The sequence below is a fragment of the Staurois parvus genome, unplaced genomic scaffold (assembly GCF_062004578.1).
Source record: "Staurois parvus isolate SC_StPar_1 unplaced genomic scaffold, SC_StPar_1.0 ptg001095l, whole genome shotgun sequence".
NCBI lineage: Eukaryota > Metazoa > Chordata > Amphibia > Anura > Ranidae > Staurois > Staurois parvus.
The window spans coordinates 580,342-724,520 of NW_028318891.1; the positions used below are offsets into that span (position 1 = coordinate 580,342).

Below are 144,179 nucleotides of genomic sequence, written 5' to 3' on the forward strand. Positions count from 1 at the left end.
CTGTTAATGAAGATGGGGAAACTGTCTACAACACTTGGAAATGTGCTGTAGACACTCAACAAACTGTATCTTGTACCAGCAACCCTATTGGGGAAGCTATACCATGCCTATGATGACTTCCTAAGATATTGTTTTAAATTTTTGGAAAGAGTAGGGGAGAGTAAGGGAAATTTATAACCCCTGTCATTTTTTTTGCCATCTGTGTCCCAGTAGGGAGGTTTACCTTCACTTCCTGCCCCATTGCCAAAACAGGAAGTGAGAGGAAATCCCTGCAAATCCCTTGGGGCCCCTCCAGGTCACCAGAATTATTGTTGCTATTAGAATATTCCCCCACTAATACTGTTCTGGAGAGACATCCCAAAATTTGGAATTTTCTTTTACTTTCACTTTCAATGATAACAATAAACAAGACAAATAGAGAGGGTGATGATATGTGGCTAGTCCTAGAAGCGCTCCCCTTTTCTTTTAGATTGAATTCACCAGTCTATGAATAATACTGGGTGCAGCAGCTGACTACTAAGGAGCCCAACTTAAGCTTTTGAAGAATTTGTATATGGACTAATGGTCATTGATTTTGAAAGATTGTTGGAATATCTCAGATTGATTCTCCTCTCTCGCTCCCTTACATTGGATTATACCATGTAGGGTGTGTGTAGTTCAATTACAATATAGAACCTTTAGTAAATAGAAAGGGTGAATCTCCCTAACAGGGGCAAAGACAACACTAAAAACCTAGTAGGTGTTCTAATCCGTCTCTACTCTATCCAAAGTTTACTTTCAAGTTGGAAATTTATCTCAGCTGACTGTACTCTGAAATATATTTTCTGGAATCCCCAGCTGCATTTTTAAGGATTCTGATTTTTGTGCACTGAGCAAGTTCAAAAGTAAATTCAACCTTAATAAAGAGCAATTTAGATGGAGTATACCTTTATGGAGATTTTCTGTGGAAATTGCTCCTCGCTCTCCAGTCGACATTTTCAATAAAATCTCCTGGAAAACACAATTCTCTGTATTCCTTTTATAATCAAAAAGAATATAGGTTAACGCCAAACCCTTCTGTAATAACACAGATAAGGAGTCATCTAGATTACGTTGTGTTCATTTCCTGGCAGTGTGACAGCGAGGATACGCCAGTAATAACAGCAGACACAACACATCCCGCAATGCCTTTATTATTGAAGCTATGTACAATACAGCATTGTTGCAAAGGTTACATTATACATTTTTCTTCCAGTACAACCCAGGGGTTAGAACCACATAAACTGAGCCAGTTGTAGACATTCCCTTAAAACTTCCATTCTTCACTGCGTGTTTATAAAAAATATTGCACTACATTTATTCTGCACTGTACAAAAGATTAATGGAATTAGCAGCATTAAATCAACCGCAGATTACTTTTACCTAGCCTGTCCCGATAACACAGAAACATCTACAAGAGGACACAAAGTGACAGGTTCGTTCCACAGTGCCGGACCGTGATGGCAGAACAGCGTGTAGAAAGAAACTTCACACCAGACATGAGAACATGGAAGACAAGAGCCACAAATACACAAGTGTCCACTCATGCAATCCTTCAGCCAAACACCATTGCCACTAAATTTGTGTTTGCTTTTACACAGGATGTTATAAGTCGACTCGGTAAAACCGGAGAGCATTATGTAGGCCTCTCAGCATGAATTATCTAAGACATCGTTTTACCCATCGAAACCTCCTCCATATTATGAAGACTCTCTGAGAAGACGATGACCAGCACATATGGGCTACAGATATAGAGAGGAAAAATTGGGTAATATAATACATTAAATATATATTACCCATTCTTCTGATAGATGTTTCTAGTTTTCAGTCCTCGAGAACCTGAAGAAGTACTGCTTTCTATATCCGCCCAATCATGATCTGGTGAATGAAAGGAGTGCACCATGCTCATAAGTAGTTCCGGCACAACACCACTATCTGACAAGGATCTATGAGGCCTGGATATAAAAAACATTGCCAGAGACTAGAAGCTCAAGAAGTATCAAACTAATCAGCCCAACTAAACTCCACTTTTTTTTTCTTTTAGTTTTAGATGATGTGGGAAAGGGTGAGATCATGTTTCAACTAGCAGCTGTGTCCCAGTCTCAGAGGTTCTATTTCTCTTCCTGTTGGGTGTCACCAGGACTGAAGTAAGGAGAAACCAGATGGGACACTTGACAAAAAAAAAAAGGTTCTAATCCTTCTCCTTTCCATCAAAACTATGGAAGCAAAAGGTCTTGGCTAGAGATGGGCTTTGGCCTGAACATGTCTGAAATTGTGCAATATAAATATTTGGAGACTCTTCCAAAAGTGTTTGATTGAAGAAAAAAAAAAAAAGAAAGAAAGAAATGTGGTGTAGTCAAGAAGATTCCAGTTTTGCAAGGCATGTCTAGCAAAAACATTAACATGACAAATGTAATACGCTGGACAGTAGTGACAGATGTTAGCAGTGTAAAGTAAATGACATGTAAAGAGCTTTTAACTAACCACCATATAGGAGTGTGGAGAGGGAGAGCGAGGGACAGAGAGGGAAGGAGAGAAAGAGAAAGTGAGGGACAGAGAGGGAAGGAGAGAAAGAGAGAGCGAGGGACAGAGAGGGTAAGAGAGAAAGGGAGAGAGAGGGAAGGAGAGAAAGGGACAGAGAGGGAAGGAAAGAGAGGAGAGGAGAGAAAGACAGAACGAGGGAGAGAAAAGGAGAGGAGAGAAAGAAAGAACGAGAGAGAGGAGAGAAAGAGAGCGAGGGAAAGAGGAGAGAAAGAGAGCGAGGGAGAGAGGAGAGAAAGAAAAAAGTGAATAGAAAAAAAGTGGAAAGAGAGAGAGAAACAAAAAAAAAAATATTAAAGACAGAAAGGGAGGGGTGGGGGGACATGAAAAAAGAGGAGGGAGAGAGGGGAGGAGAGAAAGAGAGAGGGGAGGAGAGAAAGAGAGAGGGGAGGAGAGAAAGAGAGAGGGGAGGAGAGAAAGAGAGAGGGGAGGAGAGAAAGAGAGAGGGGAGGAGAGAAAGAGAGAGGGGAGGAGAGGAAGAGAGGGGAGGAGAGGAAGAGAGGGGAGGAGAGGTAGAGGAAGAGAGGGGAGGAGAGGTAGAGGAAGAGAGGGGAGGAGAGGAAGAGGGAGAGAAGGGAGGAGAGGAGGGAGAGAAGGAGGGAGAGAAGGAGGGAGAGAAGGGGGGAGAGAAGGGGGGAGAGAAGGAGGGAGAGAGGGGAGGAGAGAGGAGGGAGAGGGGAGGAGAGAGAGAGGAGGGAGAGAGGGAAGGAGAGAAAGAGAGAAGGAGGGAAAAAGCAAGAGAAAGTGAGGAGAGAAAGAAAAGTTAATAGAAAAAAAAGTAGAGAGAGAGGGGGAAGGGAGAGAGCGGGACGAAGAGAAAGAGGGGGAAGGGAGAGAGCGGGATGAAGAGAAAGAGGGGGGAGGGAGAGAGAGGGGGAAGAGAGGGGAGAGAGAGGGGGAAGAGAGGGGTGGGGGGGAGAGGGGAGGGGGAGGGAGAGAGGGGAGGGGGAGGGAGAGAGGGGAGGGGGAGGGAGAGAGGGGAGGGGGAGGGAGAGAGGGGAGGGGGAGTGAGAGAGGGGAGGGGGAGAGAGGGGAGGGGGAGAGAGGGGAGGGGGAGAGAGGGGAGGGAGGGAGAGAGGGGAGGGAGGGAGAGAGAGAGGGGAGGGAGGGAGAGGGGGAAACAGAGAGGGGAGGGAGGGGGAGAGAGAGAGAGAGAGAACATAAAGACAGAAAGAGAAGGGTGGGGGCACTTGAAGAAAGAGAACAGAAAGGAATAACAGAGGGAGGGAAAAAGAGATGGAAAGTGAAAGAGAGAAAGTGGGGGGAGAGGGAGACCGAGAGAGGAAAGAGAGATGGAAACAGACAGGGAAGGAAGTAGTAAAAGCTGGCAAAAGATGGATCAAAATTTGCCCAGTTCAGCAGGGCTCAACCATATTTTTATGTGTGTGTAAATGTCATATCATTACATCGACTTCTGTCGAACAGGCAAGCTGGAAAACTTTTTTTGTGTGGATGGAGGAATCTGTTTTTTATTTTTATTCAGCCTGCTGGCTGAAAAAAAATAAAATGAACCTTTTATGGCCATGCTTTAGAGAATACATGGGGAAAGACCAGGGATAAGTGGGGGGTGGGGAAATGAGAGGAAAAGGTAAGAAGAAAAACAGTATGACAGGAGGGACACACAGAAATCGTGGTAGTGAGATTTTTCTTCTTATAGTGTTTTGTGACACACAGGGGTAAGATTTATTAAATCTGGTGCATCCGTGCATGGTAGCTAATCGGCTTCTAACTTCATATTGTTCAATTAAGGTTTGGCCAAAAAAAGAAAACCTGGAAGTTGATTGGTTTCTATGCAGAGCTGCACCAGATTTTGCACTCTCCAGTTTTAGTAAGTAACCCCCATAGCGTGATGTTTTTAATGTGTGAGATATATGTATATACACATATATACATATACACACATACATACAAACATACATATACATACATACTGTATTATAACTTTTATTCTATAAACAGGTCCTCATTTCTTTTCATGCAAAACTGCTGAACTTAAACACAATTTTCCACTACCTCGCCCATCAGAATTAAATCCACCAAATAACAGGATAAAATGTACCTTTTTATGGCAGTTTAAGAGCGTCCAATGTTACCCATTAGGTCATAACGTGCCATATAAATATGACATTAGGGGAATATTTATAAAGCAGTAAATGTGACGTTCAGCAAACTTGTGGTGAATCAATCACCATCATTTAAAACACATGCACCTTGAAGATTTACCTGCAGGAATTGTTTGGTGAATGCCAAATTCACTGCTATATAAATATGGCCTTTTGTGTGAAGAACTCTGCAGCTATTCTGCACCAATCTGTGTACAAATGATGGCTCTCCTTATAGTGAACAGAAAATGTCTCCTCTGTGACCAAGACAGCCCAGCTCATAGTGACCGAATCTGATCATCAAACTACAACCATTATAGGAGCTGCGGATGGGACTGGAGACACCGTATGTCAAACCACTCAGACACAACATGATAAAAAAGATTAAAGTGCAAGAAATTAAATAATGTACAGTAGATTATGTAATCACAAATTATGAAAACTAATAAAATTATGTAATATAAAACTAAAAATTAAAACCTAAAATTATAAAAAGAATCACAGGTCACCCAAACATAAAGTATTACGCAGCTGTATATATCTGCAGTGTTTTCTGCCTCCACCATAAAATGCATTTTAATGACAATGCCAGGAGGTGACACCGACCCTTTATATCATGAAGAATGGTAGAGACGTAGTCAGATTTTGCATTTTTCTCTGCATCAAGTGGTACAGCAGACCTCAGAGGAGCAAAGTTGGACATTTTGCTCTTAGAAACAAAGTACACCTCACAGCAAGAGTGGACAAGCCTGAAAGGCTAAGTTTGCCTTTTCCAGAAAAAAAGCTGATGCAGTCAAGGACCCCCCAATAATTAACGAAAAAAAAACAAAAAAAACGTAGCTTTGCAAAATGTTTAGTAATATTTTTGTTTAGTATGCACCAACACCATTTTTTGATTGTGGAGTATGAGTACCAATACTTTCAGTCAAGTACTCGCCAATACAGAGTATTGATACTTTGCAGTGGGATTTGAGTCAATACAAAATGTATAGATGAAAATTGCATGGGAAAGAATACCATGCGATTTGGACAGGAGTGCATTTCATGTCCAAATTGCATTCGGTTTCCCCAATGCTCCTGTGTGAACCCAGGCTTGTCATAGCCTGAGATCACACAGGAGTGGTACAGGAAACCTCCCTGCACTGATCCCATGCTGAGCGGAGAGTGGGAGAGAAGGGTGTGTCGGGATGAAATCCTGGTGTCAGCCATCAGAGGATGGAGGCAGATGCTCTGGATTCTCAGCTGTAGGAAAACCACAGCAATGGTTCAGATTGTAGGAGAGGAGAGAGAGCCGAGGGGAATTGAAATCCCTACGGCTTTCTCTCCTCTCCTTGCAGGGATGATAGTACAGGCTAAACGACTTGATTGGTCAGCATGTCACAATTCTGACAAATCAGAAGCAGTCTAGCCCATACTGTCATCCCTACAAGGAGAGGAGAGAAAGCCACGGGGATTTCAAATCTCTGCGGCTTCCAATCCACTCCTACAGCTGAGAATCCAGAGTATCTGCCTCCATCCTCCGCCTGATAGGCAACACCAGTGTATACATCCCCATACGCCCTGCTCTCCCATTCTCCACTCATTCGCTCAGCATAGGATCAGTGCAGGGAGGTTTCCTGGACCGCTCCTGTGTGAACTCAGGCTTTGACATTTTGTATTGACACAAATCGCACCAAAAAGTATCGGTTTGGGTATCAGGAGCATTTTCACAAGTACTCATGAAATACTCAACGCAACCAGTATCGTGCACCCCTAATTATTTCATACCCGTTGGCCATTTGAGTTCCCTCAGAAACCTGGCTAAATAACTCCCATTTAGCAATCCCCCATGTCATGTCTTGTTTCTAGGATGTGAAAACAACTGTCTCAACCCCAACATTACAGGAGTGAAAAACAACTGTTTTTGCTTCCAAGCGACAAGCCAGGATGTGAGGTTTGCCAACTTGGGAGTTTTTAAGCCAGGCTTTTGGGGTTGCAAATGGCCTAAAGATATGACAATAGTATTACTGAACATTTTGTGAAGCTGCTCAGTTTTTTTATATATAGTTATACTGGGCCCCCTTGACTGCATAGGCCATTTTCTGGAAAAAGTGAGCCTAGGCTTGAAGGGCCTTCAACTGTAGGCATCGCAAGTAATAAGTCGTTCCATAAAATATTTGTTGTTATAATTAGTCCCGATTTACTAGGCTGTAGTAAAACTTCCCGAATGCCCTTACATTATAAAGATAAAGTGACTGATTATTTGTGCATAGGTTTATTTCAGCAAATACAAGAGGCTTATCCAACTGCCTCTATATCTATATACCGTATGTGCATAACAAGAGTCCCTTGGAAGGCAACAGACAGCCCTCCAAGTCTCATTCATGGGGAGTGTTTGGTCTGTATGTGATGTAGATTGAAAGGCAATAAACAATTTGACTTCAGCTAATTCCTGGTTTCAGAAGCCAAAATGAGAGCAGAAGTCATCTGAGTTTTTGCATTTTTTTTGCAAGGAATTGGAAAGATACAAAGCATCTATTGCTTTCATTGAATGTTACTTTCAAAAGAGAACAGAACCATTTAGAAGCATCTACTGGAAATGACTGTATTCGCAGTCAGGAGAGCCAGAAGAAAATCCTCATACGATCTTCTTCCTTTGCCTGAACTGCCCCAGAACGTCACTACAAAACATCATGGACGTCACAATAGTCCCATCCTTCAAGAGCAAGTAAGCATACAGTGGGCCACTTACTCTGAAATGGGAAACTTTTAGAAATTTGAAAATGGCGATACCCCTGTGAAGTTTTTCAAGAAATTGGGGGGTCATATAGGATAAGAATCACTATTACACCTAAGAAGTTGAGTGGGTCTAAAATACAATATATGGCCAAAGGTTTGTGGACACGTGACTATTACACCTATCTATACAGCTAAAAGAATGTGGACACCCCTTTACCCCCAAATTAGAGCTCAGATGTCTCCAGTGAAGGGTACTGCTAATGCTACAACATATAGAAAGCCTTTTTAGTTAATCGTATGCTTCAAAACTTTTTGTAATCGTTTGGTGAAGGCCCTTTACTGTTCCAGCCAAGACTGGGTTCCTGCGCACAAAGCAAGCTCCATAAAGACATGGTTCGACATGTTTGGTGTTGAGGAACTCAAGTGTCCTACACAGAGTGCTGACCTCAACCCTACTTAACACCTCAGAGATGTATTGGAACACTGATTGTAAGCCAGGTCTTCTATCTAATCCAACTTCCGTACCTGAGCTCACAAATGGAAACCGAGACACATTTCAAAAACTTGTGGAAAAACTTCCCAGAAGAGTGGAAGCTGGTATATCCACAAGCGGTGACAGCTCCATATTAATGGCCATGGGTTTGGAATGGCATGTCCAAAAACTCATACAGGTGTGATGGTCAGGAGTCCACAAACGTCTGGCCACATAGTATAATGATAAGAATTACATTTAGGGGTTAAGTGAAGCTTCAACAGAAGTTCTCACTTGTGTGGAACATGCCTGAAGAGCTTTAAAGAGAACCTGTAAAAATGGAAGCTGACTGTGCAGACTGCTTTTTAAAGGTTCAGGCTCCAGAGCTGTTATTCTAAGGCACGCTCCTGGTTCCTTTTAATGGTCCCACTCCAGACTCTTCCAATTCATGTAAAAGACATGTGCCGTACACAAAACTAATAAAGAGGATTCTTGATTGGCTGCTTTTTCTTACAGCACCACCCAGATCACACTATTACATATACATTATAACCAAAATGGGGTGTAATTTCTGTTCACATTACCGCAAAACTCCGGTCTAAACAATAACCTGTTCTAGAGTTTGTAATGATGTAGATGTTTACATCCAAATACAACCTACTAAAAAAGACTCATATTCTGAAGTCGAGAGGGTTGAGAATATTTAAAATCAGCCGAAGTCCTAGACCAGAAAACCAAAGTAATGGTCCTGTTGCACTATGAACAGCTCTGACACACTGAGGAGGGATTGGGGTGTAAACAGACACACATACAGCTCTGAATATTCAATTCTTTAACTTAAAAATATCAAAATGTTTTTGTTGGGGTTTAGTTTAGAAGGATCTCTAATATGATATTAATGGCAGTAAAGTGTACCTGTCATGCTAGTGACACAAGGATCTCTGGTATAAATAGGCTTATGTTCCTGTCCTATATACATGTTCCATGTGGAAGGTCATCATTGTGCTGAAGGATTAAAAGGAGGAGGAGAAGTACAGCCAAAGATCTTTTGGCTGTATTTCTCCTGTGGATTACAGGAGTGCAGTTTGTTCTGCACTCTTGTGACCAGTTTTCAGCCGAGAGCTGGCTGAAGCCCGCTGTCAGCTGACATCACTCAGCTGGTCCAGTCTGGGGAAAGATCCCAACTTCCCGACCCGCTGAGAGCCTGAGCCAGCCGCGTCCTACCCCTCCACAGCCCAGCGCTCCAGTGATCGCGGGGGGGGGCATAGCAGATAGCTGTGACTGACAGTCATCTCTTGCTGCTCAGAGTGGCTGTGAGAACTCAGTGATCAGCGGTCATATGATCACTGAGTTCTCAACCTTACGAGCCAATGGAGGCATGGGCATGGACCGATGCTGCATTCACCTAGGTAAGTATAAATGGGGGGAGTCCATACTTCTCTTTTAATGCACTTCTGTCTGTAACTGCTGCACAGCTGGATAGGACAACTCTCTGCCTACAAAGCTGCGCAGCACAAAAACAGCAAGGCATGCCAAGGAACCAGAGGGGTGCTTGGTGCACCACAAAGCTCAATCAAGGCTCCACTCTCTTTATAAACCTCCATAGGAGTGAGTCAGATGTCAGAGTAGTAACAATCCTTCATTCAGGATGAAAAAAATGTTGAATTAAAAGACACTAAGGCACCATAAACAGGCTGTTTGGGGGAAAGCTTGGCCAGCATGGCTAACACATTCTGTCTACATGGATGTTAGGCCCAAAGTGGTAGAACACAATGTGCTAACGTGTTCACTTTGTGATGCTCTTTCATGAACACAGCCTGCAATATAAGTACCATACCTGAACCTGCAGGCCGGATCATCACCTTTCTCCCCAAGGCTCCCCCTCTACACCCAGCACAGCACCGGAGTGCAGCCACAGAGACAGCAGATGCAAATTTGCTCCCCATGCTTGTGTGCCCTAATGGTGTTCAGGACTAGTTTCCAGTTTCTCTTTCCATATATTTAGCAAAGTTCCAATTTTCAACTACAGAGTACTGGTATGCTGACTTTTAAGGGTGATTTGGGTGATGATGCATTGTCTATGGTGGAGTGCATGACTATCCCAAATCAGTGCTTTTGGCGGGCCAGTGATTGGCAGCTTATAATATTTGCCCACTTGCTACACATAGCTTCCCCTTCCACATCTACGTGACCACGGCACTCCAAAGTAAGCGGAGAGACTGGCCCAGGAGACATGGCGACTTGGCCGCATCATATATGACCATACATCCATTGTCTAAGATCTATGGCCAGATTTGATTGTTATTATGGGTTCCCTCTGTCATACACAGACCACGCTCTCTCTACTGCTTTGCTTAATAGGCTGGTACTGCTCTTACCAGGCAGAGGAATATATACAGAATGTCTTGATGACAGTGGAACTATTAAAAAAAAAAAAAAAAAAACTCAGATTATCCTAAATAAGAACAGACTGCATTGCACATACCGTCTCATCGGACTCCTCTTTTCTGACATTGAATCTGATTGGTGACTGTGAGAAAAGGCTCAAGTAAAGAATAGTTACTGGTAAACAGACTACTTTCTGTATCTTTCTATGGAATCAGATTTATATTAAATTGTCACGGGCCATCAAACAGTGCGTAACATATCTGGGGCAGAATAGTTTGAGATGTCCCAGGAGATGAACATATACCAAACACTGAAGATTTTCCCTTTAATAAGCCAATATATATATGTATATATATATATATTAATGGGCCTTGTACAATCTCAGGGGAGTTTCCACTCTGCTTCCTCCACAAACAGGTTATCTTTGGCGTTTGTGAGTGAAGAATGGGGAAGTATGGCATCACACGAAGCTCCTTGTGTCCCAACAGCCTCCAATATATCCTCCTCTGCCAGCAAAGGTTAATATATTGTATAAAGTATCCGATTCTCCCCCCCTAATTTTTTTCTGAAGACATGGACAGACAGGCGGACATAGTAAAAATGGCAGCTGCAATGTAAAAGAAAAATTAATCAGCGCTGGACAGTGTCTAAATCGGCTTCCATCATCCTCCCTTTTGCCCAAAGTTGGCCATAGGGACGCCAGTCTTTTAGCACCTGCATACTTGGACAGCAAGCTGACGGAGCCTTTGCCGAGAGGCTAGCGCCGTCATTGTCCTGCCTAAAGTCCTTCAATTCAGTGTATGTGAAGCAGGTCAAGGTGCAGATTCATTCTTCCTCTCGGGTTTTACAGTGTACAAGCGGTGAGAAGTTGCAATTTTATGGCCATGTTTTAAACTACTCTGCCTCAAGGGCATCTGGCAGGTTATCCTCAGTAGGGTCACTAAAATCTGCCTTCATCTCTAACGGTACATCCTCATCCTCATTATCAGCAGCTTCAGACACCGCCATAGATTCTTCATCATATTTCGCTATTTTTCGAGGCTGAGCCAAAGAGGAGTTTTCCAGAGACTCAATGTCCTCAATTCCTGCCCGATAATGGATCATGAGCAATGTGAGGGCCTGTAGTCTCTCACCAGACTTGGACAGTGCTGCAGACAAAAGGGCTTTCCTCCTGGCTTCTGTAGACTCTCGCTCTTCTTTAACAAGAGAATTGTTATGTTCCAGTTCCTGATCGATTTCGTTCTGGAGTTTATCCAACATGAACTCTAACTTTTGTATCCTTTCGTCAGTTGGCAAACCTCGATAGAGATCGCGGCCTATCTCCTTGACTGCTATAAAAACACTGTCATCCAATCCTCCCTCTTTGCGGACTAATTTTGACGAGCTGCCACTAGACCGCTTAGAAGGGCTGTTTGCCCCACCAGTCTCTGTATCACTGCTCTCATTGTCTGAAGTGTTCGGGGTTTGCTTTGGAGAAGGCTCAACCAAATCACATCCTTGTTCTGGCTGTCTCATTTTAGTTCCCTGTCTCAGAGGGTTCAAGAACCGGGAGCTGGTGTTGATGATATGTCTGGTGATGCCCGCTGTTCTGTTTCCCACAGATTTGGACTCCAGGTCAGGTCTCTTCTCTAGAGACACACAGAATGGGTTTTCAGCAAGACACTTTTCTTGACATTTCTTATGGCAGACATAGCCGCAGTTCATGCACTGCGATGCAGCTTTGGTCCACACCTTCCTCTTACAGTGGTCACACAAGGTGGAATTCTGAAACTGAGTGTCTTGGAAATTATGCTTTGATTCAGAAAAATTCACGGAGGGGGGAGGAAACTCTTCTTTCGGCAGCATGGTCATATCTTCTGTAAAAATGGCATCTCTCTCTTTCTCCAGCAGAAGGCTTGAGTTCTCAGACTCGCCTTCCATCAGATACTTGAAGTTCAAAGTGATATCACCATAGCACAGTTTGTCATTGAACCCCTTGTGCATGCTCAAACTCCTTAGTGCAGTTCTGCTGACATTGGCTTTGGGTTCTGGAGCATTTAACCGGAATCGCGAATGGTACTCCAGAGAGGAGGTGGAAAGGCATTCTAAAGAAATGTCTTCTAATTTGATGCTGACATGCCCGATGCAACACAGACTGCCAGTTTTAAAAGTGTCTCGGCACCAAAGAGCTACATTCAAATATCTGTGGTGGTTTTCGATATCAAAAATGCAAGATGCTCTTGTCCATCGACCTTGCCGATTCCTGTACAAGGTCTCTGGAGATTCCCACACATATTGGTCTTCTAAGCTCTCCCTGGTACTGGTAGAACCTTCTGAGGTCCTGTCTTTTGCAGCCTCTGGTTTCAGGGAGCTGGGTTTCTGAACGGAGAACTCTTCACCAACCTCTGCTTGTTTTCCAGATTTCTCAGCTAGCTTGTCACCATTCACAGAGGGTGGAGGAGCTTTATCTGCTTTATCAAGGGAGGGCTCAACAGGCTCCACAGTATTCTGAGTTTCACACGTAGTTAAGGTTAGCTTAACTTGAGGTCTCGGGGGTACCGGTGGCTTGATGCCAGATCCTGATGAAGTTCTGTTGAGTTGGGTAGTTTCTTGGTTCTCTGGAGGGCTTACTTTCCCCGATTTTGCTGGAGTCTTTGCTGCTGTTTGGTTACTTGCTGTATTTGGTTTGCGACTCAGAATGGGTGAGATGGACCCCAGAGATTTTGTTGAAAGATTTCCTACAATCCGTTTTGGACTTTGACTTACTGGCAGGAAATTGTCATCTTTAGTCTCCCCAGGAGGTCTCACTTCACTTGCCAGGTCTTCAAACTCAGAATCCAATTCTTTGTTTTCTGCATCCATCAAGAGACCCGCTTCATCCTCAAATGTCTGCGGGAATGCTGAATCTTCTAATGTTCCCATGTTCTCCTGAAGGCTGCCTCCACCTTGGTTCTGACCGGCTGGCCTCTCATAGTAGAGCTGCACTCTGTCCCCTGCTTGTTTGATGAGCTTGAATGCATGCATCGAGGAGGTAACCTTAATACCTGCAAGACAAGACAAGGAAAATTATTAGAGCAGCTTGGTTAGCCAATTCCAGACAGCACTTTTCCCTTAAAGGAAACATCCACTTTTCCATTAAGGAAACTACTAATTATATCATTATATAGCATCAAAGTGCAGCAAGTGATAACAAATCCCTGAGGAAGTCACCGATCACGTGACAAAATGCGTCAGGGGTTGAGCCACGTAACAGCATCACATCCGGTAACTGGAAGTAGACCAGCTTACATATCAAAATAGCTGATGTTTATCCATAAGGGGGCAATGTGATGTTATTTAAAAAGGTGATAATGTTTGTGCACTGGAGTTTTCAGTGCACTTTATTTGTGAGTGGCTTTTTCTTTAGCTTAATAAAAGAGGATTTGTCAGACAGTATTACACTATGAGAGGTTTATTTCTCCTTTCTTGGTGAATGGGCTGGAGTCTGAGCAGAGCTTCATAGATACTTGCACCAGATATTATGAAGAGATCATATGATATATGAAGAGTGTGAGCATTTAGTCCTTTGCCAGCTTGGGCATCTTTTGCCTGGCTTCTTTAGGATGCCGGTCTGCAGCCGTCTTCATTTATATTCCAAAGAAGACTGTGAGCAGGCAGGTAGGTTTCTTTTATTGCAAAAGAGACTTTGCATGTCTATTCTGCTTTAAAGAGTATGCCTGCTTGTAGTTTTTGAAAGCAGGACTTTAGTTCCGCTTTAGGATCAAAATGAAATAAAAAAAATTCACATATAAAGTTAAAGAAAGGTTTTAAATTATGTGAAAAAGGCCAAGAACTCTCCCTACCAGCTATCATTTTTCATATTTAACTGACTTATAATAACTATACAATTGTTTTTGTCTCAATTTTTATAAATAAAATACATACAAAGCCAATTATACATTCCCTACAAATAACAGCTATGGGCATGTATGACTAGAACAGGGAAGTTCTGGGTGTATATATCTACAGAGGAGTGGAGCACAACATTGAAACAAATCAGGAAGAAAATGCACTACCTCTGGTAAATATTTATAAATTGAATAAAATTAAGAACACACACACACGGTTACTGTTAATACTACAGCATTCAAAAGACATTGTAGAAAATTGTACACTTTAAACCTTGTGGCTACAGTTTGATTAATACGGGTCCAAAGGTTTTAATGAACGATCACAGTTACAGCAAGGCAACATTTTGGAGTCTTGCAGGACCCCTTCTTCAGGCATGTGACCCCTTCATCAGGCATGTGACCTTTTTATCAGGCATGTGACCTTTTTATCAGGCATGTGATCACATGCCTGATGAAGGGGTCCTGCGAGAACCCAAAACGTTGCCTTGCTGTAACTATGTGATTGTTCTTTAAAACTTTTGGACCCATACTGGTGATCCTGGTGTGCTGGTGACATTCTCCCTTGCAGATTCTGTTTGGGTCCAGGCAACGATCGCTGCAGCACCCACTTATACACACAGCCATTTTTAAACACAGGAACGTATGCGTTTGGATTGTACACTTACAGTTTAAGACCCTTTTCGTTTCCAGCAGGACTGTGCCCATGTGCACAAAGCCAGCCACAAAGACATGGTTTGGTGTGGAGGAACTTAAAGTGGTAGTAAACTCTCTAAGTTTATTTTTACCTACAGGGAGTCTTAAATTAATGCTTACCTGTAGGTAAAATGAATATTTCCTAAACAAGCGACATTTAAGAGATATTCCAGCTAGTAGCAGCTGGTGACGTCACCAGCGCATGCGCTCTGAAGGAATGGCATACCCATGCCTTTCCTTCAGAGCTGTGTCCTGCCCGGAGCTCCAGACAGCCAGAGCCCGCAAAACTGGAAAGAAGACCGGGTGAAAATGGAAGCCCGGTCAACGGTGACAGCGTTCCGCTGGAGGGCTTCGTTTTAAGGCAAGTCTTTAATACAAAAAAATAAAAAATTAAGCTCTACTACCACTTTAAGTGGCCTGTACAGAGCCCTGACCTTAACCCTACTGAACATCTTTGGGATGAATTGGAATGCCAGTTGTGAGCCAGGTCTTCTCATCCAATATCAGTACCTGACCTCACAAATCGGCACAAATTCCCACAAACATACTCCAAAATCTTGCAGAAAGCCTTCCTAGGACATTGGAGGCTGTAATACCCACAGGTGAGTTCAACTCCATATCAAGGGTTATGGTTTTGGCATGAGATTTCCAACAAGGCCATACAGGTGTATTGGTTCTGGCCATACAGTATGTATATAGTGACTGCGCTGCTTCTTTTTCTTTTCTGTGTCAGTAATCCAGAATATATAGAAGACATACAGCCAGGAAATAAGCATTTCCAGCCAGGACTCAGCAAAGATAGCTCCTGTATTTCTCCCAGAACAAGGGCAGAAAAAACATGGCAACACTAACATGTTACCAGCAGAATAAGGGTGGAATCTCCTACTCTGGCCTGTCCTCTCCGTTCTATGGGCTCAGAAAGAAATTCAGGCATAGACGGAGACTTATGTGGGGTACACACGAGGAGTTTTTTCTTGTTCAACCCAACAAGCTGAACGAAAAAAACCTGAGAGGTGCCGTACTAACAATGCCATGAGCTACTGTGCTCTGACAGGGGGACCACCCTCCGCCTTCCTGCCAGAACACACTGATCACCGCACAGCCATTGGCTGCAAGTGCTGATCAGATGCTGGTTTTCCAGCATGCCCATTCAATAAAAGCCTGTCGTTATACTGGCTTCTTTTCGGACAGGCTGCTGTACGCACTGGGCCGAAAGTCGGCCAGTTTCTGTTGAATGGGCCAATACCCGACCCATGTGTACCAGGCTTTACAGCCTACACCCAATCAGAGGACAACTGACAGCAGCATCCATCTCATACCTCCAATTGCAATAAGGCGATCGCCTTTCTTCAGGTCCATGCCCGCAGCGGGGGAATTTGGCATGACTGACTCCACACAGATATGTCCTGTGTCTCCATCTCTGGCCTGCATCAGGATCAGCCCAATGTTTTGTGATGTCCCTTTAATTAACTCCACCTGGAACACAAACACAAAATGGAGAATTCTGTTAAAGAGGTATAAAAATAAATCTGTACATACTGAACACATCAACTAATCAGCTCCAACTAATGCTCCCTGAAAGGATTAAAATGTAAACAAATGACCTTTTTAAGGGTCATTAGAAAAACATGTGAGTGACAATAACCTGCACTGAGATCTTCAATCCAAATCAGTCGCTTGTGGCTGATCTGAATTCTGAGAACACATTAGAAGAGTGCCAATAGGTGAGTACATGACTGACCAACATAACAGGTAGTGAGACCTTTGCCTTTTCCCCTAGCCTGTCATGATGTGATCCTCTGCGAGGTTGTATTGCTGTGTGGCAGAAGGGTTTTGTTCTCTTCTCTATATAGAAAAGAAGGTGCTCCCTTACACAGATTTTCCAAGAGCTGAACAACATACATGTTTCCAATTAATAGTGCTTCCACAAGTCAGAAAGGCAGGCTATCCCACCCTAGTGAAAGAGAAGATTTAAGGCTGACCATATGTACAGACATTGGAGTGGATTTACTAAAGGCAAATAGACTCACCACCTGTCGGCAGCCTCTAAAGTCTGATCCACAATTGGTTCGCTCTTCAGAGGAAAGGAAGATTTAGACGCACATCTAAATCTACCTTTACAAATTTGTCTGCTTTCACACTGCTCCAATGTGACTCAAAAAATACACCAAAAATGTAACACAGATGATTTTTAGATGTGTTTTCTATTCATTTCAGTGGGGGCCTGCATTTTTGGTTCAGTTTTGAAAACCTCACCGAAGATGCAGCATGCAGGACCGTACCGCTTCTGCAGAACCGTGCTGTGAAGAGCCACACAGGATTTAAAGGGACTGCGATTTTGCTGCGCTTTTAGCACAGTGAAATCTGCGTTAGTGACTTTGCACTATGGTGACTTAGTTAATCCTGATTGGTTGGTACAGAAAATTACTTTAGTCTTGCGCTGTGTTTTTTGGATGTTTTCAGATCAGAAAATCCCTAAACATCCAATTACATTAGCTGGGTGCGTCAACACGCGTTATGTTGTTGCGGTAATGTTTTGAGGCAGCCTATTGAAATCAATGGGTTACCAATATACCAAAACATCTGAGACAATGGACATACCACAAATATTGTAACAAAACATACTATGGGGCTGTGATACATGTGCATGGTCTTAATGCGTAGGGTGACATTAAAAATGAATAGCACTGCAATGCATGCAACATAACATGCGCTGCCATGCATTACTGAGATGCAGAATTCTAAAGAACCGTGATGTCCACCGTCTGGTAACCGGATTCTAGGAATGGAGACGCCACCTACAGATTTCTTATCGATGGGATTTCCTTACATTAAAGTACATGAGAGGGGTGATGGTCTTCCAGACGGTTTGCCAAGGTGGACACACACTGTACAACGGACGTAGTAGATGAGCTCTGCTTGCCATTCTCATTGCCGTATCACCAATCAACGTCTTAAGAAGTTGGAATTCTGGGAAATGCGAGCGAGGGTCCCGATCTGAGCACACGGGGAGTAATTATAGGGAGGATGCCCTGTATGAAGACAATCTGTCACTACACACAGCCCCCCCACCCCATACATAATTCACACCAAATCTTTTCCAGGAAGAGACAGATCTCCGCCGCGTCCAATTCACTCAAGAAAACAACATCTACTTTACACAATTGCCACCAATCTTGTCTCCACACATGTCATGCGGCAGGAAAATAAAATGTTTAGCAATTATGAAGACATTTTAAATAAAAGCCAATTACAGGAGGCAAGTGAAAGGAAGCAGCTGGCATTTATCATGTTCAATAATCCGCAGACGGAGACCCTCCCCTCCCCCTCTGCACTACGTGCCCCCATCCCAGAGAGAGCAATTTACAGAGCACTGCCAGCGGCTTCTAGAGGCTGGATCCTACAGGCAGCTAATGAGCGCACCGGCCACTTCCACCCAGAGCCGCGGCCGATATTGATCTCCACTATATTGTGTCTGCATTCACATTACTCGTCAGTGGGAGGACAAAGTCACCAAATCGCCCTCCTGTGATGCCACCAGGACTCTATCATCAAGGCGACATTTGGAAACAGGATTGTCACACGTAAGGATGTGGTCACATCTGCTGGGAAGTGACACACAAAACACACTACACATTCTACATGTACAAATGCATAGCACAGGCAGCAGACCAGTGCGGTCAGGCAATGTGCCCAGAAGCAGCAGGCCAGAGCGGTCAGACGACATGCCCAGCGGCAGCAAGCCAGTGTGGTCAGGCGACATGCTCAGAGGCAGCAAGCCAGTGCGGTCAGGCGACATGCCCAGAGGCAGCAGGCCAGTGCGGTCAGGCGACATGCCCAGAGGCAGCAGGCCAGTGCGGTCAGGCGACATGCCCAGAGGCAGCAGGCCAGTGCGGTCAGGCGACATGCCCAGAGGCAGCAGGCCAGTGCGGTCAGGCGACATGCCCAGAGGCAGCAGGCCAGTGCGGTCAGGCGACATGCCCAGAGGCAGCAGGCCAGTGCGGTCAGGCGACATGCCCAGAGGCAGCAGGCCAGTGCGGTCAGGCGACATGCCCAGAGGCAGCAGGCCAGTGCGGTCAGGCGACATGCCCAGAGGAAGCAGGCCAGTGCGGTCACGCGACATGCCCAAAGGCAGCAGGCCAGTGCGGTCAGGCGACATGCCTAGAGGCAGCAGGCCAGTGCGGTCACGCGACATGCCCAAAGGCAGCAGGCCAGTGCGGTCACGCGACATGCCCAAAGGCAGCAGGCCAGTGCGGTCAGGTGACACGCCCATATGCAGCAGGCCAGTGCGGTCAGGTCACATGCTCAGAGGCAACATGCCAGTGCGGTCAGGCGACATGCCCAGAGGGAGCAGGCCAGTGCGGTCAGGCGACATGCCAAGAGGGAGCAGGCCAGTGCGGTCAGGCGACATGCCCAGAGGGAGCAGGCCAGTGCGGTCAGGTGACATGCCAAGATGCAGCAGGCTCATGTGGTCAGGTCACATGCCCAGAGGCAGCCTTGCATCCCTGGTGCTCAACCGGCAGCCCAGGGCTACGTGTGGGCCCTTTGGTACTTGTGTGGCCCCAGCAGTCAGCAGTGCATTCTCTGACTTGTAAAGGGAATGCAATGGCATTGATCTTTAGGGATCTCTTGTAACAAGTTCCCGGGCTCTGTCTGTGTGTTGCAGCATGTTCCCAATCTCTAACCACACTAAGCATTTTAGCAGTCTCTAACCATCTCCTGTAGTATGTCTGCAGATAGTCTTCTGTAGCATCGCATGTATTAAACATTATGTGTGACCCTCTGGCGATGTCAGGGGCCACAGTTTAGGCCTCCATGGCTCATAAGTTGACACACTGGTTTACATATTTACATCTGTACTGTATCCATGACCAACTTATTGCAGTATTACACAAAATGCGGAGTTCCCCTGTGAGCTCTACGGAGATCCTAGAGATCAAATTCCAAGCAAGGAGACACAAAGAAGAGCTGCAGACAGGTAAGTGGTCACATGACTCATATGTGAGCCATTGCAGGACTCGGGTCACGGTGTCAGTCAGAACAGCCGCAGGACAAGACGAGGGAGCTCTGAGAATGGCTCATGTCACCGCGGTTTGTCGATCGTTAAAGGGCAATGGTGGCTGGCAGCCAGGGGAGCAGCACAGCCGTGTCACGTCCACTTAGGAGAGACTGGCAGGAGATTGGCCCCGGGGCCCGGCTCACCATAATAGTATCAGTCACCTGACTAGAACACACAACCTCTAAACCAATTAGTTCAATTTCAGGAAATTGACGGTGAACGCAGGACATGCGGACTTACACGATCGCCTCAGCCAAGGAGAAAGAAGGGTCTGGCAAGGAAAGGGTAACTGCAAGGCCCGAGGCACAACCGCCCCAACACAAAAGCCGTGCGTGGCAAATGCAGCCAACGGCCAGAGTCTGCAGTGACCCCCTACATTCAGACGTCAGATCATAAATATTGAAACACAATATTCCACTTTTTTTTATATAAAAGAAGGCAACTCCAAACATATCTATATATAATCTGGTCCAGCCAATTTCTCCAGGTATACTCAACACAACTCGCCGTAAAGTTTTTAAATGTATTTATAGATCCCGCTCACCCCATTGTCAACCATTACCTTCTCTGGTGAGAAACAGCTGAAGGATCACATGCCTCACTGCGTTATATCACAGGAATTGGGCAAGGGATTTCTGATGGCACCTAATGGGAGATCCATCCAAATTACCCACTTGCTCCACACTTGCCTGGAACATGCTTGCACTAAAGCCAGAGGATCAGCATGACAGTTGGGCAACTTGTATTGTCACTTATGGCAGCCTCGGTTTTATTTCTATAATGTGTGGCTGATGCATGGCACAGAAACATTGGTGGTATTAGAGGAATCCACTCCCCTCCCCCCAGGAACACTGGTGGTATTAATGGGACCTGCTCCCGTCCCTCCTATGGAACACCTTAGTTATTAGCGTGACCCACTTAGCTAGCCCCTAGGAATACTGGTAGTACTATTAGAGGGACCCACTCCTTGCCCCAAAAGAATACCGGTGGTATTAGAGGTATCCACGCCTCTCCCCCAAGGAACATTGGTGGTATTCGAGGGACCCACTCCCCTCTCCCAAGGAACATTGGTGGTATTAGAGGAACCCACTCTTCCACTCTTCTCCAACCTAGGAACATTGGTGGTATTAGAGGGACCTACTCCCCTCCCTCAAGGAACATTATTGGTATTAGAGGGACCCACTCCCCTCCCCTCCCTCAAGGAACATTGGTGGTATTAGAGGGACCCACTCTTCCACTCTTCTCCAACCTAGGAACATTGGTGGTATTAGAGCGACCTACTCCCCTCCCTCAAGGAACATTGGTGGTATTAGAGGGACCCACTCTTCCACTCTTCTCCCCTCAAGGAACATTGGTGGTATTAGAGGGACCCGCGCTTCTCCCCTCTAGGAACACTGGTAGTAGTATTAGAGGGACCCACTCTTCTCCCCCCTAAGAACACTGGTAGTAGTATTAGAGGGACAATCTCCCCATCCCCAAGAAATACGTGAGGTATTAGAGGACACTAGTGGTATTAGAGGAACCCACTTTCCATCCCCTCAGGAACACCAGCGACATTGGTGGTATTATCAGGAACCACTCATCCCCCCCAAAAGGAACAATGGTGGTATTTAGTGGAATCTGCTTCCCTCCTCTCAGGAACACCAGTTGTATTAGTGGGACTGGCTCTCTTCCCTCCTATGGCACACCTCAGTTATTTATGGGCCCCACTCTCCTCTTAAAAGGAACACCTGTGATATTAGGCGGACCCGTTGCGCTCCTCCCAGGAACACCGATGGTATCAAAGGGACCCCCTCCCCCAAGAACACCAGCAGTATCAGTATGTGGTGGAAAGGCCTGGACATATATTTGCGCCCGGAATCTGACGCACGTCAATCCGACCCTGGTGAGACCTATCGGAAAAGCAATACTCGCTTCTGCAAGCTGCAGAATAATTGTATTACAGTATTGATTCCCAATAGCTCCGTCCGCCCAACGCCATCACGACAAATGACGGCTAATCGTCCGGCCCGCGCCCTCTGCCAGCTGGCTGCCTGCGTAATGATCTCTGCCTGACAAGCCTTTAATTAGCAGCTAATTTCTGCCCTGCTCTTATTTACTTCACATAACGTGTGTTTGAGGGGCTAAATATAGACGTTGTGCAGATTGTACGACCGCTAACCCTTTCCCAGCCAGGAAAAAAAAAAAAAATCAAAACAGCTTACCACTCAGACACCTTCTTGGCCCCATTAGGTTCTACTGCTGTGTCCCTGCTGGAAAGATTTCACCCCACTTCCTGTGAGGTCACTGCAACAGGAAGTGAAGGGAAATCTCCCTAACACATGTAATACAAATCTATTAGGGGTTATATTCTCTTCTCATTCCACCCAAAATAAAACAATTTTGGCTGCTGATCCTCTGGTACACTTGGGCTAGAGATGCGACTCCACTCGTCTGTCCAGAGATATCTTCTGTAGGCCATGAACATAAGCACAGATCAAAGGGTGTTTCCAGGAGAACTGTATTTCTTGTTTGTTATTACAAGGCAGAGAAGAGTGAAACTGGAACCCCCCCCCCAGTGAAGGAGGGGGATCAGCTACTGTGTCAGCAGCTTAAGGGAGTCCTCTGAAAAAGCAGCTTTTTTAGGAAGGATATAGCCAGGAACTGACATCCTCACATGCTAAGTGCTTTGCTCCCCACCATGCATACAGTAGCCTAGGTGGACTGCGCCATGGGAAGAGTGCTTTCTTCTCCGCTGAGGATGGAGAGTGGGATGCACGCTTGGCTCAGCTCTGCCATGCTGAGGATGAGAAGGAGCGCATACTTGGTTCAGCTCTGCCATGCTGAGGATGAGAAGGAGCGCATACTTGGTTCAGCTCTGCCATGCTGAGGATGAGAAGGAGCGCATACTTGGTTCAGCTCTGCCATGCTGAGGATGAGAAGGAGAGCATACTTGGCTCAGCTCTGCCATGCTGAGGATGAGGAGAGCATACTTGGCTCAGCTCTGCCATGCTGAGGATGAGGAGAGCATACTTGGCTCAGCTCTGCCATGCTGAGGATGAGGAGAGCATACTTGGCTCAGCTCTGCCATGCTGAGGATGAGAAGGAGCGCAAACTTGGCTCAGCTCTGCCATGCTGAGGATGAGAAGGAGCGCAAACTTGGCTCAGCTCTGCCATGCTGAAGATGAAAAGGAGCGCATACTTGGCTCAGCACTGCCATGCTGAGGATGAAAAGGAGCGCATACTTGGCTCAGCACTGCCATGCTGAGGATAGGAAGGAGTGCACACTTGGCTCAGCTCTGCCATGCTGAGGATGAGAAGGAACGCACACTAGGCTCAGCACTGCCATGCTGAGGATGAGAAGGAGAGCACACTTGGCTCAGCACTGCCATGCTGAGGATGAGAAGGAGAGCACACTTGGCTCAGCACTGCCATGCTGAGGATGAGAAGGAGTGCACACTTCGCTCAGCACTGCCATGCTGAGGATGAGAAGGAGCGCACACTTCGCTCAGCACTTCCATGCTGAGGATGAGAAGGAGCGCACACTTGGCTCAGCACTGCCATGCTGAGGATGAGAAGGAGCGCACACTTCGCTCAGCACTGCCATGCTGAGGATGAGAAGGAGCGCATACTTGGCTCAGCTCTGCCATGCTGAGGATGAGAAGGAGCGCATACTTGGCTCAGCTCTGCCATGCTGAGGATGAGAAGGAGCGCATACTTGGCTCAGCTCTGCCATGCTGAGGATGAGAAGGAGCGCATACTTGGCTCAGCTCTGCCATGCTGAGGGGCATACCTTGATTCGGATGGATGAGGAGAGGCATACTCTCCTGCTCAGCTTTGCCATGTTGAGTATGAGCAGGGATACACACTTGACTCAGCTGTACTATGTTAAGGATGGGGGGCACAAACTTGGCTCAGCTTTACTATGCTAAGGGTGGGGGGCACACACTTGGATCAGCTTTACTATGTTAAGGATGGGGGGCACAAACGTGGCTCAGCTTTACTATGTTAAGGATGGGGGGCACAAACTTGGCTCAGCTTTACTATATTAAGGATGGAGGGCACACACTTGGCTCAGCTTTACTATGTTAAGGATGGGGGGTGGGGGCACACACTTGGCTCAGCTTTACTATGTTAAGGATGGGGGGTGGGGGCAGACACTTGGCTCAGCTTTACTATGTTAAGGATGGGGGGTGGGGGCAGACACTTGGCTCAGCTTTACTATGTTAAGGATGGGGGGTGGGGGCACACACTTGGCTTAGCTCTGCCATACCAAGGATGAGGAGGGGACACACACAGGGCTAGAATTGAAATCTATGCTGATTTGATAACAGTTCGAGCTCTGCGGCTCTACTAGAAACACATTCTCACATCCATTAAACAGAACACTGACAGTCCAGAGGAGACAGAGACAGTGACAGTGACAGTGACCTTTCCATAGAGACATCTAATGAAGAGGAAGGATGAGCATCACCTATGACAGGTCCTCAGCTGTAATCACATTCTGCTCCTCAATATCGCTAATCGGCAGATGACGCCAATAAAAATGCCAAAACAGGTTACAATTCTCTGCAGCAGATGGAGGGACATAGACAACCGAGACCCTCTATTAGAACACCCTCTGCCAGGCATCACTCTCCACCACTGCACCCCGCAACAAAGGGCACTGTGCCGGGAAATGTCAGTAATCCCAACAGTCAGCCATGTCATATCATTTTTTTTTTTTTTATTAGGATCCATCTGTGACCCCTAAATACACAGACACACCGCACACTGAGCACAGACTACTGTGTACGCAGACATGCCATGTGGACTATGTCCACAGGCGCGCGTGAACACTATGTCCACGGGCGCGCGTGAACACTATGTCCACGGGCGCGCGTGAACACTATGTCCACGGGCGCGCCTGAACACTATGTCCACGGGCGCGCCTGAACACTATGTCCACGGGCGCGCCTGAACACTATGTCCACGGGCGCGCCTGAACACTATGTCCACGGGCGCGCCTGAACACTATGTCCACGGGCGCGCCTGAACACTATGTCCACGGGCGCGCCTGAACACTATGTCCACGGGCGCGCCTGAACACTATGTCCACGGGCGCGCCTGAACACTATGTCCACGGGCGCGCCTGAACACTATGTCCACGGGCGCGCCTGAACACTATGTCCACGGGCGCGCCTGAACACTATGTCCACGGGCGCGCCTGAACACTATGTCCACGGGCGCGCCTGAACACTATGTCCACGGGCGCGCATGAACACTATGTCCACGGGCACGCATGAACACTATGTCCACGGGCACGCATGAACACTATGTCCACGGGCACGCATGAACACTATGTCCACGGGCACGCATGAACACTATGTCCACGGGCACGCATGAACACTATGTCCACGGGCACGCATGAACACTATGTCCACGGGCACGCATGAACACTATGTCCACGGGCACGCATGAACACTATGTCCACGGGCACACCCATCCTCACCTAACCAGATATCACAAGTGTGGATTGTGGATTTAACGAGATGGTTGACATGTGACAAATCTAAGCCCAGCCAAGATATACAATCTATCCAACATCACCCGCTGCATGCTGGTGACTTCTCAGCAGGTAATCCGCACACCAGAATATTAAAGGGCCACTCCAGACAAAGATAAAAATGCTCTCTCTTTAGCCCCATTGGGTATTTATAAAAAAAAACAAAAAACATTGAAAATACAAATTCACCAGATTGTACATTTTCTTCAATGTTTTGTGATCCCATAATATATGAAAAATGAAAGAAAGCTGGACTGTGAAAAAAAAGATTTTTTTGGATGGAGTAAAGAGAACCTGTATTATTGTATGCTGTACATTTACCTATGTCGTTCATTTACCATCTCGATCATTCTGGAAGCTCTTGTATGCCAGGCATCTTAAATGAACAATGGTTGGGAGAAATCTGCTTATTCTGGGACCTGCCACAATGTTTCACACGTTAATATAATGTAGTGACAGTGACAGTAAAGATAATCAGCCACTTGTAGTCATTGTACAGCAGAGCTCAGACTGGTAGAGGGAAAAGTAGAACAAGTAGCCAATTAGTTCAGGCTAACAAATATATGCTGATAGAAGGAGAGAGCACAGTGTCAGAGACATAGAGACATAGGCTCATTAGTTTTCTGCTTCTCCTTTCACTGTCCAGTCACATGCTGAGAGAGGAACAAGATCTGTTAACTGTTACTTAAATGTAGAGAAATATCAGTCCCCTGAGTTGACAGGGCTGTGTGGCAGAGATGTGTAAATCTCAGGACCCCCTTTCCCCCTGGGGGGCTGAATATCGAAGATACACATTCTCAGGTAGTCACTGCAAGAGGTTAATATAACACCCAAAGTATCTGGTGGATTGCCATCATGGAGGCCAGAAAAGAGTAGTGCACCCTATGTGCCATGTTAGCAGTTGGACGGAGGATAGGGATAGCTGAGGGGCAGAGGCTTTGTATGCGGTTATCGGCTCAGTGAAACCGCCACATCCAGACCGACAGTAACAGCCGCTTCCCAGCAATGCTACAGGAGAGAATTATTCCGATGAATGATCAATCAGGAATCCATGTCAGGATCAATCTCGTCTGCCTGAGAGAAGTATGGGGGGGGGGGGGGGATTCCAGAGTCACCAGACTTGGAGCATAACATCGACACAGCAAGAAATAGAACAGTGCCGCACCGATAAGAGACTGAGGAGACTGTACTTACTTCTCCCGTATGTGTATGATGTCAGTGTATACCTGGAAGATATCAGTGTTTAACTGCAGTGTACACAGACATGGTATATAGGTGCTCTATACTGAAACACACGTTGAACATATCGGTGAAGGTGTTACAGTGAGGAAGGGGTCTTGGCCCTCACTATATTGCAATGCAGTGGGCAGAAGGGTCTTAGTCAAAAGTAGGTAACGAAGCATCAGGCAAAGGGGTCCAAGTCAACAGAGGATGGGAAAGCGGCAGGTGGAGGGTCTCGGTGCTCAGTAGATGGTGAAGCAGCAAGCGGAGGTGTCATAAAGTAAAGGGAGGAGGGGGTCTTGATTAGTAAATGGTGAAGCGGCAGGTGAAGGGGTCTCATTCAGCAGTAAACAGTAAAGCGGTGGGATCTGAATCAGCAGTGGATGATCAAGTGGAGGGAGATGGGTCTAAGCATTCAGTCGATAGTGAGATAGTGAAGCAGTGGGCAGAGGGGATTTAAGTAAGTAGCAATATATGGTGAAGCAGTCAGCGGAGGGGTCTAATTTGGTAGCAGACTATGATGAGGTGTAGAAGTGATATTTGGGTGGGGGGATAAGACTTGGCCCTCACTAGATTGTGAAACGGAGGGCAGAGAGTTCACTTTCCTCAGTAGATGGTGACAGGATGAGCAGAGAGGTCTAAGTCAGCATTAGATGGTGGAGGGTTCTCAGTCAGTAGATGATGCAGCAGAGGGCGGAGAGGTCTCTGACAGTAACAGACAGTGAAGCAGTGGGTTTCGGTCAGCAGTAGATGGTGAAGCAGTGAGAGGCGGAGGGGGTTTTGGTCAGCAGTAGATGGTGAAGCTGTGGGCGGAAGGGTCTCAGTCAGCAGTAGGGGAATTGGTTGGTGGAGGGGTACTTGGTCAGTGGAGGGGGTCTCGGTCAGCAGTGGATGATGAAGCAGTGAGCGGAGAGGGTCTTGGTCAGCAGTAGATAGTGAAGTGGTGGGCGGAGGGGGTCTCAGTCAGCAGTAGATGGTGACGTGGTGAGCAGAAGGGGTCTCAGCCAGTAGTAGATGGTTTAGCAGTGGACGGAAGGATCTCTGTCAGCAGTAAATGGTGAAGCGGTGGGCAGAAGGGGTCTTGGTCAGCAGAGGGGGTCTCTGTCAGCAGTAGGGGAATTGGTTGGTGGAGGGGTTCTTGGTCAGTGGAGGGGGTCTCGGTCACCAGTGGATGATGAAGCAGTGAGCGGAGAGGGTCTTGGTCAGCAGCAGATAGTGAAGCGGTGGGCGGAGGGGGTCTCAGTCAGCAGTAGATGGTGACATGGTGAGCAGAAGGGGTCTCAGCCAGTAGTAGATGGTTTAGCAGTGGACGGAAGGATCTCTGTCAGCAGTATATGGTGAAGCGGTGGGCAGAAGGGGTCTTGGTCAGCAGAGGGGGTCTCTGTCAGCAGTAGATGATGAAGCAGTGGGCAGAGGGGTCTCAGTCAGTAGTAGATGGTGTAGCAGTGGATGGAAGGGTCTTGGTCAGCAGTAGATAGTGAAGCAGTGGGCAGAATGGTCTCAGTTCTCAGATGATGAAATGGCAGGCAGAGGGGTCTCAGTCCTAATTAGATGGTGAAGTGGCAGGCGGAGGGATCTCGGTCCTCAGATGGTGAAGCAACGGGCAGAGGGGTTTTCGTCCTCAAATAGTGAAGCAAAGGGCAGAGGGGTCTTGCTTCATAGTGGATGGTGAATCAGTAGGTGGAGGGGTCTCATTCAGAAGTAAACAGTGAAGCGGTGGGGTCTCAATCAGCAATGTATGATTAAGTGACGGGGGGAGGGACTCAGTCCTCAGTAGATATTAAAGCGGAAGGCTGAGAGATCTCAGTCCTCAACAGATGGAGAAACAGAAGACACAGGAGTCCCAGTCAGCAATAGCTGGTAAAACAAGCAAAAGGATTTCCATTAGCTGTAGATAGTGAAGCAGTGGGCAGAGGGGGCCATAGAAAACACTAAATGGTAAAGTAGTGAGCAGAGGGGGTCTCAGTCAGCAGCAATATGTAGTGAAGCAGTCAGTGGAGGGGTCTCATTCGGCAGTAGACAATGATACAGTGCAGAAGTGTTATTTAGGAGGGATCAGAGGCCACCCAAGGATGAGACACCGTTATCAATAGATTGTGAAACGGAGGGCGGAGCGGTCACTTTCCTCAGTAGATGGTGAAAGGCTGAGCAGAGGGGTCTCAGTCAGCAGTAGATGGTGGAAGGCGGAAGGTTCTTGGTCAGTAGATGATGCAGCAGCGGCCGGAGAGGTCTCTGTCAACAGTAGATGGTGAACTGGTGGGCAGAGAGGGTCTCAGTCAGCAGTAGATGGTGAAGTGGTGGGCGAAGAGGGTCTTGGTCAGCGGAGGGGTCTCAGTCAGCAGTAGATGGTAAAGTGGTGGGTGGAGGGGTCTCAGTCAGCAGTAGGTGGTGAAGCGGTGGGGGAAGGGTGTCTCTGTCAGAAGTAGATGGTGCAGCGATGGGAGGAAGTGGTCTCGGTCAGCAGTAGATGGTGGATTGGTGGAAGGGTCCTGGTCAGCAGTAGCTGGTAAAGTGGCAGGCTGAGGAATCTCGGTCCTCAGTATATGGTGAAGCGGCTGGCAGAGGAGTCTTAGTCAGCAGTAGCTGGTGAAACCATCAGCAAAAAGGTCTCGGTCAGCAGTAGATGGTTAAGCAGCAGGCGGAGGGGTCTCAGTCAGCAGCTGGCGATGATGTAGCATAGAAGTGGTATTTAGGGGGATCAGAGGCCACTCAGGGATTAGTCTCCCCTTCATACAGCACTGTGCGGACATCTCATACACTGACATTTAAAGATAGCAGAGATGTTTGATCAGGATTTCTCTACTGAAATTAAACACTTAAATGTCAAGATCTTCAATCTACACATCCCGGATCACAGAGCCGTATAATACACTGACGATTAACAGTATTCAGTAACACCCGCTGACTGCCATACAGAACACAGACTATTTCTAGAATAACCCTCCAGGGCGATCTGAGAAAAGTGTGTGTGGGGGGGGGGGGGGGATAGTACATGGAGAAGGACAGAGAAAGTGTGGACTTACAAATCCCCTACCTGGACTTAACCCCCTATCCTCCTTTATCCTACCCTTTACCCCTCACAATGTCCTCCTATGAATTATTCCTTCCACATCTTCTCCCCACTGTACCCCCCCCCCCCCCCAACCCAGTGACAACCTCCAAGCCCCCCCTTCCCCCTTAAATTGTCCCTTACCCCTGATAATGTCCATAGACTCAACTCATATTCAGTTTATATCATCTCTTGCCCCTGATAATGTCCCCAGACTCACCTCCTATCCCCTTTACATGCCTCCCCCCTCCACCCAATCCAACCCCTAATAACGCAGTAGTTTTGGCAATGCCAAAATGTATTTGGTCTACAAATACAACTTATTTGAATTTCAGAGAGAGAAAAAGGAAGAGAGAAACCTTAATGACCAACAAGGACCAGGCCAGGCCATGTGGTCTCCAACAACTCATTAGCACCTTGTCCTCAGAAAAAAAAAAGGACAAAATGAATAATTCCAAAGAAATATATGTCAGAGAAAGAACAAATTAAACTGCTAGAAACTGTTTATTAGTCACTACTGGAGACTACAAACTGGCCCCATACCTGGAGGTGCTACAAGGCCCAAAAAACAGACAGATTCAAAGTCTATATAGAATGAGTGCCACAAACCAGGAAACTGAATCAGGGCGGCACATGCAGACCTTCAGGCCCAAGGAGAGTAGTCTGTGCCAGCAGTGTGACCAGGGAGTCCTGGAGGATGAGGCCCACTTCCTGCTACGTGGTCCCAAATATTTAGCAAGAGATGAGACTGACAGTGAACTTTATAGTCACAACCACATTCACTATGTTTGGAGAGGAGCTATTAAGGCCTATAAAGAGTGCACCATCCCTACTGTGAAGCATGGTGTTGGTTCTCTGCATGCTGTTTTGGGGATGTGTGTGCTTCAGCTGTACAGGAAATTAAGTCTGAACATAAAAGTGCTCAGCTCTGAGCACTTTTTGGGTCCACAGCTCTCACACCCCAGCCTGAAAAGAAGCTGATCAATCACAATGTATGCGCGATCAGTTTCAATGAAAAGCAGGAGGTGACATTAGGGGTCTAATAGACCCTAGATGTCTTTTTAAAGAGAGCCTGTCACCTGCACTACTATTATTTATTTCAGGTACTTGTATAGCACTGTCAATTTATATATTGTACATTCACATCAGTCCCTAACCCTCAAGGTGCGTACAATCTAAGGTCCCTAACTGACATTCATACATACACATACTAGGGTTGATACAAAAGGTCAGAACCCAGGAGGAAGGGTAGAAATGAGATACTGCACTCTGCACATAGTGCACCCTTAAACCCTGCACGTAGCGCACCCTTAAACCCTGCACTCTGCATGCAGCGCACCCTTATACCCTGCACTCTGCACGTAGCGCACCCTTATACCCTGCACTCTGCACGTAGCGCATCCTTATACCCTGCACTCTGCACGTAGCGCATCCTTATACCCTGCACTCTGCACGTAGCGCACCCTTGTACCCTGCATGTAGCGCACCCTTATACCCTGCACGTAGCGCACCCTTAAACCCTGCACTCTGCACGTAGCGCACCTTTATACCCTGCACCCTGCACGTAGCGCACCCTTGTACCCTGCATGTAGCGCACCCTTATACGCTGCACGTAGCGCACCCTTATACGCTGCACGTAGCGCACTCTTATACGCTGCACTCTTATACCCTGCACTCTGCACGTAGCGCACTCTTATACCCTGCACTCTGCACGTAGCGCGCTCTTATACCCTGCACTCTGCACGTAGCGCACTCTTATACCCTGCACTCTGCACGTAGCGCACTCTTATACCCTGCACTCTGCACGTAGCGCACTCTTATACCCTGCACTCTGCACGTAGCGCACCCTTATACCCTGCACTCTGATAAAGAGTAGATACATAATCTTACATATACAACAGGCCCTTTGAGGGCAGCCAAACTGCTGATGCAGTCCCCAATGAATTGTAGTTTGACACCCCTAGTCTAGGGGAACTATAAGGCCTGGTTCAAACCTATGCAATTTTCAATTTAACATGGTTTTCTACGGGTCACATTCACATTTTCAGTGTTTTCCACAGGTGTGTTTTTTTTGGGAAAGGGTCATGGACTTTATTTTTCCCCGCAGCAAGTTGCGTTTTTGGTTCCATAGACTTCAATGGAAATGCAGCGGAAACACATCAAAAAAGCATAAACAAAAACGCAAGCACTGATGTGTTTCTGTGTTTTTACTGGTTTCTCCCGCAAAAAAAACAGACACTTCCCAAAAATGCAAAACACATTAAAAACGCGTCAAAAACATGTCTGAAAAAAAAAAAAAGCACCAGGAAAAAGCATCAACCATAATCTGCATAGATGTGAACCAAGCCTAAAGGAAGATTTAATTACCTGATCCTCCCCTGCTGCTTGACCGGTCCACCGCAGCATCTTCTCCCCCACGCTCCAGAGGTCTAGGTACCTGACATAATCAAGACCAAATCAGGGTCCACAGCCCTGCATTGGACGTGATGACACCGAAGAACAGTCCACCTCTGGAGTGTGGGAGAGTGCCATCTGCTTGGGGAGCGGAGGATCTGGAAAGTAAAATAGTTTCTCTTCTTTCCTACACAAAAAGAGCAATTAACCCTTGCAGTGTGGGCAAGCAAAATGGTTACAGGCTGTGCTATTCTGTCATGTGTATTAGTTCAATTTAAATCACAATAAAAATAAAAGAAATGTGTTTTGTTCCCATCACTTGTGCATATATATATATATATATATATATATATATATATAAATAAATCAAAATCATGAAGAATGGTCCACGTCATACAAATAAAGGTATGAGCAGAGCGGTATATCCTATGTACAGAATATATACAATTAACTGCCTCAATCTGCCAAGTATTTTATCATCAGCTGCCAGTGGATGGACCATGTGGTGAGGGCGCCCCCTGATGTTCATTTTAGCCTATTACATGTCAAGGAAGATTGAGCACTAAATTGAATGTCTGGACACAATGCAGAAGCTGGTTCTCTCTGGGCCAGGGTGTGGCAGAGGTGGAGTTACAGCAGAAAAGCTGAGAGGGTGTGGCAGAGGTGGAGTTACAGCAGAAAAGCTGAGAGGGTGTGGCAGAGGTGGAGTTTCAGCAGAAAAGCTGAGAGGGTGTGGCAGAGGTGGAGTTACAGCAGAAAAGCTGAGAGGGTGTGGCAGAGGTGGAGTTACAGCAGAAAAGCTGAGAAGATATAAAGGTGGAGACCAGTGATGATTCAGATTTACATGTAAGGTCAGTATAATCTGACCATTCCAAATTACGCTAGCAGAATGACAGGCAGAATGTGATCGGCTGATGTGGACACCACGTACAGTTCCTCCTTTAGACACTTACTCAATGAAGTGTCTGCTGCACAGAGCAACTGCATTCCAGCTACAGACAATGAAGCAGATAGCACAGGTGATGGCCAGTGTCTATCAGGAGTCTGCATACACTCAAGTTTCTTTCGGTACAGGCTCTGTCAATATCCTCTTTGCCCAAATGTACAGAAACCTTCTGGCCCCTCCCACCAGCCATGATCTGCCTGCCTTGCATATAGAAGCACAGAGACCCAGTGATGGTTGTCATTGCATCTATAATGAGGTATGTAATAAAAAAAAAAGAAAGGTTTTACTTCAGGTCATTAGCATGTTGATGAGGGAGGAAAAGAGGAACCAGGTAAGGAAGGTAAAATGTAAGCATCATAAACTGCCCACAAATGGTAAATGTGAAATTATCCTATACAATATTCCTAATTATAGAATAATTCTGTTTGTTTTTAGTACAAAGAAAAAAGAAATGACAAAAAATATAAATATTTCCAAGTTTCTGCCGTATAGACATATGTAACCTGCTGTAATGCATTCTGTCCTTTGTGTGATGGGAAGGGGGTTGGAGTGGCTATATGTTCCCCTCTGAAGTTCGTTTGACTTTGCTACACTGGTCTTGAACTCTTCATTGACTATTACTAGAACTGGTGTCAACAGGTGAGTGGAGCTTGGTCCAGACATCGGGTCCTTCGTAACAGAGAGGTGCACAGAGGAGGGTGTTCTGGCTAATACAGGATATCTTGTGGGGGGGGGGGGGGGGGGTATGTCACCTTTAAAAGCTTACATTGTCTGACATATCCACTTATCTATAGCCCACATTTACCAAAATGTCTGAAATAAGAACTGATTGTGATGTCTCACAGCATCCTGATTTATACATTTACACACAAAAGCAGGGGAGAAACACTTGCAGCTGATTGAAAAAAAAATCCCATTTCCATCTAGTGGTGACTGGTAGAAATGCAGTCAAACTACATATAAAATGCTTCAATGCCTGGTCACTAGAGTGTTTTTTTTATCATCACCAAGGCAACCAGGATATTTCCATCCCTGTTCAGAACTCAAACTTGTACAGCTTTGAATCTGATTGGTAGATGGAAGGCAGTACAGACTTTTCTTATTTAGAGGTCTGTGGGAAGTGGGCAAATATAGCAGTCATGCAAAAACAGACCTTTGCTGCTCCCTGCTGACTGATTTGATGTATCACAACAGGAGACATGCTGAAAGAATACTAAACAGTCTTTTAATTAACAATACCTGGAAATAAAATCTACATAGCAGATTATTACATACTGTGATGAGAAGGATTGGGGAGGGGGTCCCTGAAACCCCTCTCTCCCTCTGCACTCCAATATCTCCCATCTCCTCCATGACATTTTCAATTCCCCCATTTCTCATCCAATCCCCACAACTCCATGTTTCTTCTGATCCCCCCCCAGCTTCCCTATGTCCCTTCTGATCCCCCCTCCCCAGCTCCATCATGTCTCTGATCCCCCCCAGCTTGCCCACATCTCCTCCAATCTCTCCAACTGGCCCATGTCTCCCCCAACCCCTTCCCCACACTTTCCTATGTCTCCTCTGATCCCCCTAGTTTTCCCATGTCACCTGTGACCCCAACAAGCTTCTCCACATCTCCTGTGATTCCCCCTCAACTCCCTGCTGCTTCCCCATGTCTAATACAACAACCCCCCCCCCCCCAAAAAAAAAAACCCTATATCACTTCCATCTCTCCACTTCCCCCACGTCTCCTCCAGTCTTCCCAGTGTCCCCATATTTTCTCCAATCCTTCCAGTTCACCCATGTCTCCTCCAATCCCCCCAGCTCCCCCATATCTCCTCCAATCCCCCCCAGCTCCCCCATATCTCCTCCAATCCCCCCCCAGATCCCCCATATCTCCTCCAATCCCCCCCCCCCAGATCCCCATGTCTCCTCCGACTCCCCGAGCTCCCCCATATCTCCTTTGACTCCCTGAGCTCCCCCATGTCTCCTCTTCTCCTCTGACTCCTCCAGCTCCCCCACGTCTCGTCAGATTCCTCAAGCTCCCCCATGTCTCTTCCGACTCCCCCATGTTTCCTCCGAGTCCCCCAGCTCCCCCGGGTCTCCTCCGATTTCCCCCGCTCCCCCGGGTCTCCTCCGATTTCCCCCGCTCCCCCGGGTCTCCTCCGATTTCCCCCGCTCCCCCGGGTCTCCTCCGATTTCCCCCGCTCCCCCGGGTCTCCTCCGATTTCCCCCGCTCCCCCGGGTCTCCTCCGATTTCCCCCGCTCCCCCGGGTCTCCTCCGATTTCCCCCGCTCCCCCGGGTCTCCTCCGATTTCCCCCGCTCCCCCGGGTCTCCTCCGATTTCCCCCGCTCCCCCGGGTCTCCTCCGATTTCCTCCATGTCTCATTTGATTTCCCATGTTTCCTTCAATTCCCCTAGCTCCCCCATATCTCCTTTGACCTCTCCAGCTCTCTCACATCACCTCCAATCCCTCTTAGCATTCCCAAATTTCCTTCAATCTCCCTAGCTCCCTCCTGTCTCCTGCGATCCCTAATGTTTCCTCTACTCCCTCCAACTACCCCAGGTCTCCACCAATCCCATCAAAGGATTGAAGTCTGCATAGCCAGATACAATCAACTGTCCCTCATCTCCAGCCAGGTCCCTCCAGAGTGTAGATCCAAGACCATGGCTGCGACCATCCATGAACTGAGTACAATACCCTGCACTGTACGTGATAGCTTTATCAGAAAATATGGGAAAGAAAAAAAAATGAAAGGCTTGAGAAGCCTCTCCACTCACTAAACTCACCAAAGAGCAGATGGACAACATGCAATTTTCAAGAGGGGAGCAGAAGGAATCTTACCATTTTGATGGAAGTTCTGGCCTTCTCCTTCCAGGGGGCACTACTGACGTCTAGTGTGCATTGAATGTACGTTTCCTGGTCATAGGAGCCGAACATCAACAACCTGAAGAGAGATTAAACTGCATGATCAGCACTATGCACTGAGGATATTGTACCAGCAGGTGGCATCATCATACACTACACACCTATATCCCCCCTAAGATTATGATTACTCATCTTTTATCTATAGTATTAAACATTCATATAGCTCTGACATATTCCATAGAGCTGTACAAAGAGCAAGGCGCCATTCACATTAGTCTCTGCACCAGAGGAGCTTACACTCTAATGTCCCACCACAGTCATACATTACTATTATTATACATATAAATAGCTCTGATTTATAAGAGAAAAAGTTCATGGATTATATTGACTTTCCTTTCTCTGCAATGATCGGTCAGACAGCGGCCTCTCTGAATGGGACACATAATAGAGAGGACATTGCTGTCACACTTTCCTTGTTATAATGGATTTGGTCCTCAGACTCCCCTTTTTATGATGTTTTAGTGCCAGGACAATGGTGACCCCAAAATATAATGGTTTTATTTCACACTGAGGAGGAATATGGAAGGTCACTGGGCCATATTCTATAGAATGGTACCATACTTTGCAGTACAAATATAATAAGACAGCAGGGAGGAGGAGATTTATTACACTGATAATACATGGCTATCTGTACTGTACTTTGCTCTATTTAGAGACTACACAAGACTTGTGTACAGGAAAGGCAGCTCGAATCTTCCCTGACACACTTAGCGGGTAGGGCTGGGGCCTAATATATACATTAAAGCAAACTATAAAAACCCATTTAAATATATTACAATAAAACTCTGCAAATGTCTAGGACACCACAGACTTGGGGACAGAACTAATCAGGGGCTGAAAGCTTCATGCTTGTAAATGATTGGACGGCCCTTGGGGGTTGGTTCAGGTGTGTGTCAGGGGTGTCTTTTGAGTCCTCTGCTATACGCATTTGCAATCGATCCCTTCCTTCACAGGTTAGAGAACGGACTGTTGTGTGGAGTTCCTTTGGGCATTCCTGGGGAACCTCCTCTGAGGGTTGTGGGCTATGCTAATGACGTGTCTGTTTTCATCTCTGGGACACAGGAGGCAGAGGAGGTGGTCTCAGTGATGGAATAGTATGCTGAGGCATTTGGCTCAAAGATCAATCAGGATAAGAGTGAGGTTTTCTGGATGGGAGAGGAAGGTGAAGGCTTTACCCTTCAGGACGCCTTCTCAGAGCCCCGGCAGGAAATTAAGAGTTTTAGGCAACAGATTTGGTCCCGGTGATTACGGACTTGCAAATTAGGTAAGCAGAATACCGATGCCAAGGTTGCTAGCTGGAGGGATTGAAAACTCTCTTACAGGGAAAGGATTGACCTTATTAAAACTTACTTGATCCCGGTATTTCTGTAGTACAGCTTTGTCTGTGTTTTGCCAGTGTCTCTCTATAGGATCTACAGTTGTTTCTTCCAGCTGTTATGGTGGAACAGACTGAACTTCATTAAGAGGTCTGTTACCTACCTTCCAAGGTGGATGGGTGGCCAAGGTATGGTCAACCTGGTGGTTTTCTTTTCTCTGATGTTTTTGAAACCTAATTTTGGTAGCATGCTGGCAGAGGAACTGCCTGGGTGGGTTGGTATTTTTCAGTCCTGGTTTAGGCCTTTTCTGCAGAGCTGGGAGAATGGTGGTCCAGTGAAAAGCCTGAGGGTCCAACATGGTAAGCTCCCGACTTATGTTGCCCCGTGCCTCAAAATGCTTGAGCAATGGCGAGTGACAGCGGAGGAAATTAAGTCTCTTCCTAGGAAGAGGAGGGTTGTTGAATCTGCCTTTAGCGAGCCATTGGCCTTGAGGGATTGCCCAGGCCCGGTTATGAGGGAGGGTCTGCGTTTGATGAATCTGGAGAGAATCCCTTTAAAGTTTCGGGATTTGGCCTGGCTCTCATTCCATGGCAGACTCCATGTGAAGGGCAAACTGAAGCACTGCTCTGCGGAGAACCGTGGTTGTCCAAGAGTGGAGTATGGTGGGGTGGAGGAGACGATGTACCATTTCTTGCTTCAGTGCCCCTTCAATATAGAAGTCTACAAGCGGGTGGGTGGGGCTCTGGGTATCCCTTTCCTGCTTGGTTTATGTGGAGTGGTCTTACGCAGCCTTTCAAACTCATCGGGACTTTGATTTTGAGACACTTTTTCTAGTTAGCTTAGCAGTCCGTTACTACATGTGGAATGCACGGTGTCAGGTTTTAATTCGCAAAAAGGTCCTTCCTGTCGAGGTGGTGGTGCACAACATTCCGGGTGAGGTTGGGAAGATTCAGGGTCTTGAGAAGGACGGGTAGCGGCCAGGGGCCTGGACAAAGACGTGGAGGAATATCAGGTCCCCATAGCGGCTGTCTGTCATTCTCTGGGGGCGTGGCTTCTCTTTCTGTCCTTGCACGTCCCCTAGATCTTTGTAAGATCAGATTTTTGAAAAAAGGCTGCATGCATGGGATCAATGTTTAATCGTCCCTTAGCCTGAGGGTGTGTTTAGGTGAAGGTCAACTTTGTTGAGATACATTATAAAGATAATAATATTAAATTATCATTGGTTCTCTTTATGTTTTTCCCAGCAAAAAAAGCCATTTTCCTGTTTTCTATGCTGAAGTAAGCTACTTTTGTTTAAATAAATATATATATTTTTCTGTTTATATGTAAATATGTTTTTTATTATGTTGCTTGTTTATACATTTTTGTTTATTAAAAATCTTACACTCTAATGTCCCCACCACAGTCATACATTACTGTGTATGACATAATGGTTTTATTTCACACTGAGGAGGAATATGGAAGGTCATTGGGTCATAGTCTATAGAATGGTGCCATACTTTGCAGTACAAATATAATAAGACATCAGGGAGGAGGAGATTTATTACACTGATAATACATGGCTATCTGTACTGTACCTTGCTCTATTTAGAGACTACACAAGACTTGTAGGAAAGGCAGCTCGAATCTTCCCTGACACACTTAGCGGGTAGGGCTGGGGGCCTAATATATACATTAAAGCAAACTATAAAAACCCATTTTAATATATTACAATAAAACTCTACAAACTTCTAGGACACCACAGACTTGGGGACAGAAATCAGAGAAAATTTACTACAAAATTTGAAATAGCCAAAATCTGATGATCGCGCACTTCCTTGTATGATCACATGATCATTGATATTTTCAGTTCCATGGGAATGCAGGATCCCCTTTGCAGAGCCCTGGAACATTGAAAGATCCTTCTGAGAGCAGTTCCTCCTCAGCCCCCAATACTCACCTGAGTTTGATCCAGCAATGTGCACGAGAGCAAAAATTCTCTCGACTCTCTCACTTCTCATTGGCTCAGACAAAGCAGTGGGAGACATTGGCTTCCACTGCTATCAATCATAGCTAGTGAGGAGGGATCAGGGGCTGGACTGACCTGCGCTGTGTGTCTTATAGACACACAGAGGCAGCTTGGGAGCGGGCACCATAGAAATCAGCTTGAACTAGTGGACACTCAGTGGGGAGATGGGGTGGGGGTTGGTGTTCTGGGAGAAACGCTTGGCAGGGGACCCAAGAAGAGGAGGATCGGGGCTGCTCTGTGCAGAACCACTGTACAGAGCAGGTACGTATAATGTCTGTTATTTAAAAGAAAAGAAAAAAAAAAGAAAGCTTCAGAATCACTTTAAGGAACAATTTGGTGTGCTGGTGATATGCGATTTATTGGTCAGAGGTGATGGCACCATCCATCCGATTCCTACAGCATTCGTAATTCTGAAACTTGGTCCCTAGTATAGTTAGGAGTAAACGCCCTGGCGTGAAACGCGTCAATCAGCTTCCATGGATTTTTGTGATGTTGTCTAACTTTATAATGCATTTAACAGTTTGAATAAAGATGCAGCTTTTTACATGATGCTATGGTGCGGTCATCCAACTTTCTCTGTAGGTCCTAAGTACTGTTTGGTGTGCAGCTGGGACTTCCAATTTCTTTTACGGTCACAAGACATATCCAGTACCATGTCCCCCAGCTGTTTCCTGAGCTCACGAATAGATACAGTATACACTGATCAGCCATAACATTATGCCAACCCACATAATATTGAGTAGGTCCCCCTTTTGCTGCCAAAACAGCCCTGACCCATCTAGGCATGGACTCCAGTAGACAAAGCATCACCTCCACCGGTTTGCCTCCCTCCCATAGTGCATCCTGGTGCCATCTCTTCCCCAAGTAAGCGACACAGATTCTCCCGGCCATCCACATGATGTAAAATAAACAAATGTGATCAGATCAGGCCACCTTCTTCCATTGCTCAGTGGTCCAGACTTGTTGCTTGTGTGTCTTTTGTAGGCACTTTTGGCTGTGGACACGGGTCAGCATGGGCACCCTGACTGGTCTGTGGCTACACAGCCCCATAAGCAAGAAATTGCAATGCAATGTGTGCTGACACCTTTCTATTGGAACCAGCATTAACATTTTCAGCAATGTGACCTACAGTAGCTTTTCTATTGGATCGAACACAGGCCAGCCTTTGCACCCATGTGCATCAATGAGCTTCGGCCATCCTTGACCCTGTCACTTGTTCACTGGTCTTCCTTCCTTGAACCACTTTTGGTCAGTTCTGACCACTGCAGACCGGGAGCATCCCACAATAGCTGCAGATTGCTGTTGTCCAGCCATTACAATTTGGCCCTTGGCAAAGCCACTCAAATCTTTACTCGTGTCCATTTATTTCTGCTTTCAAAACATTGGCTTCAGGGACAACATGTTCACTTACAACCTAATATATTCCACCCACTTTCAGGTGCCATTGTCACATAATCAAGTTAATTCACTCTACTTGTCAGTGGTCGTAACTTTATGGCTGATCGTTGTATGTTGGTGAAGCGCTGGGCCCTAGAGTGGACAGAGATTGAAGAGTCAAAAACTAAACTTTTGGAGGAAGCTTTCTGTCAACCAGGGTAGTCCCTGGAGTAGTCTGCTGAGCATTCAAAGTATTGGAGACCCACAAAGCTTTATTCAGTTCAGCAAAAAAAAAAAAATATTTTTCACCACATGGTAATCCAAAAAAAAACGTTTTAGGGGCTCAAAACTCCCCCTTTCATTATGTTTTTTTTGTGATGGCAGTAAATTCAAAACACACCACAGTACCGGCAGCAAACTGACAGTCCCAGCACACAGAAAAAACTAGTTTAAAGGTTTGTTAGTGTCCACTTAAATTCTGAATTTACAGCTATCATGAATGGGGAGTTTTAAGCCCCTAAAGTGCATTGCCTTTTTTAGTTTATGCGTGGGGGAAAAAAAAAAATCTAATTCTTAAGTGACTGAATCATGCAATGTGGTGTTCTCAACCTTCCATGGCTCTACAGACGATCTCTGAGCTCAGCCATGTAAACAATCCGAGATGTCACGTCTGCTCTACATGAACCATCAGCAGTAAGTGGTCATTCCATCAGTGATATTTCCACATGGCTTTAAAGTGGGATTTGCACCAAAACTTCACCTGTTTTCAGTGGGGCTAAACACTTTTCCGAACGTTTTCTAGAAGAGATAAAAACCTTCTAGGTCTCCCTGTCATACTTCTTACTGCTTCTTGTTCATCCTGCTTATCTTGTAAAAAAGCTAAAACCAATCTGCTCATACAGTAAATGCCTTGTGCATCAAATGGCAGCCTAATAGCATGAACTAGGCATATCAAAGCAATATTTCCTAAATGGTCTATACAAAGGATTTACAAATCCAGTGATTTAGTCCATATAGCCCTTTGTTTGAGAACTCTTAGCAAACAATCAGCAGCAAGTTAAAGCATAAAACTCTACATATCATAAAGTGGTGTTGCGATCCTTTTGATCCATTAAGCAGGAGTATGATGGTGGATGGGCTCCTACATTATGCCAGGCCTGAATGAGTAGCTGGACATTCCATCTCCGCTCCACATTAAGGCTCACTCCAGCTGTGACCATTGCCTCACCAGTGTCAGAACGGTCCTAGAAAGGCATGCTTGCTGGATTCTGGCACTGCTACAGATGGGGAGGACCCTCCAACACCTGTTAGAAGCTCCACTTGCCTATTATACTATTATATTACGATAATGGGAGGCCGAATTGGGCTTCGACCTAGAACCCCCGCAATTGCGAAAAATCACTCAAGATGACCCATGTCTCCTCCATCAGTTCCAAAACACAAGAGTCGTGCTATAGGTTTTTGTCTCAGTGGTACAGGACACCTTCCCTGCAAGCTAAGTGTTTCCCTGGGGCTGATAACAGATGCTGGCGGGGATGCCCTCAAGAGGGCACTTTGTTGCATCTTTGGTGGTTTGGCCCCAAGATTCAAAGGTTTTGGAGTGCCATCTCCCCCTAAATTCAGAGAACTACCCTTCAACCTATCGATTTCACCCCTCTGCACTACTTGTTCCATGGCACCCCTTCCTTTATAAAAATTTACAAACGTAGTGTTACCTCGCATGTTTTGAATGCCGCTAGGAGCTTAATACCATGCCTCTGGAGGCAGAGCCGGTGCCCTACTGTTGCAAAGTGGAAGCGAGAGGTTGATAGGATCTATGAAGTTGAACGCTGGATCTATACTGTTAAAAACGAGCTTGAGAAATCCATGACATATGGTCCGGGTGGTTATACTACTCTATGGAACTAGAAGATCCAGTTGACCCTCCTCCAGGTACAGGTTCCCCATGATCTTTGATCCCCACCTAGGGTCTCTCACCTTGGCCCCTGGATCTTCCCCCCAGCTGGTTCTACTCTGTAGGTCTGGTGATTCTGCTGCTGGAATAACGTGCGCTGGGTTTCTTTCAGGTTCTCTTTCTCCTAATTTGCCTCTCTTCTGTTTTGCCCTGAGCATCGTGCCCTCAAACCTGTGTTGTTACCTCTTTTTTTCTCTGGCCCTACAGGGCGGGGGGGTACGTGGCATGACATTTGTATTATACCGTATGCTTGATCTGCATTTGTATGACATCATTGTACGCAGGTTCTGCTTGCTTAACCCCTTGGTGCCGGCGCCTCCCAACCCTTTAAGGGTTTCAGAAGCCAGGAGGTAGGGTCATGTGTATGCCGTGACATGCCGTCACATGATCGGGAAAGGTCCCGATCGAAAGAGGAGATTGGGACCTTTCCGTGAGTACCGGACGTGTGCTGGGAGCGCACTCTCAGCACACATGTTCTTTTTTAATAGAACGCAAATGTGCGGTCGCTCGGGGTCTAGGCCCAGATGCCAGGAGGCCGCACGTTTGCATTCGGCCGGCGTGAAGAGGTTAAAACTGTTATCTCTTCTATGTGTTACTATGAGTTTTTGTCTTCACAATTGCTTTATACTTTGTCATGAAAATCTTTAATAAAGACAGGATATACAGAAAAAAAAAAATAAATAAAAAAATAAAATAAAAGAAGCTCCACTTGTATCCCCATTGGTAGACCCTTCTCCTTCGGGGCCTTATGCAGCTCTACAGGGAGTATACCCCCGTCCTCTGCTCATAATCTAAACCAAGGGAAGGCAACCTTAGAAGGGTGGAGATCTACCTGAACAACACTGGTGAAGTCAAAGATCACCGGGCACAGTGTCCTGTTCGGGCCGGTTCACACCAGAATGTGGTGCCAGTAAGGCAAATCACGTGCATTTCCAGCACTGTGTTCAAAACAAACTGCCTTTGTGATCTACTGCGCGTGCCAATACATTGTTGACCCCAAACGTACATCGCAAATGCAGTGTGTTTGTGGGCACAACATCGCATGGGACTGCAGTATCATTTGGCATGATTTGGCACCGTGCATTTTTGAATAGCAGTGCATGCACTATGTTTTGTGCAGTCTGATGAATGAATGGGCTGCAAATTTGCACCGCACTCAATTGCACAGAAACGTGGAGCAGGCTCCTCTGAAAAGCAGTCTGCATGTGGAGTCTGATAGGTTGTGAGGAGGCGATATGTCACCTCTCCGCCGCCTGGTTTAAACCTACAGTGGTTGTACTACCAAACTGCAATTCCGTGCATTGTGCAGCAATTATAGGTTTAAATCAGCCTCTTCACCACCTATCAAACAACTTTAGATCACTATTTTGGAAGAGCATGTGTAAACACCCTTAGGGCTTGTTTACACGTGAGGTTGGGGTTGGTAAAACCCTGCAGTTGTGCTGCGGTTTTACCTTCCCCAATCCCTACCCCCTTTAACTGCAGAGGCAGCAGCCAAAGGTATACAAATGCTGCATCAGGAATGATACCCCTTGTCACTTTTGGTGAGCGCTTCTGCCAGCCAATCTCAACCAATTCAAGTAAATGAGGCCACTCTGCAAGTGCCCCACAACTGCGCGCATCTGTGGGGTATAAAGGGTTAAAGCAGATACTGAGGAGGCAATACAACACCTCCTCACCATCTGCTTTAACCCCTTGGTTGCTGTACTGCACAAGGTTGCTTGAATGGGTCATGCTGGGCGGGTGCTACACCCAACAAGAATGAAAGGGTGTATAACTCATGCTGTGGCCAAAACATGGGGGGAAGGGGGGGATAAAAACATGGCTGAACTTTGAGGTTTTACTGCCCCCCAACCGCAAATGTAAATGAGCCCTTACTGTCCTGAGGCCCCTGTGGCTTTCCTGCGCTTTGCCTTAGACTTCTGTGATATCCTGTGGGTTTGCTGCGCTTTCAGAAGTCACACCAAAACTTTTGCTGCTCTCGCATTGAGCATCTTTTCTGCAAATTATTAATCCATTTGTATTCTCTGCATGATTGTGAACTGAGCTCTTATGAGGAATCAAATGGCTATATTGTAGCCACTTCAATCATTATATGTCCAAGCACATGGCATAAGTTGTTGTCATTTGGGTACAAGACCTCGTGTGGGCCATTTGTCATTGTAGGCAGACCAGATATGCAGGTAGTATGATCACGAGAGGTTAGGGCCATGTGTGTGGGGCAACAAGGTTGTTCCATTTTTCATGGGATGGGTGTGCATTTGTCTCACTACTTGACCTCTGGAAGGTTTTACCCCTTTCATGATCGGGACATTTTTGCTATTCAGCACTATGCTGAACAATATTTTTTACTTTGTTATAAAACATATCCAATAAAAAAAATCAAATGACTTCATAAATTTAGGACACATTTTATTATGCTACATGTCTTAAGTAAAAAAAAAAAAAAAAATCCCAATAAGTGTATATTAATTGGTTTGTGCAAAAGTTAGAGACTACATACCATGTTATATATACTGGAATTTATGCACTATGACGCTATACTGGTAATGGCGGTGATCAGCAACTTATAATGGGACTGTGACAGTGTGGCGGGCAATCTAGCGATGGATGGGAGGTACACTAACTGATATCAATAGTGACACTAATACAGCGATCAGATATAATACAGTACACTCTTACTGTACTAATGGCACTGGAGGGGAAGGGGTTAACATCAAGGGACATTCAAAGGGTTAACTGTGTTGAACAAGTGTAATATGTGCTGTTTTTACTGAGAGATTTGGCAGCCAGATCACTGCTCGGTGTACAGAGCCCTGTATTTGTAAACATAGGACTCTGTGCTGTGATTGAATACAGCCGATCAGCAGGTCTCAGCCATAAATCATTGGCCGGGACCTGACAAAATCCCGCTGTGTCCAACCGCAGCATGGGTTAGCAGGGGGCGCGCTCATGACCCAAACCCGGAAGCAGGTCCGTAATATTTATTTGTCTGAGCTTGCAGCTGCCGCCCGGTCACAGTAAATCTACTGTGACCAGGCACCAAGTGGTTAAATTATATATGAATGTATTTTTTATTTCATAAACATTAATATTTGCAGTTCTGATGGGTTAAGTTGTTCTGTGTTGTATCCACAATTCTGCTCTGTTTATAGATCTTTGGTATCGAGTGGTGATAATTGGTCACACGCTGTGGGATGAACACCCCAACCTTTTGAAAGGGGGTCCCATATTTTTCTTTTATTTCTTGTATATAAGGATTGTCCCTAAAATACCCACAGATTAGCTAATGTCTTTGTGAGAAAGATAAGAATTTCTAAAACCAACCAAAATCTGAAACTGTATACATTATGACTCGGCCAACAACAAGGAAGCAGAGCGGTCGGGATTAGATAAGGGAATGCCAGCATCCAATCACCTTGCATGAGACAACAAAGCCCCAGCATTCACACAGCGTCCAATCAGTGTATGTGAGATAATACAGCCTCAGCACCCACACAGCATCCAATCACCTCCGCATCCACACAGCATCTAATAATTGTGTGAGCTAATGGGACCTTGGAGCCCAAACAGCGTCCAATCATGTTGTGTGAGATAATAGGGCCACAGTACCCAAGCAGCATCCAATTACCTTGTGTGAGCTAACAGGACCTCAGCACCCACATAGCGTCCAATCACTTTTTGTAAGAAAATGGAGCTTTGGCACCTATTGTACATAGCATCCAATCACTCTGTAAGATAACGGCATCTTGGTACCCACACAGCATATAACAACCTTGTGTGAGCCAACGAGACCTTGGAGCCCAAACAGCATCTATTCACCTTGTGTGAGCTAACAGGATCTCAGCACCCATTTAGTATCCAATCACCTTGTGTGAGCACACAAGATCTCAGCACCCACATAGCATCCAATCACCTTGTGTGAGCACACAGGATCCCAGCACCCATTTAGCATCCAATCACCTTGTGTGAGCACACAGGATCTCAGCACCCACATACCATCCAATCACCTTGTATGAGCACACAGGATCTCAGCACCCACATACCATCCAATCACCTTGTATGAGCACACAGGATCTCAGCACCCACATAGCATCCAATCACCTTGTGTGAGCACACAGGATCCCAGCACCCATTTAGCATCCAATCACCTTGTGTGAGCACACAGGATCTCAGCACCCACTTAGCATCCAATCACCTTGTGCGAGCACACAGGATCTCAGCACCCACATAGCATCCAATCACCTTGTGTGAGCACACAGGATCTCAGCACCCACATACCATCCAATCACCTTGTGTGAGCACACAGGATCTCAGCACCCACATAGCATCCAATCACCTTGTGTGAGCACACAGGATCCCAGCACCCATTTAGCATCCAATCACCTTGTGTGAGCACACAGGATCTCAGCACCCACTTAGCATCCAATCACCTTGTGCGAGCACACAGGATCTCAGCACCCACATAGCATCCAATCACCTTGTATGAGCACACAGGATCTCAGCACCCACATAGCATCCAATCACCTTGTATGAGCACACAGGATCTCAGCACCCACATAGCATCCAATCACCTTGTATGAGCACACAGGATCTCAGCACCCACATAGCATCCGATCACCTTGTGCGAGCACACAGGATCTCAGCACCCACATAGCATCCAATCACCTTGTGCGAGCACACAGGATCTCAGCACCCACATAGCATCCAATTACCTTGAGTGAGAAAATAGGGCTTTGACACTTACACAATCCAATCACTCTATGTAAGATAACAAGGCCTTGGAACCTACAGTGTCAAACCAATTGCCTTTTCACAACCAAATGGTGTGTATATCACCCTCTTATGCTCTGTTCACACCAATGCAATTTTTTTTAGTGCTTTTTGGAAAAATGCACTACAGTCCACTTAACATGGTTTCCTATGGAACATGTTCACATTTATGCTTTTTGAGATGCTGCGTTTTTGGACAGGGCCAGGGACTTTTTTAAAAGTAAAAAGCAGCATTTCTGCTACAATAGAGTTCAATGAAGAAGCTGATAAAGTGCATGGTAGTGTGTTTTTGTAGTGTTTTGCATTTTTTATTCTGCCCCGCAACTACAAAAAAAAATAAAATAATGTCACTTTAACAAAAAAAAGATGAACAAAATGTGAAACGCGGTAAACACGTCAAAAACGCATATAGAAACGCAAAACAAACTGCAAAAAGCTCTGGAGAAATCATCAAACACAAAATACATATACCGTATGTGAACCAAGCCTTAGGAAGCCTCAAATGAGAACTCCACTTTCACTAAACAGCAGTTATAATGTATATAGTTGGCACAGGGGACTTTTCTCTTTTTAATGATTTTAAAATAAAAGTTTACATTTCTCTTTCAGTCTGTTGCCATTGTGATTTTTTTATTTTTTTTTATAACTAAACATTCAAATATCACATCCCAGTATGACTGCAACTCAGTACACAGTGACAAAACACCCTCCAATAAAAAAAAATCTCCCTTCTTGTTTGGGTGATTAGTTTATTGATTTTTCTTTTTTTTTTTTTTTAAGTCAAACTGCAGGCATCCTCTACAAAATAATTTCATTTTTGGGGAGAAACTTTCTTGCTATGGCTGATCTGTTTCTACTTACATGATCAGGTGGTAATAACAAAGGCAAATCCTCCAAGTCAGCAGTCAGTTGAGTAAAGAATAGCAAACAGCAATCTTTTCAGAACAGGAACCGGTATGAATAGGCAATTAAGTTGTTAAAGCTGAACTCAGGGCCGGCTAATAATTATGACCCATACTTCCTGTCCATAAACCCACTGCAAATGTGAATATTTAACTTTTTAAACCAAGCTATTTTTTTTTTTAAAGTAAATTAAATTTTAAAAGTCTGTGATGTCAATGCTTTGCATTAGAAACCCTAGATATTCCTGGGCACCTGCGGGAGGTATCAGAGCAGCCCCCACTGTCCTTCCGGTCCCTTTGTAAGGCCGCTGTAACAAACTACAATTCCAATCATGCAATGGGGCTTGTAGCCAGTATGTAGCTGTAAGACAGAGTACTAAAAGGAGAGAAAACAAGTAGTACAAAATACCTCCTAACGCCCCATAAAAACAGGTTGTGATGAGAATGAGAAAGTAAAAACCTACGTAGTCCCATACACACAGCCCACCGAAAAAAGCAACAATCCAGGAAGAAGCTTGTCAGAAGCTCCCAGGTACTCGGTATTACCAGGGCCTATAAGCGATAAGACAGAAATCGCTCAAGTGAAGTAACCAGAAAAACATTTTATTATAAAAAAAATAATAGCAATTCCCATGTAGGCTGACAATGGAGCGCCTGCGAATAGAAAACCATCCACCATAGCTGGAGCCTGCGCCGCCATCCCCTGTTCTGCAGCAAGAGATGCAGCAGGTGAGGGCAGGGAAGGTGCAAGGACCTGTAAGGAATGGAGGTAACAACAGTGCACCCTCTGCTGAGCAGTAACAAGAGCTGTCAGGTCAGCAACTATTTTCAGGTGGACCTTCTAGGTGAAGTGTTTCAAGGGTAAAACCCTCTTTTCTAAGCCTCAGTGCTTAAAGTGATTCTAAAGCCTAAAGGTTGTTTACGTCAATGCAATTTATGGATTAAGGTAAAAAAACCTTCTTTGTCAAAAGGGCCCTCCCCCCCCGTATACTTATGCAGGCCATACATGGTTCGAATTCCGAATGATTTTTCATCCGAAAATTGAAAACATAGTTTACTCGGTAATCCAATGGTGCCATCAATGATTTCGAAAATTGGCCGACCAAGTCATAAAGTTCACCCCATATAACAGGCGAAACTTCAGTTCTTTCCAGGTCACGGCTCATGCGCATATTCTTTTCGGAAAAACGTTCGTACGATTTGACCATCATCAAGTCCAAAATCGGTGGTTTTTCACAATTTTTCCAACACGCCCGATCACCGAAAAGGGGAGGAACCACGAAAATAGACCGGTGCCATTGGCCCACTAACAGAGCGAAAATCGGCCGATTATTCTTAAGTCCGATTTTCGGATGAAAAACCATTCTAATTTCAACCCATGTGTATATATATATCTATCTATCTATCTATCTCCCATTACAGACTGTTCTGCGAGTGGGCATTGTGTGGCACGGATAATAATAAAAAAAAAAAAAAGGATGGATGGATGGAACTCTGCTTTAGCTTCCAAAGAAATGTTCTAAAAGACGGGGGTCAATCCTCCCAGGGAGACCAAGAGTGCATGTAATTAAAAGCAAGAGGGATACCAAAAATACACTATTCAGGGAGCCAATCAAGAATATAGATAACTTGAAATTGGACCTGGCCTCAAAACTTCCCAGCGCTGTTTAGAAAACCAGAACGTCAAGTGAACAAGTCAAGTGAAGTGAAGCAGCTTTCTATGGGGGCACTCTCTGAAGAGGAGGAGCCAGGAGTGCCAGTGGGGGATTCCAGAAGAAGAGGATCGGGGCTGCTCTGTGCCAAACCATGGCACAGAGCAGGTAAGTATACCATTGTTTGTCATTTTTTTTTTTTTTTTAAATGAAAGCTCTACAAATCACATTAATGGGAGTCTATCAATCGCTTAAAACAGGTGTGATTGGGCATGACAGACCAGAAGTCTCCTGACCTGTCAGTCAAAATGTTAAGTCATGGTGGAGAAATGAATTGACAGAGCCCTTATTATGCATGTTTCTGGCAGTGATGCCACAGTGGCCGCCACGCTGGATTATTTTCTGTTGAAGGTGAGCAATGTCATTTCTAAAGCTGCTTAACATTTTGTGCCCAGAGCTCAGCTTTAAAATCCCTGCAATGTATTTGGTTCATGAAGAGGGAGTTGCTTTTTTTTGTCAAAAAACCAACGTAATACGTTAAGATGAGTAGAGACACTGAATGGTGCCTGGTCATGTGGGTGTATGGTGCAGTTGCCAACCGATGTAGACATACATGCAGCCTGTGGATACAGGAAGGGAAGCCACCATATTAACCACCAAATCCAGGAAAGATCATCTCTGCCACTAAGGCCTTTTTGGGTGAAATGCATCAGTAAGGATGTTCTGGGCAGGGCTTCTGTGTAATCTTCCGGAACAATAAAGTTTTACAAGAGGCTTGAATTATTGGAAGGCAGCTTCTCCATTTACCATTGACTCGTGAGAGGAGTAAACAAGCTGCACCCCTCCAACACCTGTGTCTACAGACATGGTCCTACTCCTTAGCAGTGGTAGCTTCTCCTGTTTCCAGCCCAGCAGATCAATATGGTCCCCAGTTTGACCACAGCCATCTAGGTCACATGACCACAGTCTGCAGGAACATGACATGGTGGATTCTATAAGGCCACGGACTTCAGGCAATGGCTGCAGCCTTGTATCGTCTCCAGAGACCGTGGCGCACACTTGCAGTGCAGCGGTGAATTCGCTATATCACAGTCTGAGTGGTATAACCCAATTCACTGTACTGCCTACATCATGACAGGGAAGATTTCTTAGTTGTGAGGGGGATGGTTCGGATACATTGATAGGCAATTAGTTTCCAGCAGGACGACGGAACGCCATAAATCAATTTTCCGTGGCTGTACGCCGCCCTTCTGTCTGAGGTCAGGGAGTGAATTATAAACAGCGTCCATGAAATTTTAATAATGCTGGAGACCAGACTCCACATGCAGGACAATGAGGTCCCGCGCTCCGCCTGACAGCAGATGGTACCCGGCACGTGGCACCAGGTAACAGACACCGTTTGAAGAATAAGAGAGGCCTTATTAGCACAATGGATTGTGAAATCCCCCCCAAGCAACCCAGACAAACACAAAAGGCGGTAATGAGATTAGGAGCCATTATGGGAATGGCAACACTCTGCCAAAAATCAATATTAATCCTGTTACTTCCTGACACTCACCAGCTGAGGTGTTTACAGCCAGGCAGTGCTCTACAGTGTTTTAACTCCTGCTACTCCGTACATTTTCCACCTCCACCCAAAACACTCGGGAAAGTTAAGTCATCCTATGGATCGTTTTTACGTTTTGGAAACCCTAGTTTAAAATTATGCCCCTCCCACAATAGGGAGATATCCTCACAGTAGTCTGTGTCCTTACCCCACCCAAAATGGTGAGATCTCCCAACAGCAATGCATGTCTCTGCCCTTCCCAAGGGGTGAGATTTCCCCCCAGTTTTGTGTCTCTGCCCCTCCCACAATGATGGGATTTCCTCGCAGTTGTTGCATCTCTGCCCCCCCACCCCCCACCCACAATGGTGAGGATTTCCCCCCAGTTGTTGTGTCTCTGTCACTCCCACAACGATGAGATTTCCCCACAGTTGTTGCATCTCTGCCCCCCCCCCATTGATGTTATTTTCCCCAGACGTTGTGTCTCTGTCCCTCCCACAACGATGAGATTTCCCCACAGTTGTTGCGCCTCTGCCCACCCACAATGGAGAGATTTCCCACCCGGTTGTTGTGTCTCTGCCCCTCCCACAATGATGAAATTTCCCCACAGTTGTTGCATCTCTGCCCCTCCACAATGGTGAGATTTCCCCCCCCCCCCCCCCCCGGTTGCTGTGTCTCTGCCCCTCCCCCATTGATGTTATTTTCCCCAGACGTTGTGTCTCTGCCTCTCCCACAAACGATGAGATTTCCCCGCAGTTGTTGCATCTCTGCCCCCCACAATGGTGAGATTTCCCCACAGCAGTTTGTGTAGTTCATATTAAGCCCCCACCCAATCCACAAAACTCTGTTAGAAAGTTAAGCTGTGGGGTAGTTAGGTGTCACTAACAGACATGTTCTGAGCTATAGATACAGCCCAGCAGGTGATCAACCCCTTGTGTAACCTGCACTGTCCAGTTTCCTCTCTCCCACTCAGTAGATGAACTGTGCCTGCCTTACCCAACTGTCTGACATCCTATGTGATAACCTACATCCTAAGCAATCCGATGTACCAGAGATGAGAGAAGGTGCCAGTTACCTGCTGCAATCCATCAGTGACACCTTCAACCTTCCTTCTGCCAGCCCCAAGTCCTGCAATGTCAGTGTCCGCTCCTCCTGCTCCTCTGTTGGCGGATGCACCTGATATGGGAAAAACGGCTTGTACCTGTCGAAGAAGCAGAGGAAGCCAATTATGGGGGAGATACGAGCAAAACGGCAACAAGACTTTCTAGACAGATTCAGAAATCAAGAATGATTCAGTTCAAGATCTGCTCCAGGCAGAAAGCATGAGCCTTCACTGACTGCAAATGGCTACAGCTCGCTGCCTGACCACAAAGCATTTTCATTGCCTTTTTCAGTATTTTGGCACGGCACACAATAACCAAACAATCTGTGTTAAATCTGGTGAAAAAAAATAAAACATGTTCTATGCTAGTTTTCAGTCACATGACCACTATGCAGTTCTCAAACTCTGCAGGGGCAGGACTACACTACGGGGGGATCACATGTACTGAGCTGACAGCAAGATTTCCTGTGGGAGCCAGAGTCAATTAGGCAAGTATGGTTCCCTGTGATGTGGGCAGGTGAAAGATAGGAAGCTCATGCTGTGTGCAGGATAGACCATGAATGGGAGCAAGTACTGGGGGATGACAATGCTGACACAGCTACAGCAGGCTATGAATAGCGTTGTCACTTTATAATAAGAAGATAAAAGAAACTATTATGATTAACAGGTATTTTACATGAATAGTTAACCAGTTGTGAAAAACGAAAGGGCAGAACTACTTCTCACTTTTTCACAGTAAGCCATTGGTGAAATACTTGCCCCCCCTCCCCCCCAAATAAAAAAAATACTTAACGGAGCCTGGTCTCGATCCAGTGCTGCGCCTGTCTGCAGCGATCTCTCCTCTCTCTCTGCGCTCACAGAGGCAGCAGTGGGAGCCATTGGCTCCTGCTGTTGTCAATCAAATCCGAAAATCAGACAGCAGGGGGCGGAGATGAGCCACACTGTGTGTGTCTATGGACACACACAGGAAGGGCTGAATCACTCTGTGTGTGTCTATGGAAGCACACAGAGTATGGCTAAGCCGCACTGTGTGTATCTATGGAAGCACACAGTCCCGCTATGGGGGCAAAGAGAAGAGGAGAAGCCAGAAGCGCCCATGGGGGACCCCAGAAGAAGAGGGTCGGGCTGCCTGAGTTGGCAAGTATGACATGTTTATTGTTTTAGACAAAAATGAAAGCTTTACATTTATATTAAGGATTACCTGCACTGAGCTACTGAAGTCCTACCTTATATGACTGTTGTTACAATATTATTCCAACAAGTTCTAATAGCCACCCAATTTGTGCTCCACCGGATGCAGGAAACCAAAAGGCAGATACTGACCTGTGTAGGTGGGCTTCCTAAGACTTTAAAGTCCAAGTCCCCCCCCCCCCACTTAACATGTAACACACAGTCCAAAAGTGTAATGTGTAATTTGTTATCCTGTACATCTTCTCATGTGACCTCTTATGGATATTTATGTATTCTCAACATTCATGACAACCGAGGCACCCGCATGGATGATGTCGAAACATCTTCAGCGCCCCAAAAGTCCAGCTAAATAGGACCATTGTCTGGGATACATGGTGATCTTTTGCATTATCATATGATGGTAATGCACATTCTGTTTGGCGCATTCCCAAGGAAGGATTAGCAACTCATATTTCACTGTGTTTGGATTTAGATTTACTGATAGTAATGTATCAATAAATCCTGCTGCGATCCTGTGGGTGGGATTCCGGTGGAACCTTTGGAAAACCTCCACCCGCATGCACCATGTTCATTCTGATGAGTCATATACAGATATTCCAGATATAGGACGTTACAGACAATATATGATAGTTTATAGTCAATTTTATGTTTTGGGCTTTTTTAGATTTTTAAACTGATTATTAATTCATTTTTACATTAATTTAAAACAATATACATATATGCACTGGATCAGGATAGTAATTCCAGGTTCTAAGCTGTACCTGATCTTGTAGCTAGGAAGGTGAGCTGATTAGGGGTAGCGGTATCAAGGACTGGAGCAGATGGGGTGGCAGCATACAGGTTTGGCACAGCAGTAGCAGTATAACAGGCAGGGGGTAGCAGTATAACAGGCAGGGGGTAGCAGTATAAACAGGCAGGGGGTAGCAGTATAACAGGCAGGGGGGTAGCAGTATAACAGGCAGGGGGTAGCAGTATAACAGGCAGGGAAAGCAGTATAACAGGCAAGGGTAGCAGTACATTGAATAGGAGAAGTGGTATACTGGTTTGAGGTCTCAGTATTGTAGTCATATTTTATCTTGCAGATGGGGGGAGGGTAAACTGGTTAGCGGTAGCAGCTCCAAAGCTTCTAATCCACCTGAACCTGTAGTATTTGAAAGGTGACCCAAGTTGAGATAAAGGGAAGGGGGGGGATCTAGTACAGGGGTTTTGGCCATACCAGATCTTGTAGTTAGATTACCTGGACAGGGGTGATAGTGAATGGAGAGGGGTAGCAGTACAAAGGTTCGAGAAGGTGAACTGGTTAGGGGTAGCAGTATACTGGATTTAAGTGCTCCAAGCTGTCAGCCATACTTGATCTTGCAGCTGGGAAAGCAGGCTAGGGTAGTAGTCCACTGACCGGGGTGGCAACATCGGAGTTATGACCTTGCTTGATCTTGTGATTGGGGAAGGTGACCCAGATAAGGATATCAGAACACCTGACAGTAAAGGGGAAAGACTGGGGGGGATGACCAGTGCTGGGGTTCTGGCAGTACCTGATCTTGTAAAAGGTGACCAAAGTAAAGATAATGGTACAGCTGACTATGGGGGGGGGGGGGAGAACTGTGCTGTGCTTCCAGTGGTACCCAAAGTAAAGATAATGGTACAGCTGACTGTGGGGGGGGGGGGGAATTGGGCCGTGCTGGGGTTCCAGTGGTACCTGATCTTGTACTTGGGGAAGGCGGCCTGGTCGCTGGAGAGATCTAGCAGTACGCTAGACAGGGATAATACCACTATTCGATACTGACAGTACCACTGTTCAGGAGGGTGAACTGGTCAAGTGTAGCAGTACACCAGATGGGGGTGGCACTGTAGCCAATTTTGTAGTTGGAGAAAGGGGCCAGGCAGCAGTGCCTAGGTTTGGGTCATACTTGATTTTGTGGTTGGTGAAAGTAAACCGATTAGGGATATGGGTACATCAGATAAGGTGGCAGTGCCAGGGTCCTGCTCACACAATCTTGTAGTTGGGGAAGGAGACCTGGATTGGGGTAGTGGTCACTGAATAGAGAGTGATACACCACATGGGGGTGTAGCCATTCCATGGCTCTGGTTATACCTGATCTTGTAGCTGGGAAAGAAGACTCAAACAGGTGTAGCAGTACACTAGATAAGGGTAGTGACATGCCTGAAATGGGAGGAGGGCCATAAGGGGTTCCTACAACGCCTGTTCTCGCAGTTGCAGAAGGTGCCCTGCATAGGGGTAGTGGTCACTGGAGAAGGATGGCAGTAGGCTGGAAATGGATAGTAGTACCAGGGTTTGGAAAGGTGAACTGGTCAGGGATGGGGCTATACCTGATCTTGTAGCTGGGGAAGGAAACCAGGACTGGGGTCAAAGTCACTAGGTAGGAGTAGCAGTACTTGTAATGGGAGTGGAAATGACAATGTTTTGGGTTGCACCTGATCTTGTAATTGGGGAAGGTGAACTAATCAAGGGTGTCAGTACACCGAATGGAGGTGACAGGTTCAAGTTGTACCTAAACTTGAATTTGGGAAAGAGCCCAGGGTAGGGGACACAGTCACCAAGTAGGGGTAGCAGTACATGCGATGATAGTGGCAATGCCAAGGTTTGGCCACACCTGATCTTGTAATTGGGAAAGGTGAACTAATGAAGGGTATCAGTACACTGATACACAGCTGTAGCCATCTTGTAGTTGGGAAAGGTGACCTGGATGGGGTATTGGTACAACAGATGCAGGTGGCAGTGTTCTGGCCGAACTTGATCTTGTTGTTGGGGAAGGTGACCTTGATAGGGATAATGGTCACTAGAGAGATTTGGCAGTACACCAAACAATGTCTACTGTACGGGGGTTCCGAAAGTTAAACTGGTTAGGGGTAGCTGTACACCAGACAGGGGTGTACCTGATCTTTCAGATGGGGTAGGGGGTCACAGTACATGTGACAGGAGATTTTTTTCCATATTAATCTTTTCCTTGGGGAAGGTGAACTGCTCATGGGTATCATTAAACTGAACAGGGATGCAGCACTGGGTTTTACCTAGCCCTAGGCCATACCTAGCTTTGTAGTTGGGGAAGGGGGGTCAGAAGACGGGGGTCACATTAACAACAAAGGAGAAAAAACACATGCAATGGGAATGGAAGTAGCAAAGTTTTGGCTCTATTGGATCCTGTAGTTGTGGTAGGTGTTCTAGATGGGCAGCTGTTTTACCAGATAGGGATGTTGGTGTTGGGGTTTCAGCCATATCTGATCTTGTAGTTAATAAGGTGAACTGGTCATGGGTATGGGTACACATGAAGAGGTATAGTTGGGGAAGGAGGTCGCAAGAGGGGGTTGCATTCACTTGATAGAACTAGTAATACATGCAATGGGAGTGGAAGTGCCAACGTTTTGGCTGTACCGGATATTGAAGTTGGGGAAGGTAAACTGGTCAGGTGTATAGGTACACCAGAAGAGGTGACAGGTTCCAGCTGAACCTGATCTTACAATTGAGGAAGGTGACTTGGTTGGACAATTGGTAAACCAGGCGAGGGTGGTAGTGCTGGGATTCCAGTCATATCTGATCTTGTAATTGGGGAAGGTGACCCTGATGAGAAATTGGTACACAAGATGGGGGTGGTAGTGTCAACTATACCTGACCTTGTATTTGGGAAAGGGGGTTAACAGTACACCAGAAAGGATGGCAACCCTGGAATTTTGATCTTCCTGTAGCAGAAGAAGTTGACCCTAGGGAGAAAGGGGTATCAGCATACCAGGTGGGGTAGAAATGCTGGGGTCAGCCATACTTGATATTGAAGTTGGGGAAGGTGAACTGGTTAGGGGTAGTGGTATATCAGATGTTTTACCCATACCTGATCTTGTAGTTGGGGAGGGGAGGTGACCCTAGGGAGGAGATATGAGTACACCAGATGGAGATGACAGTACTGGGGTCAGCCATACCTGGTCTTGTAACTGGGGAAGGCCAACTGGTTAGGGGTATCAGTACACCAGATGGGGGGGGTGGTGTTGGGTTTCAGCCATACCTGATCTTGTAGCTGGGGAAGGAAAACTGGACTGGATATTGGTATATCGGATGGGGGTTGGCAGTGCTGGGGGGTCAGCCATACCTTATCTTGTAGTTGGGATGGTGACCCTGGGGGGAAGGGGTATCGGTACAACAGATGGGGGTGGTAGTGCCAGGGTTTTGGCTGTATCTGATCATGTAGTTAGGGAAGGTGGACTGGTTAAGGGTATTGGTATATTGGATGGGGGTAGCAATGCTGGGGTTTCAGCCATACCTGATCTTGAAGTTGGGGAAAGTGAAGCAGTTAGTTATATCAGTACACCGGATGGGGGGGGGGGGTCAGCTGTACCTGATCTAGTAGTTGGGAAAGGTGCCACTAGAGGGGAAGGGGGAAAGGGTATCAGTACACTGGATGGCGGTGGTAGCGCCAGGGTTTGGGCCATACTTGATCTTGTACTTGGGAAAAGTGTCCCGGGGGGGTGTATCAGTACACTGGATTGAGGTGGTAGTGGCAGGGTTAGCCATACCTGATCTTGTAGTTGGGGAAGGTGGACTGGTTAGGGGTTTCAGTATATTGGATGGAGATGGTGGTGGCGGGGTTAGCCATACCTGATCTTGTAGTTGGGGAAGGTGGACTGGTTAGGGGTTTCGGTATATTGGATGGAGATGGTGGTGGCGGGGTTAGCCGTACCCGATCTTGTAGTTGGGGAAGGTGGACTGGTTAGAGATATCAGTATATTTGATGGAGATGATGGTGGTGGGGTTAGCCGTACCTGATTTTGTAGTTGGGGAAGGTGGACTGGTTAGAGGTATCGGTATATTGGATGGAGATGGTGGTGGCGGGGTTAGCCGTACCTGATTTTGTAGTTGGGGAAAGTGGACTGGTTAGAGATATCAGTATATTTGATGGAGATGGTGGTGGTGGGGTTAGCCGTACCTGATCTTGTAGTTGGGGAAGGTGGACTGGTTAGGGGTTTCAGTATATTGGATGGAGATGGTGGTGGCGGGGTTAGCCATACCTGATCTTGTAGTTGGGGAAGGTGGACTGGTTAGGGGTTTCATTATATTGGATGGAGATGGTGGTGGCGGGGTTAGCCATACCTGATCTTGTAGTTGGGGAAGGTGGACTGGTTAGGGGTTTCGGTATATTGGATGGAGATAGTGGTGGCGGGGTTAGCCGTACCCGATCTTGTAGTTGGGGAAGGTGGACTGGTTAGAGATATCAGTATATTTGATGGAGATGATGGTGGTGGGGTTAGCCGTACCTGATTTTGTAGTTGGGGAAGGTGGACTGGTTAGAGGTATCGGTATATTGGATGGAGATGGTGGTGGCGGGGTTAGCCGTACCTGATTTTGTAGTTGGGGAAAGTGGACTGGTTAGAGATATCAGTATATTTGATGGAGATGGTGGTGGTGGGGTTAGCCGTACCTGATCTTGTAGTTGGGGAAGGTGGACTGGTTAGGGGTTTCAGTATATTGGATGGAGATGGTGGTGGCGGGGTTAGCCGTACCTGATCTTGTAGTTGGGGAAGGTGGACTGGTTAGAGATATCAGTATATTTGATGGAGATGATGGTGGTGGGGTTAGCCGTACCTGATTTTGTAGTTGGGGAAGGTGGACTGGTTAGGGGTATCGGTATATTGGATGGAGATGGTGGTGGCGGGGTTAGCCATACCTGATCTTGTAGTTGGGGAAGGTGTGCTTCTTGCGGATCACCCTCTTCAGTTGGTTGATGATGATGGAGGTGAGCTGTGGCATGGGTCGTCCCTCGAACTGGCTGTGGACCTGGAAGTCTATGAGTGGCTCCTCTAGGAAGCAGACTGACCAATGACTGAAGGGCAGGCGGCTGAGCACCAGGCGGACTCGGCCCTGTAGACGGGCCAGACGGACGGCCAGGAAGGCAGATTTCCCGAACAGCAGCTCCACATCAATGGCCAGGCGGAAGCCTCCGGAATAGTCCAGCTCCAGCTCGAAGCTGAGCTCCGGGGGAAGGGATTCCGCGGGGGAGGGTCCCAGGGAGAGTAGGCGGATCCCACTTACCTCAGGCACTGCCTCCCCCAAGCTGAGTTCGCGGACACTGAGCCCCTCCAGCAGGCGGCCAGCTGTACGGGACAGCAGCAGCTCTTCCAGCTCCACCCGGATCTTGCGAAGCATCCAGCGGCGCAGCTCAGCCGTGTCCCGGAGCTCCCGAAACAGGAAGAGGAAAATGGCATTCAGGAAGTGGCAGCTCTCTGCCCCGGCCTGGCCAGACACATCGTCCTTCAGGGGGGGCCCAGAGGATGGGGGAGGGGCCCAGGCCGGCCGCCTGTACACTGACAGCAGCACCAGTACCGTCAGCAGACAGCCGGCCAGAGCGGCCAACACCAGAGCCAGCACCATCCCGGCCCGACACTGCGGCCCCGCCCACACTGTACGCCTGGGGAGGAGCCGCCCGATCACATGACCCGTTCACCCACTCTGTACGGCCTGAGGAAAGGGGTCACATGATTCCCACACAGCATCCTTACTGGAGGAGAGCTCAAGAGGGCGGTGTAACAGAGCCCAGTTGACGTCCCTATCAAAAGGAGGGTGGGGCGCTGGATATCACATGACCCGCTTCCTGCAAGGTCACTGGAGGGGAGGCCGAGGACCCGGAGGTCAGCTGATCCATCCTACGCTCTGTCACCGGAACGCATACAAGGAGGTCGGAAATTGTGCATCAGCTGACTTCAACTCTCATTGGCTGGAATTGTGGAGAGGCGGATCAACAGGACTGATTGGTGGAACCGGCGGGGTGACTCCCGTGACGTTATTACGCACCGGGTTTAGGACGCCCGGTCTCCATATCTGAAGCATAGGTCTGGGCGGGCCGAGCAACAGACGTCAGGGGACGTGCTGTCATGGAGATACGAGAAGCGGCAACGTTGAGTGCGCATTCCCGTTCGTGTGCGCGCAGCGCGTGTCAGACCGGGAAAGCCTGAGGGCGGTGAATGAGAGGGAGTGGCCTGTGCCTGGAGGGGCGGGGTGTGCAGGAGGTGGCTGTCCCTCCTTTGTACGGACAAGTTCATGCTGAAAAGTGCACTCCGGATACGATTTGACTTACAGTTCACATCCCACGTGGTGCGGGCAGTTTTCATGCAGGTTGCCATGTTCTAGTATGGTTCTGTGCAGAAAAATGCAGCTTGTTCTACTCTTTTCTGCATCGGAAACTGGAACTGACTGCACTGGTGTGAACCAGGGCCGTTGGAATACATGGAAACACCGTGCATGCGTTTTTGATGCAGAAAAAAAGTGCACTGAACTGCATCTAATGTGAACTAGCCCTGAGGCTTTTCTGCATTGCGTGTTGCGTTGCATTTATGTTGCGTGTTTGATGCGTTTTGGTTTCCTTTTCGTTTTTTAAAATTTTTCTTATTGATTGGCAGATTTTAACGGCAAAATGTATAAAAAAATGCACTACAAGCTTTTCTGCAACATTCCCATTGATGTCTATAGAACCAAAAATGCAACGTTTTGCGTTAAAATAAGTCCTTTAGCCCGGGGTCACACTTGTGCGGTGCGGCACATCGCATGTGATTGATGCAGGAACCGCACTGCACCCCTCTGCAGATCACATGCGAATTGTGTGTGTTGCCATTTGAGTCATACATTGTGTATATCTCAGATCACACCCGATCCGCACCAAAATAGCACTGGACCCTTTTTTTTGTCCGTAGCAGAATCGGATCACCTGGGTGTGAACACTTATGTGATCCGATTCTTCACATCGCACTGCGTCTTGCAGACCAATTTTGGGGTGTTAACTCAACATACACACCCGCAGCAGTTCACATGAACGGTGCGATTCTGATACGGTGTGAACTCTGCACAGCATCAGTGTGAACCCAGGCTGACCCTTTCCAAAAAATGTACTGGGTGAAAACGCGGAGATCATGTGATATGGACTGTACACTGCAGGAAACGCAGAGGTGTAAACCAGGGGTAAAGGGAGTTGTGTCCATGGTAACTGACCCACCCTCTCCCCACATCCACCCAATGATAATGTGGAGAGTGGAAGGGCAGACCGTCCACCTGTGTCCCCGTTGGGGAGAGTCACTCCTTTATTTGTTCTGGTGTCACTAAATGGGATGGGAAGTCCACAATGTCACCAGAAGGGAAATAGAGGGGAGAGCTGTTCTGGTGACACCAAGGAGGGATTTCCTCTCACTTCCTGTTGTGTCTCAGGGACAGGAAGTGGAATCTCTCCAATGGAACCCAAGTGACAAAAAATCCGACCAAGAGAAGGAGATCAGAGGATGTGTTCAGCAGAGGATCCCGCAATGGACACTCCTCATAGTGCAGAATAATCACCATCTCCCACCCTTGGGTAATTACCCCCCCCCCATTTTATTCCCCTGCAGGTAATCCTTTCCTCCCAGCCCAGATATTACTATCCCCCAGGTAATACCCCCCCAATGATGTTATTATATTTCCCCCCCCTGGTAATCCTCCACCCCCCTCCCCCACCTCAGTAAATAATATCTTTCCTTCAAGGTAAGACTTCCCAACACCCATCAACAATTCTTCCCCCAGTAACATTCTCCGCGCCCCCCCCCCCCCCCCGAGGTAATACCCTTTCCTGATTATACTCCCCCTTCCTTCAGAGTAATACCCACCCCCACCCCTCCCACATCACTTAGATAGTCAGAGATAATACACTCCACACCCCCCCTTCACCCAATATCCCAACCTCACCCGGTAATACCCTTACTCCAGGGTAATACACCCTAACCCCCCCCCCCCCCCCCCCGATAATACCCTCCTCTCCTGACTGTACTCCCCCTCCCTACAGAGTAATACCACCTTCAGACACCCCAGGTAATACTATCCTCCAACAACCCCCCAGGTAATACTATCCTCCAACAACCCCCCCCAGGTGATACTATCCTCCAAGAACCCCCTCCAGGTAATACTATCCTCCAGCAACCCCCCCCCCCGGTTATAATATCCTCCAACAACCCCCCCCCCCCCCCCCGGTTGTACTGTCCTCCAACAACCCCCCCAGGTACTACTATCCTCCAACAACCCCCCCACCCAGGTAATACTATCCTCCAACACCCCCCCTCCCAAGGTATACTCACCTCAAGCCCGGATGATAGTCTCCAGCCCCCCCACCATCTCCCTCCAGGGTAACACCCACCTCCACCCCCCATCAGCTACGTTAGCAAATAATACCCTTCCTTCAGGGTAATACTTCCCAATGGGCCCCCATAAATTCTTTCCCAGGTAACAGTCACCCCCTCCTTGGTAATACTCCCCCTCCCTACAGAATAATATAATACCCACTTCTGCCCCTCCCAGGTAATACCACCCCCCACATCCCCCCACCACCCAATAGTACTCATTCTCCCTCCAGGGTAATAGGGTATTACTCCCCTCCAGCAACCCCCCCCAGGTAATTCCTCCCTCCCCTCCTGATTATACTCCCCCCCCCTCCCACTCTAGGTCGGGCCCGCTGCCCCCTGCGATTCCTATGTCACGTATCCCAGAATGCATTGAGTTACATAGGACACATGCACACCTGAGGATTCAGCCCACTCAGACTCCCTGCTGCCCCCGATGTGTCCGCACATGTGTGGGAGATTTCTCTCCATGTACACGGATGCGCAGGTTTCTACAGTGCCCACATACCAGAAACTGGCGCCATTTATCCACTGGCTCGTGCACGGGTGCCGCAGGGCTCTGCCAGGTTCCCAAATACTCCACAGAGAGTTGCAGCTCATCTGCACACACAGCAGATTTTTGAAGATGGCAGCACAGAAGGGGGGGAGGGGATCATTGCAGTGGTGAAGTTCTGCTTTAATCCGGGAATGTCATTTCTAAACCTTTTTTTCAATCTCTCTAAATCTGCAGTTTTGAAATATCCCCTGGTGGTCCTTTCATGGCGGTCCTTCGCCAGGCACTTCCTGTGGTAGGGTGACAACGCTCTGTCCCTGTCTCCAAGTTGTGCTCCTGCGTTGTCACCCTGCAATGGGCTTGCTATAGAGACTACATGCAGAAGTTCCAGCACACATTACACAGGTATGCTCCACTGTTGTCACCCATCCTGAGAATTGCCATGCAGCCATTGCTGGAATACGTGTAGACGGGAAGTAGCTGCAAAGAGGTGGCGGGATCAGCAGCATTAGGATGACAAATGGGAAATCGAGGGATTCGTTAGAAAAATACAATTGCTTGCGTCAATCAGTGCACAGAACAAACTCAACATCATCCAGTTTGGGTTTACATTTATTTTAGGACCTCAGGGGGCACTGCTGGTATAAATGGGATTTTCTTGCAGCTTTCCCAGCCGCGGGCCCCGGCGAGGGCCAATCCTTTCCTTCTACCTGTTTTTATTTGCTGGAAGCCTGCTGGGATGGATACATGAATCCCTCATAAAATGTAAATTACCCCCCCACTCCTGCGCTGCAGGGGATTCGCTGCCTGCCATCGGAGGGACGGAGGACCCAGCGCCAGCTCCTGACACATTTCCAGCCTGTTCTGTGTACTTTGGCTGCAGTACCAGGGCAAGTTTACACAGTGACACAGCGCTCAGCACATCCGCGGATTGTTTGTACAAAGTATCAGCTTTTTGTGTTCTTAGCCCCAGAGACGTCTCACGGATGACAGCGAGAGGTCAGAGTTCAGACAGAGAGGCGATTATTACCTCTTATTAGCGGTGTCATTCATCTACACTAAGACATCCATGATGTAGGATGATACAGTTTCAATGTGTATGGAATGAACGGCACACGGCGATTCCCAGGAGGAACAATCGATTGGCTAGGCCTAAAAACCTGCCGCGATTGCTCCTCCCAATGATAAGTTTGCACAGTATCATGCTCCGCCCCCTCATCTCTCCATTTGGGTATTTAAAGTGGTTGTAAACCTCTGACATGAAATATGAACAAAGCAGATCCCTCTATAGTGTGTACTTGCTTCAATCCAGAGCACTAAATCTCATTTCTGACTGCTGCCTCATTCCTCTGCTGCCTCATTCCACTTCTGACAAGTTTTCCTGACACCAAGTGTTAAAAAGATGTCAGGAGAGGGACCTCCAGCACACAGCCTGTGACTGACAGCCTCAGCTCTTTTCTGGTGTGCCGTGTGAAGGGGGTGTGTGTCCCTTCCCTCCAATCAGCTCTCAATGAGCTCTGCATAGTGTAACTTCAGCTCTCTGCCCCCTGCTTTCTGAAAGCTCAGAGAAACTGTGTACATTTTGGATGTGGAGGAGAGAGGGCTGCAGATAAACAGGTACAGCTTTCGCTGGAAGATTAGTTTCATCTCTGTGTATCACCTCAGGCCAGTCTCTTCACTGGGTATGTGTAAGGATTGGCCATTTGCCAAAAGTTCCTGGCTGTCATTTTACTGTGTAAATACTACAATTGTAGAAGCTACTGTTACAGTGTTTATAAACATTGAGCAACACAAAGTAACATTGTTACTTTTGTATTTAGGGCTCCAAAAGGCACTTGTATTTACAGGCACCAAAAACTCCAAATTTTTAGGTGTTTTTGTTGGGCCACGTTCACACGGGTGTACTACAGCATACACCTTTGCAAGGGCCATGTTTACCCACATAGAACTGCACAGATGTCCCATGCATCCTGCTTCCAATCTGACATCCATGCAATTGCACAGTCCCAGACACACACCATCTTCATTCAGAGTCATGCATCCACATGGATGTCTGATTTGGAGCATTGGCAGTGTCCATGCAGCTGCTGTGTCCAGGGGCGGACTGACCATTTGGAAACTCAGGCACTGCCCGAGGGCCCAGGGCCAGTAGGGGGCCCCATGAGATGCCCCTAGTACCTTTCTTAGGATTTTTTGGGTGTGGTTTGAGTGTGGGTGAGGACACAGGGGCCCCATGATCCCCTATTGCCCGGGGGGCCCCATGAGTTGTCAGTCCTCCCCTGGCTGTGTCCCAATTGACATAAAAAGGAATTCCTGAATGGTGGTGCACAGAATACCTGTGCATACTGATGAGGGAAAATACCAGTACACCCGTGTGAGCGAATGAAATCCGAATGAAGCCCACTGCTTTCAATGCATGCACAGGTGCAAAAATATCCATAAAGTAGCATCACATTTAGATCAGCAATAAAAAGTACAGAAATCTGTGTTACTGTTCAGTATTTTATGAGTATTTTTACAAATATGCATTTGTACATGTAAATCACACCAGATGTTTGAATATTTGGCATTTGGGGAGCTGGAAGAATTTTTACACACATACTGTATCTGCACACGCATGCTACATGGAGCATACTTTGCTTTAGGAACTCTGCCAGGAAGATCCGGCGTTCATACATCAGTACTGTGCAGATCAAAGGGAGGAGATTCCATCTGCATATGATGTCACAGCACACAGCCAAGTTAAAAAAAAGTGTTCTTTTTTTTTTTTCTCTTTAATATATTGTTCCCATTTATCCCCTTATTAACCATAATCAGCACTAGTTAACTCCTTCATCCTCTTCCCCCCATAAACATCATTTTCCTGCTGATATTTATCACCTATATTTTTCTAATCAATAATATTTCAACTTTTTTTTTTATTTGTATTGCTTCCGTTTGCTATTTTGTTTTAGTGTCACATTAAAAAGTGCAACATTGAAAAAATTACCATGATTTAATATGTATAAAACTTTGCAATGTACCAAAATCAGAAGTTCTCTGTAAGCCCTGGTTCACACTGATAGGGTGAACGTTTCTGGCAGCGTTTCCTGTGTGAATTCCACACCGCATCAGAATCGCACCCCGTTCATGTGAATTGCTGCGGGTTTGTATGTTAACAACACCCCGAAAGTGGTCTGCAAAACGCTCCTCTATTCATAGAGCACTTTTCATTCATGGAAGTAATAGTAGTATGGCTTCTATGAATAGAGGAGGTGGGGGAAGAAAGGGCTCACACTCTTGATGAATGTTTGTCATAGGTTTCTTGGCCTGTATTAACCCCTGCAGCACCAGAAGATTACCTCTTGGGGGGGGGGGGGATTTTGTCTTTGGATTTCAGCGAAAGCAGGGGTGGCCAACTGTGGCCCTCCAGCTGTTGGTGAACTACAAGTCCCATCATGCCTCTGCCTTTGGGAGTCATGCTTGTAACTGTCAGTTTTGCAATGCCTCATGGGACTTGTAGTACTACAACAGCTGGAGGGCCACAGTTGCCCACCCCTGGTCTAAAGCATCAGCCATCAGTACAAGGGACACTTCTCATTGATAGTAGGTACTGTCCCTTTTGCTCTTTTTAAAAAATGTTTGACTAAACTCAGGGTTTAATGTAACGCATGACCAGGGGTGGACTGACCATTTGGAAACTCGGGCACTGCCGGAGGGCGCGGGGTCATTAGGGGGCCCCATGAGAAGCCCCTGGTACCTTTTTCATAGGCTTTTTTGAGTTTGGGCAAGGACACAGGGGCCCCATGATCCCCTATTGCCCGGGGGCCCCATGCGTTGTCAGTCCGCCCCTGCGCATGACATAAGACACATGCATTATTGCAACCCAAAAATGTAAATGGGCTTAAGAGGGTTTCTTGTTAAGTGCGGCAGCCCAGCAATAATACACTTTCTTAATAAATGTTTCGGGTTTTTCAAATCAAAAAAGAGAGATGTAATAAAACAACATGTTTGCTGCCATCTACTGCAATGTACAAGTACTGCAAACAATCAAACTTGAAATGTTTGTAAGTTGTGTATCTCAATAAAGTTGTTACATAACCTGAGCCTCATTAAACAGAATGAGTAAAATCACTCTCATGGAGACCTGGATAGCAATAAAAACCTGCCAAGGGTTCTAATCCTTTCCAACTCCATCCAAAAAAGGTTTGTCTGGACATACACTTTAAAAGTGACATGTCATTGGTATGTGTGACATGTGGCGTTAGCTGCATATTATATACAATAGAGGTATATAGATCTACCTATATTAGAGGGTTTTGGCACACCAGGGGGTTAATGTAGGAAAGTAGTGGTCGGAAACAGAGCGCGATTCATGGTGGTGCACATAGACGGGCCATTAGCCGGGCGCGGGAATATATTGGCATGTTTCAGACAAATGATAGCAATCATCTTAATATAAGTGTTCCAGTTGAGTGGAGCTCAGGCTGTAATAATTCACAAATTGCTCCCAGCTGTGTACAGCTGTCAGACGGGCTCACTGGGGCAGATTGTCAGCAGATTCCTGTCTAAGAAATGTATTGGGAGCAGCAGAAGTCAAACAAGAAACAATTGCCGCAGTATTGGGCGCCTGACAAATCGCCCAGATTTTCCACGCAGCTTCTCGCATTAAGTGTTTTTCTCCTGACGGGGGGTTAATTGGGGTCCTCCCCCGGGTAGGGCAGGATGAGGGGGTCCCTGGCAGGGTGTTATCTCAGCTTGCAGCGGATGGTGGCCCTTATCCTGCAGAGGAGCGCTCACACCTATTACCCCGAACTGTCTGAGATGGGAAAGGATAACTTTCACAGCCAAAAATTGGAGTCACAAGACATGCCCCCTGACACACCCCCAGTTACAAAAACAACAAACCATCTACACTCAATGTACACAAAGTGATAACAAACCAAGAAAAGCTCCAAAAAGTACTCATACCAAAGCAGAACCTTTTACTCGAGCCCCTGAAGTAGAAGTACGCTCTAACTAGATGACAATTAGCTTGCTTTGTATTATTAACATTTGCAACCCTTTTCTACATCCTTTCATACATCTCAGCGTTGCTGATCTCCTGCATCCTCTTTGCAGCCACTTCATACATACTTGCACTTCAGCGATGGCTGCATGGCATTTTTCATAGTGGGTTCCATATTGGCAGCAAAAGCGGTCCATGCCTGTGTAATGCGTGCTGAAACAGCCACTTGTAGTCTCCAGAGAAAGCCCATGTGACAGCGTGACAATGCAGAAGCATAATTTGGAGACAGGAACAGAGTGATGTCACCCCACAGTGGAAAGTGCTTGAACAAGGACCTCCAGGCTGGATCATCAGGGATTATTTTATTGAAAGCTGCAGATTTCTACAATTTAAAACTTTCAGATGTGTCTAACATATTAAAGCTTCTATTAGATTTTAGATTGATATATATATATACTATGCATGTTATTTCTTTGTCCCTGATACTGATGGAGATCCATAATAATCTATTACCACCCAGTGAGCTGATTTATTCAAAACTTTTGAAATTACATTATCATGTTAAAACTTCTATGAGCTTTTACTTTAAAGCATAAAATTCACCCAGCCATTAACCTGATGCCCAACTCAGAGGTCTCAGTCCCATGGGCTGGGCATAAAACAAGCAGAGTCCATACATACAGAATAAGGACAGATACTGAGAATTACACCCAGGATACAGGACAGGAGAAGTGGGACTGTGCAGAGTCCATACATACAGAATAAGGACAGATACTGAGAATTACACCCAGGATACAGGACAGGAGAAGTGGGACTGTGCAGAGTCCATACATACAGAATAAGGACAGATACCGAGAATTACACCCGGCATACAGGACAGGTGAAGTGGGACTGTGCAGAGTCCATACATACAGAATAAGGACAGATACCGAGAATTACACCCGGCATACAGGACAGGTGAAGTGGGACTGTGCAGAGTCCATACATACAGAATAAGGACAGATACCGAGAATTACACCCGGCATCCAGGACAAGAGAAGTGGGACTGTGCAGAGTCCATACATACAGAATAAGGACAGATACCGAGAATTACACCAGGCATACAGGACAGGTGAAGTCGGACTGTGCAGAGTCCATACATACAGAATAAGGACAGATACCGAGAATTACACCCGGCATACAGGACAGGAGAAGTGGGACTGTGCAGAGTCCATACATACAGAATAATTACAGATACCGAGAATTACACCCGGCATACAGGACAGGTGAAGTGGGACTGTGCAGAGTCCATACATACAGAATAAGGACAGATAATGAGAATTGCTCCCGGCATACAGGACAGGAGAAGTGGGACTGTGCAGAGAGTAGAAGCTACTGCTGCCAAAAAATGGACTGCCTGACCAGTGTTTATAAACATTGCTCAAACACGAAATAAAAAGATACAAAGTAGCATTGTAACTTTTCTTACAGGTGTGTCCTGGTGTCTTCTTCAGAGCCTTCAGATTAAACAGTTTCTAACCAATACTACGGTCACCATTGATAGATTTGTATATTGCAATCATGTAATCTATCAATCGCTTCTTCTCCAGGGACAACAGGTTTAATTTGTGTAGTCGTTCCTCATAACTGACTGAGGTCCTCCAGCTGCCTTTTTAATTCTGTTGCCCTTCTATGGACTCTCCCTAGGATTGGTGGCAAGAACTGGATGGCATACTGAAGATATTACATAGTTAGTCTGGCTGAAAAAAGACAAAAGTCCATCCAATTCAACCAAAAAAGTTATAATCCTACACCCACAGTTGATCCAGAGGAAGGCAAAAAACCCAGCAAAGCATGATCCAATTTGCTCCTGCAGGGGAAAAAACGTCCTTCCTGATCCCCCGAGAGTCAATTGGATATTCCTTGGATCAACTTTACCTATAAATGTTAGTAACCAGTTATATTCTGTGGCCGAACCAGAATTTTGTACAGAGATAGATTTCTATGAGGGGAGTTCAAGTCAAACCGGGACTTTTAATTTTACAGGTATAAAAAGGGATGCTAGCATGGCGGTACTACACGCAGTAGTAAGTGGCGAGTGTGTCCTATTACTGATAGGTGGCACACATGTCGCGGGCCAGTCCAGAGATGGCAGACAACAGTGTTAGTGCGTGCATGGAACGAAGTGTGGAGATGAACAAAGGCATGAAACCTGCGGATATCTACAGAAGTCTTCAAGTACAGTACCGTGATGAGACACTCAGCCGCAGTGAGACATTTGAATGGTGTAAACGTTTCAAAGATGGCCGTACATTCATCAGTGATGATCCTGGCCATGGTGGTTCCCAGCCCACAACAGTCATTCCTGTGAACATTCAGGGCATGGAACACCTGATCCTGAATAATTGACGAACAACCTGTCATGAATTTGCACTAGAGACAAATCTTTCTGTGCGAACGGTGAACAAAGTGATGACGAAGTGAAGCAGGCTGTCCTAGGGTGGTTCAGGTGTACTGACAAATCTTTCTATGCTGAACCTTTAAAAATAAATAGTTAATGTTGTCTTAGAGAGTTTAGTTCTGGTTTAATTTCTAAATTAAACATTCATGGGGTATTGTGTCAAACGCTTTAGTAACATTTAGCAAACTATGTCCATGGGCCTTCCTTTCTCCAAATTACAGCTCACTTCCTCTTCAAACATTAAAAGGTTGGTCTGAAAAGAACAGTTCTTCCTAAATCCATGTTGGTAGCTACTAATGATACTATACAATTTGCCAACGATTTAGCTGGCAAATTCTTGGATACAGTCCCTTACCATTCTATCCAGTACTTTACATACTATTGATGTTAGGCTGTATCTGCTCTGTTTCATTCATCTGCAGATCAGAGGGATGAGCTTTGAGTTGCATAAGATGTCAGTTAAAGCAATCTAAAAAGTAAAAAAAAAGTGTTCATATTTAACCCCTAATTAACCCTTAGTTTACTCTAATCAGTCATCGATCACAAGGTGTGATTCTTAGGTTGCGCTAGAAGGATGCCGTTTCTCATCCCCCAGTGTCCTCTTCATGTGTTATGTACAGCACACAGGCACAATACCCTGAGGAGTTATGGCTCTACCAGGCTTCTGAGATGGAAAAGATGAACAATATCACCACCAGTTAGAATGTATGTCAATCTGCTTGACTAATGTTCCAAAACAGTGGCAGCCATGACCATCGGCAGATCACAAATCTCTTTGCACCCTTTTCACCCTCTTTGCAGACATTTCTGTAGTTGCGCTACCCCATAGAGAGCAAACATGTCAGCAACTGTGGGCAAAATTCCAACATTTCTTCTATACTGCTGGGTGTAAATTAGGCACATCTGGCTCAATTCACAAGGTTTTACTACACGGATAATGTGACTGTAATTTTCAAATGGTATTGGGATCCGCTAAAAATAATGGTTACTTAAAAAAGGAGCCTTATCCAAGAAGGTTAGCTTTGTAATATGGGCCTAATGGCCCTGAGTCTTCAATCTGCAGGATCACTGAGTGCTAAATAGTTCTAAAGGCATGGTAAATGACATATAGTAATATTGGGTGAAAGGCCACTTTAGCATGCCTTAAGAGTAGCAGAAAGAATTTTGGTCAGTGCTGGCTCTTAGAAAGGGAGTGTTCTCCTTTAGAGGTACAATAATGAACGCTCCTATAGAGCTTCACTGAATAATATCAACAGCTCATATATACCATATATATGAGTTGTATTTATATCATTGTAGAGATTTCCAAGGACAGGAATGGCCTTGTCTGTCTGTGTTGGGATGAACCATTATGGCTATAGAACTGCTTTCTTTGCTTCCCTGTTACTTTACTGTACTGCTGGTGCTGAACTCTCATTGGCCACAGAGCTGAACTGAACTACTACAGCTTCAGTGCCTTGAAAACCAACACAAAGTGGCACATAATTGTGAAGTGGAAGGAAAATGATAAATGGTTTTTATAATATTTTACAAATAAATATCTGAAAAGTGTGGCATGCATTTGTATTCAGCCCCCTTTACTCTGATACCCCTAACTAGTAAATAGAGTCCACCTGTGTGCAATTTAATCTCAGTATAAATATAACTGTTCTGTGAAGCCCTCAGAGGTAGGTGAGAGAACATTAGTGAACAAACAGCATCGTGAAGGCCAAGGAACACACCAGACAGGTCAAGGATAGAATTGTGGAGAAGTTTAAAGCAGGGTTAGGTTATAAAAAATATCCCAAGCTTTGAGCATCTCACAGAGCACTGTTCAATCCATCATCCAAAAATGGAAAGAGTATGGCACAACTGCAAACCTACCAAGACATGGCCGTCCACCTAAACTGACAGGCTGGGCAAGAAGAGCATTAATAAGAGAAGCAGCCCATGGTAACTCTGGAGGAGCTGAAGAGATCCACAGCTCAGGAGGGAGAATCTGTCCACAGGACAACTATTAGTCATGCACTCCACAAATCTGGCCTTCATAGAAGAGTGGCAAGAAGAAAGCCATTGTTGAGAGAAAGCCATAAGAAGTCCCATTTGCAGTTTGTGAGAAGCCATGTGGGGGACACAGCAAACATGTGGAAGAAGGTGCTCTGGTCAGATGAGACCATAATTGAACTTTTTGACCTAAAAGCAAAACGCTATGTGTGGCAGAAAATTAACACTGCACATCATCACTTTCTCCTAGATTGTAAGCTCGAAAGAGCAGGGCCCTCAAACCCCTCGTGTATTGTATTGTTACTGTCTTGTCTCATGTTCTGTCCCCCTTGCTACTGTACAGCGCCAAGCATACCCTTTGACGCTATATAAATACTGTATAATAATAATAATCACCCTGAACACACCATCCCCACCGTGAAACATGGTGGTGGCAGCATCATGTTGTGGGGATGCTTTTCTTCAGCAAGGACAGGGAAGCTGGTGGAGTTGATGGGAAGATGGATGGAGCCAAATACAGGGCAATCTTAGAAGAAAACCTGTTAGAGTTGGCAAAAGACTTGAGTCTGGGGCGGAGGTTCACCTTCCAGCAGGACAACGACCCGAAACATACAGCCAGAGCTACAATGGAATGGTTTAGATCAAAGCATATTCATGTGTTAGAATGGCCCAGTCAAAGTTCAGACCTAAATCCAATTGAGAATCTGTGGCAAAACTTGAAAATTGCTGTTCACAGACACTCTCCACCCAATCTGACAGAGCTTGAGCCATTTTGCAAAGAAGAATGGGCAAAAAGTGCACTCTCTAGATGTGCAAAGCTGGTAGAGACATCCCCAAAAAGACTTGCAGCTGGAATTGCAGTGAAAGGTAGTTCTACAAAGTATTGACTCTGGGGGGCTGAATACAAATGGCCGCCACACTTTTCACATATTTATTTGTAAAAAATGTTGAAAACCATTTATCATTTTCCTTCCACCACAGTTATGTGCCACTTTGTGTTGGTCTATCACATAAAATCCCAATAAAATACATTTACGTTTTTGGTTGTAACATGACAAAATGTGGAATATTTCAAGGGGTATGAATACTTTTTCAAGCCACTGTAATAAGTAGGTAAGATTGACCTGTCAGTAACTGTAAAGATCCAATAAACACATTTCTTGTATGTCGAAATATATACAGCAACTGTATCATTTTTCCAAAAAACAACTCTTTATCAATAAAAAGCCATAATTGAATCCAGTCAGTGACTTTGTCTAGCCCAGGGGTGGGCAAACTTTTTGACTTGAGGGCTGCAATGGGTTCATATATTGGACCCGGGGGCCGGACCAAGAGTAGATGAATGATGTGTATGTGTCATCCATAGTAAGTATAGTAATATTCCCCCATAGTAAGCATAGTAATTAATCCCCCATATAGTAATTCATCCCCCATAGTAATTCATCCCCCATAGTAATTCATCCCCCATAGTAATTCATCCCCCATATAGTAATTCATCCCCCATAGTAATTCATCCCCCATATAGTAATTAATCCCCCATATAGTAATTCATCCCCCATAGTAATTCATCCCCCATATAGTAATTCATCCCCCATAGTAATTCATCCCCCATATAGTAATTCATCCCCCATAGTAATTCATTCCCCATATTAATTCATCCCCCATATAGTAATTCATCCCCCATAGTAATTCATCCCCCATATAGTAATTAATCCCCCATAGTAATTCATCCCCCATAGTAATTCATCCCCCATATAGTAATTAATCCCCCATATAGTAATTCATCCCCCATAGTAATTCATCCCCCATATAGTAATTCATCCCCCCTATAGTAATTCATTCCCCATTTTAATTCATCCCCCATATAGTAATTCATCCCCCATAGTAATTCATCCCCCATATAGTAATTCATCCCCCATAGTAAATCATCCCCCATATAGTAATTCATCCCCCCTATAGTAATTCATTCCCCATATTAATTCATCCCCCATATTAAGTCCCCAAGTCCCCCCTGTGTCAATTCACTTACCTTTGCTCCGCGCGTTCCTCTCGCCGTGTTCCCGCGCCGTTCCGGTGTAGCATGAAAATCTGTCTCCTATGATGATCTGTCCCCCTCGACGTATCTGCGCATGTGCCAGTTTCAGGCATTAGCAGCCGATCGGCAATCTCCGGCACATGCGTAGATACGTCGAGGGGGACAGATCCTCATAGGAGACAGATTTTCATGCTACACCGGTCTTCAGGGCGGACTGTGAGAGGAGCCTAGCTCCCCTCGCGTTCGTCACGCTGCCCCGCCTACACACATCCTGACAGCCATCCTGACAGTATCACGCTCCGCGGGCCGGATTAAAAGGCCGTAGTTTGCCCATTGCTGGTCTAGCCTGAGATGATACTATCGGTCTGCTGCAGGCAGGAGGAAGCCAATAACTGCACAGGCACCAGGATTTACATTATTGTGTCATCTCTGTTGCAGAATTTCAGTCCAGGAGGTAATTGATGACCCTGTATAATGTCTATACAAAGATGGAGCCGTCCTGGAGAGAAAAGCAGATATAGGTGTTGTTAAGGGGAGTGCTGTGATCTCTCTGACAGGTAATAAATACATGGAAGTGTTAGACTGACAGATTACTGTGCATGCTGCACTTAGCATGAAAACATATCTGATGACATGTCAGCTTTAAGGTGATAATATTCCCTTATATAGGTCTACCAATCAAAATTGCAGCATCAGGCACCTGAGCAAATCAGCATGAAGTATGCATCTTATTGATTTATTTTGTGTCTGGGTTTAAATTGAAGGGAGGTAGAGTGCATTTTTAGGTGGTACATATTTGGAATTCCTATTGCAGTGTTCACATTCATTTAATTTTCCTATCCATAACTGTGTTCTTGTATTAAATATAGAGATCTATGCTGGCAACACCCAAAATGTATCTTTCTACCCCTCAGCCGTCTTCTCACGCATCACTAATTTACTAACAAAAATATCATTCTGGATGTTACACCAAACCCAAGCTCATAATAGGCTCATAATACCTCCATGTGCCCCTTCCCCTGAATTCTGTCGAGATTGATGGCGCTATCAGTCTGTCCCCGCATAGCAGGGTGCTAGGAGTAATCCTGGACTGTGAACTCTCCTTTCAGTCCCACATCCAATCACTGTCCAAATCATGCCGCCTCAACCTATACAACATCTCTAAAATTACACACCTTTGCAACCAACAAACCAAACCAACCAATCAACCCAAAGCTTCTAATTCACTCCCTGGTTATCTCTCGCCCTGACCAGGGGCGGACTGACCATTTGGAAACTCGGGCACTGCCCGAGGGCCTGGGGTCAGTGGGGGGCCCTAAGAGATGCCCCTGGTACCCTTTTGATAGGCTTTTTTGACTTTGGGCAAGGACACCGGGGCCCCATGATCCCCTATTGCCCGGGGGCCCCATGAGTTGTCAGTCTGTCCCTGGCCCCGACTATTGCAACTCCTTCCTCATTAGCTTACCTTTACACAGGATATCCCCCTTCAGACCATTATGAATTCTGCTGCCAGACTCCTCCACCTTACCAACTGTTAAGTGTCTGCTGCTCCTCTCTGCCAGTCCCTCTTCATGGCTTCCGCTCACCAAATTATTAAAATTCAAAATACAAACAACAACCTAGAAAGCCATTCATAACTCGACCCACAGCTACATCATTAACTTTGTCTCAGAATACCAACCGAACCATCCACTTTGCTCTTTCCAAGACCTCCTGCTCTCTAACAACTTTGTCATTTCCTATGCTTGTCTTCAGGACTTCTCCAGAGCCTCTCCAATCCTCTGGAACTCCTTACCCCAGTCTGTCCAACTATTTCCTACTCTGTCCACCTTTAGATGATGAAAACCCATCTCTGTAGAGTAGACTATCCTGCCTCCCCTAACAACTAGACTTTTATTTTCTCCATCAGCTCATCTCACATAGTTATTACTATTTGTATCACTTGACCCTTCCTTTTAGATGGTAAGCTCTAATGAGCCGACCCTCTGATTCCTATTGTATTGAATCATATTGTAACTGTACTGTTTGCCTTCATTTTGAGGAGAAGAAGGAGATCTGTAAATTAGCCACTAGATGGAGCAAACAGTCACATCATTCCTCCTCCATTTACAACTTTGTTAGTATAATACATTTAGCACTCTGTAAATCTACCAGTAGAGGGCGCAACCAGTCCCACCATTCCCCCTTCTCTGTATAACTTTGTTACTGTACTAGGAATAGGGTCTGATTAGGGATAGACATTGTATGTGCCACTACTTTTTTAATTGAATGTTGACCTCTGCAACAAAGCCTCTCTTCTCCAAGCCTGTGATCAAAGACGTGTAGACATTTTAAAATGATCCCTGTAAGGTGACTTCTGTATCAATCAGCCCAAAAGCACTCTTAAAGTGTAGCTAAAGGCAACTTTTTTAAATTGTATTCAGTTTTGTAAAGAAGGAAGATGAATTATAACACTTGGCTGGTTTTTTTGCCATCTGTGTCCCCAGTAGGGAGTTTCCTCCTCTCTATTTATCCTATTTACTGTTATCATCGAAAGTGAAAATAAAAGAAAAACACCAGACGCCAGATAATAGAGAGGTAATCTTCCAATGGGGTTCTGGTGACCCCCCCCCCCCAAATTCCCTCACTATAGAGGGATTTCCTCTCACTTCCTCTTTTGGCTATGAGACAGGAAATGAAGGGAATTCTTCTCCAAGGGACAGAGATGGCAAAAAATTAAAAAGAACCGACAGTGCTTTTTATTCTCCCTTTTACTCTATTCAAAATTTTAAAACAGTTCTGCCTTTAGTTACACTTTAAACTATAAGTGAACCCTCTCCTTGTTAAACAGCCCCTTCAGTTCATTACAAATACTTTTTTTCCCCTTTTTTTATAAGTGATCACATTCCCTCTGTTCTCAGCTGCATAAAAACTGGGGTAGGAGAAACAGCATTACACCAATCTTTCCAGTAAATGGCTGTGCATAGGTGGCATGTCAGGACAAGTATGATCATTGGAGGAGAGCCCACGGAGTTTGCAGCACAGACAGAGGACTGACCATGCTGTGCTCTCATGCCTAATGTAGTTTGTTTTTAATAGGAAAGCAGAGGGACTGTCAGGAACACCAGGGATTTCACACAAAGGGAGCAATACAAAAAGAATAGGATACTTTTTCATACAAGTACATGGTACAGCAGACACATATCAGGAATATGAAATGTTGGGTTTACATATTCTTTAAGCTTTGATAATTATAGATATATTTAAGCTATTTTCAATAACTATCACTATTTACAGTACAGTTGTTCTTCATCACTTCTCTGTATGGACATTTCAAAAGCAGGAGGTGAGACATGTGCCTTGTTTCTTATTTTTGAGTCCATTTCCCCCAATAACACTTCTAAGCAAATTGTTTTCTATACAGAGGAAAAATCAGTCCTGCTGCACAGTTTTTTAAGCAGATATATGTGTATGCACACAAATACACGCATACATGCATACAACATAGCCCAAGGAAAGCTAGATTAATTTTTACATATGCGTATATAATGTGTACACATGCACATTTATTATTAAAGTGTTTAATTTATTTATTACAGGTACTTATATAATGCCATCAAATTATGCAGCACTTTACATGTATATATTGTACATTCGCATCAGTCCCTAACCCTCAAGGAGCAGTGGTTCTCAGCCTTCCTAATGCCGTGACCCTTTAATACAGTTCCTCATTTTGTGGTGACCCCCAACCATAAAATTATTTACCCATTAATTATAATTCATGAAGTGTCGTTTTACCTTCAATACTGCTGCTTTCAACACAGTAGCTGCTTTCTACACAGTAGCTGCTCTTTACACATCGGAAATATGTGTTTTCCGATGGTCTTAGGTGACCCCTGTGAAAGGGTTGTTCGACCCCCAAAGGGGTTGCGACCCACAGGTTGAGAACCACTGCTCAAGGAGTGTACAGTCTAAGGTCTCTAACTTACATTCATACATACACATACTAGGGCCAATTTAGACAGGAGACAATTCACCTACCAGAGTGTCTTTGGGAGGAAGCTGGAGTACCTGGAGGAAGCCCATGCAGGCACAGGGAGAACATGTAAATTCCAGGCAGGTGGTGTTGTGCTTGGGATTTAAACCAATGACCCTAGTACTGCCAGGTGGAAGTGCTAACCATTTAGCCACCATGCTGCCCCAAAGTGTTATTAACCTCCCTGGAGGTAATCCCAAGTGTGGCTCGGAGTTAATTTTCAGTGCCAAAAGCGGTAACCCCGAGCCACACTTGTGATTACACTGTAGTGTAACTTACCTTGTTCCTGCGATCCCCCCAATGTCCTCCCTCTGTGTCCTCCGGCCGATGTCGGCATCCATCTTCCGAGTTCCCTTCCCTGCGAGTGCCGCGACGCAGGGGGGCGGAACCAGCAGGAGATTCAAAAAAGTAAACAAAACATGACATAGACACAATACATTGTAATCTGTCATTACTGTATCAAACCATTTCACATACATCTTGTCCCGAGTGCTTTGTCCTGTGCCCTGCCTGCACTTTTACCGTTTTTTCTGCCTGGAAACTTGAGAACGTCCATGGCATCCAAAAACCGTCCCTTTAGGTCAAAAGCAGTTTTAAACCAGCTAGAAAACAGCGATAGTAAATCAGAACCACTTGCAGAATTGAGTGATAATGATTTGTGGGGAAATTATTCATCAAACACTGAAAGTGATGACAGCGACAATTCTGCGACTGAGCTCAGTGATGTGCGAACTTGGTGCTCTACTGACTATGGTATGGATCAGGCAGCTCCTCATTGTGACATCGGACTTTGTACAGTTCCATGTTTCAAAATTTTTCATACCCAGAATGTTACTAAACCAATATGCAGTCTAGTAATATTGCACCCTTGTTTTGACAAATTTCAGTGTGTTTGGTTTGATTACATTATTAAATTAAATTTATCATTATTATATTATAATTTTTTATAATTATTTAGTATATTAGAATTTATTATTTTGTGTTTCAAACTTTATCATACCCGGGGTGTTTACTAGACTCTTGTTTGGACAGATTTAAGTGAGGTATTCCTAAGAATTACAGGCCTACAATATAAAACAACAAATTTCCATGCAAAACAATGTACTGCTTTGACATTCAAAAATATTGACACAATCAGACCGCCAGGGAGGTTAAAGCCTTGTTTTTTCTCTTTATTAAATAACAAACACATCATACTTACCTGCTCTGTGTAATGATTTTGCACAGAGCAACCTCAATCCTCCTCTTCTGGGGTCCCCCGCCGGTACTCTCCTCCTCTTCAGCAACTGCCCCCCCCAGAAAGCTGCTTTTTATGGGGGCAATCAAGTGAGCTCGCTCCCAAGTCGCCCTGTCTGCGTCCATCTTCATCACTGGATTTGATTGACAGCAGCAGGAGCCAATGGCTCCTGTTGCTATCAATCTACCCTGTGAGGAGGGAGAGAGCCGCTGCTCTCGTGCACAAGGCTGGATCTAGATTGGGCTCAGGTAAGTACAAGGGAGGCTGAGGGGGATTCTGTAGCACAGAAGGTTTTTTACTTTGATGCATAGAATGCATTAAGGTAAAAAACCTTAAGGCTTTAGAACCACTTCAAGTCCATCCTCACACTTTTAGGACCGGTTCACACCACAGAAGCACAGTCTAGATGAGTTCCTGCATGTGCGTTTTTTATGCATTTTTTGATGCATCCTGGCATGTTTTTTTCCCCTTTTTTTTTCTTCATCTTAAATAGGAAATTGATTGTTCTGGTGCATTTTTTATGCACTTTGCCGAATTCCAGTACAGTTCTGTGCAGAAAAAAAGCTGCATGTTCTGCTTTTTTTGGCGCTGGAACCGACTGCAGTGGTGTGAACTATGCCATTGGAAACCAGATAATCTACTGTTCATGCATTTTTGATGCAGAAAAAAAACACACTGGACTGCACGTAGCGTGAGCCGGCCCTTACACTGGAATTTTCTGCCAGGACTCTGATGTCCATACATCAATACTGTGTGCAAGTACCCTACAAATCTGTGAATCCACCACTAGAGGGAGCAAACAGTCACATCACTTCCCCTCCTTTATAACTTTGGACCTGTAATAAATATAGGGATCTGTAAATCTAAAGTAGGGGCTCAACCCATGGCCCTCTAATGTGGCCCCCAACCTCAAACCAGAGAAGCACATGCCTGGGGTCAGCAACTTGTTGTTTGCAACCTGGGCTTGCTGACCCATCATCCCAGAGCATCAGAGTAAAGTGAGCTGGTGCTGGAAGTGGAGGGATCAGTAGTCCCATAAGTCGATGCTTCCTCTGTAGCCTGTGACCAAACAGTCACCCCCTCTCTTCATAGCTGCTACTAGTAGCCACACAAGGAGAGCATTGTTTTCCCTTTATAGTGGAGCTGTCCATTGTTGATGTTACAGTTGAGGGGTAGGGGGTATTTCACCCTTTTTTGATATTCTTTGTGTCTGGAGCAGGTCTTTTTCACTGTTTTTTTTAAGGATTAATGCCTTATGGACGATTTCGGGTTTGTATAGGTTACAGTTAATGGTTAGAGATAGGTAAAGATCAGGATGATTGCTCCACCCTCTTTAAAGAGAACCTGTACTCCACCTGAAAGTTCTGCCTGGCAGCTGACACCACAAGATGCCTGATATGACCTTCACTAGCCAAATAAGCTGCTTCTTTGCACCTCGCTGGTTTAGTTTACTTTGTTACTGGAGATGGACTTCTTCGCCAGCTGCCATCCCCCTTCCAATACGAGAGCCCCAACTGGCCATAATGAGCCATCTTGTGGTAGAACCTCCACAAATTAGAACTAGACCTTTGTCTTCAGTTTTGGATAGAGTGGGATGGATAAGACACAGAATCCTCCGTCCATTATGGCAATCCAAGGAAAGCCACTGATGGATCACAGGACATGAGTCTCACAAATCTTCGCTCCTGTGTGAGTGCAATGCTCCATCATTAAGTGAAAAGGGGGGGAGGGTGGAGGCTGCCAATGTTGAGCTTTCCTGTTGAAAACAAAGTTCTCTGGCTGTCATGTTCATCCCCTGGTTTTAATACTTTGAGGGTCCGTTCAGCAGAAGGCAGTGTTTCCATGTGCATTACTGAGCCGCACGGGAACACACTGCACTTGCTAGGCGCACACAAGCACCATTAAGTGTTAACAGCACTTGAAACGCATGAAGCAAACATGGTGCGTTTGTGTGCACCAGACAGATGGCACGCAGTAACATGTAGTTTGGTGCACAATACAAGTTCATCTAGTGCCCAGGGCAAGGATGTGGCACTGCACCCCCTCCACCACTGTTAATGCATTTCATAAAATGGGTTTACTGCCTTGTGTCCATTCTGTGCCCCCTTGCTCTGCTGTGCCCAGGGCAGCTGCCCTTCCTGTCCACCCCTTGTCCCAGCGCTGTTGGTGCAGTGTGATTTCTTAAAATGTTGCACCTGCCCTATTTTTCTGCAGTTCCCGTGCATTTGAAAGCCTATTGAAATGAATGAGCTGTCAAAAATGGAACGTGCAAAAAAAAAAATCTTCACATGGAGTGAGTATTCCTGAGTCATTACCCAGCACAAGTATGCAGATAATGGCCTCTGACTTCCCTGATACTTGTTCTGGGTCACTGCTGAAGCTAGAGGATGGACATGACTGCCAGGCAACTAGCAATTTCATCAGGAGCTCAGGGATAGCAGCTGTTGTGTTTACTTGACTGTAAAGGCCCAGACAGTCTATAAACACAGAGATTTATTGTAGAGAGGATTAGTGCAGAATATATGAGGTCTGTCAGGGGCCCTTAGGAATGGAGATAACCAGAGCCTACCAGGGGCCCCAGGAATTGAGATAACCAGAGCCTACCAGGGGCCCCAGGTACTAGCAGCAATGATGTGCTGTGACAACTCTGACCACTAGGTGTCAGTAACACTCCACCCTGAGTGCTGTCCACGCTCCTTTTTCAGAATGGAGTCAGTCTCAGAAGTTTTATGATATGATTCTCCTTTATTAGAAATCCCGCCGTGTTTATTGTTGAAGGAAATCACTGAACACACCGTCATTTATGGCTCTCCAGCCTAAATTGCCTCCCAGGATCAGCCATCATAAAATCTTTATTTTCCCTGTAAAGCCGAGTGACACAAGTGGAATCGCTGCATCGCGCCCTACGCCCGCAGTGTTGAGACTCGGGGTCATGGCCTGCAGAGCGCCAGAGGTCACGGGGTCATGGGTACGGCCTGGATCAGCACCTGTGGCCCCCCTTCTCTGTACTCAGGGGCCCAAACCCTACCAACATTCCCACTCTCTGTTTATGGAAGATGAGCGACTCTGATTAGCCTTGTTATGTGGCCTGTCGGTGGTTCAGTCTTGAGCAGCGCCCGGGGCCGGGAAGCAGCTGACGGTGTCCTGCGCGGCAGGTGGCCATCTAGAAGCAACATGGCTGCCCGAGCTCCATAATGAGCTGATTATAGACATGCATGGCGCTGTGACCACCTGTTGTGTGGAAGCAAACAAACTGCAGGCAGTGGAACATATCATCACCAATAATCGTACACGTGTAATAATACTCGGGGGGGGCGCATGATCTGCAGGACTACATGTATACATATAATGATACTTGAGGGGGGCCCCCGCATGATCTGTAGGGCTCCATATACACATGTAATAATACTCAGTGGCCCCACATGATCTGTAGAGCTCTGCTTACATGTGTAATAATAATGGGGCCCGTATGATCTGTAGGGCTCTTTGTATATGTGTAATAATACTGGGGCCCCATATGATCTATAGAGCTCCATGTAGACTCCATGTAGATGTGTAATAATACTGGGGTGCCATATGATCTGTAGGGCTGCATGTACATGCATAATACCTGGGCCCCATATGATCAGTAGGGCTCCATATACAAGTGGAATAATACCAGGGCCCCATATGATCTGTAGGTCTCTGTGTACATGTGGAATAATACCGGGGCCCCATATGATCTGTAGGGCTCTGTGTACATGTGGAATAATACTGGGGCCCCATATGATCTGTAGGGCTACATGTACATGCATATTAATACCTGGGCCCCATATGATCAATATGGCTCCATGTGCATGTGGAATAATACCGGGGCCCCATATGATCTGTAGGGCTCTGTGTATATGTGCAGGGTCCCCATATGATCTGTAGGGCTCTGTGTATATGTGCAGGGTCTCCATATGATCTGAAGGGTTCCATGTACATGTGAAATAACACTCAGGGGCCCCTATGATCTGTAGGGCTCCATGTAAATGTGTAATAATATCTGGGCCCCATACGATCTTTAGAGTTCTGTGTACATGTGTAATAATACTCAGTTGCCCCATATGATCTGTAGGGCTCCATGTACATGTGTAATAATACTCAGGGGCCCGTATGATCTGTAGGGCTCAGTGTACATGTATAACAATATTCAGGGTCCCCATATTATCTGTGTATATGTGTAATAATACACAGGGGGCCCCATTTGGTCTGTGGGGCTCCATATACAGCATTAGGATAGGACAGTGCAGGCAACACAGATAGTGCCATATACACTGTGCCTCAGTGTGGAAGGTTTGCCATGCTGCACTACACATCCTACTGCCAACAAGTCTAGAAACTTTTTAGTTTTCTGGGGAGTGTGGAAGGGTTGGACCCCTTATTGGGTTTTTATTGCAATCAACTCTTAAAGTGTTTCTTCACCCTAGAAAAAGTAAATAAAAGCCAACAGCTACAAATCCTGTAGCTGTTGAGACTTTTAATAAAGGACACTTACCTGTTCAGGGATCCAGCACCAGCCTCACCTGGGCTAGTTCTTCACTAGCTTTTGGGTTCCCGGTGTCGGCATCTAAACTATGGGCAGCCAGCTATGCCGCTTCCAGCTTCACTGCCGGTTGCTCAGTGTGCACGCGCGAACTGCGCTGTGCTTTGTAAATGGTCCCACAGTCTTCTGAGACCTGTGACATATCCCAGAAAACTGCAGGGAGAGAGGGGTCTAGGCAGTTCAAGCAAAAGTGGAAGCATGTACCTGTCAAAACTAAGTACCCGCTTCTCCCCCAAAAAATGATAAGCCAAATATGGCACAGAAGAGGGAGGTGGACTTAAAGCAGAACTTATCCTTTTGTGTCCCATTAAGGAGATTTCCATTCACTTTTATGTCCCATAGCCACAACAGGCAGTGAGGGAAATCCCTAGTTGTCTCCAAAACTCCCCACTAGAAGGGAATCTGGGCATTCCTAAGCTTCCCTCCGCAAAGCCAGACAACAGGTATTTCTCACACAGACTTGCATCCAAAGACAGTGACCAGTCCATGAACTTGGTTTTGTTGTTTTATTAGGGATTTCAACTTGGATGGGGTAATAGGGATTATAGGATGCCCAATTTGGCTTCATACAATGGAAGGAGGACACTTCCCTCCTATGTACAGTACAAATCAGATCCTGGACTGTTCTTATCCTGAAAGCCGCCAGTCATTGCGGATCAGTAGCAGCTGTCCTTTATGGGCGAGGAACTCGCTTCCCCCTCAAAAATCACTTCTCATAGCTACATGCAGAGATGTCTTCTCTCCCCCTAATGGAGCTGCTCCCAGCTCCACAGCCTGCTGGCACTACCAGCCCACCTGGCTTTTCAGAAGATCTCCTGGATAAAGGATTTGACTCAATGCTGTCCTTGGAAAGCTTACTATGTTTGGCAGTCTTTCCCCTTGTAGATCCCAAAGTGTGCTGCTGTACGCACTCTGTCCTCTTTGCTTCCTGCTGTTCCAGGCCTGATCCCAATCATACCTCTCCGCAGAATGTATCCTCCTGTGTCAGCCTGAACCCAGCCTAGAGGCCGCCCCCCCAGACCTAGGGGACCGCTTCAAGACAGTTCAAATCCCAACCAGGGTACCACCTGCCTGGAGTTTGCATGTTCTCCCTGTGCCTGCGTGGGTTTCCTCCCACACCCCAGAGACATGCTGGAATGTTAATCGGCTTCTTTACAAATTGGCCCTAATATGTATATGTAAGTTAGGGATCTTGGATTGTAAGCTCCTTGAGGGCAGGGACTGATGTGAATGTGTAAGAAGCATGTAAAGTGCTGCACAGGGGTGGACTGACAACTCATGGGGCCCCCAGGCAATAGGGGATCATGGGGCCCCTGTGTCCTTGCCCAAACTCAAAAAAGCCTATGAAAAAGGTACCAGGGGCATCTCATGGGGCCCCCCTACTGACCCCGGGCCCTCGGGCAGTGCCTGAGTTTCCAAATAGTCAGTCCGCCCCTGGTGCTGCATGAATTCATGGTGCTATATAAGTGTCTGCCGTGTCCAGTTCTGCCCCAACATTGCCCCCTCTGTCTCCCAACATGAACTGTATGTCACTGGCAATGATTCATTTCTAACCAGTAACTAGCAGTGTATTTTTTACTTATTAGCTGTACAAGTTGTCAGGAAATGGGGGGGGGGGGGGGGGCAGTGCTTTGAATATTCTGTACCAGGTTCAGTCTACCTGTCCATAAGTGGCAAAAGGCACACTAAAGGCATAGATGCCAGCTGGATTTGCCTGTGTTATGAGATCACAGCATCATCTGATTTGAGTAAAGTCTCATTCATACATATGGCCATGGGAGGCAGTAAAAGCAGACAGTTGAGGCTCAGTTTTACCGTCCCCTGACCACCCACCTGAATACTAAACATACAGCCGCCGCACACAGCTGTACCTGACTGTGCTTCGCAGCTGCGGCAAAACATTTCTATGCAATGCACTTAAGCATGTTGCATTTGGCAGGAAGTGACACCATCAGACGCAACTCATGCAGTTCAATAGGGCTGCGCTGCAACCACCATGCAACAGAGTGCAATGTACGTGATTGTGGAGTGGTAGCATGGCATTAAAAAGGTTAAATCAGAGGTGTTTCACAAACAGTGAGGAATCAATATGTTGCCTCCTCGCTATTTAGGAAACACCTCTGAAAAGCAGTCTGAGCATGGATTGCTTTTCAGAGGAGTGGCACTCTTTGCAGCACATGGGAATGAGCTCTTATTGAGCATAAATAATGGAGGAAATAGAAAAGATGGTGGGAAAAATCCTTGATGAAGTTGAGTGATAGCATGAAAACCCAAACACTGGAGGAAATGCTCCATTTACATGTAATATCTGCACATGGCTGGGTATTCAAAGTGAACAGGAATTTGCTTTTCTCGTGATTGGATAATTGAAGTAATAATTGCACAATTTATTCAGTAAAGATTCTTAAATCAGCCTCTCCATCTCACAGGACAGCGTTCTGCTTTGACATGCATGCCCTTGGCAGCTCATCACCTAACTGGTATTTCAGGTGTCTTGCCCCTTTAAGCGTTGCCTGACTGTCAGCCGTGGTGGGAATTCTGTGTCCCGGAAGAGCTCTGCCAGTAATCAGCAGCAGCATGTCAGCAGCATTTAAAATCTTTATTGGGAGGTAAAGTATCGTCACCATTATTAGTTAATAACTATAATCATTGTGAGCCGCGCTGCGCGGCGTCTTCTGCGTTCCTGGCGGTGTGGAAATGCAGCTGTGCCAGGAGCCATCACACCTCTGGGTGCCGGTAGGACAAGTATGGGGCGCCATTGGAGGTGGAGTACTCGCTCCTCCCTGTCTGTGAACTCCTGGCCTCTGCTGCCACAAATACGCCATTTCCACTAATTGGCGCCAATAAGGAAGGCTGGCGAGCAATAAAATCTAATTTCAATGTTTACTTTTTATTTCCTCCAAATAAAACATTATCATTGGACTTCCAGCTCCGCCCCCTTCTTCCTAATAATTCGGCGTAGACGATGATCCCATGTTGGTGTCTCTCCGCTCAGACACTTCACAGCTTTTTACAGTTCTCAACCTGTGTGATTTCTGTTTAATTGGAAGTTTAGAGTTTCTGTGATTTTGCTGATCATTGTCACAAGATGGGAAATTAAAATGTTACAGTATCCCCGGAGAAGGGATAAAGGGGAAATCTTCCAATGGGGACACTTGTGCTGATGACAGATGTCTAAGAGGGAATTTCCTTAACGGTAAAAAGATTTCCTCAAATTTTCCTGTTGTGTCTCCAGGACAGGAAGTGAAGGGAAATCTCGTCAATGAGACACTGACGGCAAGAAAGAAAACTTATAGATTATAGATAGACTTATAGATTGATTTTTAGGCCTCAGGCACACTAGGTGTTTTAAAAACGCTGGTAGTGTTAGCTGTAAAAAGTGTGCTTTTTTTTTAACATTTTAGCATTAGTACTTAGCCATCTTTTGCTGCGTTTTTCCATGTTAGCGGTTTATAGCGTATTTTTACACAAAAAAAATTGGCTTAAAAACGCCGGTTTGTTGCGTTTACCAGTGTTAGAACATATTTATAGCTAAAAAACTCCTCTTGAAACACACTTGTTCTTGTTTTTTTTTTCCAGCCAGAAAATGCCTAAATAAAATCACTGATTAAAGCCCATGTGTGCATGGACACATAGGATAACATGCTGCGGAGTTTACTGGCTGTAGAAAAAAATGCCAGAAGCCAAAAACAGAAGCTGTAAAAATGCCAAATGTGCATGAGGCCTTACAGTTCTCTATTCAAAAAAAGGGAAAGTTTTATCTGAAGAAGTCAAAGTGTTAGGCCTCTTTCACATGGACATTCCGATCGGGTCCGCCTGCTTGTTTTTCAGGCGGACCCGATCGGAACCTCTATTCTATTCGGAACCTCTATGGAGCAGGAGGTATAAACGGACATGTGTCCGTTTACGCCTGCCGACATCCAATCCGATCTGACCCGCAAAAAAGGGATGGATGGGGATCCAATTCCCCTTCCGTCCGTCAGATCGAGTTGGATGGAAACCGACAGGCTGTCCATTTTCATCTGACTGCCCATTGAGGAGAGCGAGCTTCTCTGTGTCCGCTCTGCAGCAGCGGAGCTGACACGGTCCTGTCATCCACTTGCTCAGCAGTGATGAGCGGAGAGATCCCCCGCTGAAAGCAAATACGCTAAACAGGTCCGCCCATGTGAAAGTACACTTAAAAAACCCTCTTCCTGCAACAAGAAACTTTGTAGCATGCCTCATCTCCTGTTTCCCTCCCTAATTTCTGGCTATAGGATGGCTATGCTGCCTTGCAGGGACCCCTTGATCCCCAGTGTAGCCACTCTAACATGCATGGCCAGAACTACAATATATTTTTACATTCTAGTGCTCCTTGCATCAACACAAACATGCAGATTAAAATTCAGGAGCAGATAAGGAATGCATGTGCTTCTTGTTCAAGGTGCAAGACATGATGGGACATGTAGTCCTAATGTATGGGTGCAAGTGACTTTATTCTGGCAGTGTGCACTTCCAGACCAGGACAGATGCGGAACGATGAGCTACAGAACCGTTTGGGGGTTTTTTTGCAGATATGTTAAAATACATTTATTTGGCTACAAAATTACCTAAAACCACACAAAATGGTATATTTTCTAAAAGGTGCCATGTAGAATAAAAAGATTTTAGTTGCAGTTTTTTTTGTCATATGATATTAGCGCAAATCAAATCTGTATTATTAGTAAAATTTGCATTAAATTAATTTTAGAGCATAGAAACAGAATACAGTCCAATTGGGTAAGGTTATGTCAAGTAAATAGATACAAATATGTTGAACCTCAAAACTGTGCGCCCATGAAATGATGGGAAAAATTTTACCCAAAATAAACCATAGGGAACACTTTAAATGCTTTTACAGCTCATCAGTTTACAGTTAAAGTGGAACTACAGCCAAAGTCCAGACCTGAATCCAATTGAGAATCTGTGTCAAGACTTGAAAATTGCTGTTCACAGACGGTCTCCATCAAATCTGACAGAGCTTGAGCCATTTTGCAAAGAAGAATGGGCAGGAATGTCCCTCTCTAGATGTGCAAAGCTGGTAGAGACATCCCCAAAAAGACTTGCAGCTGTAATTGCAGCGAAAGGTAGTTCTACAAAGTATTGACTCAGGGAGGCTGAATACAAATGCACGCCACACTTTCCAGATCTTTATTTGTAGAAAATATTGGAAACCATTTATCATTTTCCTCCCACTTCACAATTATGTGCCATTTTGTGTTGGTCTATCACATAAAATCCCAATAAAATACATTTACGTTTTTGGCTGTAACATGACAAAATGTGGAACATTTTAAGGGGTATGAATACTTTTGCAAGGCACTGTACTCTGTATCTGAGCACCACAAACCAAAAGCGCTATTTAATTCATTTTTAATATTCAAAGCAAACTCACCCATCCCTCCATGTCTCCATGATTTATTTTGCTGAGAAATCACTTTGGAAAACACCCCCTAGAATTGGCCATCTTGAGTAAGGGCAGATGATGTATCATTTACTTTCTGGAATCCATCTGCCGTTAGCTCAGTCATGCAGGCAGGAGGGAGTTCTTAGCTGAGAAAACCGCTCCTGAAGACTCTGGGGATGTATGACATCATTTGCCTATATCATTTGATATACTTTCCTATCTATTTATAATGTTAACAGCATGAGGATTAACAATAGTCAATGTTGAATGAGATAATAAAGTGTAAATAAAGGCAAAACTTATTCATTTTGGATAGAGTTAGGGAGGGTTATAACTCCTATCCAGTGGCGGACTGACCATTTGGAAACTCGGGCACTGCCCGAGGGCCTGGGGTCAGTAGGGGGCCCCGTGAGATGCCCCTGGTACCTTTTTCATAGGCTTTTTTGAGTTTGGGCAAGGACACTGGGGCCCCATGATCCCCTATTGCCCGGGGGCCCCATGAGTTGTCAGTCCGCCCCTGCTCCTATCTTTATTTTTTCACATATCTTTCCCACTGAGGAGATTTCCCTTCACTTCCTGTCCCATAGCCAAAAGAGGAAGTGACAGGAAATCCCTCCAGAGTGAAGGAAGTCTGGTGTGTCAGAACCAGTGTCCCCTTTGGAAGATTTCCCCTCTATTAGTATTCCGTTCTCAACCCAAAATGTGTTATTTTATTTCACTTTCACTTTCAACGATAATGGTAAATAGGAAAAATAGAGGATGTTCTAATCTCTCTGCACTCTATAAAAGAAAATGTTACAAACATGTTTGTATGCGTGTGCACGAAGCGACATGGGTGTTTATGCATTTTTAAAATTTTGATTTATCTTTTTTTTAATTATTATTATTAATATATTTATAGCAATTATCCAATCACATGCAGGGAAAATTAAAAAAAATGTTTTGCTTGCACACGATTGAAAGATGGAAGTCAGTAGAGCTTCTCCTCATTTACTAAGCTTTGGAGCCACTGCATTTATCTATTTACCTTAACCCCTTTGCGCCGGCCGCACGCAGATGTGCGGCCTCCCGGCGTCTGGGCCTAGACGCCGAGCGGCCGCACATTTGCGTCCATGGAACTAAATACATATGTGCTGAGAGCGCGCGCCCTGCGCGCTCCCCGCACACATGTGTAGTACTCACGGAAAGGTCCCGCTCCGCTCTTTCGAACGGGACCTTTCCCGATCATGTGACCGCCGTGACGCGTCATCACGGCGGTCACATGATTCCTAAACCACGCCCCCACCGCCCCGCCTCCCGACGTCAGAATCTCTTAAAGGGCCGGGAGGCGTCGGCGGGAAGGGGTTAATGAGATACAACTAATAACAAGTATGTGAAAAATGGATTTCATTAGTACATCGGTCCTGTTGTGACTTTATGAATACTGAACAGAAAATGGAGCCATTCCAGGGAGGAGACAACATTCAGATCTCTGACATCAAATAGGCGTTTGTGGGACATCGAGATTCTTGGATTCTTGGTAGCTATCTGTCTCTTAACAATTTGATATTCACATTTGTGAATTGAATCTTCAGATCGAAAGATGATGTAAAGTAAACCTGGCATCTTATTGAACTGACCACATTTTCTGTTATCTGTTCTTAAAGAGGCTCATAGAGATTCAATGATGGCCCCCAGTATGAACAGAATAGGTGATGATCTAATTTCTTTGGGGCAGTAAAATACAACACTGATCAAGGATTTTCTGCACAAGACTCATTCTCCCTACATCATAGGGGGCTAGAGCCTTCCTGGGGGAAAAATTGGCCTGGCAGACATTGCTGCCCATTGCCACCCATCACCCTCTATTGTATTCTATCACTCTCCATCGTCATCAATCACCCTCTTTTGTCAGCCATCATCCTTCTCCAAAATCTATTGTCATCTATCGGTTTGCATTCATCAATCTCTCTTGTTATCATTCTGCATCATACATCATCCTCTCTTATCATCCATCACCCTCCATTGTAATGCATTATCAGACATTACCCTTCATTGTCACACATGTTCATTCAAAGCTCTCCATTATCACCCATCGCTTTCCATTTTCATTCCTCTCTCTCCATTATCATCCATCATCCTTCATTGTCATTCATTACATTCCATTTTCATCAATTATCATCCATGGACTTTTAATATCCCCTGTGGTCATTTGTCACCCTCTATTGTCATTCATTGTTTTTCATTGTCATTCAAAGTAATCTTTTGTCATCCATCGCTTTTAAGCTTTTGTCTTCCACCTCCATCGCCCTTTATTATCATCCTTCTTCATTCAGTGCTCTCCATTAACATCCATCACTTTCCAGTGTCATCCTTTATCATTAATCAATCTCCAATATAATCCATCACCCTCCATTGACCATTGACATCCATAGTTATCCATCAGCTCCATTGTCATTCATCATCATTCACTGTATTCCATCATCGTCCATTCTAATCCATAGTCAACCATTATTGATCATGGTCATTTGTCACCCTACATTGTTATCTTTTGTCATTCATCATTTTTCATTGTCATCAATCACCCACCATTGTCATCCATGATCATCCATAATCATTTATTATCATCCATGGTCGTCTGTCATACTCCATTGTCATCCATCACCCTCCATTTTCCTCAGTTGTCCTGACAAGATTTTGAAAGGTCTATGGCTGACTTTAGAGGTAAACCCATATTATTTGCAGGTTTAAGCTATAACTTTTCTTTACATCTTTGGCACTGGGTTCATCTCTTGTTAATTGTTCTCATCGTCTTGTGGAATTAGATATAAATGATTAATTTCTCATCTTATTCAGGATTTTCTTTTATCTGATGGCTTCATTATCGACTTTTAGGCTTTAACTGGTTGTGATCATCTCAGCAATTTATTTTAGGACAGAATTTTTGTTTCTGCTTTCATGGAATCACTTATTTAATCTGTTATCAGGGATGGAGGAGGCTGAGAAAAGAGGCGGCTGCTCGATGTAAATGTAGCACCCTCCTAGTTAGCTAGGGGGGCTAGACTCCAATTGTTAGCAAGGAGGACTGAGTAGCAGCCTGGGTGTGATAGCTAGCAGGGGTTAAATTGTGGTCAGAGCTGAGAGGCTCTGCAGTCCAGCCCTCTGGAATTTCCCCCTGCTCTAGAACTTTGGAAAAAGGTTTAGAAGCAGTGGGTGGATCAGAGGAGTGACTAGTCTGTACTTTTAAAGGATCCTGGTCAGTCCCCAAGAGAAGGCTTGGCAAGGGGCCAGGACAACCTGTAGGAGTAATTGAGCCTGCACAGCAAGGAGGAGGAGGAGGAGAGAATTCGGGTGGAAGTTGGAGATGGAGTGAGGCTGGAGAGAGAATCCTGGGAGGGGGCGTGGTCCTTGGTTTCTCAGTTCCATTGGGCATACCCTATCCAAGTTGAAATCCCCCCTAATAAAATTCCAAAAACAAGCTCAAGGACTGGTTACTGACTCCTGAATGCAAATTGGTGTGTAAATACTTGTTGCCTGGCTGTGCAGAACTATAGGGGGACCCAAATACTTAGCAACTCCTAAGGGGGTCTTCCAGGAGACTTTACAGGAGACTAAATCCATCTTCCGGGATGTAATTTCTATCCAAAGGTTTCATGTGAAGAGGACTGAAATGATTTGAGCTGAGTGTGAGCTCATGTCAGGTCCTATTTTACTCCTATGGCAGGCTTCTTCTGTCAGGCATTTTTATGTTGCAGCCAGTTATTATATAACTCACAATAATTAAAGTCAGGATTGCCAATTTTGGTCTAAATAAAGGATTATTGACTCATTACTTTTAGTAGGTGTTGACTGTCCTGATAATTTTATAAATAATTGCTGAGAATACCGCACAGCTTTCAAATAAGTGTTATTTACAGTGAAATGTCCTTTGTGGGTATAATGGAACAATCTTTAGTTGATTGCAGAGATTGTCAAGCTTGAAGATCTCTACAACCAATTGCATAATAAGCCCTATTGCCCACATGTTAATCCGTATCATTAACAATACCCTGTTTGGTCAATGGCAATTTCCTGTATATGGCATCCTCAAGTCATGTATTATAATGACCCTACTGTGAACCTGTACAGATGTTTCCTCATCGTCGTGTGGAAATATAACTTCACAGGTATTCCACCCAAAAAAACATTTACAGTATTATTGATTGTTCTGTTGGAGGGCTCTATGGTAGGCAGACTGATCAGTCACTCTAGAGATTATCCTTCATGCTGCTAGATTTCTGTCCTGTACTTTCTTTATTGTTTATTCCACCAGTTCTCCCAGTTAATGGTCCAGTTTGCTTTACCCCTGGTTCACATCTGTGCGGGTGGAGCCGCTGCAGATCCGCACAAAAATCCGTGCAGCAGCACCACCCGCACAGAGGAATGCAGACCTGCAGGCGGGTGCCATTAATTCTAATGGTACGCCGCCCGCACTGTAAATCGCAGCCATACTGGGAACCAAGGTTCCCGTGTGAGCTGCGTTTTCCAAAGAAGTGCAGGGACTTCTTCCCTGCGTGTCCTGGAGCATGGGAGACCATTCAAATGAATGGGTTCTTGTGCCTGCGCATAACGCAGCCCATAGGAACGCGAAGATGTAAACCTAGCCTTAGAACTCGTAAAAATCATTGTGGGCAACAGGTGAGTAAAACAGAAAAACAAAACTGCTCCATCTTGAAGATGTTACTGCATGAAACAATAATCACCTTCAAGTGGCCTTATGTACCTCCTCCATGTGGATGTTAGTCACCTGATTAAAGAGCATCTAAGAACCAGCTTTCTTTTATTTAAATTTTGGATTTGGGATGTGGAAGTGGGGTATACTGTACGTTATTCATGATGGGATTATGATAATAGTGTCACGTTTAGTCTATTTAAACTCCCCAGCACTGCAGTCTGTGGGAAAGGGGTTCCCCCCCCCCCTCTTTTTTTCTCTCTCTTTTTCTTCTTCTCTTTTTGTACCTTTTCTCCCTCCACTCCCTATTTTTTAGTGTCTGACAGTTGCTGTAATGGCTTGTGGTCTGGGGAAACAAAGGTTTATGCACAAATATAAATTTGAATGGCAAATAGGCTCAAATTGTATTTTTGAGTTTGTTCATGAAGTTAAAGGAGAATTCTTGGTCTTGGATCTTTTTATGTGATTAAGTGTGTTATGAGAAAATGGTTCAATAAAGCATTGAACCCCCCCCAAAAAAAAAAATATAAAAGGAAACAAATAGCCCCACCCCAGGATAAAGACCAGTCAGTATACCCTGCAGAGAATTCCTGAAAGTTTTGTTATACCTCTCTGCCCAATAGGGCCATTTAACCCCACTGCACTATGGGAGTTCAGAAGCTGACTGTAACGGAACCGGACCCAGACCGCACTTGGGTATTTCCGTTAGACTCCAGCTTCCCTGTCCGAACACAAATCCACGGACACCACCGCTGATCATGCAGGAAATAGACAGCACCAGGCTTCTTAAGACAGGAAGTCAACTGCTTTATTTTAACACAAACACAAGATATATACACAGGGTGGGGAAATACAACCAGGAACAGGAAACACATCACCAGGCCCTCCCATCGGGGGGGGGTTCCGGAAACACCCCCCACCAAACCAAGACAAACAATCAATGGACAACCACATGGCAGTGAACAATGGACAACCACCTGACAGTGAACAATGGACAACCCCCACACCAATACACAAACATTACATCCCATAATAGTTTGCTAGAACCATGGGATGCAGCTGCATGGCAGAGAACAATGAACAATCCCCCCACCCAACCTATACATGTCTACACAATATCAGGACAGAGCACCCTGTACCCCCTAACAGGTACAGGGTGCCTTTACACATAAGAGGGGTTTGGGGAAATGATACAGGGGTCCCCCCACCCCCAAAAGTCACTCCCGTCACACTGACTGGCTGAACATGTGAATGTTCATTGATTGTTGATACCTAAGCATAATCATTATACGTTTATACCATCTGTTCTAATAATTGTGGTCTGTCTAATTGGTTTATCAGGAACCATGCACAGAAACTATCAATAAATTTGTCTTTTTGGTTGTTGTTTTGTTGAAATGACCTGTGGCCAGAGAAAAGAGGATGAAGACCTTTGTATCAGGCCTTGGACGTTCCATCTTCCATTGAACAATGCTTCATTGTGTTTTATCGTTGTTGTTGTTGTTGTTTTGTTTTGTTTTTTTTTTAAAACATCACTTGTTAACAAAAGCAGCCAGTGGGCTGAGTCGGACACTGGGGAAAAGGATTGCTTGACTTGTTTGCTGAAGAGATAAAGTATATGAAGAGCACTCCCAATCGTGGATCTGCCATCTAGTTGGTGAGATGAGAGTTTAGCTGTCAGGAAGGATGAAAGAGCTGAGAATATGTATAAAGGAAGAGATGGAAGAAGAGCCATCGAGGACAGTGCATGACAGACCACCATCCAGCTAAAGGTGAAGGGAGGACAGAGATTGCTGGACATGGCTGGTGGGTCCTTGTGTGGTCCACAGTACACTGACATAACACATTGCCCAATATGAACAAGTCTGACTCTTATGGATGAGCCTGTATGGATGACTCGAGCAAAATAGGAGGATGATTTTCAGAGGAACTGCTACTTATACTATATGGAATATTTGTGGAAAACTAAGACACTGTGTGGAGATTTCTACCAATGATGTCTGAATATACAGAGAAAATGCTCATACACTACAGCAAAGTTTGGATGAAGAACCAAAGCCACAAGTAGGTAGGCTGTGTTCTAAGGTTAGTTTTCAGTTATGACTGGATTGTCCCTTTAATGCCCTGTTATTTCAGCCACAAAAAGGTCTTAGTAACAGAGCTGCAATCCTGGCGGGAAAGGCTCGGAGGAGGAAATCTGCAGCATTATTAGGACCATGTCCTTCCAGGATTTCTTCCAGAAGCTAGTCACACATGGTACAATATGATTGTTCAATCTTTTATATGGATGAAAATATCAGTGCCTATGATGTTACAGAAGATTCACCACAATCAGAGATAATTTACTAGAACTAAGCATATTGTATCGTGTTATTTTTTATTTTATTTATTTATTTTAGGTATTTATATTGCGCTGACAATTTGCGCAGCATTTTACATACTCTACATTCACATCAGTCCCTGCCCATGAGGAGTTTGCAATTTAAGTTCCCAATCTTATATGCATATATATACACACTAGGGCAGATTTGAACAGGAGCCAATTAAGGTAGGCCATAGTCGAGTTGAAAAACAAAGGTTCTGACAATCAAAAAACAAAAAATAGCTTGTATGATTGTGCCATCAATTGTTACGATGTTCTAAAAAAAAAACCCAGCATGTTAGATCAAATACGTTTGATTTCATCATGAAAATCGCTTGTTGCAGCTGGCACACTAATGATGTGAAAAATGAGCGATTCGACAATCAACACAAATTTCATTCACTTGTTGACTCGTCTATGGCCTGCCTAACTTACCGGCATCTTGCCATGACTGTATTTACGTCTGCGCTTCCCTATCTTTCCTAACCTAAAAGTGTTCGCCTAAGCTGCTGTGCTTTTTACCAGTGAGGATAATGAATAAAAGCTGTAAGTGTATAGCCCAGCACTCCTAGTGTTCTCAAACTGAATAAATACTATGTGTTTAAAGTGTCTAAACCAAGAAACAGCAATTATCACAATTTTCACTTGTAATAATTGTTTTTTAATGGTTTAGACACGTTAAATACATAGTTAGTATTTATTGAGTATGAGAACTCTAGGAGCGCTGGGCTATACACTTATAACTTAACAGCATGTGTTTGGAGTGTGGGAGGAAACCAATGTACCTGAAGGAAGCACATGCAAGCACAGGGAGAACATACAAACATCTTAGGATTTATTTATTAAAGGCAAATAGACTATGCACTTTGCCAGTACAGTTGCTCCAGAGCTTAGTAAATGAGGGGAAGCTCTGCTTACTTGCATCTTCCAATCATTTAGAATCAAAAATGCAGTTTTTTCATTTTCCTTGCATGTGATTTGGGTATTCTTTGTAAAATTAAGCAGTACCTCATTTACTAAGCTCTGGTGCATCTGCACTTGCAGAGTACAATTGCACTTGCAAAGTGCACAGTCCATTTGCCTTTAGTAAATGCACCCCTATGTGCGGTGATTATAGAATTGTATAACCAGAATTTTTTTATGTGTGTGTGTTGTGTGCGTCTGTGTGTGTGGGGGGGGAGAGACCTTCAATATTTTATGGACAGTAACCTAATTGTATGACAATACCTCTGTTGCCCCAGTGACATCAGTTTGGACGAAACACGTTGGGTGTAATTTTAGCGGTGATGTCATTATGCCCTCTAATGCTGTTGATGTGATATGTCTTATTACTTTTCCTAAATGTGAGTAGATGCCTTGCTTTTAATAAACTTGCTTTTTACTGCTACACGATGAGAAATCCCCTTCCTTTTGCATTTGATTACATAGATTGAACTGTGTTGGGAGCTTTATGATTCATCTTTTGGTGCGAGCTGGCAGCTTGATGATTGCTGAATGGTGGTATTTGTAGCCATCTGGTAGGCTGGTTGATTCCTAATGGAAGCTGAGTGGTGTCCTATCCATCCATCCAGTGAGGGTTCTCTCCTTTAAGCACGGTTACACCTTCCGTATAGAGGTCTAAGTTTCTGGTAAGAGACTTCAATATCCCTCTTGGTGAAGTGCACAGTGGTGAAGAATGGAAGCATTGGATATCCATGGCCGTTTCTAGCTTTCCAACACTTTATTGTGATTATTCCTTCACTTCTTTCATGAACTTTCATGTCTTTTGGGACTATTTATTCATGTAATCATTCATTCACTTGTTTGATCATTTTATTTTTATTGTTATTCATGATTTGAGTATTTATTAATATAATTTATAGGTTTTAGTGCCCCTTACCATTTCTGGTTCTTTACCATACACTTATTAATGTGCATTTATTTATAATGGGTCTACCAGGTGGCCTGGAATGCTTTATCATCTTCCGGAGCCATCCTCCTTAATATATTTTGTGTTATAGCTTTAGTGTTGACTACTAGTCTTCAGTCTCTTACTGTAAAAACAAAGAAAAACCGGGGGGGCGCACCAGCCTTGTGCATTATCTAGCGTGATGACTTTAATGATCCAAAATAAAATATACTTACAAACGTTGTAGAAACAAAAGAGTGTCAGATATAAAGCAGCCAGTGCACAGGTTCAGCTCCCAGAATCATGAGGACCCTCTTAAGGCTGATGTGTTTCGAGGCATGATCTCCTCTGCTCTGAGGAAGAGGAGATCGCTCCTCGAAACGCATCAGCCTTAAGAGGGTCCTCATGATTCTGGGAGCTGATCCTATGCACTGGCTGCTTTATATCTGACACTCTTTTGTTTCTACAATGTTTTAAGTATATTTTATTTTGGATCATTAACGTTATCAAGCTAGATAATGCACAAGGCAGGTGTGCCCCCTGTTTTTCTTTGTTTTTACAGCTGGTTCCTGTGGGTTTCCCCCAACCCTTACAGCAGGGGTGTCAAACTCCATTTCATCGCGGGCCGTATCAGCATTATGGTTGCCCTCAAAGGGCCAGTTGTATCTGTACGACTAGATGTCCAGAGCACTCCCCTTTACATCAGATGTAAAGAATCCCACACCCTCCCTAACATCACTGTGCACCCCCTTTGGGTGCAGAGCTGAAAAGCAGAAAGTGCCGGGTCTGGAGGAGGACCAGTGGAGGAGTGGAGTCAGTTTCCAGAGTCTGTTGAATGCTGAGACCAGGGGAGGCAGAGATGAGGGGGTGCTGCAGCTGCACTGAGAGGTGCAGGATTTGGCAGAGGAGTTCTATACTCCTCTCTGCTGCCGACTGCTGAGACAAGGTGGGGGTGGAGACAAGGGGGTACCTGCTGGAAAGGTGCAAGCGCCACATGAGATGGACTGGAGGGCCAGATTCGGCCCGCGGGCCTTGTGTTTGACACCTGTGCCTTAGAGGTAGTAAGGCCAGTGCTGATTTTTGATACAAGAAAGATGTGTCACAGTTACATCTTTGTACGCCACTCTTGAGCGCAGTGGACTAATATATATTTGCGCTTCAGTCTCTTACACCTGCTATGCGTTATAACCATGTATGTTCAATGTTGCCTTGTATACAGTGTAAATGATCTTTGATTGTTTTGTCACCTACCAAAAATAAAAATAATATTAAAAAAATAGAATGGGCCACCAACACTTTGCACAATGTGGGTATTTTCTTCCTTACTAAACTAAAAAACGCACCTTCAATCTGAAGCTGTCCATGTATTACTTTTTATGGCCAGAAGATGTCCTCAGTCTTCTGAGTTGAATGATGCCTGTGGGAAACGCAGTGCCTGAGGTTGTGTTTGAATCAATAGTTTACCCTGCCTGCCCTACTCAGGGACATTAAGGCTCTGGTGTTCCAAAAATAAGCCCTGAAATATAATGGTCATCCTGGGTGCCAAAACATATGCTGGATTGCAATGAGCTACTATCAGCAGCAGAGCTTTAGTTGCCATACCTGTGCAGGCTAAATATGTTAAGGTTTGGAGTAAAGTATCTGAAGTGTAAACCCTTGCAATGATCGTCTCTTGTTTGCATCCTTTTGGTCTATTAAATACACCATTGAAAGTGTTTTATTATATTTGTTTGATAAATGCAAAAAAAATATCTGTTGACCATGTCAGATATTCAGAGAAATCAAAAGCAGTGCCAGAGCAGATGATAAGAGTACAAATCACTTTAATGGTTCATATACAAAACGTCAGCAAATTTTGTGGGCCAAACCTCTCCCCCTTCATCGGTGTTACCAAAAAGTATAAATATAAATAACAATATAAATAATAACACTATAAAAAGGATATCCATGTAATAAATGTAAATACACATATAAAAAAATCAGGTCCAATCATTGAATTAATTAAATTTATAAGCCTAAAATCAGAGCTTTAAAAAAACATTTTTTATGACTTAATAAAACAATAAAATGTCATGTCATAGCAGATTCTCAAATGAGATAGGACTATAAGCTTAAATGAACTTTATAGCACATATCTCATAGGAAACATCTTAAATAAAGAATTGTATTTCAATCAATGTGGGAATCCTAGAGGTTACACCATGTGTCTAAAAAGAAACTTCTGCCAATATGATAAAAGCATGTTTAAACTAAACTAAAAAATATTTCCATACTTTAAACAATGCTACAAACCTCAGTAGGAAAACCTCTGCCAGCATTTGACTCATTAAAGAAAACATTCTTAAAACCAAAATGGATACGTAGATATTCAGAGCTCCCCTGTGCTCTTTGCCTGCGTTATTTAAGGAGTGTAATTAGCCCTCCCACCTCTTATCTGAGAGGACTACAGAAAAAGTAGTTTTTTTCAGTACTTAAAGCAGAATTCCAGTTAGAATTTTTTTTTTTACCATGCAGTCGGGCTGTGTCCCCACTGCATGGATTGGCTCGGCTGCTTATATTTCCTATGGGTGAGGACCAAGCTCATACTCACCTGACCCACCAATCGTATGGAAAACCACGCTTCCCTACAGTCCAGCAGTGGACTGTTCCTGTCTGTAGAGCATGCATTGAGCGTGCTGACATCAGGAACAGCCCATTTACAAGTCCGCTGGCCCGCGTGGGAGGGGGCAGGAGCCCAAAAGACTGATCTTTTGTGGGGAGGATCGACGGGTCAGGTGAGTATATCTTCAGTGTCCTCTCCCTTAGAACAAAACAAGCATTTGACCCATGCAGTGCAGGCACAGCCTCACTGCACAGGCCAAAAAAAAATCCCAGATTTCTGCTTTAAAGTATAACTAAAAGGACATTTTTTATGGTTTTTCTGGAGAGCGTGGAGATGTTAGAGAGATTCAACTTCTCTATTTCTCCTGTTTATTGTTATCCTTAAAAGTGAAAGAAAACCTAAACTTTGGGTTGTCCCTAGAAAAGTAATAGGGGGAAAATCTTCCAATGAGGACACTAGTTCTGGTGACCTGGGGTCTCCAATGAATTTCCCTAAATTGCTGGGATTTCCTATGACTTCCTGTTTTGGCTATGGGACAGGAAGTGCTGGGGTCCAAGCCAACTGAGAATAGGAGAGAATACAGGAAGCCTCACATAAGCCACAGGCATGTGCATCGCTGGGGCCAAATTCACTACAGTAGATGGGTCTGTGAGCCATCTTGCCCATAAATTGTTAAACTTTTTCTTGCTGTCCCTTTTTTCATAGATGTCTTGGTAAAGAGGGAGGTTTAAATTAACTAAATGTTTCCAGAAAATAATAGGAGGAGTAGATGCCTTCTTTTCAGTACATAGTAATTGATTTTCATGTGTAGAAAATAACAGACCTAGGAGTGTCCATTTGGCTACAGTAGGGGTCAGATCTTTGACCAGTCCCAACAGGCATAATCTTGGTGTCAGGCTAAGACGAGCTTGGGTGACTGTATTTATTAGCCTTTCTCAACCCTTTTACCCTAGAGGAACCCTTGAAATAATTTTTAGGTCTCAGGAAATTCCTGATTAAACCCATTCATTGGGGGTTAGTGGAAAAAAATGCCCTTTATTTTGTAGGTCAGTGGAAAAAAAATGCCCCCTTACAGTGGTGGTCAGAATGCCACCATTACAGACAACTGAAAAGATCCTTGGTGCCCTGCAGCTGGCTCTGCCATGTGAAGTTGGCCCCAGAACTATGCAGGAACCATCAGATGAGACCATGAAATAACCACAAAATGAGAGGTCAATTAGTCACCTCAAGGAACCCCTAGCAACCTCTGGAAGAACACTAGGGTTCCATGGAACCCTGGTTGAGAATGGCTGACATAAAAGGGATAAAACATGGGGAAATGTATTGTAAAGATGTACTGCATATATTTTTGGGTTTCTGTTTTGCCTTTAAAACAGGAGTCAAGGTCCTTGTGATCCTTCTCCTCTACTTGCTATAACACTGGATGCAGCCTGGGAGGAGACTTCTTCTGCAAAATATGCAATAAGCATGACAAAAGGAGATAATACATTGCCAGTCAGCCTCTGGCACCAGATGATGCAGAATCTTCACCATCTTACTGCTCTGTCACCTACAATTCAGGTTTAGTGGTGAACATTCGAAGGATGTTGGCTGCAGAGCTGCATGGGTTAGAATAAGGATTGCTACGGATAAAGAGAGATTCAACTTTACTTCTGTTGCTGCCATCCATGAAAGATCTGACCATCTATAGAGGATGTCACGATTTACAGCACACTGATGTGTCTGTGTGTCTGTAAATCTCATGTAAAGGCACAGTGCCTGCTTCCTGGCTCCCCTGTGTCACACAGGAAGGGATCTCAGGAAAAAATCGCACCATGGTGGCTATGACAGCGGCGAAAAACAAGATGTGCTGCATATTTTTACATCTAAACCTCTAATAGGAAACAGCCCAGAGATACCATCTGTCAACCCGCAGAAAGAATTTCTGTTTGTTTGTTGTAAAAGAGAGAAAATTACCCCCAAAATCAAACACATTCCTGAGAACGGCGGAAAATAACAGCTGCCGATTAATTAAATACTTTGCCATGTGTGAGAAAAATAATATTTGCTCTCATTCACGATGATAATTGCTTATTTCTGTCGCTGCTTCCCAGGGAGACAATAAATATGTTCGCAGCGCGAAAAACATCCAAGGTGCCAAGTGTGCCAGGAAGCCGATGCATCATCATGTGCCCAGCCATATATATGCCATACATAGTAAAGGAGGAGGGGGATTTTATATACGACCATACAGTATAAGACTGAGGCAGAGTACATTGATATATACTGTATATAAAGATTGGAGGGAAGGCCTTATGTTGGACCATTTGATATGGAACTGCCCTTTATAATTCCATGCAATATATGATTATAGTGCAGAGTATACTAATATATACTGTAAACTCTACATGATCCAGGGGCGGACTGACCATTTGGAAACTCAGGCACTGCCCGAGGGCCCGGGGTCAGTAGGGGGCCCCATGAGATGCCCCTGGTACCTTTTTCATAGGCTTTTTTGAGTTTGGGCAAGGACAGAGGGGCCCAGGGGCGGACTGACCATTCGAGCACTTGGGCACTGCCCGAGGGCCCGGGGTCAGTAGGGGGCCCCATGAGATGCCCCTGGTACCTTTCATTGGCTTTTTCATAGGCTTTTTTGGGTGTAGGCGAAGACACAGGGGCACCATAAACTCCTATTGCCCAGGGCCCCATGACTTGTCTGTCCACCCCTGCAGGGGCCCCATGATCCCCTTTTGCCCAGGGGCCCCATGAGTTGTCAGTCCACCCCTGACATGATCTATATACAGCCAGTGCAGTGCTATATGCCCGGCCCTATAAATACTATACATATATATATGTACTGAGAGAGGAGAGAGAAGGCCTTACATAGGGCCCTATGATTTAGGACTATGGGGCAGAGTATGCAGAGAAATACTTTCTACTCTACCTACTATATACAGTATGTTACTCTTCTACTGAATTGTTCCTGGACATCCTGCAATTCACCTGTTCCCATACACTGTGGGGGAAATTGACTACAGCTGGAAAACTCGGAACCTGGTGGAGCTGTGCATAGTGGCCAATCAGCTTCTAACTTTAACTTGTTCAATAAAGCTTTGACAATAAAACCTGGAAGATGGTTGGTTTATATGCAGAACAGCACCAGATTTTGAGCACTCCGGTTTTAGAAAATCTTTCTATATGTGTATTCTCCCAGCATAATATTAATATGTCCTGTTATGGTCTATGAATACAGATTATTATTATTATTCAGGATTTATATAGAGCCAACAGTTTACGCAGCGGTTTACAACATAAGGGCAGACAGTACAATTACAATACCATTTAATACAGTAGGCATCAGAGGGCCATGCTCAGAGCTTACAATCTAAGAGGGAGGGTCAAGAGATACAAAAAGGTAAAAACTGTGGGGGATGGGCTGATGGAGAAAATGCATGTACAGTTGTTAGGTGGGGACAGGATAGGTCTCTCTGAAGAGAGTTTTCAGGGACCATCTAAAAGTGGACAGAGTAAGAGATAGTTGGATACATTGGGGAATGGCATTCCAGAGGATGGGAGTGGCTCTGGAAACGTACTGGAGGCGAGCATGGGAGGAGGCGACAAGGGAGCTAGAGAGAAGAAGGTCTTGGGAGGAATGAAGAGAACGATTTGGTTGGTATTTTAAGACATGTTTAATGATGTAGTTGGGGGCTGAGTTGTGGATGGCTTTGTAAGTTGTTGTAAGTATCTTGAATTTTATTTGTTAGGTGAGTGGCAGCCAGTGGAGGGATTGGCAGAGAGGGGTAGCAGACACTGGACAGTTGGTAAGGTGGATGAGCCTGGCAGCAGCATTCATGATCGACTGAAAGAGGGATAGCCTATGTAAAGTTAAGTCAGAAGGGAGTTGCAGTAGTCGAGGCGGGAGATGACCAGGGAGTGAGTTAGAGGCTTTGTGGTGTCATTGGTTAGGAAGGGGCGTATCTTGGAGATGTTGTGGCAAGCTTTGGGCAGTGATTGGATGTGATGCCGAAAGGATAGTTCAGAATCCAGGATTACACCTAGAACCTTGGCAATGCGTGGGACGGGTTGATGGTTGAGCCGTTGATTTTTACAGAGAAGTCAGGGGAAGGGGCACGTGGGGGAGCTTACTTCCCAAAGTGCCCCATTTTACCGTAGGAAAATATGAGATCTTATAAAAAGACATTATTCTGCTGATATACAGTGGGGATCGAAAGTTTGGGCACCCCAGCTAAAAATTTGTATTAATGTGCATAAAGAAGCCAAGGAAAGATGGAAAAATCTCCAAAAGGCATCAAATTACAGATTATACATTCTTATATGATGTCAACAAAAGTTAGATTTTATTTCCATCATTTACACTTTCAAAATAAGAGAAAACAAAAAAATGGCGTCTGCAAAAGTTTGGGCACCCTGCAGAATTTATAGCATGCAATGCCCCCTTTGCAAAGCTGAGACCTGCCAGTGTCATGGATTGTTCTCAATCATCGTCTGGGAAGACCAGGTGATATCAATCTCAAAGGTTTTAAATGCCCAGACTCATCTGACCTTGCCCCAACAATCAGCACCTTGGGTTCTTCTAAGCAGTTGTCTAGAAAACTGAAACTGAAAATAGTTGACGCTCACAAAGCTGGAGAAGGCTATAAGAAGATAGCAAAGCATTTTCAGATGTCAATATCCTCTGTTCGGAATGTAATTAAGAAATGGCAGTCATCAGGAACAGTGGAAGTTAAAGCAACATCTGGAAGACCAAGAAAAATATCATACAGAACAGCTCGCAGGATTGTGAGAAAAACAATTCAAAACCCACGTTTGACTGCACGATCCCTCCAGAAAGATCTGGCAGACACTGGAGTTGTGGTACACTATTCCACTATAAAGAGATACTTGTACAAATATGGTCTTCATGGAAGAGTCATCAGAAGAAAACCTCTTCTACGTCCTCACCACAAAAATCATCGTTTGAACTTTGCAAATGAACATATAGACAAGCCTGATGCATTTTGGAAACAAGATCTGTGGACCGATGAGGTTAAAATTTAACTTTTTGGTCGGAATGAGCAAAGGTACGTTTGGAGAAGAAGGGGCACAGAATTTAATGAAAAGAACCTCTGTCCAACTGTTAAGCATGGGGTTGGATCAATCATGCTTTGGGGTTGTGTTGCAGCCAGTGGCACAGGGAACATCTCACGAGTAGAAGGAAAAATGGATTCAATAAAATTTCAGCGAATTTTGGATGGTAACTTGATGCCATCTGTGAAAAAGCTGAAGTTAAAGAGAGGATGGCTTCTACAAATGGATAATGATCCTAAACACACCTCAAAATCCACAGGGGATTACATCAAGAGGCGTAAACTGAAGGTTTTGCCATGGCCTTCACAATCTCCTGACCTCAACATAATTGAAAATCTATGGATAGACCTTAAAAGAGCAGTGCGTGACAGACAGCCCAGAAATCTCAAAGAACTGGAAGACTTTTGTAAGGAAGAATGGGCAAAGATACCTCAAACAAGAATTGAAAGACTCTTGGCTGGCTACAAAAAGCGTTTACAAGCTGTGATACTTGCCAAAGGGGGCAGTACAAGATATTAACTCTGCAGGGTGCCCAAACTTTTGCAGACGCCATTTTTTTGTTTTCTGTTATTTTGAAAGTGTAAATGATGGAAATAAAACCTAACTTTTGTTGACATATTATAAGAATGTCTAATCTGTAATTTGATGCCTTTTGGAGATTGTTCCATCTTTCCTTGGCTTCTTTATGCACATTAATACAAATTTTTAGCTGGGGTGCCCAAACTTTCGATCCCCACTGTACATATATACAGTTGCAAGAAAAAGTATGTGAACCCCTTGGGATTACGTGGAGTTTTGCATGAATTGGGCATAAAATGTGCTCTGAACGTCATCTAAGTCACAACAATAGAAGAACACTGTCTGCTGAACATAATACTACACAAACATTAGATGTTGCCATGGTTTAATTGCACATTACATGTAAACATTCACAGTGCAGGGAGGAAAAAGTATGTGAACCTTTGGACTTAATAACTGGTTGACCCTCCTTTGGCAGCAATAACCTCAATCAAACGTTTCCTGTAGTTGCAGATCAGACCTGCACAACGATCTGGAGTAATTTTGGACCACTCCTCTTCACAAAACTGTTTCAGTGTAGCAATATTCTTGGGATGTCTGGTGTGAATCGCTCTCTTAAGGTCATGCCACAGCATTTCAATCGGGTTGAGGTCAGGACTCTGACTGGGCCACTCCAGAAGGCGTATTCTGTGCTGTTGCAGCCATTGGTTTGTTGAATTACTTGTATGCTTTGGGTCATTGTCCTGTTGCCTCACCCATCCTCTGCAGAGCTTCAGTTGGCGGACAGATGGTCGTACGTTTTCCTGCAAAATGTCTTGATAAACTCTGGAATTCATTTTCCCATCAATGACAACAATCCATCCAGGCCCTGAGGCAGCAAAGCAGCCCCAAACCATGATGCTCCCTCCGCCATGTTTTACAGTGGGGATGAGGTTTTGATGTTGGTGTGCTGTGCCTTTTTTTCTCCACACATAGTGTTGTGTGTTCTTTCCAAACAACTCAATCTTGGTTTCATCTGTCCACAGTATATTTTGCCAGTAGTGCTGTGGAACATCCAGGTGCTCTTTTGCATACTTAAAACGTACTGCAATATTCTTTTTGGACAGCAATGGCTTCCTCCGTGGTGTCCTCCCATGTACTCCATTCTTGTTTAATGTTTTCCTTATTGTAGATGTGTCAACAAAAATGTTAGTATGTGCCAGAGATTTCTGTAGGTCTTTAGCTGACACTCTGGGATTCCTCTTTACCTCATGCAGCATTTTGCGCTGTGCTCTTGCAGTCATTTTTACAGGACGACCACGCCTAGGGAGAGTAGCAACAGTGCTAAACTTTCTCCATTTGTAGACAGTCTGTCTTACCATGGACACATGAACATCAAGGCTTTTGGAGATACTTTTGTAACCCTTTCCAGCTTCATGCAAGTCAACAATTCTTGATCGTAGGTCTTCTGATAGCTCTTTTCTGCGAGGCATGGTTCACATCAGACAGTGCTTCTTGAAACCAGTAAACTCAAAACAGGTGTGTGTTTTTTAAGGGCAGGACAGCTGTCAGCAACACATCCAATATCATCACACTGATTGGAGTCAAAGTTGGCTCACTCCTGGCTCCAATTATCTCTGGGAGAAGTCATTAAGCTAGGGCTTCACATACTTTTTCCTCCCTGCACTGTGAATGTTTACATGTTATGTGCAATTAAACCATGGCAACATCTAATATTTGTGTAGTATTATGTTCAGCAGACTGTGTTCTTCTATTGTTGTGACTTAGATGCCGTTCAGAGCACATTTTATGCCCAATTCATGCAAAACTCCACGTAATCCCAAGGGGTTCACATACTTTTTCTTGCAACTGTATATATAATTTTGTTTTTCTTCCATTTGTAGCAAAGCACTGGAGGCATAGTTGTTGGTGAAGCAAGGCAAAAGGAGACACTGGAAAGGCAGTCATTGGAAGCTGGACACGCACAAAATGTCCCTCACTGCCAGCTTAGATTGCAGAGCTGACTTTTGCATTATGCCCTCCCACAGGAACTCCCACTGGTGAACTCTTGGTTCACCTTGTGGCCAAGAAAAACATGAAACGTCTCATCGGTGCATCAGCTTGAAGATCCCAAGGTAGTTCTTTTGAGTGGAATGCTCCTTTAACTCCTTTGTCCATAACTTTCTGGGTTCCTGGACACACCCAGGGAAGATAGATTTCTTTGCTTCCAGCGCTTAGAGAGGTCGCACTTGATGAGGCAAGGGTAGCTGGGCTAGTAATCTGTAGCCAGATGAGAGGATCTCCACTGTCAGAGCTGGCAATGGCTTGCGAGAAGCTGGGTCAGAACCTAATAGCATGCAGATTAGACGTACACTGCCATACCATGGGGAATGAATGTACGTTGCCACTAGAGATGAGCGAATCGAACATGACGAAGTGGAATTCGTTTTGAAGATTTGTAAAAAATTTGATTCGCGACGAATCCGAAGATTAGCAAACTTCGGATGCACGAATCGAATTTTCCCAAAAATGGAGGCGACATGTGTGGCGACAGGAGAAAATGGACAGAGAAGATGGGGCGGGGATCTCTGGGAAGGCGCGCAGACAAGGCGCGCTGACCCATAATGCATTCATGAGTCATGAATCATGACATGTGATCGCATTAGCCAATCAGCAGCCAGCCAGCCAGCACTGTGTCATGGTGGAGCTATAAATCGCGGCCATCTTCGAATTCTCCATTAGCCTCCGGTCATTCAAGAGAGACAGACCTCTGTGTATTGAGGGACAGAGTTAGGGCCACAGAGACTTTAGGGCCACAGAATCGTTACTCAGGGACACAGAATTGTTACTCAGGGACACAGAATTGTTACTCAGGGACACAGAATCGTTACTCAGGGACACAGAATTGTTACTCAGGGACACAGAATTGTTACTCAGGGACACAGAATCGTTACTCAGGGACACAGAATTGTTACTCAGGGACACAGAATCGTTACTCAGGGACACAGAATCGTTACTCAGGGACACAGAATCGTTACTTATTGTACGTTCAAAGAGTTAAATCCATTTAGACGCCGGCTGGCGGTAATATTTTTTGGGTGATTAGTGCATTCCAGTGACACAAACGTACAGTTTCCAGCCAACGGCAAGCTGCAATTGACCGATTGTGTACAATAAACTGACTTTCTGCTTCACAACCACTATTGTACGTTCAAAGAGTTAGATCCATTTACACGCCGGGTGGCGGTAATATTTTTTGGGTGATTAGTGCATTCCAGTGACATAAACGTACAGTTTCCAGCTAACGGCAAGCTGCAATTGACCGATTGTGCTAAATAAACTGACTTTCTGCTTCACAACCACTATTGTACGTTCAAAGAGTTAAATCCATTTAGACGCCGGCTGGCGGTAATATTTTTTGGGTGATTAGTGCATTCCAGTGACAGAAACGTACAGTTTCCAGCCAACGGCAAGCTGCAATTGACCGATTGTGTACAATAAACTGACTTTGTGCTTCACAACCACTATTGTACGTTCAAAGAGTTAGATCCATTTACACGCCGGGTGGCGGTAATATTTTTTGGGTGATTAGTGCATTCCAGTGACATAAACGTACAGTTTCCAGCCAACGGCAAGCTGCAATTGACCGATTGTGCAAAATAAACTGACTTTCTGCTTCACAACCACTATTGTACATTCAAAGAGTTAAATCCATTTACACGCCGGCTGGCGGTAATATTTTTTGGGTGATTAGTGCATTCCAGTGACATAAACGTACAGTTTCCAGCCAACGGCAAGCTGCAATTGACCGAATGTGCTAAATAAACTGACTTTCTGCTTCACAACCACTATTGTACATTCAAAGAGTTAAATCCATTTAGACGCCGGCTGGCGGTAATATATTTTTGGGTGATTAGTGCATTCCAGTGACACAAACGTACAGTTTCCAGCCAACGGCAAGCTGCAATTGACCGATTGTGTACAATAAACTGACTTTGTGCTTCACAACCACTATTGTACGTTCAAAGAGTTAGATCCATTTACACGCCGGGTGGCGGTAATATTTTTTGGGTGATTAGTGCATTCCAGTGACATAAACGTACAGTTTCCAGCCAATGGCAAGCTGCAATTGACCGATTGTGTACAATAAACTGACTTTCTGCTTCACAACCACTATTGTACGTTCAAAGAGTTAGATCCATTTACACGCCGGGTGGCGGTAATATTTTTTGGGTGATTAGTGCATTCCAGTGACATAAACGTACAGTTTCCAGCCAACGGCAAGCTGCAATTGACCGATTGTGCAAAATAAACTGACTTTCTGCTTCACAACCACTATTGTACGTTCAAAGAGTTAAATCCATTTACACGCCGGCTGGCGGTAATATTTTTTGGGTGATTAGTGCATTCCAGTGACACAAACGTACAGTTTCCAGCCAACGGCAAGCTGCAATTGACCGATTGTGTACAATAAACTGACTTTCTGCTTCACAACCACTATTGTACGTTCAAAGAGTTAGATCCATTTACACGCCGGGTGGCGGTAATATTTTTTGGGTGATTAGTGCATTCCAGTGACATAAACGTACAGTTTCCGCCAACGGCAAGCTGCAATTGACCGATTCTGCTAAATAAACTGACTTTCTGCTTCACAACCACTATTGTACGTTCAAAGAGTTAAATCCATATACACGCCGGGTGGCGGTAATATTTTTTGGGTGATTAGTGCATTCCAGTGACATAAACGTACAGTTTCCAGCCAACGGCAAGCTGCAATTGACCGATTGTGCTAAATAAACTGACTTTCTGCTTCACAACCACTATTGTACGTTCAAAGAGTTAAATCCATATACACGCCGGGTGGCGGTAATATTTTTTGGGTGATTAGTGCATTCCAGTGACATAAACGTACAGTTTCCAGCCAACGGCAAGCTGCAATTGACCGATTGTGCTAAATAAACTGACTTTCTGCTTCACAACCACTATTGTACGTTCAAAGAGTTAAATCCGGTTTTATTTTTGGGGTGCTTATTGAATTAAAGAGTATGTCAGACAACACGCAGAGGAGTGGCAGAGGAGGCAATGTTTCAGGAGCGAGCAGACGTGGCAGCAGAGGAAGGGGTTGAGGCAGCACTAGTCGCAGCCAGAGGCCAGTGCTCCCGGTGTCATCCAGCGGTCGTGTCTCCACCGACAACCCTGCCGTCATCGATTGGTTGACTCGGTCGTCTTCCTCTTCCCAGGTCACCTCTGACACCTACAGCCAACGGTCGGTGGGTACGTCAGACACAACCGTTAGTTGGCATGGCCCGGGAGCAAGCCCACTGAAATCACGTGTCCTCGACCTGCCCCTGTCCTTTGCTGTTCCCTCACCAAGCGAAGTATCGCATGCTGTGGGCTCAGCCCCACTGTACAGTGAGGAAGAGCTAACAGAGGGCGGTCAGGAACGGGGGGAGACATCCGCCTCTTCAGCAGCCAGGCGAAGAAGTACTGGCGAGGAGAGTGGCTCGGTAGCCGGTCTAGAGACAGGTCTGTCTCCTGACCCACACGCAGCCGAGGGGGCTAGTAGTGACGCGGAGACCCTAATTGATGATGATGAGGCTGATCGCACTTGGCAGCCTCGTCGTCATCAGGCTATTGCTTCCGCATCATCAGGAGAAGAGGGTGCCAGCTTGCCAGCGAGCAAAACAGTCGGTGGGTTGCCCAGGAGGCAGCAGGGTCGCAGCAGTGTCAGTGGAGCCAAACGGCCACGGAGTAGAGCAACAGCTCCACTGCAGCCTACCACCACGGCCAGTAGTGGTGCCGGTGTGCACGGAGGAAGTAGCAGTCAGCCAGTGAGGAGTAGCGGGGGCAAAGTTTCCTACTCGGCGGTGTGGCAATTTTTCGTCAAGCCGCCCGAGGAAGTAAACGTAGCCGTATGTCGACTATGTGGCCAGAAAGTCAAGCGTGGCCAGGGGGCCCATGTTGGGACTACAGCGTTGCGTCAGCATATGCAGCGTCGCCATTCGGTGGCCTGGGAAAACCGTGATAAAGATACGGCGGTTCTGCCTGCCCCAGCCCCCGCTCCATCACCCGCTCCGTTACTTGCTCCGTCACCCGACGTCAATCGCCCTCTATCAGCCAGTCAAGGCTCCAACACCTCTGCTGAGGGGAGTTGTCGCTCGTTGGCATCTTCCGCTCGTTCAGATGCTCCTTCTCCTGCTACTCCTCTTCACAGATTCCGTCAGCAGTCTTTCTTGGAATCCGTTTCCAAGAGACAACAGTTTGCGAGCACGCACCCGACGGTGCAGAAGCTGAACGTCCTCCTGTCCAAGTTGCTGGTGCTGCAGTCCCTCCCTTTCCAAGTGGCGGACTCAGCACCTTTCCGAGAAATGATGGCTTGTGCCGAGCCGCGGTGGAGAGTGCCAAGCTGGCATTTCTTCACCAAAAAGGCAGTGCCAGCCCTGCATTCACATGTAGAAGAGATGGTGGGCCAGTCTTTGAGCATGTCGGTCTCTGCCAAAGTGCACGGCAGCGCCGACGTGTGGAGCTGTAACTATGGTCAGGGACAGTACATGTCATTTACGGCCCACTGGGTGAACGTGGTGCCGGCACAGCCGCACCAGCAACTTGGACAGGTCACGCCGCTTTTGCCTCCACGTTTGCACGTCCTTGGTCCAGCAAAGATGTCCGCCTCTACCACCTCTTCTTCCGCCGTGTCCTCAGCCGCCACCCCCGTGCCAAGTCCCATTACCCGACCGGCATATCACATGTGCAGGGCGCAACGGTGTCACGCTGTGCTGCACCTGGTATGCCTTGGCGAACGTAGTCACACAGGGGAGGAACTTCTGAGTGTAATGAACAGAGAAATCGACAGATGGCTGTCTCCGCGCAAACTGAAAATCGGAACCATGTTGACCGACAACGGAAAGAACATGGTGTCTGCTCTGCGTCAAGGAAGGTTGTGCCATGCGCCATGCATGGCTCACGTGTTCAATCTGGTTGTCAAGCGGTTCCTAAAATCCACCATCCCACTGCAAGACATCCTTAAAATGTCACGTAAACTTTGCATGCATTTCAGCCATTCCTACACGGCAAAGCACACCCTCCTTGAGCTGCAGCGGCAGAACAGAATTCCACAGCATCGCCTGATCTGTGACGTTGCAACAAGGTGGAATTCAACCCTACATATGTTAGACCGCCTTTACGAACAGCGAAAGGCCATCACCGATTTCCTGATGTTACAAGCGGATAAAGGTACTCCCCTGTGTAACTTAGATGTCAGCCATTGGCAGCTCATGCGTGACACCTGCCGCTTGCTCAGGCCCTTTGAGGAGGCCACGCTATTTGTGAGTCGGCAGGACTATGGGATGAACGACGTCATTCCTCTGTTGCACGTCCTGGAACAAATGCTGTTAACAATGGCTGGTCAGGGTGCGGTAGACGTGGCGCACAGATCTCAACGCCACATGACCCCTGTGGGGGCAGGACAGGAAGAAGAGGAGGAGGTAGAGGAGGACATTGGTGCTCAGGAATTATTGAGTGAAATGTGTGGTTTTTCCACTCAGCGGACAGGAGTGGAGGAGCAGGAGCATCTGGTAGAGGAGGAGGAGGAGACAGAGGACCCAGACGCACCGTGGCAGTATGCTGTGGAGATGGAGGCAGGGAGTCCCTCGCATTCCTTGGCACAAATGGCCCATAGCATGCTCGGTTGCTTGCGTAGCGACAGCCGAATAATAACCATCAGACAGAGGGATGACTTTTGGCTGTCCACCTTGTTGGACCCTCGCTACCGTTCAAAAATGGTGGCCTTTTTCACACCTGCTGAGAGGGAGGCCAAAATAAAGTACTATAAAAACCACCTATGTAGTCAGTTGGTCTCTGCCTTTCTGCGCCAACGTCCATCCTCAGACACTGTGGGCCCTGTGCGCTCGCGTTCCGCTGCCATGGCAGCAGAGGAGGGGTGGGGTGGTAGGAGCAGTGGCAGCTCCACCAGCAGCGGCTGCCTCAGTCTGCAGTCGATGATGAGTAGCTTTCTTCACCAGCGCAGTGAGGAATCTACTAACCAGCCGCAGCAGCAGCAGCATCAGGTGGACCTGGAGCAGGACCTCAAACAACAGGCTTGGGCCTACTTGGACAGCACCCTGCCAACCGAGGTAGACAATCCCCTTGACTACTGGGCAACGAAACTTGACCTTTGGCCCCAACTAGCTGAATTTGCCCTTGAAAGGCTGTCATGCCCGGCCAGTAGCGTGGCATCGGAGCGCGTGTTTAGTGCGGCAGGAGGTATTGTAACTCCGCGGAGGACACGACTGTCCACCCAAAGTGTGGAGAGACTCACGTTTGTGAAAATGAATCAGGCGTGGATTAGTCTGGATTTCAAACCACCAGTTCCTGACAAACTGACTAAATCCGCCATGAATCATGCCCCAAACATGTTATTAGGGACAAATAGGCCGCTGTCTTTACAACTTTATAATTCCATGCAGTATATAGCCCTATCGGCCACTTTCTGGCATCCAGTTGCTGTAGCCCCCATCACCACACTGTGCCATGGGCCCCTGTACCGCCTTCTTATACTGCTGCCAGATCCATCCTCTGCCATGTGCGTCTTTGTCGTCTGCTCACGCTGCTGGGTTCCAGTTTTAAACCTAGGCCTGTGTATGGCTTCCGAATACTGCTGCATCCACCGCCACCCTGCGCCATGTGTCTCTGTCGTCTGCTCACGCTGCTGACGGCTTCCGCTTTTTAACCGAGGTCTGTGTTTGGCTTCCGAATACTGCTGCATCCACCGCCACCCTGCGCCATGTGTCTCTGTCGTCTGCTCACGCTGCTGACGGCTTCCGCTTTTTAACCGAGGCCTGTGTTTGGCTTCCGAATACTGCTGCATCCACCGCCACCCTGCGCCATGTGTCTCTGTCGTCTGCTCACGCTGCTGACGGCTTCCGCTTTTTAAACTAGTCCTGTGTTTGGCTTCCGAATACTGCTGCCTCCACCGCCACCCTGCGCCATGTGCCACTTTCAGGTCTCCTTACACTGTTGGTGGGTTCCATTTTGTGATAGGGTGCTGTATGGCCTTCCATTGCTGCTGCCTCCACCGCCACCCTGCGCCATGTGCCTCTGTCGTCTGCTCACGCTGCTGACGGCTTCCGCTTTTTAACCGAGGCCTGTGTTTGGCTTCCGAATACTGCTGCATCCACCGCCACCCTGCGCCATGTGCCTCTGTCGTCTGCTCACGCTGCTGACGGCTTCCGCTTTTTAACCGAGGCCTGTGTTTGGCTTCCGAATACTGCTGCATCCACCGCCACCCTGCGCCATGTGTCTCTGTCGTCTGCTCACGCTGCTGACAGCTTCCGCTTTTTAACCGAGGCCTGTGTTTGGCTTCCGAATACTGCTGCCTCCACCGCCACCCTGCGCCATGTGCCACTTTCAGGTCTCCTTACACTGTTGGTGGGTTCCATTTTGTGATAGGGTGCTGTATGGCCTTCCATTGCTGCTGCCTCCACCGCCACCCTGCGCCATGTGCCTCTGTCGTCTGCTCACGCTGCTGACGGCTTCCGCTTTTTAACCGAGGCCTGTGTTTGGCTTCCGAATACTGCTGCATCCACCGCCACCCTGCGCCATGTGTCTCTGTCGTCTGCTCACGCTGCTGACGGCTTCCGCTTTTTAACCGAGGCCTGTGTTTGGCTTCCGAATACTGCTGCATCCACCGCCACCCTGCGCCATGTGTCTCTGTCGTCTGCTCACGCTGCTGATGGCTTCCGCTTTTTAACCGAGGCCTGTGTTTGGCTTCCGAATACTGCTGCATCCACCGCCACCCTGCGCCATGTGTCTCTGTCGTCTGCTCACGCTGCTGACGGCTTCCGCTTTTTAACCGAGGCCTGTGTTTGGCTTCCGAATACTGCTGCCTCCACCGCCACCCTGCGCCATGTGCCACTTTCAGGTCTCCTTACACTGTTGGTGGGTTCCATTTTGTGATAGGGTGCTGTATGGCCTTCCATTGCTGCTGCCTCCACCGCCACCCTGCGCCATGTGCCTCTGTCGTCTGCTCACGCTGCTGACGGCTTCCGCTTTTTAACCGAGGCCTGGGTTTGGCTTCCGAATACTGCTGCATCCACCGCCACCCTGCGCCATGTGTCTCTGTCGTCTGCACACGCTGCTGACGGCTTCCGCTTTTTAACCAAGGCCTGTGTTTGGCTTCCGAATACTGCTGCATCCACCGCCACCCTGCGCCATGTGTCTCTGTCGTCTGCTCACGCTGCTGACGGCTTCCGCTTTTTAACCGAGGCCTGTGTTTGGCTTCCGAATACTGCTGCCTCCACCGCCACCCTGCGCCATGTGCCACTTTCAGGTCTCCTTACACTGTTGGTGGGTTCCATTTTGTGATAGGGTGCTGTATGGCCTTCCATTGCTGCTGCCTCCACCGCCACCCTGCGCCATGTGCCACTTTCAGGTCTCCTTACACTGTTGGTGGGTTCCATTTTGTGATAGGGTGCTGTATGGCCTTCCATTGCTGCTGCCTCCACCGCCACCCTGCGCCATGTGCCTCTGTCGTCTGCTCACGCTGCTGACGGCTTCCGCTTTTTAACCGAGGCCTGTGTTTGGCTTCCGAATACTGCTGCATCCACTGCCTCCCTGCGCCATGTGTCTCTGTCGTCTTCTCACGCTGCTGACGGCTTCCGCTTTTTAACCTAGGCCTGTGTATGGCTTCCGAATACTGCTGCCTCCACCGCCACCCTGCGCCATGTGCCACTTTCAGGTCTCCTTACACTGTTGGTGGGTTCCATTTTGTGATAGGGTGCTGTATGGCCTTCCATTGCTGCTGCCTCCACCGCCACCCTGCGCCATGTGCCTCTGTCGTCTGCTCACGCTGCTGACGGCTTCCGCTTTTTAACCAAGGCCTGTGTTTGGCTTCCGAATACTGCTGCATCCACCGCCACCCTGCGCCATGTGTCTCTGTCGTCTGCTCACGCTGCTGACGGCTTCCGCTTTTTAACCTAGGCCTATGTATGGCTTCCGAATACTGCTGCCTCCACCGCCACCCTGCGCCATGTGCCACTTTCAGGTCTCCTTACACTGATGGTGGGTTCCATTTTGTGATAGGGTGCTGTATGGCCTTCCATTGCTGCTGCCTCCACCGCCACCCTGCGCCATGTGCCTCTGTCGTCTGCTCACGCTGCTGACGGCTTCCGCTTTTTAACCGAGGCCTGTGTTTGGCTTCCGAATACTGCTGCATCCACCGCCACCCTTCGCCATGTGTCTCTGTCGTCTGCTCACGCTGCTGACGGCTTCCGCTTTTTAACCTAGGCCTGTGTATGGCTTCCGAATACTGCTGCCTCCACCGCCACCCTGCGCCATGTGCCACTTTCAGGTCTCCTTACACTGTTGGTGGGTTCCATTTTGTGATAGGGTGCTGTATGGCCTTCCATTGCTGCTGCCTCCACCACCACCCTGCGCCATGTGCCTCTGTCGTCTGCTCACGCTGCTGATGGCTTCCGCTTTTTAACCGAGGCCTGTGTTTGGCTTCCGAATACTGCTGCATCCACCGCCACCCTGCGCCATGTGTCTCTGTCGTCTGCTCACGCTGCTGACGGCTTCCGCTTTTTAACCTAGGCCTGTGTATGGCTTCCGAATACTGCTGCCTCCACCGCCACCCTGCGCCATGTGCCACTTTCAGGTCTCCTTACACTGTTGGTGGGTTACATTTTGTGATAGGGTGCTGTATGGCCTTCCATTGCTGCTGCCTCCACCGCCACCCTGCGCCATGTGCCTCTGTCGTCTGCTCACGCTGCTGACGGCTTCCGCTTTTTAACTGAGGCCTGTGTTTGGCTTCCGAATACTGCTGCATCCACCGCCACCCTGCGCCATGTGTCTCTGTCGTCTGCTCACGCTGCTGACGGCTTCCGCTTTTTAACCGAGGCCTGTGTTTGGCTTCCGAATACTGCTGCCTCCACCGCCACCCTGCGCCATGTGCCTCTGTCGTCTGCTCACGCTGCTGATGGCTTCCGCTTTTTAAACTAGTCCTGTGTATGTCTTCCGAATACTGCTGCCTCCACCGCCACCCTGCGCCATGTGCCACTTTCAGGTCTCCTTACACTGTTGGTGGGTTCCATTTTGTGATAGGGTGCTGTATGGCCTTCCATTGCTGCTGCCTCCACCGCCACCCTGCGCCATGTGCCTCTGTCGTCTGCTCACGCTGCTGACGGCTTCCGCTTTTTAACCGAGGCCTGTGTTTGGCTTCCGAATACTGCTGCATCCACCGCCACCCTGCGCCATGTGTCTCTGTCGTCTGCTCACGCTGCTGACGGCTTCCGCTTTTTAACCTAGGCCTGTGTATGGCCTTCAATTGAAGCTGCTTCTGCTCCGCCACTCTGCCATTGGACTCTTGATAGTCGTCTCCCCACGCTGCTGCTGGGGGGACTTTTTAACATAGGCCTCTGTATGGCCTTCAATTTTAGCTGCTTACGCTCCGCCACTCTGCCATGGGCCCCTGTACCGCCTCCTCATGCTGCTGCCAGGCCCGTAATCTGCCATGGGCCCCCGTACCGACTCCTCATGCTGCTGCCAGACCCGTAATCTGTCATGGGCCCCTGTACCGCCTCCTCATGCTGCTGCCAGGTCCAGAGTGTGTCATGGGTCCCTGTACGGCCTCCCATTGCTGCTGTCTCCATCGCCACACTCTGCCATGTGCGACTTTCAGGTCTCCTCACACTGCTGGTGGGTTCCATTTTGTCATAGGGTGCTGTATGGCCTCCCATTGCTGCTGCCTCCACCGCCACACTGTGGCTCCACATTCTGGTTTTGGCCCCGTGACTGCCCAAATGAGTGAAGTGTGCGGTGATTCTACGATCGACGGCACTCATCTGCATGTCATACTGACTGACAGTATTATTTCTCTTCCCCAGCAGACTCCAAGGGCATTTAAATTAAAGGTACAGTGTTCTGCACTAATATAAAGGCTCTCTGAAGCCTAGAAACACCCTTTTTATAAGTTAAATTCGCAGCGAATATATTCACCTCGAATCGAATTTATTTCGCGAATTCGGCGAATCAGCCGAATCGAATTTTTGAATAATTCGCTCATCTCTAGTTGCCACATCCCATGTCAGTATATTAAATTCAGCAAGTACAAAAAGTAAAAAGAAGGGACTTTAAAGGCTCTGTACTGAGGCAGAAAAACAACCCAATTAAGATATATAAAAACATACAAAAATTGTATTAATCACATAATTAAACTATAGCCCAAGTGTTTAGCATCTTCCACACTGGTGCATAAAAGAAATCACACTAAAAAGTGCTGAAAACATTCTTATGCGAAGATCATCATGGTGGTTGTACATCCTACAGCATTCCCAAGTCCAACATGTTTCACAGCTTAAAACACTGCTTCTTCAGGGACTATGCAAATGTATCTAGAAAGTTCAAAATATTGGTAATAGAATCATGCTTTTACACACAGCTTTGTGCTAAGCCCCTTTGGTGGTTATTTGGTCTTTATTTGGCCATTATGGTAACCTGTAGTGGGAAAGCATGATTCTAATATCAATAAATTCTTTCAATCATTTTTATTGCATTTTCAAATAAAATAAAAAGGAGAAAAAGAATACACTATCATTGTATCACATTGCATTCACACCAATAATAAGCAAAAGGATAAGATAAGGAGGGTGGGTACAAGACACCCTAAAATGCTCTCAATAATCCAATATTACAGAACATATCAACAGGGCAAAACCATAAGCACAAAAGTCCAATGTGCTGTAACAAATCAAACTTCCATATAATATCTTGTAATACCCTGCCACCTCCAAAGAAAAATGAAAGGGAAAAAATGGTACAGAAATGGAGGAAGGAGACAAATCTGACCGAATTACAGTAGTAGGTCTGGTAGCCCATAGGGTTTGCAGTCACACAGAAAAAGCAAAAACTGCTAAATTTAGCACTAGAAATTGGAACTTGGTATACACTAGCAGGACATAATTATGAGTACATGCACAGCTTCTAAGCATTTTTCTATAAAATCAAGAATTTACTTAAAAAGAAAAAGGGGAAACTGGAAAAAAGTTAAATATGTGCAAGGAAAAAAAAGGGGAAGAAGAGGTAGAGAAGAGAAAGATGGAGGACAATACTGCTAAAGATGCTCGGGTTGCACTCTTAAATGAGCCAGTGGAGAACATTCTGAAACATACACAAACCCTGAAAAATGTTATGTTTTTGGCAGCTAAGATTGCGATTACCACAGCTTGGAAAAGTCCTGTGGTTGATGGGGTTTTACTAAAGCGCAAATTGACATGGATTTTGTTGAATGAGAAAATTGTGAGCATATTGCACACAGGTAATGTTTGACAAGATTTGGAATCCCTGGTTTTGTTTGTAGGTGCCAGATGGCTAGAGCCGGACATGTAGGTGGGCGGTGATGCAGGTTCACAGGAGAGTGGGTGAGTGTATTCACCACATTAAATGCATGGCCATTCTGGTGAGTAACTGCTACGAGGTGTCTGTGTAACATCTTCCAAACTCACCATACACCCACAAACTAACTATCAGCAAATAAAAAAGCTGGACTTGCCTTGCACTGTTGCCTCTCACTTACCCCCTATGATTTTCATTACTGCTTGCTTATAGCCTCTTTGCACAATACGATCCCCCAGCCCGGTATACTTTACATGCACTGCTGACTGCTCCATAGGACCGCTCATGGCCATAGTTTACATGGACTGCAAGCTGAGGAACCTTTGACATGCACGGAAGCACCTAGAGGCAGCTGTAGACCATTATTATCGATGACAAGCTGTGAGCTTGGACTTTACAATCCTTCCTATTTACGGAATCATTAAGGCAATACTGCTCAAAAAAATTAAAGGAATACTTTTTAATCAGAGTATAGCATCAAGTCAATGAACCTCCTGGGATATTGATCTGATCAGCTAAGTAGCAGAGGGGGTTGTTAATCAGTTTCAGCTGCTTTGGTGTTAATCAAATTAGCAACAGGTGCACTAGATGGACAACGAGACAACCCCCAAAACAGGAATGGTATTACAGGTGGAGGCCACTGACATTTTTTTCACTACTCATCTTTTCTGACTGTTTTTCACTACTTTTGCATTTGGCTAGGGTCAGTGTCACTACTGGCAGCATGAGGCCATACCTGGACCCTACAGAGGTTGCACAGGCAGTCCAACTCCTCCAGGATGGCACATTAATATGTGCCATTGCCAGCTTTGCTGTGTCTCCCAGCACAGTATCAAGAGCATGGAGGAGATTCCAGGAGACAGACAGTTACTCTAGGAGAGCTGGTCAGGACCGTAGAAGATTCTTAACACATCAGCGGGACCGGTATCTGCTCCTTTGTGCAAGGAGCAACAGGATAAGCACTGCCAGAGCCCTACAAAATTACCTCCAGTAGGCCACTGGTGTGAATGCCTGTGACCAAACAATCTGAAACAGACTTCAGGAGGGTGGCCTGAGGGCCAACGTCCTCTAGTGGGCCCTGTGCTCACTGCCCGGCACCATAGAGCACGAGCCGTGCGCCCTACCCGGGCCACCATTCGCAACCGTAGAGGTCAATCACCGGGTCCCGGCCGGTAATTACCCACCAGTGCCCAGTGATTACTGACAATAACCAACGGGGAGGAAGACTGTGTTGTTTACAGTCTTCCTCCCTGTCAGCTCGAGCACACATCCCCATGGGTGTGCTTACAGTAAAGCACACACCCCCCACCTCCTAGTAAAACACTCCTAGCACATAGTTAACCCTTTTATCACCCCTCACATTAACCCCTTCCTGTCCAGTGCCATTAGTACAGTGTCAATGCTTTTTTTTAGCACTGACCACTGTATTGGTGTCACTGGGGATGTCAGTGACACCAAGTTAGTTCTCCCCCAGTTTCAGAATGTCCGCCGCAGTCCTGCTAAAAGTTGCTGATCACCACCATTGCTAGTAGAAAAATAAAAAATTCCAGTATCTATACCACCATTTGTAAACACTATAACTTTCACGTAAACCAATTAATTTACACGTATTAAGATTTTTTTTAGCAAATACATTTTATGACGAAATTTGATTTTTTTAATTTTTTAATGGACATGTTTAATAGCAAAAAGTCCAAAATATTGTGTTTTTCTCAAAATTGTCGGTCTTTTTTTGCTTATAGTGCAAAAAATAAAAACCGCACAGGCAATCAAATACCACTGCAAAAAAAGCTCAATTCGTGGGATAAAAGGAGGTAAATTTAATTTGGGTGCAGCGTTGTATGACCACGCAACTGTCAGTTAAAGTAACGCAGCGCCATAATGCAAAAAATGGCCTGGTCAGGAAGGGGGGTAAATCCTCAGGAGGGCAAGTGGTTAAATTCAGTCCTCTGTAGGTTGATCATTTTCATTTCCATCAAACGATGGGGCATCCTTACATTCCTAACACATTAACCAGTCTATATCAGTATACAGTCATGGCCGAAATTGTTGGCACCCTTGATATTTTTCCTGAAAATCAAGTATTTCACACAAAAAAGGTATTGCATTAACACATGTTTTGCTATACACATGTTTATTCCCTTTGTATGTATTGGAACAAATATAAAACAGAGGCAGAAAAGCAAATATGACATAATGTCACACAAAACCCCAAAAATGGGCTGGACAAAAGTATTGGCACCCTTAACTTAATATTTGGTTGCACACCCTTTGGAAAACATAACTGAAATCAGTCGCTTCCTATAACCATCAATAAGCTTCTGACACCTCTCACCCGGAATTTTGGACCACTCTTCCTTTGCAAACAGCTCCAGGTCTCTCTTATTGGAAGGACACCTTTTCCCAACAGCAATTTTAAGATCTCTCCACAGGTGTTCAATGGGATTTAGATCTGGGCTCATTGCTGGCCACTTCAGAACTCTCCAGCGCTTCTTTGCCATCCATTTCTGAGTGCTTTTTGACGTATGTTTGGGGTCATTGTCCTGCTGGAAGACCCAGGATCTTGGACGCAAACCCAGCTTTCTGACACTGGGCCCTACAGTGCGACCCAAAATCCTTTGGTAATCCTCAGATTTCATGATGCCTTGCACACAGTCAAGGCACCCAGTGCCAGAGGCAGCAAAACAACCCCAAAACATCATTGAACCTCCACCATATTTTACCGTAGGTACTGTGTTTTGTTCTTTGTAGGCCTCATTCCGTTTTCGGTAAACAGTAGAATGATGTGCTTTACCGAAAAGCTCTATCTTGGTCTCATCTGTCCACAAGACGTTTTCCCAGAAGGCTTTTGGCTTACTCAAGTACATTTTGGCAAACTGTAGTCTTGCTTTTTTATGTCTCTGTGTCAGCAGTGGGGTCCTCCTGGGTCTCCTGCCATAGCGTTTCATTTCATTTAAATGTCGACGGATAGTTCGCGCTGACACTGATGCTCCCTGAGCCTGCAGGACAGCTTGAATGTCTTTGGAACATGTTTGGGGCTGCTTATCCACCATCCGGACTATTCTGCGTTGCAATCTTTCATCAATTTTCCTCATCCGTCCACGACCAGGGAGATTAGCTACAGTGCCATGGGTTGCAAACTTCTTGATAATGTTGCGCACTGTGGACAAAGGCAAATCTAGTTCTCTGGAGATGGACTTGTAACCTTGAGATTGTTGATATTTTGCCACAATTTTGGTTCTCAGGTCCTCAGACAGTTCTCGTCTCCTCTTTCTGTTGTCCATGCTTAGTGTGGCACAGACAGACACACAATGCAAAGGTTAAGTGAACGTCTCTCCTTTTTATCTGCTTTCAGGTGTGATTTCTATATTGCCCACACCTGTTACTTGCCCCAGGTGAGTTTACAGGAGCATCACATGCTTGTAACATTCTTATTTATCCGCAGTTGTGAAAGGGTGCCAATACTTTTGTCCAGCCCATTTTTGGAGGTTTGTGTGACATTATGTCGAATTTGCTTTCTTTCCTCCCTTTTTTTGTTTTGTCCCAATACACACAAAGGGAATAAACATGTGTATAGCAAAACATGTGTTAATGCAATACGTTTCGTGAGAAATACATGATTTCCTGGAGAAATATCAAGGGTGCCAACAATTTCGGCCATGACTGTAGATATTCAGCATGATATGTTTCCCCATTGAGATCTGATGTGTTTTCACAGTGTCCCTTTAATTTTTTTGAGCAGTGTATATATGGATCTATAGTGAATACAGTTCTTATGGCCATGTAGTAGACAGCCCAATAACTGCACTCAGTTTTTTTAGTATATGGTATCTCTGTTTCACAATGTGTTAGCCCAAGGGCATCCATGGGAGATGGTTGAATTAGTAAACATTTCACAGTTTGGCCATTACTCCCAGTGTAGTGACCATTCAATGGCATCTTTTTAATGGGGACAGACATCGCTGCTTGAGGTGAGGTGATGGATGTGCTTTTTTATACATTGAGGCAACCGCATTTTTGTGGACTTCTTGTTCCCATATATGTTTTGAGTAGTGTATTTGGTTACATAGAACCGCACGTATGTAGTGCAAGCGGATATCATCATGACCATTGCTCCTATTTTTCTATTCTGAAAGTTCATTAGAGACTCTGATGAAGGCTAAGAGCCTGCCTCCACCAAATGAGATGCTTGAAAGCGGCCCAATTGGAGAAAAGCTCGAAAGTGACCTTCCATAAATCTTGGAGCAAGACTGTGGTTGGCCAAGATCGGAAATAGAGGAGAACTTCTTTGGGTAATAGATAAAGTCGGGAAGCGTAGAGCATACAGATGACGTTACACCAATCAGTGGGAGGGTTTTAATCGTGAAAGGTAAGTGTACAAACTTGTCCAATTTTGTTTAACCACTTCACGACCACCCTATAGCAGATATACTGCTACAGGGCAGCACGGGTGCGCAAAATCAACGTATATATACATGATCTTGCAATTCTGGGTAGGGGGCGCACACGAGGCGTGCGCGCACCCTACCCGTGCTGTCCATCATCGGGTCCTGGCCGGTGATTACTTGTCGGCACCCAGTGATTCACGAGCATCTCCGACGGGGAGGAGAACTGTATGTAAACAATACAGTTCTTCTCCCTGTAGGGGCTTCAGCTAAGTTTTCACCATTTTGGGGAAAGTCAATGAGTAAAAAGTGACATTAAGTTGTTTTTGATGGTTTTTTTAAGGGCACAACGAGCTTTAAATGTCTCCTGAGTGTTGCATAAGGTCCTTGGATCTGTCCTTGTGCCAAAAATTGACCTGTCACTCATCTAAATATTTTTCACAGAAACAACAAAAAAAAACCAGAAAAAAATAAAAGTAGCAGTATACAAATAATGATCAAAAACACTATAAACGGAAAAAAACACAAAAAAAAGAAAACTGCCCTAAATTATACCTACAAACACACCCTCTAAATAAATAAACATCCCACTTAGGTTAAATTTTGATGAAATTGATCATTTCAGAGCAAAATCAGATTTGCTCTCTCCTCTTCTCCCTGCTCTCACAGGCTTTGCTAAGAGCAGCAGGAGCCATAGGTTCCCATTGCTGTCAGTAAAATCCTGTGACGAGGGAGCAGAGGGTGGGGCTAAGCCATGCTGTCTGTGTCAATGGATGTGGCTCGGAATTGAGCATGCAGGTGTGCCACGATAGGAAGCAGCTTCCTTTGGTGCCATACAAAATTACCTTTGGTGCCAGGAGGGCCATCAGGGGACTTGAAAAGAGGAGGTTCGGGACCGCTATGTGCAATTCCATTGCACAGAGCAGATAAGTATAAACCTATTTGTTATTTAAAAAAAAAAACAAATTAAGACTTTACAATCACTTTAATCAGAATGACATCTATGATACACAGTGAACAGGACAAACTAAATGTCTTCCAGTTAGGGTTTACAGCTACTTTAAGGCCCCAATGCACACTAGCATTTTTTTAACCTAAAAAGCTGAAGCTGTTATTAGCATTTTTTTTCTTCTGCTCCTAGAAGCTAAATAGTGTTTCCTGTGTTTCCATGCACACTACTTTAGGCTATTGGCGTTTTTTGAGCTTCAGCATCTAGGAGCAGAAAAAAAATAGTTTTGTAGAGTTTTTTGGAGCGTTTTTCCAGCAGAAAAAAATGCTAAATGCTCCTAAACACCCCTAAACGCTTCTAAAACGCTCCTATCGGCTTTTTTTCTAGCTTTTTTTCCTACATGCACTGTAAAAACACTAATAAACCGCTAACGCTCCTTAGCACTTTTAAATGCTATTAAAACACTACTAAAAAATGCTATTACCATCGCTTTTTCCCAGCGTTTTTTTAGCTTAAAAAACGCTAGTGTGCATGGAGCCTGAACATATTTGGATAATTAAACAAATGTTAAAATATTTTCAGTATGGATACTGTAAACAGATGCAGAGTTACAACAGTAATACAATTGGAGAAAAGCAGTAACTGATCTGATAGGGTGTCGATCCAGCACTGGGCCTACAAATCCCAAGACCAGGACAGATGCTGGTTCTTCTCAGGACAAACATTGTCTGTATTGCTGTACCAAGGAAGGAGTTTATCAGCTAAGTGATTCATCTTTGGGACGGCCGCGGAGGAGACGTTAGAGGCTGTAATGAGCCCCGGTGGAAGATTTGGGAAGAATGGCCTCAGACGTCTTTGTAGCGCTGGGCTTTTGTCCTGTCCGGACTCCCACCTCCCCTGGAGCTGCTGTGATCACATTAAATGCTTTTTTCCAGCAGGACATTACGAGTCCTATTATCAAAGCGTTTCTTCATTAAATGTCGGCTCCCTCCCAGCCTGCTGAAATGTATTTAGCCTATGACTCGCCATGTGTAAGATCATTTATGATCTCTTAATCTGAAGAGGGAAATCCTCTTAGTTATTTAGCTAAAGGCTTGCCTGAATAGGCCGCTGGAGGCTCCCATGAAGCCGCCTGTTTATTTTTTCTATAGTTCCCACGCCGAGGGGTCTGATCTCCAGCACTAGATTAGCTCTCTGCCACTAACAAGCTTGTCCTTTCAGGTGGGATCATCGCAGTGCCTTTTCCTACACCGTTCCCCCAGCCTTTCATGACCAACAAAGAGGAAATCCCATCAGAGATGGCTGCTGTGAGGAGGATTGTGTGCTGTGTGCCCCGTGTCTCTGCGGGAACACAAATTACTCCATGTCTGGACAACCTGCTGCAACAAGTGCCCTGTCTGACAGAAAAGAGTGCAGGAGCAAGGCCATGGCCTGAAAAGCTGATAACAGAGGTCACAGGAGCCAGGCCATTGATACTGACAGCTGCAAGATCCAGGCCACTGACAAACTGATACAAGATTTCACAGATGTTATGCACTGGTAAATTGATACAAAGAGCCAAAGAAATTAGGCCACTGATACCACAGGGCACAGAAGCCAGGCCACTAACAAACTAATACAAGATCCCACAGATGCCACTTGATAGTAAATTGATACAAGAGGCCAAAAGAGCAAGGCTACTGATATCACAGGCCACAGGAGCCAGGGCACTGAAGAACTAATACAAGATGCCACACTCATAGATTGATACAAAGTAGTGAGGCTACTAATACCACAGGAGCCAGCCAATGGCAAATTGATACAAGATGCCACGCATTGCTAAATTGATACAAGAGGCCAAATGATCAAAGCCACTGATATCACAAGCCACAGGAACCACTGACAAACTGATAGAAGGGGCCACAAGTGCTACACAATAACACCAGAAGTTCCAGGTGCCAGGTCATTGACAAACTGATACAAGAGACTACAGAAGCAAGGCCACTCACAAACTTATACAAGAGGCCATACTGAGCCAGGCCACTAATATCTGATTCAAGAGGCTTCAGCAGCCAGGCCACTGGTAACAGAAGCCAAAGGAGCTAGGCCACTAATTTTGCAGGCCATAGAGGTTAGGACATTGACAAACTGGTACAAGAAGACATAAGAACCAGGCCACTAGCACACTGATACAAAAGGGCACCGGAGCCTGGCCAATGATATACGAAAACACAGAAACCTGACCATGGACAAAATGATACAAAAGGCCACAGGAGCTGGGTTACTAATACCAAGGTCCAACTACTGAAGTCTGTGCCATATCTAATATATATAACACATCCATTATTATATGACAACAAATAAAATATACCTCACAGTAAATTATAAATTGTGGTGGACAGCACGTATAATGTATTATATGGTACATTTATAATCAATACAAGAGGTCACAAGAGCAAGATTACTGGAAAACTGACACAAGAAGCCACAATATCCAGGCCTATGATACCAGAAGCTAGAAAAGTGGCAAACTGATATAATATGCCACTGATAGCATAGCGTGCTTGTGCCAGGCCACTGACAAATTGACACAAGAGGCTGCAGGGGCCAGCCCACTAATACCAAAAGGTCACAGGAAACAACCCGCTAATACCAAAGGTCAAAGGAACCAATCTATAGATACCAGAGGCCACAGAAGCCAGACTAATGAGACCAGAAGCCATGGGACCCCAGTCACTGACAAACCTATACAAGGGCTCACAGGAGCCAGGACACTGTGTAATTAAGTGGTATAACAGGCCTCTGTTTGAATGACTGATACTTGAAGTCACTCACGTCAATCCACTGACCAACTGATACAAGGCCACTTTTCCTTACTCCTGACTGACTTAATAAGGAGCAACGTGTGATCTTGCAAACACCGGAGACAGCAGCATACAATCTCTCGTATGCTGCAGGCAGCAGCATGCAATTTATCATTCATTGGAGGCAGTGGCAAATGGTTTATTGTACATTCCAGGCAGAACCATATATTGCAGACAGCAATATTTGATTTCTCATGCATTGCAGGCAGTAGTGTGCATTCTCTTGTATATCAGGGGGCAGTGGCATTGGGATCTATTATACATTGAAGGCAGCAACATGCAGTTTCTCCTACATTGCAGGCAGCAGCATACGAGTTATCATACTTTGGAGGCAGTGAAATGCGGTCTTTCATACATAGGAGACAGTGTCATGCAATCTCAAACACATTGTAGGCAGCAACATGGGATCTCTTAAACATTTGAGGCAGCAGCATTCATTCTTTCATGCATTGGAGGAAGCAGCAAGCAGTCTCCTGCACATTAGAGGCAGCAGCATGCGGGCTGTCATATTCTGAAGGCAGTGGCATACGTTCTTTTGTTCATTGGAGGCAGTGGCATTTGGTTTCTCATATACTGGGAGCAAAAGAATGTGATCTCTCATGTATTGCAGACATCTGCATGCAATCTATCATGGAATGTCATGTGGTCTCTCATATATTAGGGCCATATCTTGTGGTCTCTCATATATGTGGGCACTAGCATGCAGTCTCATACAATGGGGGCAGAGGCTTGCAGTCTTCTTTACATTGGAGGCAGCACTAAGGAGTTGATTTACTAAAGGCAAATAGATTGTGCACTTTGCAAATGCAGTTGCACTCATTATTCTTAGTAAATGAAAATGTAGTAAAGCTTCACTTTGTAAAGAATGCCCAATCAGGTGCAAGGAAAAAAAACCCAGCATTTTTGCTTGCACGTGATTGGATAATGGAAATCAGCAGAGCTTCACCACATTTACTAACGCTCTGCGGAAAATGAGTACAACTGCACTTGCAAAGTGCACAGTCTATTTGCCATTAGTAAATCAACCCCTAAGTGTAGTCTCATGTACGTTAATGGCTGTGACATGTGGTGTCTCAGTCTCATACTTACAAGACAGTTACAAACCTGAGAGTCATTGGTTGCTAGCTGCAGCATTTAGTATGTCCCTGACTGTTGTCTAAGGTGAAACCATTTTTTTTTTGGAAGGATTCAAAGTTATGAAAGTCACTGTTGCTAAAACAATGTTCGTCTATGAGAATATCCATCCAATAACTAGCAGGTCCTTGTTTTCATGCTAGTTGGCACCTGGAAAACCTCATAGAAAACAGAGACACAGATCACTGGAAGGGGAAATAGAGAAAAAAGAAGAGCCTCAATTATGAGCAGTGATAGCATGAAAATCTCAAATCCAACAGGAATTATGAAGATGTTGGGTGGAGGGGGGTTAGGTATATGAGTAAAATCGCATGTAAACTTTGTATGTATTATACATATGATGTGTGTAGTAATACAGGATTACAGACAGGAGGTCAGCTGTGTGTAGGAAAATATACTCCTCTCAGGATTAGAGACTTTCAGGAAACAAATAGTTCAGAAACACCCAGGAAACCTTTATATGTCTTCTGTATGTGTGAATTTGACCCAAAAGGGAGTATATCAACCATTTTGGCACAGCAGGTGGAGCCATCTGCTTCCCAGAAGTCAGGGTTCCCCTATAAAGCTCCTGAGTGCTGGTTTCTTGGTTCTGATGGTCCTCCAGTCTAATCACCGGTAATCCAATCTGCATGTTACACGCCATCTGACATAATGATGCAATTGTGAATAAATTACAGACAGACTGTCATGTCACAACAATGAATCAGCTCTGAGCTGTGTTTGGAATTCATCGTTAGGACGCAGCCCCTCCGAGAAGTTGTGTGATCCGCAGCTCCTGACATGTTTTGGGGTCCCCTTGGAGTGACTGACGCTTCCATTTCCTGGACGTGATACTCAGACACGGAATAACTAAAGACATTAAATTCCTAATTGGCTGTGATGTGGGCAAGGGGCTAAGTTAAGGCCGCTACAAGCCCCCAACCTGCTCCCCTTCTGGATGTTGTGTCTGCAATAACAGGCCAGGGACAAGTACACCAATTACTTCCAATAAAACTAATTAAATATGTAATTAACGAGGGCAGTCAAACCCTTCCAATTAGTGTCATTATATATTGGAGGATTGTCCGGACAAGGTCGAAGGAGGATCGGATTCCAGCACAAACACGTGTCTCTAATAAGACTTTATATAGAGGATTTCTTGGTAATATCACTTCTCTTCTGTATAGGGAGGAGCAGAACTATCTCCACACACTGGTTTTTAGGAATTGTGGTGAATTTTCCTCGGTTGTCCAATACGAACATTCATTAGGGAGCTTTGTGATGTATGCAGCAGTGAGACCAAATAATCTGTGAATTGAGAACCAGAACAGCCTATAGCCATCAAATCATGAACAGAAGACGGTTTACTACAGAAGAGTGAAACTGAGAGTTGTCATTTCCCTAAAATTTTGGGTGAAAATTGAAAGTTTTTTCACAATTTCAGGGAAATTAAAGCTTTCAGTTTCCCTTATCTGTAGCAAAAACTCTTCTGTTTATGATTTGGTGATTAGCGATTATCAAATAATCAGCATACAAAAAGCATAGCACTCAAAAGCAGACACATATAAGGTGATATAAAAATATACATGATGGGGCATATACAAATATCAATAAAGTCTTAAAAAGTCCATCTTATCTTTGATCATATATACATTTTTAGTATGTACATTTTCACTTCTAGAATCTCAAATCCAAATTCAGTGCTCCAAATTTGAAAGAATGTAATTTTGTGCAAGAAACTTGTGAACACTTTTGTGTGACATTCCACATCCAACAGATCTAGACTCACCTTTCGGAATGAAACTTATATAAATAAAATCATTACTTTTATTTTACTTTTGGATAAAGTGGAACGGGATTAGACAAATGTCAGTTTTTTATTGCTGTTTGTGCCCCCGTTATTTGTCCTGCTTACTATTATTTCAGAAAGTGAAAAAAAATCCCAAATTTTGGGTTGTAGCCAGAACAGGAAAAGAGGATGAATCTTCCAATGGGAACAATAGTTCTGATGTCCCTGATGACAACCAGGAATTACCTCACTTAGGAGGGTTTTCCTTTTACTTCCTGTTTTGGTTGTGAGACAGGAAGTGAAAGGAAATCTCTCCAATAGGACAAAGATAGCAAAAAAACACTGACAGTGGTTAGAACCTTTGTTTTATCCAAAATGAAAAAAAAGGTTTTATTTTAATTTTACTTTATCTAACATATATTAAAAAGGTTAAATGCACTTGTTACCTATTACAGGGCTAATCATTCGCATAGGTACAGTTATCCAAGTGTTATATCGCACAAAAAAACACAAAGCAGCACATTGTGTAATTCACTTCAGATATTTTATTTTTAAAAGATCATTAACATACATTTGCAAAAGTATACTAAACCTGTGCAGTAGGAATCCCATATCAGGCCAAAAACTTGTCCTTGTACAATCCCAGCCAATCTTAGCTACTTGGAATCTCACCTGGTGTGTGCACTTATGTCATCAGACTCCATTCTGCATGTTACGTCTACAGGACTTCCTCAGGAAATGGAGCTGGTGACAAGCGCACTGATATGATTATTTAGCGTTCCCATGCCAACAAATTATCACACCACACTATTAATTAGTTAATCATTCAGTCCTCATTTCTTACATGATTAACATATATTTCCACTGAAAAATATTTTTCCTGGAAATTTTGGAGAAAATTGGGAAATTATTTTCTCACCTGTAGCAAAAACTCTTCTGCTTATGATTTGATGGTTAGAGATTGTTCTTGTTTTTTAACACATGCAGTATATTATCTGCTCTGACCACTGCTTCCTAATAAAATATCAGTATAAAACAAATGAAGAAATGTCATTGCAATACAAAATTTTTGTAAAATATATTGGAATCATAGGAAAAGGTGAAATCTGAAAAAGATTTTTTTTGTGCTTTATAAGGGTACAATTGGCTTTTAGTTCACCTAAGCTAGACCTATACTTGTGCCAAAAAACAGCCCTCATTAGCCTTCACAAAAAGAAAAAAACAGACAGTGGAAAATAGTAAAATAAAAAAGAGTCAGTACACAAATAACGATTAAATACACAAAAAGAAACAGCATATAGAAATAAAAATACAACTAACTAAGTTAAATAAAGAATAAAAGAAAATGAAATGTGTAGATTGTTTTTTATACAACTCATTAAGTGAAATTAAGAGTTTTACACTTCATCTAAATTTTTCGCAACAGTAAAATTGATATTTTTGTGGCTAGATAATTTTTGCCCAAATCACTCCTCTCAGTCCCCCTTTTCATCCCTTATAATTTATTTATTTATTACAGGTACTTATATAGCAGGGTCAATTTATGCAGTGCTTTACATAATACATTTTTATCATTTGCCTTCATCTCTAATCTGATCCAACAAAAACATTGATTAAAAAATTTAAATTTGGTCTCCCTAATGACATTTTATATTTTAGAAGGGAAATACAGTTAAAAGTTCTATGAATACAAAATAAAAATAGCCCCAAAAATGTGGACAGCATAGAACAAAGGTATGTAAAACAAACAAACAAAAGCTTCATAATGTATAACAAGTAAGTACATAGTATATAAAAAATAAATATATAATATACAACAAATAAATACAGAATATACACAAACATTTCATTAACATACAACAAATAAATACATAATGTACATCAAATAACTAAATGATATACAACCAATACTTACATAATATGCAACAAATAAATAAATTCATAATATACAACAAATAAATATAAAATATAAAGCTAAAACTATAATATACAACAAACAAACATATAATTTACAAAACAAAACAAGGGGAGAGCACAGCTTTTGTGAAAAGGCCAATAAAGACACAAACACTCTCAATTACCTACTGGGGGGAGCCCACCAGAAAATCAGTAGGTTAATTTTAAAGAACAATAAATCATTATATTCTAGACTGTTTTTTTTTAAAGACTTGCCAAATGTATGGTTTTCATTCCAATTGGTATTAAGCTTCATATACCGTTGATGAGCACATCCTCCAAAGGGACTCAAACTGTAAAATAGAACCAAATTATTAGATATACACCTGAATATAATAGCTAAGGGGCTGTCTAAAGCTAGAACTCTTTTTGTCAGTTTTGGGTGGAATAAGGAATGGTTAGTTCACCTTTTAAGTTTATAGTGCTGCCTGTGTTCAGTTGGAAAGATTTCTTTTCACATCCTGTCCTGAAGAAAAAACAGGATGTGAAAGGAGATCTCCCCAATTTGGCGCTGAATCAGGTGTCTCCATTGGAAGATTCCTCTCTCTTACTGCACAAACATTACAGGTCAGTGTATGGAGGACAACCCACATCCTCCGTCCCATGTGATCCCTATCAGTATTCAGTCCCTGCACTCCTGTAGATACCGTCTACCCCATTCATAGTTGTGTTATATCTACCTGGACGTTTACCACATTCTCTGGTATATAGAGGGAGCGACTGGAGATCTGTATGTGAAGTACAGTTAGCAATATATTAACAGCAAATGTGTAAAAAGTAAAATTAGTATTACCTATAACCATCCAGTAAATGTTCCAGCTCACAATGTGACTCAGCGAAAGTTCAGTGTAGCTTTTTCAGTTGTCTCTGATAACAATGGTCTGCAAATACCCCAATCCCAATTGTCCATGTGATCTCATATTTCCCTTGCTTGGTCTCAGTCATTTTTCCTTCCAGCTCTCAATGACAGAAGTCCATAGCAGAGGAAGGGATAGGAAGTCTCCCAACAGGGACCACCTGTTCCAATGACATCTGTCTGAGGCTACATTCACATTATAGCATTTCGCGAACAAGCACAACATTGCGCTATGCTTAAAAATGTGCATCAGCCCATTGAAAGGAAAGGACTGCCCTATACGTGTGGTGTGAAAACATGCAAAATTGCACATATATACAGAACAATTTTGCACATGTTCATGTAATGTAAATGTAGCCTAAGAGTGGATTTTATTTTTGCTGTGGAGGTTTCTTTTCCATTATTGTTGGAGAATACAAGAGGAGGAGAAGTGGAGCAAAACAGGTATAGAAGTGGAGTAGAAAACAAGTAGCAGAGAAGTAGAAAGAAAAGATATTGAGTAAAAAGAAGTATAAGAAGAGTAGAATGAGAGTAGAAGAGGAATAAAATGAGAGTAGAACAGGAGTAGAAGGAGAGTGGAAGTGGAGTAAAAGTGGAGTACAAGAAGAGTAGAAGTGAAGTAGAAGGAGAGTAGAAATCATCAAATCATAAGTCCAGAAAAAAAAATATATATGCCAATACCACAAAAAAATATAAAAAAACTTTTAAGTGCAAAAAACTTTTGTGCAAAAAAAAATGTCTAAATATGAAAAATTTCACCAAAAAACCTTGATAATATAATGGCAGATCATCCATAAATATATCTTCAAAAACGGAAACTCTGCAACACACCGATCCTCATCGATCGAAATAACAGGATGAAAAACTTTGTAGTTAATCGAAAATCCACTTCTCCAATAGATAAAGGACCACCTTCAAACGTATCCATGGGGGGAAATGCCAAGCACTCGAGAGAAACAGAAAGACTTCATGGTGCAATATTATAAAAACCAATTCCTTTATTAGGTACTCATTGCACTTACTCAAGAGGTGTCCCAGCCGACACCAGCATCAACAGCATAACAGCAATCACATAAACGAGCCTGGCTACTCAGCACATGCGCAGTAGCTGGCAGCCAAAAAACGTAATGACATCACATCAATCAAGCTCCGCCCTACGCATTTCGTCATCGACGTCCTCACGGAGCGTCATCCGCTCCGTGAGGACGTCGATGACGAAACGCGTAGGGCGGAGCTTGATTGATGTGACGTCATTACGTTTTTTGGCTGCCAGCTACTGCGCATGTGCTGAGTAGCCAGGCTCGTTTATGTGATTGCTGTTATGCTGTTGATGCTGGTGTCGGCTGGGACACCTCTTGAGTAAGTGCAATGAGTACCTAATAAAGGAATTGGTTTTTATAATATTGCACCATGAAGTCTTTCTGTTTCTCTCGAGTGCTTGGCATTTCCCCCCATGGATACGTTTGAAGGTGGTCCTTTATCTATTGGAGAAGTGGATTTTGGATTAACTACAAAGTTTTTCATCCTGTTATTTCGATCGATGAGGATCGGTGTGTTGCAGAGTTTCCGTTTCTGAAGATATATTTATGGATGATCTGCCATTATATTATCAAGGTTTTTTGGTGAAATTTTTCATATTTAGACATTTTTTTTTGCACAAAAGTTTTTTGCACTTAAAAGTTTTTTTATATTTTTTTGTGGTATTGGCATATATATATTTTTTTCTGGACTTATGATTTGATGATTTCTTTATATATATTTATATATTTATACACATTTACTAGCGCAAATTATTTATTTATTTATTGGTACACTTTATATATGGTGATTTTTTGCAGCTGGTACACTATTAGTAAGTTATATAATTTTGACCATAGGCGCTATTATTAATTTTTCTTATTAGAAGGAGAGTAGAGTAGTGGGGCTCTCCTTTCCAAATGGATCACAGGGAGAGCCCCAACACCAAGACTTCACAGTGACAGAGTGTTAATCTTGCTGTGGCTCCCTAGAAACCCAACGCCAAGTATTGAAGTCCCAATTACCTGGGCAGAACCAGTAGCTGTAAAAAACATCAGCCATGCCATCACCCCCTCAGGAACACAGGGTAACCTGCATGGCAAAGCCAGATTACCTGTCTCTGTCTCCCCTGTGTATACTTTTGTACCATTGAGCTGCTTTTATGGACTGTTTTTGAATAGTTAAAGTGTTGCTCTAAGCAAGGGAGTACAGCCATCCAGATTTTTCATTTGTGCAAAGCCAGATTAACCTGTGCCACTTTAGAGCCCAAAACTCTTTACTGGTGATTGCCCATTCTCCTCTATATACAAATTCTCCCATCAAGAGAATTTCCAAACAAATAAACAAAGTTCTAGATGGGATTGCCATTCCACTTTCGGACAGCAAATTTTGTTACTTGAACAAAATGGAGCTACATATTCCAACAACTGACAAACAAAGCTGTTCTTCAAAGGTATATACTTTGTATTTTGTAAAAAAAAAAAAAGCAGCTCCAAATGGTGGTACTCAATGCTCACACAGTTCAAGTTGTAGATCACCTTGCCCCTTTCCCAATGAGGGAGCTAACGCTATTGCTTTCTCCTATGTCCACCAGGAAGCAAACCCAACACTTCCCTGAAAGGAAGCACACAGCCTAGTACCTTTGGTACTCACATATTGTCTCTACATGAGCACTCAACTGAGAGTAGAATACCTCCTAAAATTAACTCCTGCGCCAAACAACAACCCAACCGACTCCACCCACCTGTCCTTAAATACCCCCAAATAAACAAGGGAGATTGACAGGACATGCTGCCCAGCAACAATCTGGGCAGAAACTCTAGTTAAAGGGCCTTACACCCATACAGTGAGTGGCACATAATCCATGGCATACAGCGAATGACACACAGTGCACAGTACACAGAACCAGCACATGGCACACATTATATAGCACACAGTACACAGTGAACACCACATGCCACACAGTATGCAGCACTAGTACATCGCACACATAACACGGCACAACACATTTCAGACACCACCACACACACCAATATATACATATCATTGCAGTGCTATAGGACAGACAAAAGAATTTGTATGACACTCAATCCTCTCTATTCCTCTCCAGGGGGCGGTTAGTTTGCAGTGGGATATACATAGACTCACACCTCTCAACACACAAATTGTGCTTGTCTTATTCAATTGCTAGCGGGCAGACTTAACCCCTCACACTCCAGGCATCAGTCAGTGATGTACTAATAAGCACTGAGAGTCCTCTGGGAAGCAAACTTCACTGATGTCATTGACTGAACAAACTCAGCCATGGGTCCCATGATGGCAGGAAGACAGACAAAGCTAACCCTGAACTGTATTTTCAGGGGTACTTCAGAGTCAGGATGTCAGCCAAAGATCCAGCATCCACCCTCCCATGGTTCTGGGAATCAGGAGGCAGATCATGAGCCGTATATTCACATCATACTGCCCTAAAATAGATATTGCACCCGATTGAGGATTTTCAGCTGTAAGAGGGCAACACGGGACAATTTTTTTAATTCACCAAATTATGAATGAAAGTGAATTACTCTCATAATACAACTCGAGGTCACTGGTGATAAACATCATTGGTAAGTGGAGGGTTGGATTAGGACTTTAATACCAATGGATAATTATACCTATGTTCTGTGCAAGGCCTGCAATTCTCAGGTCTTTGTCATGGGATCATGTGATCAATACAAAATTTCTGCCTTTAGGTCATTTGATCACTATAAGCCTCTGTCATTGGGGAATGTGACCACTACAGGTATCTGCCATTGGGTCATTTAGTTACTATAATACACTGTCAAATGATCATTTGATCACTGGGGTACAATTTGTAGATGTCCTATGGAGGTATTGACTCTGTACACAGAAATATATTATATACTAACATACACTTTGCTGACAGTTGGCCATTCCTCAGATTCTACGCTCTAATTCAGAGGGTGCACTGAGTTAGCAGGTGTCAGTGAGCACTGACAAACATTCATGCTGGTCTCCCGTTGATGGCAGCATGGTGAGAACCACTCAGACCTGGTGTAAAGACAATCATTTCGATACATTAGAAATATTTCCACTGCATATTGGTGGTGGGGTGAATTCTCCATTATCTATCTCTCTCTACACTGTGATTATCAGCTGCTTCCAATCTGAGGAAGCTCGTCTCTCCAGGACTCCAAGTCCAGCAAAATAAACACAACTTTCCCTGAAGCGTTACAGATATCACCCTTTCGCTCTTCCTCCTGTGCAGCACAATCCAAGTAAAGCAAACCAGCTACATAAATGCAGCAGATAAACACACAGACTTTATTTATAGAATTAAGACTTCACTCACACACCAATCCCACTGCATCACTGACAATTCCACACTGATCCCACTGCATCACTCACAACCCCATCCTTGTCCCACCTTATCACCAATTCCCACACTGAATTCATAGTATCACCGAAAAACCAACAGTGATCTCGCCACACCTCTAACAACCTCACACTAATCCTAGCTCATTATTGACAACTTCATACCATCTCATCACCGACAAATCCACATCTAACCCACTGCATCACTTACAACCCCACACTGATCCCACCACATCACCAACATCCTCAAACCCATCCTCCTGCATCACTGAAAGCTCCACACTGATCTTACAGCATCACCAACAAGCTCACATTAATCCAACCTCATTATCGACAACCTCGCGCCAATCTAATCATCAACAACTCCACATCCATTCCACTGCATGATTGACAACCCCACCACATCACCAATAAACTCAAACCTATCCCATTGCACCACCGAAAACCTCACACTGATCCCACCGCATCACTGACAACCCCACACTGATCCCAGCGCAATATCAACAACCTCACACTGAACCCAAATCAATCCCACCATATCACCAACAACCCCACACCAACTGACTGCATCACTAACAACACTACACCAACCTCACCACAGCACCTCCAACTCCACACCAACCCTACCACATAAGCAATAACCTCACAATGATCCCAGAAGCACTGATTAGTGAGGTGAGCTGTTAGCAGTAATCAGTGGGGTGACCTGTAAGCAGTGATCTGGGTGTGGTGACTTTATCATAGGACAGTCTGCACAATAGAAATAGAATAATAGGCCATAATGAGCAGTGTATGAAGATGTAATAATCTGTTTATAGGGATATTATAGTCTGGGTGTACGTTGTAAACTCTGGAATGAGTAATCATTTTATAGGAAGTATATCTCAGGCAGAGATAATATTCCATACAGAACTGGAATTGTGATTTTTACAAATTAAATTGGGAGGAGGACACATACAACAGAATTATACGTGACACAATTCACACTTTGTAAAATAAATTTATTTCACGGTGCAGCAATATATATTGCAATAAGCAAAGAGAATAACAGGTCACCCGTCCTTCCAACATAGGGTAAAAAAGCCCCCAAGTCATTCCCAGATCTGGAACGTTTGACAGAGAGGAAATAGATGCTACAATTACCATAAACCGCAACTGGGCATGAGAGAGCAAAACAAGAAATGCACAACTAACACACACAAATAAAAAAAAAAAAATATATATATATATATATATATATATATATATATATATATTTCTTTTTAAAAAATTATTTTTTTATTTATGATACTAATTCCCCATACACTGAGATATTACTCAGGGTATGAGAATATCCATACATGGATATCACCCGGGTGTTATAATAAACCATGCACAGATATTACCCAGGGCGTGATAATATACCATGTACAAACATATTACCCAGAGTGGGAAAATATACCACATACAGATATATTAGCTGGGGTGTGATAATATACCACTTACAGCGATATTACCTAAGGTGTGATAACTGTATGCAGCCAACTGATAAATTTGAGTTCACATATCCGGTTGTTATGAATTGGTTAAGGATATAAGCAGGCCGAAATTTATAGTGATCTAACACAATACGTTTCTATTAACCTGAACCCGGTGGTCTCTGTCCTGACTCAGAGATGCACTGTATGGAAGTATTTATCCTTATTACTGGTTGGTCGCATTAACCTCATTAAAATGTCTATTTTACCTACGTTTCTGTATCTGTTTAGGCACACCTCAGTTCCTATACCTACTGCTTTCTTCTGTAGATTGGATAGTATAGTCACCCCCTTCGTTTGGAAGGTCGCTTCCCCTAGAATTGCCAAAACTACCTTGCAGTTATTGATTACCCTTGGAGGGCTAGCACTTATGAGTTTTATTAAATACTACTGGGCTACGGTCTTAGGCTGGCCATACATTATACAATTTTCTTGAGATTTTTGGTTTAGATTTACCAAAAACCATATAATAGGAGGTCAAACCTAACAACACTTTCAATTGCATCCATTCAGGCAGACTCTTGCACTACACAGTTGAAGGTAAATCTAAAGGAAATTGGGCAGAAATTGGACAGAAAATTGTATAGTGTATGGCCAGTCTTAGTCACGGCTCATTGGTGGTTTGCGGAAGAACCGTCTAACCCTGCAGAACCTTAGAGGCCGCATTGGTTGGCTTGTACACTGAGCTTCGGAACCTGGTGCATCATGGCCCACAATCTAATTCTAACATTACCCACTCTATGACGGCAACCATTCGGGTGTGGGAAATTGTAAGGTCAAAAATGGTAAAGAAGGACAGTTGGTCCCCATTTACTCCACTATGGGGCAACCCTTACTTATCACACTTCTGTTCCATTCCAGACCCTGTATTGTGGACCCGATACAATATTAAAACATGAGGTGATATTATTGTTATTATTACATCGAGTTTATATAGCGCCAAAGGGTTTACCCAGCGCTGTACAATAGAGGGGGGGGGACAATACAAGAAATAGAACAGCAACAATAACAGTACACGAGGGGTTAGCGGGCCCTACTCTTTCGAGCTTACAATCTAGGAGATATAGTCTCCCAGGGACGATTGCTTACTTTGACAACCTCAAGCAGAGATATGGCCTTTCTAATCAGATGTTTTTTAGGTTCCTTCAACTGTGACATGCCTTCAGGGCACAGTTCTCTCATCCTATAACTCTCGAGGTTCCCATTTTAGAAGACCTTTTGAGGTCAGGGGATGTCGAAAAACCCCTCTCTGCCGTATACTCTCTTTTGGCAGAATTAGATACCTCCAAAGTATCACAACTTTACTCCCTGTGGCAAGCTAATATCCCTACATTGGCTGATGATGGTTGGGAAGAGGGTATACAATGATATCTGCCATTGGTGGTCTCGGCATGGGATTATTATTATCATTATACAGTATTTATAAAGCACCAATAGTTCGCTCAGCGCTGTACATTACAGCGATAGATTCATTCAACTTAAGTTTTTACATAGAGTTTATTACTCATCCGTCCGCTTATCGAAAATATAGGACTCTAGGGACCCTCTTTGCACTAAATGCTACTTGGAACCAGGTACATTTTTTCATATGGTGTGGGCATGCCCACAGGTGTAGGAGTTCTGGATTGGAGTGGTAGAGGATATTAACACGATTGGTAAACTGTGGATCTCTTGTAATCCAACCCAATTACTGTTAGGGATCTGTGACAACATAGAGGCCCCTCAAGCTAAAAAAAACACTTTGTCTTCTACACAGCATTTTATGCTAAGAAGGCGATCTTACTCCAATGGAAAAAGCCTCAACCCCCAACTGTTCAACATTGGAAATCTTTGGTTACTGCCACCCTGCCCCTGTATATACTGAGGTACCTGGGCCGGAATTGTCCAAGTAAGTTCAATCAATAAGATATGGGCGGCTTGGGTGAAGGCAAGACAGCTATCTCTGTAAAAGTTACTGATTACCTGTCTTTTATAGGGTGTTTTCTGCCACCTGCTAGTCAAACATGACACCCTCTTCTGGTTTATAGGGGCCCTATTCTTTTTCATCCTTCTCACTTCTTTGTATTCTCTCTTCCACCACTTGTCCTCTACCTCCTGCCCTCTTCTGCCCCCCCCCCCTTATCTCCCCTCTCCCTTAATGCTTTTCCCCTTCTTCTTTCTATCCCTTTCCCTGCCCTATCCCTCTCTCTTCATTCTTCCTTTTACTGGTTGAATGATAACCTATACGTGGGTTATCCTCCCTGTGCATATCCCTCGCTGCTTAGACAGAGGTAGGAACAGAGTTACTGTCCATCTTTTGAATATGCGAAGAAGGTGCTGGTCCATTGTACTTTGTATATCCTGCCCATTTTGTAATGCGAAACTAGTATGCCTTTGTATTTTGAATCCGCTGTTCTCACTGCTCACTGTCCAAGATGTACCACTGCTATGTGTATTACTTTATTAAACCTGAATAAAGTTTTTTGTTTAAAAAAAAAAAAAGAAAAAAAGGATATAAGCAGAATGTATTAATTAGTGGTTTAAAAACATTATACATTTTAAAGGATTTAAGGATATGACAAATTTGGCTGATCCAAGTGAAATTTCACTTGTGGCTAAACATTTCACTTATCCTTAGTACATATATCATTGTTATAATAATAATAATAATAATTATTATTATTATTATTATGGCCCTGGCCTGAGACGCCTTTAATTTAGAGCTACTCAGTCCAAGGATTCTTACAGCCTGCCCCTCCTACACAATGCTGATGAGACAGTGCAGCAAGGAAAAACTAAAAAGAGTAAAGTAACTGGCTGCCTACAAAGGAAGCCCTGCCCACTGAACACAGGCTGAAAAGGGCTGAC

The 144,179-nt window shown here is 45.0% G+C and overlaps 1 protein-coding gene across 1 annotated transcript; it reads right to left on the reverse strand.

The window, feature by feature from the left end:
- Positions 1-6,899: 6,899 nt before the first annotated feature.
- PDZD8 (PDZ domain containing 8) lies at positions 6,900-60,132 on the reverse strand. Its single transcript, XM_089658796.1, has 5 exons — positions 59,390-60,132; positions 52,503-52,628; positions 35,819-35,921; positions 16,121-16,277; positions 6,900-13,262 (listed from the first exon to the last, which is right to left on the reverse strand). The coding sequence occupies exons 1-5, from the start codon at positions 60,091-60,093 to the stop codon at positions 11,134-11,136; spliced, it is 3,219 nt and encodes a 1,072-aa protein (XP_089514922.1). The 5' UTR covers positions 60,094-60,132; the 3' UTR covers positions 6,900-11,133.
- Between the last annotated feature and the right edge of the window lie 84,047 nt (positions 60,133-144,179).

Coding starts and splice junctions, on each gene's coding strand:
- PDZD8 (XM_089658796.1), bottom strand. CDS start 60,093: ATGGTGCTGGCTCTGGTGTTGGCCGCTCTGGCCGGCTGTCTGCTGACG. Junction 52,629..59,389: donor TTCCCCAACTACAAGATCAG/GTATGGCTAACC, acceptor CTTCTTCGACAG/GTACAAGCCGTTTTTCCCAT. Junction 35,922..52,502: donor TCACTGATGGATTGCAGCAG/GTAACTGGCACC, acceptor ATCTCTCTTCAG/GTTGTTGATGTTCGGCTCCT.